We start from the raw sequence: 144,179 nt of genomic DNA, 5'->3' as shown, positions 1-144,179 counted from the left end.
AGAGGTCACGCGTGGAGAAGACAGGTGCATCAATCCATGCAGGGGGTCCAAATGGGCGGGTCAATGGCATCTTGGACACCACAAGAGGTCTAGGTAACTATGGAGACCCACAACTTAAGAAGGCAGTCATCCCTGATCCATACACAACCAGTATCAAGATTGATCAGCATGCTGAGTTTATTGTCATGGCATCCTGTGGCTTGTGGGATGTACTGACCGATGAGGAGGTTATCTCATTGGTCAAGCAGACCCTTGCCATTCGCCAGTCACGAACAGAGGCAGAGAATGTTCCGGACGGATTTGGTGGCTATGGGTTGTCAGACGATACAACATATGGAGAGGATTTCCTTGGTGAGTCATATGCGACAGGGTTGGGCACCAGTTACGACCAAGCAGGATTCGACAATACAGTATCATCAGTCATTGACATAGATGCTGCTGAGGGAGATGAGGCCAATGTCCAGAAGAAGCAGTTTAGAAATCCACTTCAGTCATTGAAGGAGGATGCCGATGATGAAGATGATGGTGATGATGATGCCAACAGCAAGTCACAGATAAACTGGAATGAACCTCTTACTGATAAGGACACTGATGATCATCAGAAAGCAACATCCAATGAAGGGAACAATCTGAAGAAAGGTATCAGGGTGAAAGGTGTTGTTGCGGATGCTAAGGCAGAGAGCGAGAAGGAGACGGTCTCTGACATGAAAAACTACAAGGAAGAATTCAACGACAATGCAAGCATGAAGACAGACTTTGAAAGCCTGATTTCTGCACTCTGTGAGGATGGGAATGAAGCAGATGTTGAAACTCTGACAGAGCTCCACACCTTCTATGCAAAGTCTCGGCTTTCCGATGGACGTAGTATTGTAGATAAGAAGGAAGAGTATAGATTAACTGCGGAAATGATCAGTGAAAGACTAGTTCAGAGTGCCTTATTGGCTGGCTCAAGGGATAATATCACTATTATGGTCATTCTTCTTCATGGTTGCCAATTGTGAATAGCTCAATTCAAAACTTCAAAGTATGAAGTATATCATACATTTTAATTTTTGCTTTTTAAAGAATCCTTACATGAGACAACTTTGTAAATGCAGAAATTAATTAGTTTATTAGCCTGTTTCACAGACAAAAATGACTTTAAATGTATAAAATGCCTGAAAATCAAACACAAATTCTTATGTTCAGCTTTGGATTGACTGATTTTCAAGTTTCAAATATCGCTCCCTGAGTTGCTTTTTAAATGCTAGTTTTGTGTCACATGCCACATATACATTTCGAAACTGTTTGGCTTAAATAGTTTATTTTATAGAGAATTTTGTTCAATCTTGCAGTCTTGCACTCTAACATTTCATAATCGTACTAGTATATTATGAGGAAAAACAGGAAATGGAATGAGAGAATAGTGACCAAAGCAATGCAGTGAATCTCAATGACTATGACATATCAAGGAATAAGGGCTACCTTGCCAAGGGAGCATGTAAATTTGGAGAATGCTTTGAGCTAAAAAGAAAACTTCAGCTGAAAAAGGGGCAATGATCATTATGCACCTCTGAAAATATTTTTTAGATTACAGCATCAGCTAAAAGCTTACTATCAATATCAAAATGCCCTGGTGGTAATTCGTCAAACTTTCAACCGCTTTAATGATGTAATAATCAAATTTGCAGCTAATTTGAATGACCTTTAAGATCAACATTTAAATGGCCAAATACTTCATTCAATTTAATTTCATTGGCATACGGTTTCATGGTTATCTCATTCAAACGTATAAAAAAGATCAAATTAAAATAGCTGAAGTGTTTTGAAATTCAATTCACAACGGTACCCTCCTTGCGAACATTTAGGAATTCAAAATCATAAATATGCAATCACTTTGGACAGTGTTTTTTGTTGATGTGTTTTTTCATCTTATTTTGAATAATTATGGAATTGGGTTTTACTTTGAAATTGGATGTTTACCATTTTACTGAAATTTATTATCCTTCTTACAAACCATTATCGGAACAAGTACTCGTTTTTGTTCCACTTTCATAACTATAGATTGTGGTCAATACCATGTCTCTTATCCCTTCCTCAAAACGATATAAATTACAATTATGTAAAAAAAAAGAGAGACAAGAAGAAGATGAAGAGAAAATTTCTGCCATAGGCATAGGCGATACACCCACTCACCAATCACTAAACGAATAACCATTTACAATCATATCCTATAAGTGTTACATGAATTACGTCTTTATCAAACATAATGGAATAAAATGAATCTAAAAGGATCAGATAAATAGAAAGATGGGATAAAGTTTGAACAAATATTGTATAACATGATAAAAAAAAGGAACACAGAACAGTCATGTTATCTGAATTTGGACGTTTAAAGTGCAAATATGTGTGCCGATAAATGAAATTGAAAATGGTATTTAAGGCGAAGTTAAACGATCAGTCCGTCATAGCAAAATTAAATGACAACTTTGGGCCATTAATATGAACAAATTTCTCTCTAAATGGAATTTCTACAAAATTCAATGGAATGGTACTGTATAGAACAGAATTGAATGCTAAATAAATGAAAATGAACCATATTTGCAGAGGGTGGACAAATATATTTCGAATTTGAATGTCCTTTCATTAATTAAAATGCAACTCTGATGAAATTGCACGGGAAAAACCTATAATAATTTGCCTAACCATGCAAACACATAAAAAGTGTTTGGATATGGTCTTTGCACACCAGACACTAAAGTCTCCAAATGACTTTTAAATAACTTTGCTTCTGAAAAGCACGTTCTCATTCTAGTTCTGGCAGAACTTGATCAGTATGAGTAGGAACACCCGCTAATTTGTATATCAGTATTTGTTTTGTTTGTTTATGCTTAAATAATTTCTGCAGCAAAGTACCAATTTATGATACTGGGGAGTATCTTCCTTTTTTGCATTCAGTTCAGAGAAATACAATTGTTCTGCTGTGGACAGATGCAGACATTGCTATTGTACATGTATTCATAGTATTCCGTCCATTTTCGTCCCATTTTCATGCCAGGGTGGGACTTACATGTGTGTGTTTAATGTGCAAACTTTTATTCTTTTCTTAACATTTGTGAATTTAAAAGACTTAGTTAGATAATATATAATATATATCAGTATATTGGTGAGAATTGAAATTGATTTACATATATTTTAAGCAACAAATTTACAAGTGGAAATGAAATATTTTGGCTTATTAAAATTTCATCCTGTGTATTGTTTTCTATTCTGTCAACTGGATTGTTATTTGTATTATCAGTTTGGGCATAAAACTTTCTACAAAGGATATATCCACAATTGTATAGTCTCGTTAAATTTAGTATTTGTTTTGAGCAATGATCCCGATTTCAGTTTTGAATAGAATAACAGAAAAATAAGCACAATTTGAACATATTAATGGTTGACTAACAGAATGAGGTCAATACAAAACAGTCATTTTATGTTATTTTTTCTACCAAGCAAATATTTTCATTACAAAATGAAGTTTGTCAATGAAGACCCCCCCAAAAAAAATTGCTCGTAGAAATATTCTCTAACAACACTCCCCTCAGTAGCACTGCCCCCTCTATGTTTAGTGAAGAGTCATTTTAAAGTATGAAGATCATCATTGTGTAGTAAGTATTAGAGTCAAGTGACCAAGTCATCTTAGTACGACTCATGGAGTTTGGGGTTCAAATCCTATCATCTCATTAACTTAGATATGCCACATTTAGTCAAGGCATTGCAAATAGGTGCCTAGGAGAAATTTGTTCCGTGAAATTCTAAAAGGCTGTATTGGAAGGAATGGTAGCAATGATTTAATCTGAGATGGGTCTTGCTCTGAAGGTATTCAATTCATTTTAACTGTCTGTAAATAGTTGGTGTTTGCAGCAACGTTGAACGGTGCAAAGTTCCACTGATTTGCTCTTCCAAAACATTCATTTCCTCCAAAAAATTTATGTTCAGGGTAAGTGAACTTTGCACTGTTTCAAGTCGGACAAACCATTATGTTTACAGAACGAGGCCAATTTTTTTTGTATATTGGTGTCTACACGTTATTACTCAGGTGTGCAAATAATGCAAGAGTAATGTCAGCATACATGTACATTTCATAGTTCACCAAGTTTGATGGATTTCCATAGTTATGATTGATTGGATCAATTGTAACTCTTTGTAAGATGGGGCCCTGGCCTTTTCAATTTCAAGTATGATATGTCTGTATAAAGTGACTGAGTGCTTGTGCATATACATTTCTATGATGCTATTTTGGCATTTAATTTCTAGTATTTTATGTTGTAAATTTTGTTATGAGGTCCTATTTCCGTCCTTTTCCAATTTAAAAAAAAAAATTTATGCAATATTAGATTCTTTAAATGATTTGTGTGCAGATCTTTCTAGATTAAATCTTGACATTTACCATAGCCGATATATTAATTTACATGCATTTGTATTAGTGTTTCGCACGAAAAGAAAAAAAGGGAAATCGTGATTCTCACGATAATTTTTTCAGCATGGGCAACTGATTTATGATATCTTATTCACCTTATCATGGCTTTCATTTTTTCTTCTTTATGTTGGCCATATGATCTCCCAAAATACCCTGGCCTAGATAGGGTTAAAAACTATTGAAGATAAGGCAGTACATTGTTATAACAAAAATATGAAATTGAGTCAACTCTGTGGGCCGTATAGTATTCTGAAATCAGGTTTGATTTAAATGCTGGTCTAAAGTTGTGGTTTAACTTTGGATAGCCAATTGTGGCACACATATCTAACAGTGCAGGTTCAATTTATCTGCTCATTTGACACTTTACTAATTCATAATTATCTGGAAATATCTCATACCGATTTTCTTCATCATTAAAGCATAACACGAGCATAGCAAATATTAGAAATATACAATGTATCCAAATTTCTTACATTTTCCACTTCCCATAATTTTAGCAGATTAAGAAAATGGTAAGTTAAACTAGACTTTAGATTATGAGTCTGTAGGTGGACATACAGAACAAAAAAAATTGAAATCATTCCATAGCAAAATTGTTTTATTTTATTTTTGCACTGTGAATAGAGTACACATATGCCATTGTACATGTACATGGTAAATAGTTTTCACATATTACGTATTCATCCATTTTCTTTAATTACATCTTCATCTTTTGGGATAAAACAGGCATGATCATCAACTTTACACAATAACAAAATAATAATGAAAATTACAAACCAGAATAACAACCTCTGTCTATACTTTATATATCATATAAACTGAAAGCATACCCAGTTATTCCAGATGTAGTGATAAGCTACACAGCTTTAGGAACAATACAAAAGGACTAAATAATAAATTGAATAAGTCTCAAAGTTGGAAATGTTTACCTTTGAAGCGATAAGAGTCTAAAAATTGCCCTTGCTTTTTATGAAGTCATAATATATTGTTTATAAGCATTCCTTTAATTTTTGCTTAGAAGAAAAAAAAAACCGAAATATTTAATCCACATTACAGAAAGGAAATTTACTGCATCATTTTGGCTAACATGACCCCAGGACACTAACTGGCTAGAGAGAGAGGTGATAAGTTGATATCGCATCCTGCAAAACACCAAAGTGTAGCCATGTCTCCTAACACAGTACATACACTGACTAATGGGCACACTCAAGAGACAGTGTACTTGTGTCTCATGACTTTATAGTTTGCTAAGAGAGTCCCAAAGTTTCCCTGCAACTACGGTATCCGCCAAGCAGCCGCTCAGCCTATTCTACTCAACAGTTTTGACATGCTGAAAATGTATACTGCATCGCACGATAGCAGTGCTCTTACAAATAAAGTATATTCATAAAATAAGTTTATACGACGGAATTATTGGGATGATTCAAACCCCCACCATCTCTTCAAAAAACAAAAACAAAAAAATATATTTGACTTTACACAATTTTATAAAACCTCAAGCTGACGACTTGAAATATCATGACTGCCACATAATCCAAAAATAATCTTTGTATTAGATATATCACGCTTTTTTCCCCCATGAATTATAACAGATGTACAGGTATCTGAGACCATCTTTCATATACTTACATCGCTTTATACTAACGAATGACTCCATCTTAACAACATCCAAAACAAGATGTTGGTATTTAACATACACTGCGGACGGCACAGTGACAATTCTTTCAAATAGGCCTTTCACATCAAGCAAACACTAGCCATTCATACAAACTACAGAAATGGAACTTTTATCTTCCAATATGTACTACTGATCGCATACTTCAGGGGCCCATTTCATAAAGAACTTGCAACTGTTGTACTTTGCCATTATGGCAATTACCATGGTAACCTTCATTTTGATTGGCTGATGAGCGCTGTTGCCATGGTAGTTGCCATTATGCCATAGTTACAACAGTTGTAAGTCCTTTATGAAATGGGCCCCCTGATAAAAAAAAATCCATTCTAGATGTAGATATTGCATTTCTAATCAACATTGATTCTAGTAGACACTGCCCATTTTTACTGGAAATTGGTTTATTGAAGAGAACCTTACACCAAGATCAAGAACTAAAGGGTGCTAATTCAATAGATTTGTACAGATAAAGCACCCTTTTGTACCTTATCTGATAATGCAAGTATGAAGTACACATTGCCCAGTTATCACATATTTCAGTAATGAAAATAGTTGCAGTTTACCGATATATGTCCGATAGTTTATAATAGAAAGTTAACACCTCTTGCAAGAATTATCAAATAAACAATAAGGAACTGGAGCATTTCATTGAAAAGTAAGCTTGAAATTTTCATACTAACTAGCATTATCATGTACTGGAGTACAACATGCAAAATGGGACATCTCGCATAAATGAAGAGAGAAGGAAAGAACTTATACAGACTAGAGTTACTATGTCAATCCAAGACAGATTTGTATATATGTAAAGTGTTATAAATATGTTGCTACAAGAAGTATCTTGTACCTGTACAATATTGTACAACTGTGCTAATACAAAGCTTATTCTTGAAGCAATAACATGAGAAAGAAAAATTCAACAAAGAAAAAATGGCAATTTTTTTTTTAAACTAGTGTTCCCAATGAACAAAGTCGCAATTCTAGGTTATGTTAAAATTAAAGGGCCATAAGAATGTTATATACAAAGACTTCATTCATATTTCAATTCTGATGATTAATGTCCTTTTCTTGTATCTTATCCTCTTTTTTTTTCTTTACCATTACCCTTTTTTTATTGATGTGGATAAATAAAGCTAATAAAACATGACTTCAAAATTCACATCAATAATAAAACCCACCAATTTGACTGTACCAAAGCACACACAGTCAAATGGATTTACAACTGTATAAACATTGATCATATGATTTAGCTTACTAACTATTGTCAAGTCAAATGAATACATGTTTACATAATTATAAGAACTCAATATTGCTTAAAGTTGTTTAGGTGTTCAGAGTAATGGCTGAAGTCAACATAGAGTGTGTTGCAAGCAGTCCTGTGAGGAAAATATATGTTTAGGAGCAAGCCTACATATAAGTGCAAGTTAACTTCGGTATCACGTGCAATCAACAACAGTGGAAAAAAAAGTCTTGAGTGAATTCCTTGGGGTGCCACAGCCCCTTCTACGATACCCTGGAAACATAATTTCCTGACATTCATTATCATACTGTGACCATATTTCGATTGCAATGGTAATTTACCTTGCTAATTATTAATCAGTTGTGAGTATACATGCTAAAAAATCACTCTGTGACAGGATACTCTGTAAATTACAAGAGTTAAAGACTACCCTTGTAAATATGAGAAATCAAATACTAGAATTATCTGACCTACTTATCATACTTCATGAAGTGATTGATTTATCATATACCAGGGCACATTTCCCGTAAATAACTAGATCAACTATAAGTGCTGTAAATAAACGAGTTGCCTTCCGACTACATACAACATGTGAAACAATATACTGGAGAAAATACTAGACACCTGGGTCGGGATAATAAAACTATGAAAGAGACAAGATTAACAAAAATGTTGGAACACATGATACAAATAATAAGCATATAATCCATATTTACAATAACATTTACTTAGTTTCTGTATTCACTTATTTATAATTCACAACCATTACAATAGTTAGTATTATTCTTATCATACAAGTTGTTTTCATGAACATAATATTTGTCTTTTTTTCATAATAAAAGGATAAAATTGATGCTTGGATGGATTTGTGTGAATTTACATCACAGTATCCTTATGTACATACATGAATATTGTTATATGAACTAGACTTACTGTCCTCCACATCGATTGGTTTCCATGCTCACTATTGGCATCTTCAGTTTTATTAAGTTACACTAGTAAAAGTAATTGTACACTGCCAGGTGAACTTCCTATATGTATATAGCCATACCATCAAATTTTGAACCCTTAACATGAATTTAATGAATTCTTCAATAACAGGCAATGAATTCATTTTCATCACTACAAATGAGAGTCATCTGCATACTCCTGAAAGATACAAGACCACCTTCATTTTAACCATGTTTTTCTTCATATTTATCAATTCTCATTGAAAGAGTAGATCATAAAATTTAAAATGATACATAGCTTTTCAAAATTGATTAACAATAACCTAACTAATTTCTGATACGATGCAGAAAGATTTTAAGGAGAGATAAAAGAATGAGAAATTGGAAGTTTGAAATTTGAAGAATCACTCTCAGCAGTCCAAAGCAAAAGAAATGGTATCAAAGAAATTTTAGTTTCTCGTACCTGAATTATCTTAATGGATTCAAACTGACAGAAAGTAAAAGAATCCCTCTTCCAGAATAGCTAGCCTTCTTTTCTAATTTGATTTATAAAGACTTAACTACTATTTTAACTTATTTCAGAAGACCTTGCCTAGTGATATATTGTGGGTTGTGAGGCAGTAAATCTTGTATGTAAATTCAAACTAGTATTGTGATGGCAAAATGACATCACAAGAGGATATATCATGCCAGCTGGAATGAAGCATAATGCATGGAACATTTTGACGAAAATCTGTAAATTCCTACAATACCAAAGTTACCAAAAAACAGGAATATGTTCTCATAAGAGATTTCTTTAACAGTGCCTTGTTATAAAACTGTGTTTTTTTTTAAATGAGTTTTTAAATTGATCAGAAAAAATTCCATGATCCAATATTGAAATAGCTTGACATAATGTATGGTTCCAAATATCTTCATATCAGAATTGTTCATTCATAAATGATAAGCCTATGTGACATTTGTTTTTATAATGTCGGCTTTGGGTTCATTCATCTTCTGGCTATTAATTCTTCACATCATGAAGAGTAACCCATGGTATAATTGTTTGTGACTGGTCATTGATACAGAAAACAGATTTACGAGATCATAAAGTGGTTTTTCACTAAATTATTGGTTAGGAACATTTGTGTGACCACCAACTCATTTTGCCTCGAATGAAATTTTACTTACGATAAGCGATGACCGATCGTCAGTATGATAACGAGTCATGATTTTTTAAATGAGAGCAATTTATCAAACAATGATAATCCATATCACTAGTTTATAGAACAAATAAAACATATCACTTTCTTCTGGCATTATGACCCACACATGGTACTTTCAATATTGTATACACACCCTCAACTATCAGGTGTGGGAAGGTGTGGGAACTATGTAAGACACCTTGTGTGGGTAATTCTTACTAATATATTAAGTGATGTGTATCATTTGCATATCACATATTTCACATTCAGTTCTGTAGAGTTCATGAAATAAACCTTACAGACAGAGCACTAGGTCGTACCCACACAATAGAAGGCTGTTCTCACTGACAGTCATTGCTGTGCTACACTACGTATGCGCATCATCGAAGAAGGTCTAGATAGCAGCAGAAAGGAACTCAAACAGTAAAGCAGTGGGAACAGCCTAAACCACCTCTGCCAACTATGTTCTGATTAAATGAATTTCTGGATTTTTTTTGTAGGTATGTCTCTAGCTTCAGAGCACAGGGCAAGACCTTTGGCTGCCCCAATCCTTCTGTCTTTCAAAATAATATGCAACATTTCATGATGAGACTGGCAGCCTTCGTTAGTTTTTGCAACACCCCCCTGATGATTGCTGGTTACTCTCTGTTAGGTCCACACCCCTGTTTGTGCCCCTTTGTCCACTACTGGGCCCTCCAACTTGGTCATTCTTTGGAAGCTTCTTGGCTGTTAAAAAGAAATAGAGAGAACAATGGACATGTAAAAACCAAATGCTATTGACCACTGATACATTACAAGAAAATCTTTGAAAATCATGCATTGAAATAAATGAATTAAAAATCACAACGAAAACTTTGAATGGTGTCCATCCAGACAATTAAAATTGAAATGGCCTGCTTTTATTCTTGTTTGAAATCCATGCCTCAATTTGTGTACAAAAAACAACGACAAAACTATTTACATGTAGAGAGGCTCCACTAAAATATTCAATTTCCAAAAAAAATAAAAATTTCCCCTTTTATTTCAATATTTCAAATTTGAAAAAAATTGTTTGTGGTGTGGAAGGTGTTTGTATTCTTTTTTTTTACTCACCTATTGCCAGGAATATATCATTGACATTCATGGCAGTCTTGGCAGATGTCTCCATAAACAATAAGCTGTTCTCTTCTGCATATGCTTGGGCCTCCTGTGAATTAGAACAATGCAATACCATCAGATTTCCTTTATCTAAATGACATAATCCTTGAACACCAACAATGAAATGTCATTGCTTATAAATAGCAAACCACAAAATGGGGGAGAATTCTGGATAAGTAATAGCTGAGTAATTCTTTTGTAATTGAGAGTAATCTATACAAGTACATGTCTTATCAGATCTTAAGGCAGATGTTTAATATATTCCCCCTCCCCCTTTAAAAATGAAACAAATTTAGAATTCATAACACTAGTTTGACTGATAAACAAAAGGAATGAATCATATAAACTCCAAATTGTTGAAATAACATGTGTTGATTTTTCTTGAAATAAATTCAAGGCAAAAATGAAATAAAGGTAACTAAAAAATTATTTAATATCTTTTTAACAAAAGCTTTGAATAATTGATTCTAAAATGCTTTATGGAAATTAGGATCACTGATAAAAAAAAAACACCCAAAGAAGAAAAAAAAAACATACCTCAAATTCAACCATTCTCTTGTTTGCAAGATCTGCCTTGTTTCCAGCTAGTGCTATGACAATGTTGGGACTGGCTTGTCTTTGCAATTCTTTTACCCACGTTTTGGCCCTTCCAAAGGTTTCCTAGACAATAGGGGAAAATGCAGTGAGCAAGAGGGAGAGATAAAGAGAGAGTTATGCACTTGAATTCAGTATACACGGTTCCCAGCTTTTTAAAGGAGAAATGTATTGATTATGAATGTGGTCTTATTATATATCAAAGGAAAGGTAATGATGTGGAGATTATCAGTGGGTCATTCAAAAATAAAGAAAATAATACATAAGGTGAAAATCGCCGATTAAATAACGCTAAAATGCCTCTCCGAAATATGCCTCGCATCGGTCTCTGAATTTACTCGAATTTGATGACGTCACTGTCTGTACAAGAGGCGTGATTGGCTCTCCCACGTGAAGCTCCACTTGCATGCAAAACCTGTTGCGAGGGTACGTTTTCTCCACATTGTCACTGAATACTTCGATCACGAAATGAAAGAAAACCCAGAATTTTATCTAGATTTGGACTGAATATAATCCGAAGCTCAAGGCAAATCAACTCAACGAATAGCAGCAGACATGTATTACATGTATATGTAAATAGTTTTTGTTGTTCTGCTCTGAAGTGCACTATATAAATCTTATGTATTATTATTATTATTAATCTAAAGCAGATAAACATGTTACAGTGTATGTATCATTTACAGAATAAGCTTGTACTGTACATGGCATGTGGAAAATGGCCCCCAAAAGAATGTCTTCCAATTACACTTACTTGATTTGTGATATCATAAACTACAATTGCTGCCTGTGCTCCTCTGTAGTACATGGGTGCCAAGCTGTGGTAACGCTCTTGTCCAGCTGTGTCCCAAATTTCAAACTTTACCGTTGTGTCATCAAGACAAACTGTCTGTGTCAGGAATGCAGCTATTGATTAAAAAAAGACAAACATAAAAAAAATATTAATCCATTGGAAAGCAACCAGTCCATGTACATAGCATAGGGATGTGAACAAAATGCATTGGTTAATATTAATATTAAAGATAAAAACACAGCTGAAAACTTCAAAATATACCAGTTATTTTAGTGTACAGTACTGTGGCACAAACTATTCAGATAATTTATTGCCACCATGACAGTTGATTTAAACCTCTATGCAGGTACATGTATAGATAAACAGAGAAAAAATTGAGTTTAGAGACAATAGAAAATATTTGCTCTATACAGTAGCATGTACTTTTATAAAGTGAAAGTACTACAATAGAGTATGGGAGAAAAAAGCACTTGAATATTGCTTGCATGTCCATGTAGTACTAACTTTACTTCAGAAAGCTTCATGTACATGTATGTAAACATACAAAGAACACAATAACAAAGGACACTTATTACTCCTCACAACCTAAGAAAATGATCGCCTGAAGTCCTCAACCGATAAATTTTATCATAAAAGGAGATAACTTGAAATCTCCTTTGTGTGTAATATTGATGTTGATTGTACACCAGTACACTAGTACATGTTTGTTTCTGACGGTCATTTTTAATGTCTTGTATCAGTATATATACATGTACATTACATGTTCTATACAGACCTTGACAATTTTTTTCTTTACCTCAGGTTTCACTTAAAAAATGCATTAACTTTTCTCCCGGGGGGGCGAGACAAAAAACGGGAGCTTTAGAGCGGGCTTATTGTAAAAAGGAGGGTCCTCGGAACGCGAAAACGGGGGGTCCTTGGAACGGGTCGTCTGCGTGCGAGTGCGTATTCATCCCTGTGGAACGGGCATACATGCATGCAGCTAGCCCGGCGGCATGGGCGCCAGGTGCGCTAGCGCAGAGGCGATGGTCTGACAGCGCTTTGCGGCCGCTTTTCACCAAAATTGCGGACCATTGTAGCACATCAATACGGCCGGAACGGCGTAACAGAAAATATGCGAAGCTTTGGGGTGGATTTCTTTCTTCTTTTTGCTCGATAAGAAAATGCTTTGGAGCGGTTTTCTTTGTTCTTTTTCTCAATAAGACAAATGTGCTATGCCTTGGAACAGAAATTTGAGTGTAAAAATGGGGGTCCCCTCTGCGGCACATACCCACTATGCATTATATACTGAGTGCCCCCCCTCCCCCCGGACTTTTTTATTACACTGTCCCTTCCAAACTACAAAAAAGTAAAAAGTAAATATTTATATGTTGATGATTGCGAAAATGAATTTGAATAATAGGGGATTCTTAAAATTCTTTTTTATCTTAACACATAAAAAGTCAATTCCTGAGTGTTTAAAATGTGCAAGTCAATGTAGAGGAAATTAAAAAACCTGTACTCGCTTTCTAAATGTAGTTTACTTTTCCATGTATTGATGAAAACTTACTCCTTGTACATGTATAGGAAGTCAAGCCACATTGTATTGCCAGTAAAAATAAACACACCTGATATTGATTTTTCCCCTTTTATTTTCTCTCTATCCTCATGCAAAAGCAGAGTGTAACCACTAGTATCACATAATCATTCAGACCACAGAGCTTGAGAGGCCCACAGTTACTCGAGCAAACCAACCCGTTCACATTACTGAACAATGACCATCATATTAGTCTGTGCTGGTATCAACATGTCCTTCGGTTAATGTGCATCCATACCCATACATATGGTGATTGTTATTACAGCTCTGTATTTGACCTAATGTTCTTTTTTTTCCTTCAATTCTATACAGTTATCATGACTGGATTATATGTGTCAGTGTAGACAGGCCCTATTTTATGCGTGGGAAGCATGTGCATATTGTCAAATCAGTGCACTGGGGAATGGGATTGATGCAGCATGCATGTAATGTACAGTGAGAGTGCATGTCTGTGGTATGCATGTCGATGACATGTACATTACCTGCATAAACAGTACAGACTACAAATACAAATCACAATTGGTATTTAGTACAAGGATAGAGTCAGCCAAATCACAGATTGTCACTTCTCATGTCTCAGAATAATCTCCCCGAAAAATCCGGGGGGGGGTAATCACGAAATAAGGCATACATGTATGGGGATGTGTCGCTGGAATGGGTCGCTTTTTTGGCCTAAACATTGGGTATTATTATTATGTATGGTTTTATGCTGGAAAATCCGTAAACATGGCAAAATTTTTAGATACTGAACACATGAATCCATATTCTCCTCCAATGCCCTAGGTGCAAATACAGAATGACCTTACATTTTGGGCGATAACCTTTTTTTTTGGTCAAATTTTTCAGGGGAAATGTGCCCCCCCCCCCTGGAAAATTCTGGATCTGCCCCTGTAATAAATCCCTAATAATGGGTACCTATTTATCCATAATGACCCGTAAATATGGGTATGGGTTTTAATCCTTTAGCCGCACACCCCTGTCCAAACCGAATCTAAGTACATGTCCCCCCCCCAGAAGAAAATACCCACTTAATAGTAGGTACTTAATTTATTTTGGGGCCTGCGCTAGTCTGCTGTGCAAACTCTTCATTCAAGTTAAGGGTCTGTAAGTGCAGCCTACATTGTATACTGAAAAAACAGCAAGTTAAATATTTGCTAGTCTTTGTGTGGAGACCCACTTGTTGATCAAAGTTTTAATCAGGGTCTGTGCCTGCAAACTAGGTCTGAGCAGCAGTGCTTGAAGCTGAACAATTATACCTCAGTCATATTTGCTCTACAGTGGACATACGGCGAGTTGAAAACGGCCGTTTATTCATTATCACCTATAGCCCTCTGGTAAAAAAAAATGTTGAAACAGCCGTTTTCGATTCGCTGTACATGTACAGCCATCATAGAACAAATGTGTCTGAGGTATTAATGTCTTTTGTAGCTTTTTTTCTGTTTCACCTTGATTCATATTGCATAATGGTGGTGCCCCACCTACATGTACAAGGTTTTCTTAAACTAGTTTTCATCTAAATCTGTATTAGATATAATATCTAATATTTATGTATTCTATGACTGATTCCAAATTTAAATTGAATAGTAATGATATTGTTAATAAAAGTTGCTATGATAATATATTAATCATAATGTACTCTGGAGGAATTGATAATTAAGAATTTCTCTAGTTAGTATCATGAAAATCGTTAAAAGAATTTCAAGAATGGAGATGATCAGCTCAGTCTCTAGACAATACACACTTAAAAATTAACTAAAAAGTCTGGTACTACCACACTCCATAGTATTTAGAAACCATTTTGCTTTTGTTCACAAGCATTGTTGCTGTTGCAGACATTATTAGTCTCTCATAATAAACATTACTAAAATTCATATTTTGAATGATTATTTATTTCTCCTTTTTTGAGGGGGTTCTTTTTTACACACAGATCTGCACACTTGCCCACTCTGGTCTCTACATGCTGAGTGATAGAGTAGATTATAATACTACTTGTACTTCATTTTGAGAGGTTCCATCATATGTACACTGTGATTTGGACATGGTCACTCTTTTTTTTTTTTGTTCTACACTCTTAGCTATCCTGGGGAACGTTGCAGAAAGAGTTACATTTAAACGCAAGTAAAAAAAACAATCGCAAGTCCCAATTGCGCGCTGTTGATTGGTTGAAAATCAAGTAGCGCATGATTTTTAGAGTTGCTATTGATTGCAACTCTTTCTGGAACAGGCTCCTGGAGTTACTGATTTTACTGCTGAGTATGACAATAATATCATCTTTATCAATATTGGAAACAACAATTTAGAGCACAGTTTTGGGGAAGACTAATAAAGAACATTGGCTTGGACAGGAATACAGTTTGTCAAATATAAGAATACACAAAATTTCACAATTTGAACACAAAGTTAATAGTAATAGGGCATAGCAAGAAATTTGCATTAAATTCCTACTCAATCAAGGGGAAGTCCCAAAATCAAGGGTAAGTCCTTTGATAAAACACAAACATGAAGTTGATTTGCAATTACAACTCAACCTTTGAATTTGAATATGAGACTTGCACTCAGTTTTCAATCGAATGTTAAGTCTCTTGCAATGCCCCATGAACATATTTTATTAGCAACTCTTATCAGATATTTAACATGCTGAAGGTTAAGTGTTCAAAAGGTATAATATATTTGTCCTTACATATGGTATTTGAATGTGGTTACGCCTTGTTTTTTTTCCACAATATTTATTGCATGTATGAACAAAAGTGAAATATTCATTGTGAAGCACTGTGAATGTTGTCTGATGGTATTATAGTTAATACATGTACATCATTTTTGTAATTACATGTAGACTGGAAGACTGGCGGATGTGAGGGAGTGGCCTGAATGAAAGTAAAGTGAACATGTGTCCAGTTTATACTGATTTACATATTTTTTTAGACAATTTTGTTCATGGATAACATTGCTATGCATTCCCTACATTCCATGAACATGTAAATAGTAAAGGGGAAAACTATCCCACCAACAATTTATTATGAACTGAAAGAAAAATAATGCAGAAAATTTCATCAAAAATTTAATGCGAATAAAAAATAAGACAATTGTGCCTAATTCCATTTATGATTATATGTACATCTTGGTCGATGTGCAAATTACAGAAACAATTATGTCACACACGCACTCTAATTTCTTTTGTATTCTGTCGTATCATAAATACATGTACATGTATTGTACATTTCAATTTTCTTATTATTTTGTTTAACAAATTTTGATATGGATTTTGATTCCTCCAGTAACATTTGGTCGCATGACATAAGGTGGTCCAATTTCGCGAACAGGGTAACAATGGTTAAAAATTTTATTTTTTGATATGTTATAGCTATTACCATTCTCTAAATAATGAAAAAGTTTAAAGTCTCGAATACCTTTATTTTTCCTTAAAATGACTAATTAACACCTAATTATTCCATAGACGTCAATGTAAATGTGAATTTTGAAATGTGTTTTTCTCAAATTGGACCTGCTGCACATAAAATGGTGTCAAAAGTTAATGCAACATTGGATTACCCTAGTATTTTGCAGTTATAATCTTGAAACATCAATTATTAAATCTGTACCAAACATCGAATAATTATTAATTATTTTATGCATATTAATTATACTAATTAATTAACAGTATTTAATTTCACATTTTTGCCCCCAAAATACCTGTCACTGTATTTATATGCTTGGCAAAATGACATCATGGGTAGAAATGTTTGTTGTAATGATCACAACATTTGTACTAAAATTAAGATTACAAATTAGATAATTAACCAAATCTCTCCGGTTTACTATTTGATAAGGTTGCAGATCAGAGCTAACATACACATGTATTCCATTGCTGCATATTTTCAAAATTGTCAATTTTTTATGACGTTTAGTTGTTCCCTGCTTTAAAAAGCCCAGAAATATGAGAATAACAGTCATATTACATATTATAGTAAGTTGTTAATTAGGTTTAATTAATATTTTTTCATTTGCCGCATCCACCGGCTCCGCCACCCCTGTTACTACAAACTTAATGTGCTATAGTTTTTGTTCCTGATATTGATCTAATTCATAGTAATATATTTAGCCAATAGTTCTAGCTTCAAAATGAGATATTACTCAATAAATTTGGTCAAGATGCTGTGATGTAGCAACAATCTATCCATGGCACCGTGTGGAAAATTGTTCATACACCACCCTTTTTGCATACCCAACTTATGAAATGCGACCATTTGGAATTACTGTAAATGTAACCTATTGTGATACGATGAAGAGTTCCCTTGTTATCAAATCTGCAAAAATTGATACATAAAATGCAATAAAAAAGTTAAAAAAAGAAATGGGATGTGAGTGACATAATCAACTCTAATATGCATCAATTGTTTGGTATATACAATGTATGACTGTTTTGTGTAAAACATAAGGGAAATTACTGTATTTATTCAAAGATTTTTTTGGTTACATCATGAACTTGACCAGTAGTACCCACCCCCACCCCCAAAATAAAGCATGTTCTTGAAAAGCAGTAATCAAGAAGTAAAATAAAATAGATATAGGCCTGAATAGAACTTCCCATGAAAAGAGAATGACGCTGTGGTCAGAATGGGGAAGAAAAATGATTTAAACGAAGAAAAAAAAGAAACTGTACATCTCCCCCCCCCCTCGACGGGGAAAAAAATTATATACATGTACCTGGTATTTGGATTCATACTCCCGTCCCCACGAAAAGTAATCAGCGTGCGTATCGCCGCACACCACACTTCCCAAAGCAGTTCCATTTGTGAACGTAAGAGGTATTAGTAGGTCGCATTTCATAAGTTGGGTATGCAAAAAGGGTGGCGTATGAACAATTTTCCACACAGTGCCATGGATAAATTGTTGCTACATCACAGCATCTTGACCAAATTTATTGAGTAATATCTCATTTTGAAGCTAGAACTATAGGCTAAATATATTACTATGAATTAGATCAATACAATATCAGGAACAAAAACTATAGCACATTAAGTTTGAAGTAACAGGGGTGGCGGAGCCGGTGGATGTGGTAAATGATAAAATATTAATTAATCCTAATTAACAACTTACTATAATATGTAATATGACTGTTATCCTCATATTTCTGGGTGTTTTACAGCAGGGAACAACTAAATGTCATAAAAATTTGACAATTTTGAAAATATGCAGCAATGGAATACATGTGTATGTCAGCTCTGATCTGCAACCTAATCAATTAGTAAACCGGAGAGATTTGGTTAATTATCTAATTTGTAATCTTAATTTTTAGTACAAATGTTGTGTATCATTGCAACAAACATTTCTACCCATGATGTCATTTTGCCAAGCATATAAATACAGTGACAGGTATTTTGGGGGCAAAAATGTGAAATTAAATACTGTTAATTAATTAGTATAATTAATATGCATAAAATAATAGATAATTATTCAATGTTTGGTACAGATTTAATAATTGATGTTTCAAGATTATAACTGCAAAATACTAGGGTGATCCAATGTTGCATTAACTTTTGACACCATTTTATGTGCAGCAGGTCCAATTTGAGAAAAACACATTTCAAAATTGACATTTACATTGACGTCTATGTAATAATTAGGTGTTAATTAGTCATTTTAAGGAAAAATAAAGGTATTCGAGACTTAAAACTTTTTCATTATTTAGAGATTGGTAATAGCTATAACATATCAAAAAATAAAATTTTTGACAATTTTTACCATGTTCGCAAAATTGGACCACCTTATGACATGCGACCAGTAGCAATTAACAGCAGTGCAAAACAAGTTGACCAATCAAAATGGTTGATTCCCACTTTGGCGATATCGTGCCTATTTCGAATTATTACTGATGGACATTCCCATGATTTTTGCTGGTTCCTGAATTTCCTGCATTATTTTCTTTTTAATCATGAAGAAGAATTATTATAATATCAATCTGACATAAGTATGATCTCTATTCGAAAGTAAATTCTATTCTTACAATTCACATATATATTTCTTGGAAAAAAAAAACCTTTTTTATTAAAAGCTAAATATATCAGTCACTGAAATATAATATACATGAATTTCATAAATATATATACAGAAAATTTAGAGTTTCATGTAGAATATGAGACCAATTTCATAACAATTTATCTTGTATATTAAGGACAAAAAATTCTGATCTGAAAGATTATCTTCACAGCTCATTACGTATGCATAAACGCGAGTGTCCATGCATACCGCTAAATAAAATAGAGGGGTTATGGGATTTGAATCCCTGCTGATGCAGTTACATGTATAATGTCCTTCGGCATGTCAAAGTGGCATATTGTACACTTGGTGGCTTAACAAAAAAATAATTATAATGACATGCTCATAATTAACAATTTTGTTGCACAGTCAAAAGATTTAAAGTGTCCGAACTGACTAAATTCAAGAAGAAATATTGGGGCTCCTGGTTTCACCAATGTGGCGCCTGGTCATCCAAAAAATCTAGGGGACTGGGAGTCACTTGCCTTCAATTGTGGCTCCTGGTCCAGTCTGGGGTAATAAAAAGCTTGGTTGTGGCTATGTTGAGGTTAGGAAAAATTATTTTAGAGTAATATTTTAGTGTTCACACTTTTTTTGTTTAAATTAATCCTGATAAGAAAAACCTGTAAGGCCTCATTACCTCTCTTGTACTGCAGAAGTATACAATACCTTTACAGATCTCTTGATGTACATGTACAGTAACTATTCATTCAAGTATGATGAATATCTTCCATACAGAACATACTATGACTCACTCCCAAAATAAATATCCTGCTTTGTAAGTTTGTATGCTGCATCTATGCCTGGGCATTACAAGGCTGACAATTTATACTTATGTCATAAAGTATATGGATTGCAGATATCAAGGCAGTGAATTCACTATGGATTAGATTTAAAGGAGAAGTCTACCCTGACAAAAAGTTTGATGTAACAAGTGGAATGCCTCTGGCGGTCTCACCTGCATCACGCGATTCAACATAGCAGCAGTGCTGACTTTAAAATCTACTATAACTCGCACAAGATGTTCAGTGATACTTGGTTACTCTTATTTCCACGTTTTATGAACTAGACCAATGCAATACAGAGATATGATGGTAATTCAACAAGGACAAGGATTCATTGACTTTACATGACCTTTGACCTTGGTCATGTGACCTAAAATGCGCACAGGATGTTCAGTGATACTTGATTACTCTTATGTCCAAGTTTTATGAACTAGACCAGCATACTTTCAAAGTTATGATGGTAATTCAACAAATACCCCCAATTTGGCCAAAGTTCATTGACCCTAAATGACCTTTGACCTTGATCATGTGACGTGAAACTCATGCAGGATGTTCGGTGATACTTGATTAACCTTATGTCCAAGTTTCATCAACTAGGTCCATATATTTTCTAAGTTATGATGACATTTCAAAAACTTAACCTCAGGTTAAGATTTTGATGTTGATTCCCCAACTTGGTCTAAGTTCATTGACCCTAAATGACCTTTGACCTTGGTCATGTGACATGAAACTCAGGTAGGATGTTCAGTAATACTTGATTAACCTTATGGCCAAGTTTCATGAACAAGGTCCATATACTTTCTAAGTTATGATGTCATTTCAAAAACTTAACCTCAGGTTAAGATTTGATGTTGACGCCGCCGCCACCGCCGCCATCGGAAAAGCGGCGCCTATAGTCTCACTCTGCTATGCAGGTGAGACAAAAAAGCAGAAAAAATAAACAAGTGGAACGCCTCTGGCAGTCTTGCATGATTTGACATAGCAGCAGTGCTGACTTTCAAAACAGCTATTGAATAACTATTCACAAAAGAAAACACTATATATTAATTACAATAAAAGATTATGTCCATTGATCCAAAATGACATTTGAAAATGATCAAGTGACCTAAGACATACTGTGCAAAACAATCATTCATACAATCATTCATACTTGATTACCCTTATGTAGATGTTTCATGAGCTTGATCCATAAACTTTCTAAGTTACATGTATAATGCCAATGCAACCTGGCCAGAGTTCATTGACCTTTGACCTTGGCCATGTTCCTGAAATGTGCACAGGGTATTCTAGGGACAGTTATTTTCCGTTTCAGAAAATCTTCAATTCCGTTTGAGCATGTCAGAAAACGGAAATTCCATTTCCCCATAGACTTTGTGTACATAAAAAATCAGCGATTCCGTTTACCCATTCAGTACCAATAACATTACGCTCGCGCTGGTCAAAATTTGTATCTGCCACTGTACCAACAACTATGGTTGCAAAATTCCCGGGAATTTTCGTGGTGTAAACTTTCCATGGGAATAAACGGGAATTTTCGGCAATTTTCAAGAAAGGTTGGAAATTTTCAAAAAGTAGCAATTTTCTGATATTTATATACAGGAATTGAAATGGTTACCCTGGCAGATGATGCTTGATTGTGCTTTGTCAGCAAGTTTCAAGCCAAATTTTAATCTAAGACAGTCAGACAAGGCAGAATTTCAATGAATTTCATGTAAAAGTTGAATTACTGCATTAGTGGCTGAATGGTACATGTACGTGCGATGTACATACACACTGCAAATGCTTTACACAATGGATGTACATTGTTCAAGGAATGATGCCTATTGGATATTCTTATTTTTTGCAGATGAGAATCATTACTAATAATAATTATAACATTATCCAGGGCTCGACACTAGCGGCGGTCCGACGGTCCCAGACCGGTAAAAATCGCTGTCGGGCCAGTAGATTTTCAGAAATTGGAAGATTTACTGGTCCGACATGACCAGTAAAAAATATCATTGTCGGGCCAGTAATTTTTCCAAAAATAGCAAGATTTAAGGGTCCGACATTACCAGTAATAAAAACCATTGTTGGGCCAATAACTTTTCCAGAAATGGTCAAATTCACAGCAAACCATTTCCCCCCGTGAAATTCTGGCATTCACACACAGAATACACACAGAATGAATCACACGTAAGTGTTACTAGAGTACTATACAGCATGCATACAGTGTACATGTAGTCTGCCACACAAACCACATGGTAAATTCTCCATTGGCCGCACGAACGAAGCCTGGCTAAACTCTGGCAGAAATCTCTCACATAACTGTCAAAATCCAAGGTTCATACTCATGAAAGGCTCTTATAATGTCCATATTTCCTAAAAATTGGAGCAACTCTGTCATTTGTAAGCAGTAAAAGGAGAAATTTTCACTTCTGTTTTGGTTCAAACAGATCGGGTTTCGGGTGATATCGTCTGAATACATAGTAGCCCCACATATGCATTTATGTGTGTGTTGATACACTAATGGTATCTGACTTTCTTTCGTAGCTATTTTAAATGAGAAAAGAAACTGATAAATTATTTATAATAGTTTTAGCTTTCTTCCTATCTTTCTTTCCTTCTTATAAATCTTTCTTTGTTTCTTCCCTCGATTTTTTTTGTTACTGTCTTTCTTTTTTAATTTCCCTTGTTTTCTTTAATTCATTTTTTCTTTCTATCCTTTTATAAAATATTTTCTCTATATTTCCTTTTTCTCTCTCTTTCTTTCTGATATTTTCTTTCTTTAGTTTTTGAGTCCATCCATCCTATATTCATCTCTTCTCTTCTTCCTTTCTTTCCTTCCTTCTTTTTACCCCTTTCTTCATTCTTTGTTACTTTCTTTGTTTCTTCCATCCATCATTTATTTACCCTTTCTTTTTTTATTTCTTTTCTCAGCCCTTTCTTTCTTACATTCGTTCCTTTCTTCTATCTGTCTTGTTCTTTCCTTTTCCCCTTTATTAATTATATCATTTTACCTTTCCTTTCTTTTTTTTGACTGCTTGCTTCCTTTCTCTCCTTTATTTTTTTCATTCCTTCCTTTCTTTGTCTCTCGGTCTTTCTTTTTTTCTTCCTTTCATCTATTCTTTTACCTTTTCTTTTTTTTATAATTGCTTGCTTCTTCCCTTCCTTCCTTTATTTATTTCATTCCTTCTATCTATCATTTTACCTTTCCTTCATTTCTTCCTTAATTCCTTCCTTCTTTCACTCCTTCCTTTCTTTCTTTTGTCCGTCTTTCCATCTCTCCTTTTACCCTTTCTTTTTTATTGCTTCTTCTTTCTTTCCTTTACTACTTTCTGGATTTGTTCTTTCTTTCTGTATTGCTTGCTTCATTTCCTTCCTTAATTTCTTTTTTCTTTCTTTCTTTCTTTCTTTCTTATATTTGTTCCTTCTTTATTCCTTCCTTTCCTTCTTTAGTTCTTACTTTTTTTCTTCCTTCACATCTATCCTTTCTTTACCTTTTTTTTCTTCCTTCACATCTATCCTTTCTTTACCTTTTTTTTCTTCCTTCCTTTCTTTTATTCTTTCTTTCTTTTCCTTCCTTCCTTCCTTTCTTTTATTCTTTCTTTCTTTTCCCTCCTTCCTTCCTTCCTTTCTTTCTTTCTTTCTTTCTTTCTTCATTTCTGTCTTTCTTCGTTTCTGTCTTGCTTTCTTTTTGTCCTTCATTTTTTTTTTGGGGGGGGGTAACGAAAGGCTAGAAAAATAAACTTGCGCCTTTTCTTAATGTTTTCTTTATTTTTTGGGACCAGTAGATTTTAGGTTCGGACCAGTAAAAATGTGAAAAACTGGGTATCTACTGGTCCGACATGAATAGGTTGGACCAGTAGAAAAAATGGGTTAGTGTTGTTATTAGCATTATTATTATTTTATTACTTTATTATCAATACTTTATTTCTCATTTATTTCTGCAAAGCAGAAATGAGAACTTGGTGCAGTTTGCAGAGTTAATTTGATGAGTATAAATACAGATTGCTGGTTCAAGCTTAAGTTTATTTCAGTTCAATTATCCCTTTCAGACAGAAACATTTTGTTCATTATTTTCAAAATACTAGATCAAATTAAATGAAACTGATATGATTTTGTCATTTAATATTACAAAAGGTAATGAAATTAATAGAAATTTCTCAATCTCAATCAAGTTCAAAGGTCCACAAACTTAGTGCATTTTTTTCTTTTCTTTTCTCCCTTTGTGAAAAATTATTCATCTTGCTTGTTTTTCAAAGTCAGCCATTATATTGTTAGTCCCCCCCCATTTTTTTTTTGGGGGGGGGTGAAGGGGGGCATCTAAAATAAAATAGTAATTTAAAACTTTTAATTTCTGGACCTGATTTTTCCCATTTAAACACTCAAGCCAGTACCATAGCTTTTATTTTTTTAATGTTGAATTGATAAGCTTAATTTGTACATAATGCTCAATCATGTTACTTGATACATATCCATGTACAGTCCGACCTCTCTTATCCGGCCTCCCCTTATCCGGATCTCTCTATTATCCAGACGCACACTTGCCGAGATTTTTATTCTTTTTAATTCCAAGTACTGTACGTGAGGAAATGAGATTTCAATCTAAGCTCAATCCTATACGTGAACTCACGTTGATTACATATATTTCCCAATATAGTCAACCTACAACAAAATTATTTTTCATGAAAATATATCGCCCAAATCACCAAAAGAACTTTTAGGCATGATAATTTCCAGTAAATCAGGGTGCAGCGCAAACATTTCATCACGTTTCTCTTTTTGCTTCACGGGAAAAACAACACATGTCTCGCTAGCTAACGTTAGGCATCAATACGGACAGTGCCATCTATCATGTTTGAGCCTACAGTCAGTGTAACAATGGCTGACATTGCGAAGCTGCGATACCTGCCGCGATGATCTAATTGTAAAACTTGGTTTCGAGTCATTCTCTTTCTTTCCAGGTATGCTCAATGTATAACTCAGTCATTTTAGCAGTTAAATTATCCAAGAGTTTTGGCCATTTAATATTCATATTTTCTTGAGACTTTGGAGTAATTTTTGTTGCTGTTCTGTGTATTCTGAGGAAAAATATGTTTTCCGTGATTTTCCATTTGAAATGCTACTTTCTGTTTCAAAAGGCCATTTCCGTGAATTCCGTCCATTTTCCTCGATCGCGGAAAATCACTGTCCTAGTATTAAAGGATACATTGCTGCTCTTATGTCCAAGTTTCATGAACAAGATCCATAAACTTTTAAAGTTATGACAATGCCACAAATACCCCCAACATTACCACAGTTTGTTGACCCTAAATGACCTTTGACCTTGGTAATGAGACCTGAAACTTGCACAGGATGTTCAAGGATACTTGATTGCTCGTATGTCCAAGTTTCATGAACTACATGTAGATCCATAACCTTTTAAAGTTATGATGACAATTCCTCAAATAACCCCAACAAGGCCAAAGTTTGTTGACCCTAAGTGACCTTTGAGCTTAATCATGTGACCTGAAACCAAGGCAGGATCTTCAGTGATAAACTATTACCCTTATGTCTAATGTGACCTGAAACTCAAGCAGGATATTCAGTGATACTTAATTACCTTTATGTCCAAGTTTCATGAACTAGGTCCTTATACTTTTTAAGTCATGATGACATTTCAAAAATTTAACCTTGGTTATTAAAGATTTCAATGTTGACGCCTATAGTCTCGCTCTGCTATGCACGCGAGACAAAAATGTGTTCCCTCCACAAAACAATGCAAAAGTGATTTTGTGTCTCGCCCACTTATGAATATAACCAGAAACATTGTGATTTGCGAGGGCACGTAACATGATTGTATCGAAACTTCATTGTGAAATGACTGGGATGGAATAACATTTGTCGTAAGAGCCTTACACGTAAACTTTAATGTTGACCTGAAAATGACCTTTGACCATACCATGTGACCTCCGACTGCAGCCTAACATGCAGGTCCCCTAAGTCCATCTACCATCCAAGTTTGGTTGAAAAGCGACTTACTATTGTGGAGTTATGTGTCATAAGGGGTCAGTCGGCAAGCCCCTGTGTTAATGAGCAAATGGGCAAGATTTATCCAAGTCCTCTCGTGGCTGAATACATGTCCCTGCAAAATCTCGTGAATTGTGAGACTTTTTTCTCAAAGAATTTAACCACTTTCTCCTGGAGTAAAATTGATTATTTTTGTACCATTGGGAAGAGTAAATGTTACTCTTTCATATTGGTTATTTCTTTTGAATAAAATATTTTGATAAATAAGTGAATTTTTTACCAGAAAAGATGCATCAAACAGAATTTTCTTCCTCTGTTTTCACTTGCAAATTGTGCAACATTTTGTGTTTTAGGTACCAACATTATTTATATCATCAGAAAGCTCAAACTATACTTTCTTACAATGTCACTCTTGATATGTGTCATCTTTTAGATGGGTCAGCAGCCAGCTTTTTCCATCAAGATGCAAGACGAGATTTCTAAAATTTCTGAGTAACATAAAATCCAGAGTTCTGATTGGCTGAATAATGTTTTCACAACAACAGGCGCGGGTTATTTGAAGAGATTACCACATGGTGAGTGTGACCTTGCAGAGGCCCAGTGTGGGGAACATTGGAATTTGCGTGGATGTGTGGTCTCTGTGACCAATCAGAGTGCAGTATTCTTGTTTTTGAGCTGCTAAATGTACTTGGCCTATAAAAAGCTGGCTGCTGACCCATCTAAGATACATCTTCTTATACAAATTATATCATATTAAAGCATAGATCTTCAGCTTTATTATGATCTAAAAATCATTTGTGCTCAAACAGAAATCAAGTGTGAAAACAACATTTGTTGCATGAAAAAAATCATTTTGTTTCATGTTTTATATCAAAAGTTTTTCCTATATTACAACATTTTTTTAAAATTCCAAACACATGACCTGAAAGAATGATTCTTCTTCTTTACAAAGATACCAAAAACATGAAATTTGGTTAATATTTAGAGCAGCAATGGCAGAATAAAAAGAGGTGTTTTGGTTCGCACCAAGCTCATTAATAATGCAAAAACCCTATAGTCATGAATATCACTTGGATAAAAGAAGCTACTTTTTCAGGGCTTGCCGACTGACTGTAAGTTTTGTGACAGACGGACAACATTTGGATCCCTATTAAAGCCTCGCCTTCACCTCTGGTGGGCAAGACAAAAAGTGTTCTTACAGCGTAACAGGAGAAAATACAGAATATTGGGGTCCCCTTTTTGCAGAAAACACAGAAGATGAAGGGTCCCCTCATCACAAAAATTGTTACAAGTAGTGAATACCTATTTCAGTTTTACTTTTCTCTTCTTTCCTTGTACATGTTTATGAATGGTTTCTATGGCCTTCCTCTTTTCTTGCAAAGATAGGACTTGTTTTTTCTCCTGTTGAGGTTGTTGCTCTTTGTTCTGTAGATATACTTGGTACATGTATAGTTACAACATTTATCTAATATTAACATTACATGATAACAGCTGCTCTGCTTTGTGCACTGGTGTTTTCTACTGATTTCTGTTGAAACCTCTGCTTCGGCCGAGCCACTTTATACACATTGCGCTTGCGACGTACCAAATACGGTGGCAAGTCACAGGCCAGCGCAAGTTAAAAGCGTGAAGCTGAGCAGTGAGTACAGTCTATAACGCTGCCCCCGACGGGGTTAGTGTTGTCAGGCGGTCCGGGATCGGGATGAATTCCTGGCGGTCTGAGGCTCCGAGACGGTCCCGAGACGGTTCCGGGATCAATCAACTTAGACCGTATCCCGGCAGGAAAATAAAATCAATAATGGCCAAATTCATGTTGTAATATTTCCCTAATTAGTCATTGTACTTACGAAATACGAGAGAACAATTTAGTTTCAACTGGCTGTGTGCACATGCACCTCGAAATATTACGCAATTACATAGCTACTCGTCGATCGCATGAGCATGCACGCAATCTAGCTTTGCACACGGCTCCGAGAGATCTACGCAGACAATCGTCTACTGTATAGTCTCATGTGCAGACCTCTATTGCCTCAGTTCGTTTTACTGAGTCATTCATTTACCCCATACTTTCGAGTTGAATCTGCTACGATATGTATGGACTAGTGAATTTATCATGAAATAATTTACTAACAATTGACGATGATGATCTATGAGTATTTGCAAATTTAGTCATTTAAAAAAAGTCGACATTAATTTTGTGATGATTGTATTTGTTGGGGTATTTTTTGCGAAAAGGTTTGCAAATAACAACTAGACGAATGCGCACCATGTTTCAGCTGGTTAGAGCCGGGAGAGAGAGAGAAGGGGGGGGATTACAGGAAGTGCTTGGTCGTTCACGACTGGGGACCATCTGTCATCGGCAGCCGTCAATGGTTGATAGTGTTGACTTGATGTTTACAATTGCAAACCAGTCGGTCAAATCATTTCTCCTAGATATATTTCGACTTAAATTATAAAATTGTACCAAAACGCTGTTAGAATTGGCGATGTTTAAAGTGGCGTTGTTTAAACTTTGAAACAACATTGTTTTGAAAGTCATATCATACCCTATATGTTGTAAAAATATGTTGTTAAATGCATCAAACAAATTTCCAATGATATTAACAGTTTTAAATGATATCGTTGGAAATTGCAAAAAATATTTAAAAACAAACTGTTTAAAGTTTTAAAAAATTTCTATTGGTTTAATAGTTTAAAAAATAGTTGTATATTGACTGGCTTAAACACTGTTTCTTAATATTTAAATAATTGTTCAAAATATTTTTTTACTGTGAATAGTCTGAGTATCTATTCAAATAATGTTTTCTTGATCGAAAGTTAATCCATATTCCGGGCTAGCTAGGGCCACAGGCGCACTGACAAGACATTACGCAATTTGCTTATAACTGTCAACCACGTGCGCACCGACCACAGATCAGTGGCACCGACACGTGTGTTATTGGACTGTCAGATCAGCAGCTGGATCGACTCAAACATAATTCGGGTCATGTCAGTGGTCATCAATGTTTACAGTTTGCGATTGTACTTATGAAATACGAGAGAACAATTTAGTTTCAACTGGCTGTGTGCACATGCACCTCGAAATATTACGCAATTACATAGCTACTCGTCGATCGCATGAGCATGCACGCAATCTAGCTTTGCACACGGCTCCGAGAGATCTACGCAGACAATCGTCTACTGTATAGTCTCATGTGCAGACCTCTATTGCCTCAGTTCGTTTTACTGAGTCATTCATTTACCCCATACTTTCGAGTTGAATCTGCTACGATATGTATGGACTAGTGAATTTATCATGAAATAATTTACTAACAATTGACGATGATGATCTATGAGTATTTGCAAATTTAGTCATTTAAAAAAAGTCGACATTAATTTTGTGATGATTGTATTTGTTGGGGTATTTTTTGCGAAAAGGTTTGCAAATAACAACTAGACGAATGCGCACCATGTTTCAGCTGGTTAGAGCCGGGAGAGAGAGAGAAGGGGGGGGGATTACAGGAAGTGCTTGGTCGTTCACGACTGGGGACCATCTGTCATCGGCAGCAGTCAATGGTTGATAGTGTTGACTTGATGTTTACAATTGCAAACCAGTCGGTCAAATCATTTCTCCTAGATATATTTCGACTTAAATTATAAAATTGTACCAAAACGCTGTTAGAATTGGCGATGTTTAAAGTGGCGTTGTTTAAACTTTGAAACAACATTGTTTTGAAAGTCATATCATACCCTATATGTTGTAAAAATATGTTGTTAAATGCATCAAACAAATTTCCAATGATATTAACAGTTTTAAATGATATCGTTGGAAATTGCAAAAAATATTTAAAAACAAACTGTTTAAAGTTTTAAAAAATTTCTATTGGTTTAATAGTTTAAAAAATAGTTGTATATTGACTGGCTTAAACAATGTTTCTTAATATTTAAATAGTTGTTCAAAATATTTTTTTTACTGTGAATAGTCTGAGTATCTATTCAAATAATGTTTTCTTGATCGAAAGTTAATCCATATTCCGGGCTAGCTAGGGCCACAGGCGCACTGACAAGACATTACGCAATTTGCTTATAACTGTCAACCACGTGCGCACCGACCACAGATCAGTGGCACCGACACGTGTGTTATTGGACTGTCAGATCAGCAGCTGGATCGACTCAAACATAATTCGGGTCATGTCAGTGGTCATCAATGTTTACAGTTTGCGGTGGTGGCACGCTTTGACTGTCTCATCATTATTTTCCCCACGTTTTGAGTGAATGTTTACAATTTGCGGTGGTGGCATGCACACTTTGACTGTCTGGTGCACCGCCAGTGCGTAGTGTTGTATTTAAGGCTGGAAATGTAGGTACACAGTTTTGGATTGCATTTGTGCGTGGAGATACGTTTCGGGATTCGGGACGAGCCGGGATCCCGATAAGGAAATTTTGAAGTTGCCAGGACGGTTTCGGACTGGGATTTTTTTTCTAGATAACAACACTATGGCAGACGGTGTCCGGTCGACCATGATGGTTTGGAGAGGTAATTTAATGTAAGTGCTGATGTCCGTTGATTGGTGCCCACATGTATACATCTCTCATTCGGTCAATCGACATACAGAGCGATCGATCGAGAGAGGGGGGATAGAAAGGAGGGATATTTTAACTTTTTTCTATACAGAAAACAGGAAAAGTCTAAAACCAGGAAATAGGACGGATAATGGGTGGGGAAAAAATCGGAATTCCAAGTAAAACCAGAAAAAAAGGCATCCCTGGTTTTCTCCAGCCTAAGAAATCTTGACCAGCCAGACCTTGAGGTAAAAAAATGAAAATGCCAGAACTGTGGCATTCCTGTTCATTGACATTCAACCTTTCATTGACATTAATTTAATTCACCATATCTGCGGAACAAGACACATCACATCAAACCATAATAATAAGTCCGGCGAACCTGTAACACTTGGTATCCCTGACAGAGGTGGCCGGATTCACAGAGAACACCCTCACCCCCTCCCTCCACTTTATCTATTTGGTGTATCTTCCTCCCTCAACCCAACCCTTCTATATGTGCTCTCTTCTACCCCTGTACGAAATTTTGTGCTTTTATTACCAAATAAAAAATAATAATATTCCAAATCCCAAAAACCAAAATGAATATTTACCTCCTATTGTGCTTTCTTGGAACTCATGGAATTGACCTTTGACAAACCGTAACACTAAACTTGACTTTCCAACTGCAGACTCTCCCAAAAGCACCAGTTTGAACTGACATATCTTGCCCTGTGTGCCGTTAGGTCTTTGCGCTCCTCCCCTATTAGCCATTGTTCAACATAAAAAGATGACAAAATCCAGTGAATTAGGTAGTGTCTGTGGGCTTGTTGTGCAGACTCCACCAAAAATGATGTAAGCGCTGAAGGTAACACCAGGAACATCTACTAGGCTCCTTCCTCCAGAAGATATGGTTCTTTGATAACGACTAACAGATTTCACCACCCTCTATGCTCTCCAACCTTCAAGATTTTCACAAAACCTGCAGAAACAATAGACAAAAGAGGTCAGCTAAAATACATGTACAAAGCTCACTTTATAGTTCACATCAAAGAACATACATGTATATGAATTTGAATTATGATTTTGGCATTCAATTTCGGAGACAGTCCCTTGTTTGGGAGACTAGTTTTCTGTATTTTAAAAGAGTACTCCGGGCTGACAATTATCAGGTCAAAATAAACAATGTAAAATTCATCAGGCAAAATGCTAAGAAATTCATAAAAATCTGATAACAAAGTTGATGAACTGTAAAGTTTAGCAATATTTTGTGAAAACAATTATATGCACTTTGTCATGAATATTCATTAGGTGTGGTGAGGATGTCACATCACTACTTTCATTTTTCTTATGTTATTGCACAAAACTATTTATTTCATTTTTCATGCATGTACAATGTATGACTGATCCGTCTGTCTCCCTCATAAGGGTGAGTTTCCAAATGATTGAACACGTGATTACAAAACGCAATATGAGAAACAAAAGGTCTGTTCAATGTCCTTCATTCTCAGCCATAAGAGTAAATGTCTTTTAAATCATTATTGGAAGGAAAATTTAAACATCGAAAATGATGCTTTTGTAAGCGCGATCAGCTCAAATTAAACAACCTTCAGCATCGCCAATGTGACATTGAACACGATTTAGTTTTGAAACGTCTTTAAATTTGCCCTTGCAGTGGAAGCCTACACAAGCAGGTACCAGAATATTTGCCGAAACTCCTTCTCGCTACTCACCGGGGCTCTTTCCAGTAAGAAGCAATACATTAAAAAATAAAAAATTTAATTTGGAAATAATAATCGTTCAAAAAGAGCAAATTTCGCCTACCTCGGCCTGGAAAGTGACTTCGCTTGTCTCTTTTATGGAAATACCAGGAAGCCCGTTGGTGGCGCTAATAAATTTCACAACCTTGATTCAGCTCCTCGGTAATTTTATAACTGTGTCTAAATTCTTATGATTAATTTCCTAATTATGGGCACCAATAAATGAAATACATTCAAAAACATAATTCAAGATTATTATTGGCGATGATAACACTTTTTTGTAATTAATTTAAAACGATAACTAATAAATAAGCCTGAGTCATATCGATTATTTTGAAAACCGGTGTTCGACAGCTTTAATTCGATCGAACATCGATGCATCGAATATTGAAGGCGGGGAAAAGTTGGCTTTTTTTTTGCTCCGGCCGCGTCGCGTCGATGCACTATGCATGCACTGACGGTGTGTGCGCTGGCGTTGGCCGGGTGAGCGTTGCACAAGCAGATGACAGAGCAAAGTTCGTTTGTATTTTCCATGATCACAAAACACAAAAAAGGCCGGGGACCAATGCAGAATTCTTCCTAAAATATCTTCAACAATGATATTTGCAGATGACAACATATAAGTTTAAAATGAAACAATAATAAAGACATGAATCACGCAGAGTCGATCCGAATGATTTTCGGTCAACTAGCATTCGCAGTCCAGACTCGCATTCATCAGCCCCGTCCGCAGCCCCGCACACTCACTCTCCAACAAAAAGGGGTGCTTGGGGCTTGTCAGCGCCAGCAAACAAGTGCAACCAACGGAGAGCACTGTAACTTGCTTGAGATTGTGTAGTTGGATCCAAAATGAGCTCCAAATAAATTTATGGGAATAAATACGTAATTTTCTCTGGATGGTCATTTGAATTGTTATTCAATGCTGATATAACGATTGTGAGGATAGATTGTGGAATATGAGTTGTGACGATGTTCGGGAATTAATCCTGATAATGACAATCCAGTTTTTTTAGACACAAGAGCATGCAATGGAAATAAAAACGAATGTTTCGAATCGAGCCCTAAATTCATATAAATTATTATGATTTAACAAGATTTTATGGTCATACTAAGAATATTGACGATGTCTGCAAAGTATGTTAAGTTCATATGGAAGAATTAATACTGGAATTATTTTTATTGTTATTCCATCTCTGGACGTCTCCTCCGAGCTCCGAGAAAGGAAGCACACAATGCGCATGCGTATTCGATGACGTATGACATATTTTCCATCCCTGAAATCAGAGCCCAAAGTTGGGCACAAACTAGCTTCAAATTGATGGGAAAAAAATATCAAACGCAATTTTCTCTGTTTTGTCATGTAAAATGTTATTATATGGTGATATTACGATCTTGAAAAGAGTTTTTGCATGTAGATCATGTTTGAGAATCAATCCTGACATGATAATTATTTGTTTTAGACAAGTGCACTCAAGTCGATCGTCATGAGATGTCCGCCATTGAAAATCGAAACTAAATACGTTTCACATCAAGCTCTAAATTCATATTACCGTAACGGTGTATTAACCGCACCTTTTTCTCGGCGGGATAGAAGCAAAAGTCGGGTGTGCGGTTTATACACGGTGACGGGTCTGAGCCAGCCCGCCGTAACCCCTCCCGTACATGTACGATGTCTGCCAGTTCACAACACATCGAGTGGCCGGGCGTAGCCGCCCAGGCAATGTCGTTTACAGGGGTATGAGCCGCGGGTAATAGGAAGCGATTATTGCAATATTAATTAAATGTTGTCCATAACAAACGCACCCACCTTCATGACACTAATTTTGACTTTATTCTCGATTCAAAGTAGTGAAGTTCCCTGGCTAATTTAAAAGAGACGCCAAGCATACTCGGTAATATTTTGTCACCGCTGAGCGAGAGTTGAGTGAGCTCTTAGAGATTGCGTTGTAATGTGGTTATAGTGCGACTTAAGCTGGCGCTATTCAAAATCCCGTTTCGCGCCAGCTTCTTTTTTTTCCTTCCTGTTTGCTTTTGCTTTTCTTTTCTTTTTGTTTGCTTTGCATAAGATACCACGTAAACCACGCACGAGAGAGATGGCACGAATCCGTAAAAAACAACTGGAAAAAATGTCAATTTCTTTGTTTCTTGAACCTTCCTATAATCCCGTATCCAAAATTCATGCTAAGACATCAAATTTCTGAAAGTGATTGTGAGATTGTGATGCAAGAAATGTGAATGTTTCTTCCTCCTATGCTAGGAAAGACACAGATCATAATTTGATAAGATGTACTTGCATGACTTGTACTGTATCATAGTTTGCAATGTAATGGCAGTGCTGTGTGTGTACACTGTGACTGTGAGGTGAGCGAGTGTGTAATTTGCCAATATTGTCGGGACTGTTCTTTCTTTCTAACATTTGTAGATGAATTATTGATCAAGAACAGCATATTTCTGCATACCGGTAATCTCTTTGGATACTTTGAAATCTTAAAAACTTAGATTTTGTTTCTTTGTACCTCAAATATGCATGTAAATGTGAGTTTTTTTTTTGTCCAAAGTTGGGGGTGCGGTTAATACACGGGTGCGGTTAATACACCGTTACTTACGGTAATGATTATCATATGCAAATTATTGTTAAATATTACGATTAAATAATGTCCTGTGGTCATGATATGAATATTGTTCATGAAGCAAGATTATTTTACGTTGATCGCGTCAATTTCCGGCCATTTTCTGGTTTGATTAAAGAACTGTACTGCGCATGCACGATCGATGGCCATGACTTCCATTCATGAATTCATCGTGCATAAATTATCTCGGCATGAGCAGACGAGTAAGACTCAAACTATGATCGAAATAAACTTCAAATTAATGGTGAATAGGCATCATAATTACACGATCGGTTTCATTTTGGGGGCAATAGAAATCAAGTAAGTAGTAGTCAAGTTGGACATTACTGATATTTTGCTGATTGATTGTGTGAACCAAACGAATCGGCCGGCAGACGTATTTTTTAAATTATTTTTTTCATGCACCGATTTTGCAAAATCTGCACCGATGTTCAATCGATGTCATCGATCGAACACCGATTTTAAAATCGATTCGACTCAGGCTTTAAAAAAAATTGAAAAAAATATACGTGCCTGGAACGAAACTAGCAGTACAAGCTTTAACGAATGTCAATAATATGGTATACCTAGCCAGGAGGCTTCTAGAAAGTAAAAATCATTTACTAACGTAAGCTTACTCTCAACGAAGCCAGGTCTTCCTTCCTATTCACCTGCACAGAGGGCCCTAAAACCTGAAACTTTCACCCCCGAGATTTCTACTTTCCTTCTGAAAGATCTAGCCCTAAATCATGTACATGGATTACAACTTCATTTCCGACATTTCTACACTATCGATTTTATTTTAAAAAAAAGAATTTATCACAAAAAAAAGAAAAATATTATGAAAAGAGGGAAGAGACTTGCACCGATGCTTACGCCGCCATCTTGTTTCCTATTGTTCTTCCCCCAAGTTAAGCAACACATGCGTTCGTAACGTGGGAGAAGAATAGGAAATGCACCGACGTTTACGCCGCCATCTTGTTTCCTATTGTTCTTCCCCCAAGTTACGCAACACATGCGTTCGTAACGTGGGAGCAGAACAATAGGAAACAAGATGGCGGCGTAAACATCGGGCAAGTCTCTTCCATCTTTTCATAATATTTTTCTCATTTTTTTGATGAATTCTTTAAAAAACAATAAAATCAATAGTGTAGAAATGTCGAAAATGAAGTTGTAATCCATGTACATGATTTAGGGCTATATCTTTCAGAAGTAGAAAGTTTCAGGTTTTGGGGCCCTCTGTGCAAGTACATGTATATAGGAAGGAAGACCTGGCTTCGTGGAGAGTAAGCTTACGTTAGTAAATGATTTTTACTCTCTAAAAGCCTCCTGGCTAGGTATAACAAAGTCTATACTATAGATCTACAATGAAAAGATTGGACACTTCACGGACTTCGCGTAATGCCTTGCGTCTATTTGCATGTAAAATTGTGTAGGTGCCTAGTCATTCCCATGAATGTAAGTCGCGCACCCTCTTTTGGCCAATAATTGCTTTCGTCGCTCATCAATTTTTATCTCCGTGAAATCTTCACTGAAGATCAAGAAAATATACCTATTTTTTTAAAAGAAACATCGAGTCATCATGATCAATTCAAGGACTGACATGACTGAAGAAGTCACGGAAGGGATAATTGATTCAGGAAGTGTCATAGCAGAATGTGAAATCCCGAATAATGTGTGATGTTTCATGTGCATATGATAATTTTCCTTTGCATGCGATTATGATATGACATCACGGATTGACAGGTGGCCTCATCTCACACATTTTCACAAAACATGAATTATGTCAAAATCACACACACTCACAGGGTAGTAGATAACACTTAACAGTACCTAGTTACGTTACAGCTCTGCCAACCATTAATTTTGAGCATATCTTAACAATCGCGCAGCACTGCATTGCATAGCTACAATTAGCCGTGCAACGAACACGTCTGGTCCAGTACCAGACCTGTTCGTGACCCCCGGCCCGGCCCCGCCGGCGCGCACCCGGTCCTGCCGGGTCGATGAACGTCAACAGTTATTTCTCGGCGTACGAATTCCCATGTACAAAAGCCTATGGCAAAAGTTAGACGAATCGGCGACACCCCCTAAGTCATAGTACTTTATTTGCGTTTATATTAGTTACACACTGATCATATTAACATTTTCAAAAATTTTCATTATTTCACAATGCATTACCTCGTATGAATTATCAAATTTTCTTACCAAACGTCGAATATTTGGGTTGTTTTGGGGTCTTGCTATGATATTTTTATCTCAACAGGAAGATGTAAGCCCTTGTGCGCAATCGTGAAACCCCACCTGCATTACGTCATATCACGAGGTTTCACGGGATTTACGAGAAAATAATGTGTCATATAAACGAGATGTTATGTATTTTTAATATTCCTTAGTGTATTATATGTGTCAATATTTATGCTAATGATAAATATAAATGCCTAAAATATACATTTTTAAATAATTTATTATCATGATGATATTATTTAAATAGTTTTTTATATTAATTTTTGATCATAATTTATATATTTTTTTTTATTAAAGACAAATATTTATGAAAGAGCCTTGGCAACATTATACCAAAATAAATATGGTGCAGATTGCTTCGATAGCGACCCCTGTAGTACCAGCTAACGTTAGAACTGCGACTTTTGATGTTGTTACTTGTATACATGGTTTAGAAACTTCGTTTTGAATTAGTTTAAGCGAAAAATATAAATTTGTTCAAAATATAGGTCTCATTGTTTATTATTTTCTTTTTTGTGCATTGAAAATTTAAAATTACAACCCCAAAATATAAATTTGGAAATTTGTTAATGATTAGGAGTGCTTTCGATCGCACCGCAGTTTGAAGATTATCCACGCCTGGACTTCGGGGGTGCGCTCTTTCGGTCAGTGTGCCGTTGGCCGCTTGTGTTGTGTTAGAGCAGCTAGCAGATCAATCATCGAATCAAGCCTGCTGGCCTGACTAAGTTTTGGCTCTACGACCTCACCAGTCTTACAAGTAGAGATCACACCTTAAAGTGTGATTAAAGGGTATTTTCAATAAAATGGCCACTGTTGCTACTCCACATTCAAATGGCGGCATTCTTCGACAAACGCCTCCAAGTTCGCAAGAAAGTGAGGCAGTAACTGCTAGCAATACTGGAAAATTCAAAGACAGAAACCCTGACATGACTGCGGTGAGTATTCTCTCCTCCTAGCTCCTCTATATTGCAGTGCTGCTGGGCTGGCATTGCCCACTGAGGATTTTTTAGTGTGACCTGGGGTGGTATTCTGAGGTCATTTTATCTTTAAAATATTTTATTTTATCTCTTAAAATGAAATTGGTATTCTGAGATGAGATTTTATCGCTCAGATAAAATTTTAGGTTTTATCTTGCGTATCTACAGATGATACGCAACAGAACAATGCCTGCGTACACATACCTATCGCGTATCTGGCCATTGCAACACAGATGATGTGCTTGTGCCCATGTTAGTTGTTACTTTGAAGAAAAAATTTAAAAAAGGGTAGAGGCTATTTTATCTCTGCGACGTTGATTTCACCAATATTTATAGGTGAATTAACCCCAAATGGTGACATAAAAATGAAGAAAAATTATATATTTATTGAGAATAACACCTTAACGTTGTTCCTGTACAATCAGAGAGTATTTCATAAGACTTTTCTTGACTAATATTGTCTTTGAAATGATGCTTGAAAAGATGCGATAAAGACTTCGAAAAAAGATGAGAGTATTGTCCTTTTTGTTAAAAAGAAATCTCCGTAAAGACGCGTAAGCGTATAGTGCAAGCGTATTTGAAGTCAATAAATTGACGCAATCTCACCCCTTTGCCACACCTCCTGGCGGAATGGATTTTAATTGGTTGAGTGATATGAGAGAGCTATAATAGCGCGTTTCTAATTGGATATGGATTAAAAAATAGGTGTGTCTTACAGAGATAAAATGAAGATAAAATGGTTCTCAGAATACCAATTCGGAGAGATTTTAAGGGTATTTTATCTCACTGATTTTAACAGAGATAAAATATTTTATCTGAGATAATATGGATCTCAGAATACCACCCCTGGCTTTTTAATAGGGTGACTGCACGCAGTAAAAAAATTCGCCCTTTTCACTGCATTTACACAGCCAAAAATGGTCATGGTTTTGAGGCAAAAATCAAAGTTTAACGCATTTCTGACATATGATCCTGTATTGTTATAAAAAATCCAAATTTAATGATTTTGGTATCAAATTAAAGAGAAGAAAATGCTCCAAATTATCTACTCAGTTTACATTTGGCTACTACACTAATTTCGATGTGGCATTAGAAAAGGAAGTTCAAAGTCTCGTATTTCGTAAATAAATGTACCATACCATATTTTTGTAAACTAGCGGGTTTTCGTAGTATTGATATTGGCAAATCCAATGGAAATACTCATTTTTCACCTTTTCTTTAGAATCAAGTGTCAGAATTAATTTCAAAATACCCTTCCCCCCCCCCTACTCCAGAAAGCCCAATGGCAATGCAAAACTGCACACAAAATATCTGCACTCTGTGTGTGGTCGTGTGTTTCAGCTGTGTGTGTGTTATGACAAATTATACTACAGAGCCTATTGGGAGCATTTGGTGGAATTTCATTCCAAATTCATTTGGTTATTTCTCAAAAACCAATTCATGGATTATGGTCCCCCCCCCCCCATGTCTGCGCGGTCTCCCAAGTCTGCGCACCCGCGTATCTGCGCGATTCTAGTAAAAGAAGATACGCAATGAGCATGAACTTTAGTATGCAATACATAGGTATTCATAAAAAAATCTGACTCAAAATGGTGGAAAATAATGAATTAAGGGCATTTCATGTGACGGCCTCAAAATGCAGCCTTTCTCATCATAATCCCTGAATCGTGTGCAAAGTGAATGAGTTTTTTTTTTTACAAAGTATAGAGACCTAGCCTTCAAGAAAATTACTATTCTGGGTACTTTTAAGTCGCTCTTTCTGTTGGTGATATAAGTTTTTCAAGACACTTAAATATTTTTGAAGCCTTCTTTTTTGTCTTTGGATTACCATATTACACATGTACGAGTTGGGTAGATTTTCAAAGTAGTTTCTATATCATATTGCTAAAGTATTATTCTATTTCATGTCAATAAAACTAAGTAAATAGAGGCTAGACCTAAGTTTAGTAAAGTTTTTTTATGCATATGTTTTAAGTATTTATGTGATATTATCTGAGCAATACAGTAAGTATGATGTGTTTTTTTTTTCAGGCAGGAAAACTCATAACAATGGAAGGAGAGACAACGAGAGATTGTATGAATATTCCAAGGGTAAGTATCTAGGATGGGAGTCCAATGTACAGACTGATAAATATATATAATCATCATTTTGGATTGTGGTTTTCTAGATATAGACCCTAAATGTATCAAATAGTAGCAATTGTGAAAGTCTATGTATTGGGATATATTGTCTCACATTACTTTCAATCAGTTCATGAAATATTGCTCACAAAGTTCCTGAAACTGCCATCTTGTCTTGACAAACAAGCTGTCCAGATAAAAACAGCAACTGTATATTATTGATTCCATGTCAGTTGCTCCACTATAAATTCCAAACACTAATTGAAATGACTGATTTCAATCCTGGGTTTATAACCTACCATAAGCATATTTCTAATTGGCAGAGGTTAATAACATGATAACAGGAGCTTTTATTCCATTAAAATTAGACCTCACAGTAGTGAATTTCAACAATAGAAACAAGAAAATTGACCAAATAATTACTTGGTCTGGTGGATTTAATGGCGGTTTGGCATAATAACACATTTGTCCTGTAAAGCAAAAACAAAAATCTCTGTTAATATGGATACATCAGGTTCAAGCAACAATGCTCTGAAAAGAATCTATTTAGGTTGAAGACCCTAAGTTCTGGTAAAATTTTCAAAATTAAGTGGTCTATTTATGACCTTGGTATTTACAGGGCTATAACAGGAAATTGTCCCTTGTGTAATTCGCGGGGAGACCCTTTTAGACCTCATAGTCCAGTAGAATAGTTCTTTCTTTTTAATGTTTGAGGATGAGTTTTGGCCCTCTGGTTTTCCTGTATTAGAGAGTGGGCCCTTGCTTCGCTAGATATGATGAATCTGAATAAAGGTAAATATTGAGCCCTATGTCTCAGACACATGTAACTCAGGCAAGTGTTTATGGAATGTGAATATATTACCATCAATCATTCTATCACAACGGTCTAAGATTTTTTATTTTAGGTATTTCTGTGTCCGGGTAACCTTGCCAATTTTGAATCAGGCACCCGAGAACCCCAAATTTGATATGGGTCTAGTTATTCTAATCCAGTCAAGAACTAGTCCATAAGCTTTGACTGTGCCACCATCTCTGGCTCTGGAGTCCAAGCAAAAGACACAAAGTTTGTCTTTTTACAGTTTTGGCGCTCCTTATGTTCCCTATGGAATGCAGTGGACAATGCTTTTGCTCACTGCAGCAAAAAACCACAAATCATGGCTTATAACAGTCACATGTTGACTGCCATTTATATTCTTTCTTACTTCTGTAGGTTCTTACTCCACCACTTGTTAAGAAATTCCGCAACACAACACGACCTGAGCCCCAAGTCAGGAGAGTTTTCTATGGGAAAGCAGATGACCCTGACGTTGCCTCTCCTGTATCTCATGGTGTTATTACTACAGGTTCATTAAAGGTATGTGAAAGGAATATTTGATTAACCCATAGTTGCTTGTTGCCATACTTGATAGTTATGTGTGTAAACCACCTTCTTGTACACCTCACATTGGGGGTGCTTTATAGCATTTCATTTCACCTGTTATTTCAGCTTTTTCTTAAACAACTTAATTTGTTAAATAGTGAGATTTTTTATGTATTGTTCTCTTCTAGATAGCCTTTGATATATATTACTGAGTATTATAGTGGTTTTAAATCTATAATTGTGTTTATTTTTTTTTCAGGCTGGAGAAGTTGTCAACCCCAAACCAAAGACGCTTTTTGAGCAACGGCTTGCTGACAAGAAAGAATCTCAGTATGCCAGTAAGCAGAAAGCACCTCTTGGCTCATCACATGATCAGAGGCCTGGCCTTCCCAAGGACATGAACCCTCTTGAGAAAACATTTGGCACTCCAAATATCTTTGGTAAATGAATGCACAATTATCAAACTTGTTTTATCAGATGAAATTAGTATATTTACTTAGTCACAAAGGAATAGACATACATACCTTGGCTTGTATGTGCTATGTAGTGCTTTCATTTGTCATGTTTAAATTCATCAAGCAAATTAAACATTGAGTTAGGTTTCTGCACTTTGACTGGTTAATTTTTTTTTAAAGTTTCACCATTTCTTTTTTTTTTATGAAATCACTAAGATTTACTTTTCTTAAATGATGAGATTTAGATAATTATTTGCAAATAGTTGTTTAAATACTCTTGTTTTAATATCAGCGAGCAAAAGTATACCTAGAAATTAGTTGTTTCCATCAGTGGAATGGCGTTTGATTTTGATAATTAAGTCTTGTTCTTTTGTTTAAAGCATTAATCAGTTCAGCTGAAATGAAATAGGGGGGGTGTTCTAATGAAGGTGTTCATTTTGTTGGTGTAACATGCAACCTCAGTTGAAATAGGATCTTACAGGATGTTGTTATTTCTCTCTTTTATGGATATTTTATGAAGTAATCTTGTTTTTACCATTAGATTGTTCGGCTGGAGAGCTTGTGAGTCCATCGAAGACATACCAGCAAGTTTATGTCGAGAGTGAAGAAGGTCGTGACCTCTACAGGAAAACACATCATAACTTTCATGTTGGAGAGCCAGTTGACAGGGATTATGACTGGTCACAGTACCCCAAAGATGGATTATTTGGCATCCCCACTCCACACGACAATGATGGCAAGAACGTCTCTCAAACTTTGAAATGGCTGCGAAATGATCAGTTGTAAGTTCTAGATCAATGATGTCCATAACTAAAGAATAGTGATTATGAGTCCATGACATTTGCCTTGCAACAGTTGATCATATATATATATATATATATATACATACATAAGAGCTACATACAAAGCAAAATATAAACTTCACCTCAAATCTGATGCTACAATGTAAACTAATACTAATCTTTATACCATTCAGAACCCAAACCCTATCACAACATTAAACATTTGTCTTCAGAGAAATTAAAGCCGGAACAACTGACTATGAAAATAGCATATGTCTTGTCACCCCTATGATTGTTTTGATAACATTCATTGTAATATTTATTTCAGGAAAATGAAAGAAGATGCCATCTTGTTTCTAAAAATTAAAATTTTGAGAAAAAAATCTAAATTAAAAAAAAAAATCGGAAGTTGGCAGCCGTGACGGGAAAGTGTAAATCAAATTAGTTTTGCAGCCGCTCCTATTAATGAAACTTAACTGGATCTGCCCCTGGGTATGTTATCGAGAGTGACTAATTGGTTGACTGTAGGATGCATAAAATTTTCAATGTAAATCAGTGAACTTGAATTTTTAAACAAAATTTTGTGCATAGTAACCTTAAAATGACAGGGCTATTTGAGATGTATTGAGGGGGGGGCATGATGGCCTCCCCTTCTAATCTCGGCCACCATTTGCGCGATTGCGTAAAAATTTGGCACACACATTCTTTACCACAGAAACTACAAGTCAGTTTAAAAAAAACTATAAAATATTTTTTGGGATAATTTATTCGGAATAGAAAATGCAAATTTATTTGTGAAAAGCATTACTTGCCTAGTTAAACATCCAATTTCACTTCCAAGTTTTATTTTTTTTCTCAGATGTCATTTGTAGTCTTTTTTAAAAGTTTCCCCCAAATAAATTGGGAAATGCCAAATGCCAAATTTTTCCTTGTGTATTTCTTTTTTTTTTAGAATTTCTTATGTATTTCTTTGTTTTTCTTTTTTTTTTCAATAGAAATTATTGCAGACCATTTTGCAATTGAATTCAAACCATAAATTAATTAAGCAGAACAATTAGAATGAAAAATAATCACATATTTATGATCTCCCGTAGACTTTGTACACAAAGTATAAATAAAGCCATTTTTTGGCATGACATTGTCTCAGAAAAAGTCATGTGGCATTGCGACACTTACCCGTACGTTGCAAATTTGGTCTCAAAAGTTGCGCAATACTTGTGCAAAAACAGTCATAAAATTTTGCAGCTCTATCTTTGTGGGTTTTGAAAATTGCAAAGTGTTGAGGGGGGGGGGGGCCTTTTAGGGTCAATGATCAATTTAGATTGGCTTATTTTGTTACATTCAAAGTTTGTAACCATTTACAACTTTGATCATCATACAGGGATAAAGGCACCAAGATCGTATCCAAACGCGTTGATGACTTCAGGGAGCGTACCCAGCCTCAGCTTGGACAGGTCCATGACCCCATCAAAGATACCCTGACAGTTCCTCCTGACCACTCCTTTGGTATCCTGATCAAACCTGATGAATATGGAGCAGGGGATCTTATGCATGGAAGGTACCCTGGTAGCTATCTCAGGGGGAAAGACAGAGAAAGGGGGACTTGTAGCCGCCATCAGACAACAGCTTAAGAAAGCCAACTATCACAATTTTAACAACCTGCAGGCTGCATTTAATCATTATGACAAGGTACGCTTGGTTTAAGAAAATGTTATTGCTTTCCTACCTCCCTTCCTCCTCCTCATTCTCTTTTACTTTCCATCAAAGAATGTGTAAGATCAGATACAAATTTATTCTTATCTCAGTTGCTAAATTATCAGAGTTTGGCAGCATTTAATTGTATCTCACAGTCTGTATATGACTTGCAGAATACCAGAGAGGTGACCTGATAAATATAGGGTAAAACAAAAACTATCCCCTTGTAATCAAGGACTCAGAATATTGAATATGAGAATTTGGAACATTGAATTAATTAAGTTATACTCAATTTGTGGATCCACCAACAAGTAGCCTATTGCACTTGTAAGAAATGTTATGTAATGCAAACAAGATCTATTATCTTGTTTGATAGAAGTTTGTTTTTTTGTAATTTATCCTTGACCAGAATGGTGACGGCAAGGTAGACATCAATGAGTTACGGCTCTGCTGTGATCAGTTCAGTCTTCCCATAGAACCAGAGCTCTTAGAGCAGCTCATTCTCTACTGCGATGCCAACTCAGACGGCTGCATCGATTACAACGAATTCGCGAACTTCCTCAACTGGAAGGACAAGATGAACGAAGGAGAGAGACTAACCAACCCTGCATCTGCTACTGTGAAAGATGAAGCAGAGGGAACAAAGGAAGGAACACCTGAAAGAATGAAGAAGCAGATAGACCAAGCCATTGGTGGTCATAGAACCTCTGCTCAGATGATCAATGCTGTGGTCGGTGGAGTCTCCACGAAAGGTAATCTCACTGATAACCTTTTTATCGTTTGTATTTTTATCATTCTCAAAGAGGCACTCTGTCTTGAGTTTTCCTTGTTGATCATGATGTGAGTTGCTAATATTGCAAAGTAGTGCATGACGTTGTGGCTTCCTGTGCATGAGGAGTTGGCTATTTTGGATGGGAAAATGAGAAAGTTTAACGTGCTAATCCTGTTTCCGATTGTTATTTATCTCAATGTAGATGAGATATTTAAGCTGTATGAAATATGAAAATCCATGTTTTTTTTATTTTTTCAAGTTCCCAAAATCTATCTATTAATGGAAGACTGTATTCTGGCTGGTAAGGCATGATCAAACCTGGAGAAAATTATTTCTGACATGACTCCTCACTGCATTGAATAAGAAATAGGTTAATAATACTGTAGAAATTTGCAATGAAAATGACCTTTTTATCTTTTTTCCTTTCTATAAAAAAGGTTACAGAACTTATGGTGTACCAACCGTCCGAAGCGATATCGCAGCTCCAAGAACAAAACGAATCAGTGACACAAAGAATTATGGTGATGAATCTGATGCATATGGTCTTATCAATCCATCTATGTACAGTAATAAGGGTATCTATGAGAAGGACTTTTTCCAGCCAAGAGAACCAGAACAAGTAAGTAACTCATAAAAAAAGGGAAGTCATCTCATTACTTCTGGAATCTTAAGAATTTTACCTGGGTGTCCCAAACCCTTCCTGAAATATCAAGAAGTGGTTGCTAATTATGGTCTTGTGTAGGTTCTTACAACTAGTTATTTTCACTGGTACTTTAATGTAGAGAGTCAAATGGAAATTAAAGTTTATTTCGTAGATCCTAACATTATTTCAAAGTCCAAATGTATTTTTCTTTTACCTCTGGCAAAAGCTAGCAAAAGCGTGTACTTCATACTTCATATATATCACTTTCACAACTTTCATAGCAGATCATGTTTGAAAGTGTCGATACATATATGCATGTTGCTTAATTTCAAAGGTTATGTATCATGAATTCTGCAGTCAAGGCTATGTTTACTGGTTTGGTACAAACACAAGAAACTTTACTGAGTTACTTGTAAGTTGTAACACTCGCCTGATTGTGTTATGTATTCAGAATTAGCCTGATTTCAATCTGATTGTTTCTGCAGGCTTTGTGATGTTATACTACCATCAAACTACATTGATTTTTAGTAGAGAAATAAGAGTATTCTGTTTTTAAACTTTTTAAACTGTCCAAACAGATCAAAGGAATTTTTTCCGACATTGGTGTTGAGATGGATCCAGAGACATTCCAGAAGCTATGGATGGTAGCATCTTCAAGGAGTGATGGAGGTCAGGTCAGTGTGGAAAGCTTTAGGAATGTCTTAGATGAGGTCCAAGCCTTGCAACTAACTGATGAAGCTCAGACGCTAGGAAGACCAGAACTGGTTTAAGCCACATTCCCATCTAGCCACCTCAGAACTCATTTAATGGTCATGAGGAAAAATATAAGTGATGGATGTCACAAATTTGAACTACCACAAATATTGCAAAGATGAGAAAGTTTACTGCAGAATCTTTCATATTGATATGAACTGTGTCCATTCTTCAAGTGCTGAACCAGTGACCTATTTATTTGGCTTGTGCATTACTCCATTTCAAGTCATGTGCCAAGATTCAAATTTCACAAGGAAATCAACATTTTGCATATATTTTGGGGGGAAAGGAGATTATTTTACCACAGATTTGTCATGTGGGGAAGATAAAATTTTACAATAATTCTGATGTCATTTGAGCTCTCCAGACTCAAATATAAAGAAATTGATGGAATAAAATAAAAGTCATTTTTAGCTAGGAATTATTCACCTGAATTAGATGTGTACATTTGATTATTATGTACACATTACAATGCTCTATTTGATATACAAATGTACAAACCAGTCTTCTTCATGATTAATTGTACTTAATCTATGCAAGTGCACATCACTCCACCCATCTTTTTTATCATCAATATTTCATTTTGTCAATTTGTTTCATACAATCTTGATTATTAGGTGGGGTTCATATAGTAAGAAAGGAAACTTTGAAGAAATGAGTTATTAGTGATATGTATCATATATTAGGACTTGCAGAGAACACCAACCTGCTGAATGCTGATCATTATTTCCACTATTTCTTCCAGTATACTTCATTATTTCTAAAAGTGAACTACTATATGTATGTGCCTTGATTAAGCAGATGTGCTTGTAGAATTAGATTTTGAAAAGTAATTTTCTAATTCCACCATTCTATGCACTATTACAAGTGTTCTGCAGTATTTTCACCCTACTACTGTTTACAAATCTATGTGTCTGTATATACATGTGTTTATCCATTGGTGCAGATCTAGCCATGTTTGAATACATAAATTGACTTGGTGCCTATACAAGTAAATCATTTTGCTTCAATAAGATATTTCAGTTTCATCATTGATGTTGGGACACAATGTATGGGGATTTTCAAATTCATTATTTAAATATTGAAAGGTCATGTCCACCCCAGAAAAATGTAGATTTGAATAAAGAAAAATCAAACTAGCATAACACTGAAAATTTTATCAAAATCTGATGTAAAATAAGAGAGTTATGACATTTTAAAGTTTGGTTTATTTTTCACAAAACATTGATATGCACAACTCGGTGACATGCAAATGAGACTGTCGATGATGTCCCTCACTCACTATTTCTTTTGTTCTTTATAGTTTTAATAATATAATATTTCACTTTGTAACAGATTTGACAATAAGGAACGACTTGACTGAACCATATAGTATTGAACAATGCTTATTTGACATGTTCAGGGGGGAATAAATCATTGTTTCACTTGACGATCAAGAGAAAATTAAAATATTTCATATTTTATATAATAAAATACAAAAGAAATAGTGAGTGGATGATGTCATCAGTCTCCTCATTTGCATACCGATCAGGATGTGCATATAACTGTTTTATGAAATTAAGCAAAACTTTTAAATGCCATAACTTTCTTGTTTTACATCCGATTTTGATTAAATTGTGTTATGTTTGTTGGATTTTTCTCTTTTTATTCAAATCAATTTTTTGTTGGGGGGGACTTGTCCTTTAAGTCTGAATCATTCCAGTATGTACTAGAACAAGCTGCCTTTGTCAAGCTGTTTATGAAGTATAATCCGTCCACACTCATTTGTATGATTAATCTATTTACTAGTGTGTGCCTTGATAGTATTCAAACTAATCCACCGAATATCATCTATATTTCAATCTATGCAATTTTGAAATCATGATAATGCAGTCATGTAAATTTCTGTACTTATGTCAATCTTCTATCTTCCATTACATACATTACCTACTCATGATAATCTGCAAGAAGGTAGTGGGCTTTTGATTTTTACAATCCTACAGGACTTATAACTGACCTTTCAGTTTCAATGCAGTCTTTTTCAGTTGTTTGCACTGATATTAATTTATTATGATTCACATGTAGCAGCATAATTTTGCTTGTACGCGCAGTATTAAATTGATCAATTTATTCTGATTTCATGCGAATACTATATCTTGTGACTAGTATGGACTCGCTGTGTTTAAGAATTTATATAACATTTCACTAGGGTTAACAAGTAAGTTTCCATTATTTTTACACTGAGTTCTTTCACTCATGTGTAATATAAATTCATGCAGTGTCTTGATTATCTCTTGCAAGTACATGAAACTCACAACATTGATTTTATGCAACATTATTCCATCCAGGATCATTATACAGTGCCTCTTGTTTTCCAGATGTGTATTCTTTCAGTGTTTGCTATTCTACAAAATCGGTCATCATGTTTATTCACTCTCAAGTAGAGCTGTGTTACAATAGTCAAATCTGAATATGTATATTTTGTATATATAGTGTATTATAAAATATGAATCTATCAGTGTATGATATGCAATAAAATAAAACAAGGAAAATAGCTAGACTTTTGAGTGTTTATTTTGAACTGCAGTGTAAAGGTTTGTTCATTCAAGACATGATAAAACACTGTTTTCAGTAGGCCTACATAAATATTGAACAGCAACTGCCCCACTTTGTTCATGACAGCCTATTGGCCCATATTCTCAAAAGGGTTTCAATTGTACCATGGTACATAACCATGGACTATGCAGATCTATTTCATTAACGTGCTTCATTTTAAGCGCACTTTGCTGAAAGTGCGCATTTAATTGGATTTAACGTGTACACAATGAAATAAGCGTAATTATGTTTAAAAATATACATAGTCCATGGTTTTGTACCATTGAAACCTCTCTTGAGAATACGGGCCATTGGGTTTAGTCCAACCCAACAAAAAGTTGTGTTAAAAAAAAATTGAGAAGTTTTACTTCATTTTCACCAAGCATTGATATAATTAGTGATATGGGAATGGAGGAGCTAATGATGTCCATTACTAACTTATTATTTGAAATATTTTTAATTTCTAAAATCATGTATTGTAAATAAGTTGAGAGCTCATTTATCAACAAAGCAATGAAAAATGATAGGATATTTAATAAAATAAAATAGTGTATGACATCACCAGCTCTCTCATTTGCATATATCATATTTTATGAAAATAGCATTAAAGAAATGTAATTCCTAACTAATACTACATCAGATTATAGAAAATTTGATTAAAAGTCATGTGGGAGCAACTCCCAAATATGTGATTTCATAAAATGCCATTTTTGAATGATTCCCGATAACACTGTTTCTCGTTTGTGCTCCCAGAAGCATGTACTGCATAAAGTACTGATTGAATGCTGATGAAAAATAATTTTCCTGAAAAAAGCTTTTATACAAGACAGCATATGACAGAGCTGCTCATATAAGACATAAACAACCTCTAGAAATCCATAACTCTGCAATTCTTTGATAGATTTCTGAGTGTCATGTTTCCATTACTTGTGTTTCTCTCCTTTTTCCATTTTTATCAAAATAATCTAGTCTTCATGATAGACTTTCCTTGTTAACAAGCAGTGAATGGTAATACACTGTAAGTCTTTTGATAGTGAAAGACTGAAAGTAAAAAAGCACAGTAAAAAACAGAAATGTAATTTCCTTTTGTGTCAGGATGACATTTAATATTGAAAACAACCAATAGGCGCACAATGGATACAACATAGGAAGAAAAAGAAATAGTTTATGTAAGAAACATAGAGAGTAGCTTTGCTACATTAACATAAATTATAGTTACATATAATATCGTATCTTCTAATCTTGAAAATTTCATTACATTTACAGATAATCAAAACAAAATCTGTCAGTTTGTTACATAGGCTAAAAAATACTGGTTTACAGACATTCAGTCATAGCATAATTAAAATATGCAGAATGCACACAGATGTTAAGGACGGGATAAAAAACATGTTTTTCTTGCAACATCTCACTTTTTATTTCCTTCTGGTTATCAATACTATTGTGTCCATAATAGGTTAAAGCTTAGGGTTTTATTAGTACAACAATCATTAAAACTTTTACATATACCAGTAATATGATTTCCTTATTCTTTAATAATACAAAAAATAACAAATATTGAGTATTTTGGATATAATCCTTCTGCAAAGCCATCCACTCATTCAATTTGTGTTATTTTTACATTAGGATTGATTTATTCCCCCTTGGATTTTTACAGGTAAAATATAATGTAAAATCATACACAATATTGAGGGCATAAGTAAGACTTAAATGCACAAGATACCATTGGAACCATTCTCACATGTTTCGTCCATTTTAAACAAGCGTGGGTTATTATTCTAATGCACAGCACGAGCAATATGATGTGTATTACATGAAAACATCCTCATCTCAACACCTTGGAAAATTGCCAGATTGTGTACTGCCAACTCGAACACTCACCACATGGTCTACTCTCATTTAGTCTAACAACCATTTGGTCCATTAACCACTTCGTCTAATCACCATTTCCTCTCATAACCAGTTGATCTAATAATCATTTCATTTTCAATCATTTTGCACAATGAACACTTAGTCCAATTAGACCAAATGGTATATGGACTAAATGGCTATTGGACCAATTAGTTATTAGATGAAATGGTGAGTGGACAAATTGGCAATTAGACCATTTGGATAGTGGATAAACTGATGGTAGACGAAATAATAGTATATAATTGGCGACTGGACGAATTTGCATTAGACGAATTAAAAATAAACCAACACCTGACCAGTCAATAGAACTAGTCCATTAGCAGATTTTCCTGTCCGCTAAGATAAATTACTGGCTTTGTGATTGACTTTATAAGTCAAATCATTTGATTAGGATGCATATCACTATTTTGCAATAGAAATTTAGCATGTAATTAACAACTTCATATTATAGACCCTGTTACATCTATTTTTTATTCCTAGAACCAAGCCCAAGACAAGGGAAGCAAAATGGACAGTGGTCTGAATGATAACCCAAGAGGTGAATGAAAATCATTCATTTAGCTACTCCAACACTTTTCCAAACATTAATATAGCTAGTCCACAGTAGTCTTCTTTTTAAACTTTTAAATCCCAAGAAGTTTGATTGAACTGTCAATTAGGGTATGTGCATGAAGACTACATTCTAGTGTACAAATCGTCAGGAATTTGAAAACCACCTTAAGAACAATCTTGGGAATGACAGAAAATAGATGCAATAGGGTCTGAATGGTATATGCTGCCTCAAGGTAGAAAGTCCTGGTTTGGGTCTGCAACCAATTTTGGATTAAAAAAAAACATGTAACAGGGGGCAGAGTTACAATCAAACTTGGGGAAATTATGTCATATCTTTTAAATCAACAGCCAAGTATTGGCATATTCATTACGGTAATATCAGATGGGAAAACAAATATAACATTAAAAAAACCTTGTGCAGCCAGTACAAATTAAATTACCGTAAACCTCAATGTTGTAATGCTGTTGAATTATTATTCAAGAAAAGATAGTTTACAAAAGTAATTGGTGACATCATGACATGCAATAAACATGTTCATTTAAGAGTTTAATGTGCTCATCACACAGATCTTTGGAAAATATCTGAAAACTCAAAGCAAGCTACTGTAAGCATAAATGTACATTTTACAGTAGCAAGAGCAGAGAACACAAACAGAGTAGGCATGAAGTTTATACAATGAATACACTATTACAGAAGAGGAAAATTGGGAGAGATTTATAATCCCTTTCCCTTTAAGGCTATGAAAATGAACAATGTCCATTGACCACCTAAATCTACCACATAATAATGCATATAACACCTTCTAAATAAAGCACATAATTTTGTTTTTCTTATGGTTAGAATTCAGTCATGCACATATCATTTCATTAACTACACGTGTGTTACACAAAGATACATTCAGCAGATTCATTCTAATTTGAAAGTTATGGTTAGTCAAGATGAGATTAAATTCATTTTCATTGATGCAATTGAAAAACTATGAATGTACATATTTCACATGATTTGAACAAGTTATAATGGCGATTTCCTTTTCTACATATTTCTTTTAAAATGTTTCCCTTTGCAAATGAAATCATATTTGCATGCTAAAAATTAGACGCATATAGATTTATTTAACAATCAAGTATATGTATGAATTATACATGTACTTAACTGATCATACAAGTACTTGCAAATCACAATTTATAAGGAATAAAATAATCACCACACACATAAAAAAGTCATCTTTCCGTGTTTGCTTAATAATTTCAATGTCACTGGACTGCTTCGCAAGACAGAGCTTTAGCTCATTGACAAAACATTGCAACAGAAGAAATATTCATTGAACTTTTCAGATCATCTGTTTGCTAGACCTATAAAATACAGAATGTGGTGACCAATGATACAGGTCTGCTTTGATTGAACTTTGACGACAAGTTTTTCTATAATGCAATTTACTTGATTATCCTTCTTTTCTGATGCACAGGATTATATGCTATTATATGCTTTCCATTAGAAATATGAATTGCTCAGACTTAATGTCAAAATGTAGATGAACAGCAGACATATTATTATCCTTCATCCCCCAAAATAAGATCATGCAGAAATAGTCAGATTGGCAACTATCTACAATTTGCTTTTTAGCATAGAGAAGTACATAACACAGTCAGTGACTTGTCAGACCATTCACCTTTTTGTTCCACATTTACATTTCATAACAGATCTATTTGGTATCCAGTGGCACCAGTAGTACATTCTATTGAATTCCATTAGTTTTCTTTTAATCCAAACAACAAAACACTTTAAAACCCACAATCAAATCTGCAGCACACTTTTTATAAGGAAAATGGCATACACATTTCATATTCATAGATATTTCATTAAGTCCACACAATGAACTCACAGATTTCTAATATTCAATTTATCATACAGCATGATTTAACCACTCGACTTCCTTAATATTCAAATGCATTTTTTTTACAACTCTAACATTAATTTTCTTGAATTCAGATTGGTTATCATTATACGAAAGACTGATAGCTACTGCTATATGAAAAAAATCTTTCCACACCCTAGAAGTCGCACCAGTACCAGGGTGGTTTGATTGGTAAAGTGAGAGACAAGATGACCAAAAATTCTTTTTTTTTCTGACTGAAAAATATCATCTTTCTTCTGTATTTCTTCTCCCGCCATTCCCCCCCCCCCCCCCCCATACACACACATAAAAAGATTCCCATTTTTGTTTGGGGGCACTTTAAGCATCACCTGTTGAACTGCTTCTGGAATAGCTTGCTAGTTTTACATTTCCTACAATAAGGAGCCTTTGAATACATAAAGACTGGTGGCATTGATTCTACTTTGATGGATTTTAAAATGATACGAGGAGAAGGGGATCATCTGTTAATAGAATAATCATTTTGTTGATTTCACATCTTTCTAAAAAACATTACCAATTGAGTTGACACTTTCCATACAGCATGTAAGATATTTCATTGCTTTATCTTTGTATTACACAAAATTCGAAGTGAAATATAACCAGTTTAATTAATTGCAAATTCATCAGAGCCGTACCTAATTTGAAAAAACTAATCAATACCATAATTATTGCATATTTAAAATAATGTGTTGAAATTTAGTTATTAGCTTAAATTTCTTTATAGAAAAATAGCACCAGTAATGAAAAATAATATTATATCTAGCATAATGTAAATATAACACTCTAATAACTTAGTCTTAATACTAATTTTTACTACAGACAAATTCAAACAGTTTCTAAACATGTGCTCTCAAATTTATGCTTAATCCATTATTTTGGGCATACAACTTTTGCATCATGTCAGTTCCTTTACATGTATACTGTTCAAACACTTATTAGACCTTACATGTATCAGAAAAAGAATATATTCCTGTCATTGTTTTGATTGAGTAATTAAATTAATTAACAATATACTGAGAAACATCATAACTTGTATTACAAGTAAAAGATAACAGCCAAATAAAATGTTTGAGTTGACACCTAAATGCTACAACCAATGAAAGCACTCAATCAAACAAAGGCGCACAAAATCTGTGAAACTTCAAGGTGTTCACACAAGTATAATGATTTATGCTCATTTTATTTCAAGTGTGACCTTCTTGATGAAAGATGAAATTGAAAACCTATCACATTGTGCTGCCTTATTTCTCCAAAATGAGGTGACATTTCTTGTGAATTTACATGTATGGGTCAGTAGTAACAGAACTGTACTTCCTTTTATCGAGATAAAAACATGCTGCAACATCAAAGTCTTGACAATTCTGTACAAAGTAAAAATATCACCTTTTCTGTTTTATCTCTGAAGCAGAAATTTTTTAGACTTATGATTTTTTTTTGCTATAAGTTACTCATATAGGGCATGAAGTATGCAAATGACACGCAGACAAAAAAATATGAAATGTCACACAAGTTATAACAAAATGGTTTTCAATTTGCTTAAACAGACTCTTACAGTGGAGAAGGCATTATGAATATCAACCCAGGGGGTGGGGCTATCTTAGATTATTCAGCTTAGGGGAGGTTGACTAAAGCAGACTCCTATGTAGTTCTCAAACAGGCAAATTTTTCATATGAAAAAAAATATACCATGTCTACCAGATCAAGGCTTTGAGTTCATAAGTGCTGCATTAAATCTTGATTCATTTTGCAGTATTATCTTGCTGAATCGTTTTCTCCTTCTTTGGTGCATAAATGTACACTCTTAATATATACTTCTTTAGATTCGATGACTGAAAATTTTAATTATTCTGTCCATCGGTGAACTGGATTCAAGGTATGAACCATTGACCTATGATAACAGGGCCCAATAACGCATTGCAATTTATGTACAGTACAATTGATTGCCACTTGTTTACACATTGTTTACCAAAGATACACTTTACAATTACCACTTGTTGTGCATATATTTGTGGGACACAACTTTTAAAAGAAAACCTGGCAAATATGTGCACAATTTACCATTTTTGGCTGCTTGAATAAATCTGTAAAAAAACATCATAGACTATGTGTTAATACATTGGCTCAGTACTATATACAATAGAAAATGCTTATTTTTCAACACAACATGCAGTTAATATTATACTTTGTTAATGAAAATGACATTAAAAATTGTTCAATAACAAAAATGATCAAAAACTGATGTGGCATGAAACTAAACTGGAGAAAAAATTCTAGTTCCATGGCAAGACAGATTACAAATATTTGGTAAAATTTAGAATGTGTCACTTCACATGTAAACATTAAGAAAAAAAATCTCTTGATATTTTCTAGGAAGTGACAAATTTTAGCCTTTCATGAAACCAAGCTTAAAATGCTACAGAAGAAACAGATAAAGCTTTTTTTTTCATTCTTTCTTTTTTTGGACATGGCTCTCATATACAATAAATTTCTTGTTCTCTTCAAGTTAGTCCATAGATCTCTTATATTTATATGGCCACAGCATTCAGAATATACAACAGAATATTATTTCTGACATGGCAAATCTTTAACACATCCTAAATTAACCATTTGACATGTCTAAAAATTCTAGCTGATCCATTTAAGAACCTTGATCACCAACAGTGCTCCAGAACAGTGTAAATTGATATATCAGGCCAACAGCTAAACTAAAAGACTATTTATTCATCTCAATAAATCTACATGTAAATGCACACAAATAGAGTTTGCAATAACAAATAAAACCAAAGTATATCAGTTATGTACCATAGGTGATGGTTCTACAGAGTGAGATAATGGGATTTCAGAAACCATTTGAAAAAATATGAATGACTCTACAAACAACTGGAATATGGCAAGCTAAGTGTGCTTCTTGATTAGTCGAAATTGATTTTGATACTTGGTATAGGGTAAACATGCTGACTGCTAACGCACATTTTAGTGAAAAGAATATTTACAACAATAGACTGAATCTTTCACAAATTCAGTGAAACTTTGTGACATTGTCAGGGGAAACTGTGGCCTTAGATTTGGCAGTTCATATTCCAGTCATTTGAAGAGTTATGCATAACTTTAAGAATAGGTTTATGAAGTACATGTAAGTCCCTTGTTTACTAGAAGCTTTTCTGTCTATTGTGGGAATACAGGGAACCTCATGCCCATTCCTTCACCCACATTGCCCCATGCTCCCCCAAGGATATGGTGGATGGGAGGGGTTGTTCTGATGGGGAGGCATCTCTAATTCCTTCCCTTTCTTTTGCCTCATAAGATGTTGGTTCAGGTCTGGTCTGGCTATAAGGGGGATCCCACCCTGATGGTGGTGATGATCCATGTGGTGACTATGAGCATTGCCTGGTCTGGTATCAATGGGAGGGGAAAGTCCCTGCCTTTCTATCAGGTGACTTGGAAGAGATCTCTCAATCAACGGCATGGCCATGGCACGATCAAAATGAGTGTGGGAGTTATGGCTTCCTCCACTATTTGCACTGTTGTTCCCTTCTCCATTTCCAGTATGCCTCTCCATGTTGATCACAGATCTCTCTATAAGGGGGTTCCCTAGATGCTCCATGTTGCTATGACTTTCGCTGTGGTTGGGTCTGGAGTGGGTGTCCATGTTGTGCATTGTTGTGCTTTGTCTGTCCATGGAGGCTTGCCTCTCTCGATGGGATCGGTCAGCAGTCCTACTCTGCATGGGGGCTCCTCTGTTACTGTCCATCCCTGGAGGGCTGTCTGAAGAATCCATGCTAAGATCCATACCTTGTCTTTCAGGGTTGATTACGAGACCGAGCGGGAGATGGTTCATACCAGGATTGACCATCCTGCATTCTGAATACTGTGATGTTGGAGGGTTGTTGATGACTGTCTGGTTCCTTGCTTGGGATGCCTTTCTAGATGATGCTGCTCTGGTGCCTTTGGTCTTGGGTGCACCCTCCCCGCTCATCTTTGGACGTCCTAGATGAGGGTTGGCACACTTCCCCACCTGGACACCATGGTCTCGCTTCTTGTGTGTCTTAAGAGAGACATTATGGGTGAACGCTCTTTCACACAGGTCACACTTATAAGGTTTCTCTCCAGTATGTTGACGCATGTGAGCATTGAGTTGTGAACGCTGTACAAATCCACGTCCACATTCCTGGCACAGGATAGGTTTCACATCCCGATGAATTATATCATGCCGTTTCAATTGTCTCTGGAAAAGGAACCGTCGGTCACATATCTTGCAGACAAATGGAAGGTTACCTTGGTGACGGAGCTGATGATTCTTTAAGTATTTCGCCTTTCTAAAAACATCGCCACAAAGCTCACACATAAAAGTCTTTTCTTCAAGGGGTTTGGGGGGTTTCTCTTGATGACGTTTTTGGTGATTGCGCAGCAGGTTGAGGCGCCTATATACTTTGTGGCAGACGTCACACTCGTGTTCCTGCTTCGGTTTGTTATGTAGGAACTGGTGTTTGGGCAAGCTGTATATACTGACATATTCTTGACAGTCTGGACATTCTATCATGATAACTACCCAGCCTTGGAGTTCATACAACACATCGACATCCTCCTCGAGATTCGTAACCTGAGGATCATCCTGGCGATCTTTGAAGAGATCATCTGTCTGGCCATCTTCTCGAACAGCAACAGCTCTTCGATCACCACTTTCATTGACATCACCCTCTTTGTCTCCTTCATCTGCCTTCTTGCTGTTGGTGTCAGGTTCTCTATCACCCTCTTGGGCTTCACCTACACGAGCTGAAGTATTTGCCTCATCACCAACCAACAAAGACATATAACCACCCTTTAGAATACCCCCACCCATGGGAAATCCCTCCCCACCTGCTCTCTCATCCTCCCCTCCATTCTTATCATTAGAAAGCTTTAGTGCTGTCGTACTCTCATCATCAGGTGCATCTGTCACATTCTTGAGGACAGAACCATCACTTCTACCTGTTCCGGGAGTAGTCCTTGAAGAAGAAGTATCCAGCTCCGGGAGACTCCAGACCACTGTTAGACCGCATCTTTCAAAGTGGGGACCTAGGGACGTACGGAATCCAGCAATCTGGTCAGGATGCTCGTTCTGGATGTGGTCGATGACTTGGGTAATAAAACGGACTTCCAGAAGGCAGATCTTGCACTGGAATCGCTTGGCATATTTCATCATCTTCTTGATGCGACAACGATACCAAGTCTCTCCCCTGAAATGACAAATACAAAATATGTATCATCTAACATTGTCAAATAATCACTATGGCCTTAAATTTAACACCAGAAACTGTAAACTCCATGATTTCTTTAAAATCAAATTATACAGATCAACAACTTACTTTAATCTGGTTTTATCCAAATATTTTCTCTTCTTGGGAGGGAGCTTTTCTCCTCTTCTTATCAAACGTTTTCTTCCTCGCTGGGTTGGTTTGCGCTTGGTTTGTGGAGTTAAAAGGTCACTCAGTTCACCATCACTCAATTCTGTATCAGCTGCTAGTTTTGCTAGGCCCTAAACATTAAAAGAAGTATAAGATGTCAATATGATAGATTTTCAAGATTATAGCGAAAGTCTAAAATATCATAGAACATTCAATTTAATATAAAGTCTATGTATATTTTTATATCCCTAAAATAATGAAATGCTAATGTACTAACAAAAATTTTCCACTGTTAAATGAAATCCAGGTCATCTTAACCAAACTTAGCATAGTTACTAAAATATACTACATACAAGGTTCAAAGCTTCTTAGAGGGGACTATATATTTTTTAATGAAGGTAGAACGATTCAATCAAGAGATATATGCCTTTTTATTAAGATAAATTCATACTTTAAGTGATGTATATTAAAAAATGTATCCTAACTTTAAGGCATACAATCTCTTCATAATGGTTGTTGAGTTTGCTTTTTTTTTATTTTTACAAAGAATTAAAACTAATAAGAATCAATCAGAAAGCTTGAAAATCACCAAGAATTAGTATTTTCGATGGCCAGAAAATTATCTGCTGCGTCCTTTATTCTGACTAAGCATAACACATAGCATACTTATCTCCATTTAATCAAGGTTCTGCATTTGTACAACTACAATAAGAAGTACAAACAAGTGGAATGCCTCTGGCCGTCTCACCTGCATCACGCGGTTCAATATAGCAGCAGTGCTGACTTTGAATACTACTCTAACTCGCACAAGATGTACAGTGATACATGGTTACTCTTATGTCCACTTTTTATGAACTAGACCAATAAACTTACAGAGATATGATGGTTATTCAACAAAAAAACCCCAACATGGCCAAAGTTCATTGACCTTACATGACCTTTGACCTTGATCATGTGACCTGAAACTGGCACAGGATGTTCAGTGATACTTGGTTACTCTTATGTCCACTTTTTATGAACTAGACCAATAAACTTACAGAGATATGATGGTTATTCAACAAAAAACCCAAAATGGCCAAAGTTCATTGACCCTAAATGACCTTTGACCTTAATCATGAGACCTGAAACTTGCACAAAATGTTCAGTGATGCTTGATTACTATTATGTCCAAGTTTCATGAATCAGATCCATAAACTTTCAAAGTTATGATGGGAATTCAACAGATATCCCCAATTCGACCAAAGTTCATTGACCCTAAATGACCTTTGACCTTGGTCATGTGACGTGAAACTCGTGCAGGATGTTCAGTGATACTTGATTAACCTTATGTCCAAGTTTCATGAACTAGGTCCATATATTTTCTAAGTTCTGATGACATTTCAAAAACTTAACCTCAGGTTAAGATTTCGATGTTGATCCCTCCAACATGGTCTAAGTTCATTGACCCTAAATGACCTTTGACCTTGGTCATGTGACATGAAACTTTAATAGGATGTTCAGTAATACTTGATTAACCTTATGGCCAAGTTTTATTAACTAGGTCCATATACTTTCTAAGTTATGACGTCATTTCAAAAACTTAACTTCAGGTTAAGATTTGATGTTGACGCCGCCGCCGTCGGAAAAGCGGCGCCTGTAGTCTCACTCTGCTTCGCAGGTGAGACAAAAACTCTGGCTTTTGATGAGTATAGTGCATGCACACACAAACATATGACATTTATCTTCCAACGACTGAAAGCAGCACTTACCCTAGGAGAAGATGCCGAAGAGGAAGAGGATGATGAAGACTTTCTGTGTCCAGCGGGCATGTAATCACCATCTGCATCTTCATCATCAAAGAATTCATTGCCATCATCGTCATCATCTTCAGATCGCCAAATAACCTTCATTTCCTGTGGATCAGACATTGAGGTAAAATAAATATGAACATCACTATTTTTAAGCTCCCAATTCTCTAAAATGTCGCTGGCTATATGATGGAAACCAGTAAACTATTTAATACTTAATGCTGCTAATTCTTAATACTGCTACAATCAGCAAATGTCTCAAACTAAAATAATAGACAATGATTTGTAGCTCTTTATAAAAACAAAGAAATTATTCATCATGATCCTAAAACTAATAGAAGCCTCATGAAAAGATTTTTCGAGAGTCAAAGATTCAAAGACTTGAATGCTAACAACTTAACTGTTCTTGGAGAATACAGTAACTTTTGATCAACAGCCATTTGTAATACCATCATTGTTTGTCTTCATTTCTTGTGCAATTTCAACAGCTATATTCATATTTCATGTGGCTTGAAAAGGCCACCAGAAACACACTAAATTCTTACAACAGTTTGAACAGGTATAAAAGGATTAAAGTATATATTCCCATTTTCTGATAATGATCAAATAGCCATCATATCAAACTTCACAATCAGGCACTGAGTGGGGAAGAAAAAAAAAGAGGAAAATATTTTGTTGCAACAATCGAAGGAGCGGAGCAACCAAGCGGCAGGTGGGTGAGGAAGGGGGGTGTTCCCCCTCCCACGGCCGGGCGGGATGCTTTTTGATGAATGGTGAAATTTAAGTATACTTTTAATGACATTGTTACATGTAGATACTTTTTGAGTTGGCAAACTGTACAAAAAAAATACAGTGCTACTTCTGTAGTTATTGACATAGATCTAGTTCTATTACAAAGTCTGAATGTCAAGATCAAAGTTGAAAATTGACATAAGTAATTCGGTAACCAACTCCTGATTAGTCCTCTTCCAAAATCGGCTCTAACTTTGTTTGACATTATGAACAGTTTGAATAATTTAAAAAGCAATCCGCATCCATTTATCGGGCCTCAGCTCAGCAAACAACTCTGCGGCTAGTGTCCCGTACAATTCCAGCGCTAGCCATGTTTGCTTCATTCCGTGACAAAGTCATTGATTAGCGAATCACTGCAATTTCAAAAATAAGTTCAAATTTGGTGTGTCACCATGAACAAATCAGTACTCCATGACTGTAAAAATGATTTGTTTCCTAAGTTGAGGAAGTAAAATTTTAATCCGATAAAATTCTGAAACGATGAGATCATACGCGAGCACTCGACAAGAGAAATTGAAGCAGCAAGACTTTGGCAAAATGAGCTGGCCATCAGCAAACACTAGCGGGCTAATGTGCTGGTACTGCTACAGTGCTGTCCCGTTGCACATCACCGACACATGCGATGAAAACCAGCTCACACCTTTTGCTGGAATATTTCAACAGTCGTATTTACAAGTAGTATCGCCTCAATTACATACATTTCTACATAAAATTACGCATGTATATTTTAATGTCGGTTTTGCAAGGCTGACAATAAAATGGAAGAAATAGGAGGAAAAAATAGAAAATGCGGAAAAGAGCAAAGAAGCGTTGAAATGAATTCTTTAAAAACACGGAAATTCGCAGAAACACAAAGTCTCACATACCTGACAATATATTTTCAATGTTTATGACACAGGTATGAATATCAAGACTATAGTAAACTACAGAGCACTCATGTGTGGCTAACCACCTGGAAGCAGTCCTAAATTAATAGGTAGAATTGATGATGTCCTGTAAAGCAGTTTTATTTGAATTATACTAACCCTCGGCTGCTTATAAGGTACATTGTCACTAGGAACTTTCCGCTTCCCTTTGGGTCGTCCCCTCTTTCTCTTTGTGACTGCTGGTTCGGAGCCCTCCTGTGTTTTGATCGTAATTTTCTTGATGGCATCCTGCTGTTTCTGTAGTGCTGCCCTTCTCTTGGATTTCTTGGTGCGTGTGTCACTGGTCAACTTGATCTGAAGAATGTTGGGTTTGTATACAGGACGCCCTCTACTTGTCGTTCGAACAGGGATCTTGATCTTAGTGGCAGCTGCCTCAAGTCTGTTAATAATGGAGAGGGGAGATGATAATGATGATGTATCTCGTCCAATATACCTGCCCTATTCAACTGTAATGTGAGACCAAAGTTTAACCAGAGCTATCCCCTTGTATAGCAAAACATGTAACACAATGCTAAATAACGTTCATGACTTGTGTAGATATCTAACTTACATCCAGTGGCGTACCTAGTATTTTCCACAGGGGGGGGGCAAAAACGTCCGCCCAAAAATTTGACAAGCAGTCCTTCAAGGTCTTAATCACAAATAAATGATTTCATACCAGAAAGAAAAATTGAAAAGGTCTTCAAGCTCGTCAGGGGGGGGGGCAAAAAAGGTCTTTCAAGTACTTCAGGGGGGCAGGGATACTTCCTTTGCATGGGCTGTGGCTTGTCAGGGGGGGCAGACTGCTCCCCCGTAGGTACGCTAGTGCTTACATCCTTATTTTCATTTCATGTATATGTAGCTTTGCTGGAAATACTAAGAATGACTGCTAAGTACTTAACAAAGGATGGTGGGTTGACCCCCCCCCTCCCGCAATAATGAAACAGTACAATAAAAAAAATCTGGTCTGGTTAGATTTATAATTACTCTTTTAATTAACTTGCTCCTTCTAGGATTCAGATTAGCTAGGAAATATGCTAATGAAAATCTTACATACAACTTAGCAATGAATGATATACAAACCTCTGTTTGGATTTCTTCTTCTTCTTTTCTTTCTTCTCTAGTTGTTTGCAGTCTTTGTGGTCCGACCTAAAGTGAAATATATATATATATATCTATAGAATTTCAGTCAGATCAAACACACATTTTATTTTGTGCATTTTAAAATACATGTGCCACCAATGTTGACTTATCAGAGGCTTATGGGTGAATAAGGTTTTCCTAAGACATACAATCTGAGACTTCATGCTACCCACGAGTGAGAATTGACAAATCTAATTGAGCAATCAATCCCAATAAAAACATTTTCTGTTAGTACTTTCAACTGTGTAATGAATATTGATCACAAAATATCCTGAAATTACCATCTTGTCAGGACAACGCACCCATCCGGACATACAACAAATGGTAAACAAGGCTCGACATTAGCTGTGGCCCAGTGCCACCAGAAATTTACCTCGGGCAACCATTATTGAAAAATGCTCAGTTTCGATGGCCCGAGTCGGGCAATAATTTTCAAAGTGGCGCAATTTTTTCCCTGATTTTTTAGGCATTTATCAACTATCTACAGTTCAAATTGCAAGCCAGTTTGTCAAGTGACTTTTTATTTGATATACACACACACAAAGTTTGCATAGTCATGACAGTACACACCGCTAAAACACTGCTATCAGTCGGTCGGCATGAGCTTAAAGCTCGCAGCCTACAGACTCAGGAAGCTGCGATACAAAATGTTGTTGCAAAGAAATCTTCAACAGAATTTTGAAAATCTAAGGTAAAGCCACATTTTACACCAATGAAACGCCCTTCTACAATCCATATTGCTAAAATCTGGTGTACCCTGATTTTTTGCAAGCATTAAAAGGAGAAATTTAGACCCCTCGTTTGACTTAAAAGGATAGAGATCCAAATTAATTAATACACACAAAAACACACAGGTGAGTACATTACAGTCCCACATGTGCATTTGTATGTGTGTTTGTGCCTGGTTTCTTTTGAAGCTGTGTGTTTTCTAGCCAAAAGTAAACACATGGCCTTTTTTTATCATTTATAAATGACTTCTTAAACCACTCTTGAGAAAGTAAATACTAGGACTTTGGGAAGGCATTTCATTGATATAAACAAGTGGAATGCCTCTGGCCGTCTCACCTGCATCACGCGGTTCAATATAGCAGCAGTGCTGACTTTGAATACTACTCTAACTCGCACAAGATGTTCAGTGATACATGGTTACTCTTATGTCCACTTTTTATGAACTAAACCAATAAACTTACAGAGATATGATGGTTATTCAACAAAAAACCCCAACATGGCCAAAGTTCATTGACCTTACATGACCTTTGACCTTGGCTTGATAATGTGACCTGAAACTCGAACAGGATGTTCAGTGATACTTGATTACTCTTATGTACAAGTTTCATGAATCAGATCCATAAACTTTCAAAGTTATGATGGTAATTCAACAGATACACCCAATTCGGCCAAAGTTCATTGACCTTTGACCTTGGTCATGTGACCTGAAACGCGCACAGGATGTTTAGTGATACTTGATTACTCTAATGTCCAAGTTTAATGAACTAGACCAATAAACTTTCAAAGTTATGATGGTAATTCAACAGATACCCCCGATTCGGCCAAAGTTCATTGACCCTAAATGACCTTTGACCTTAATCATGAGACCTGACACTTGCACAAAATTTTCAGTGATGCTTGATTACTATTATGTCCAAGTTTCATGAATCAGATCCATAAACTTTCAAAGTTATGATGGGAATTCAACAGATATCCCCAATTCGGCCAAAGTTCATTGACCCTAAATGACCTTTGACCTTGGTCATGTGACGTGAAACTCATGCAGGATGTTCAGTGATAATTGATTAACCTTATGTCCAAGTTTCATGAACTAGGTCCATATATTTTCTAAGTTATGATGACATTTCAAAAACTTAACCTCAGGTTAAGATTTCGATGTTGATTCCTCCAACATGGTCTAAGTTCATTGACCCTAAATGACCTTTGACCTTGGTCATGTGACATGAAACTCTAATAGGATGTTCAGTAATACTTGATTAACCTTATGGCCAAGTCTTATTAACTAGGTCCATATACTTTCTAAGTTATGACGTCATTTCAAAAACTTAACCTCAGGTTAAGATTTGATGTTGACGCCGCCGCCGCCGTCGGAAAAGCGGCGCCTATAGTCTCACTTTGCTTCGCAGGTGAGACAAAAATGTGGATTTTTTCAATATTTCAGCACATATAGGAAATGACTTTTCTCACACTTTTTCTCTCCAGATTTAACTTTTGTCCTGCTTCCTAGTTTGTTATTTTTTTTGACAGTGTTTAAACTATTTATTCCCCTTCCCATTGACTTTGCCTGATTAAAAAATATTTTGCTACTGCTACTGACCAAAAAATAATTTATAATACAAAATAAAGGATGTAGAAATAGAAATGCCCCATTCCCGAAAGGCAAGTGAAAAATATTATCTTGGAATTTAATTATATTCCAATTTCCATTCAGAAAAGACTTACCACAGCTTTTAAACAGTATTTGTAATGACTTCTTTAGATCCCCTCCCCCATTTTTCTTTTCATTTCATTTCATTCATATTTCTTTTTTTTTCCTGTTCTTTGTTTTTTTTTTTTTCTTTCATTTCTTTTTTCTCTTGTTTTATTTCTCTTCTTTTTGAAATCATTTTGTATTGTATTTTTTTGAAAATATTTTTGCTTCTTTCCCCATTTTATGCATTGCTCTAATTTTGCAGCATATTTTTCTGTACTTTAATATGTTGAAATGGAGACAACAAAAATAAATTGGATTTGAGGCCTGCACACTTTAGGTTTTGGGATTCAAAGAGGAAGAAAGAAAAAATTATTTTGTATCCGAGTTTTTTATGCATAATTTATTTATGAGTTTATGTCTATATGTAGATCAAAGAAAAAACCTGGGAATAATACAATTCATTTATTCTTTCAATCATTTCATACAGAACAATATATATTTAACTACAAATCAATTTGCATAATATAATAACAGCAGCAAGGTTTACAAACAAGATGTAAATAGTGAAATAAAATTTGGTGGTCATGCTGGCTGCAGAATTAATATTTTAGAAGTTTGTGTGAAATTCATTTTTAGTGTTGTTCTTTGTTTTTACTTTTTTCTGGCCACCAAACTTTAATAACAGGTCTCAAAAAACATGATATAAGTTTTTGGTGGCCCAAATGGGGCATCACCAACCAAAAAAGTTAATGTGGAGCCTTGTGGTATATTATATGTAAGTTACTAGTAACACAATCGCTTGTTGTCTTCAGTGGTGCAGCATGTGGTGGAGCTCTGTGACTGAGTAACCATAGTACGATGGGGGGGGGTCCAGACACTTTAAATTTTGAAGCTCTCTTTTTTGTCTTTGGATTACACAAAAAATATGAATGCAATAACTCCTAGTTGTTATCTTCTTTAATGTTGTTCTTTATAATATTGCCTAATATTTTGTACTATCAAACTGATGAAACTTTGCTTGTTAGCTTTTCCAGATGGCTGTTCAAAATTGATTGTCCACACACACAAAAACTGGGTATAGTCTAGACTCTAGAACACTCTCGTTTCGAATTATCAATCTAACAATCATTGTTGTTTGTTGGATATAAAGGCCACCAGTCATGTTTGACTAATACCGCTAACTCATTTCCTCATTATTTCTTTTCATTTCATGGACTTTTGATATGCACAATTAACTGAACATGGAGGAAAGGAACATGACAAAGTGATAGATAAGGGGAGAATAATTGGAGAAAAGAGAAAGAGAAGAAAAAGAGTGGTGTTGAGAAAGCATTTTAGTTAGTAAGAAGAAAATATAACACCACTTAAAAAATAGATAAAAGTAAAAAAACCTAAAATCACATCCATGCAAATTTACAACACACAAGTCTACAGTTGTTATGCAGTGTTTTAAGACACATTTTTTTATGGGTGTTTTAAAACTGCAAATGAGGGAACTGATGACATCACTCACTCACTATTTCTTTTGTATTTTATTATATGAAATATTCTAATTTTCTTTTCATTTTTCTGTAAAACAAAGGTTTATTTCTGCATGAACATGTGGGGCTACTATTACTTAAGTTTCAGTCAAGTTGTTTATTGCCAAATCTGTAAAAATTGAAATATTGCATAATTCATACAATAAAACACAAAAGAATTAGTGAGTGAGGGACACCATCAATTCTCTCATTTGTATGTGAGTAAATTGTGCATAAAGAGTAAAGTTGCCAAACATTGGACAATTCCGAATATCGGACGAAAATGACTTCAACTCCCTCCCCATAACTACATGTACAGGGATCCGCATTGGCAGGGAACTTGCATGCATAAGATACATAAACATAGATCTGCTATTGAACTGCACACACAGTAGATCCAAGTTGCTGCACAAAAAAATATTCCAGGGGATAAATCCGAGGGTAAAATCCAGGCATGATTTTGACTTCCAGAAATTCTTATGACCCTCGCTAATTATAGACTCCAAGAGATCGATGACCAAAAAATCTTGTAAGGGGGAAGTGATTTCCGCCGGAAATATCGCTGCCGAGATCGCACATGATCCATCTATTGCAAAATATCTGCAATGGCCTCTGCGGGGGTTCCTTACGGCGGGAAATTATACACCCTTCCAAATATGGCACGATCCAAAACATTGGACATATTGGCCAACTGAATTTGAAATGCCTGCTGTTGACGCGCACGCACTCATTTTCAAAATGAAGTCGCGCGCAACTGAGCGAAGACATCCGATGTTCGGAGACGAAAGAGGTGTGTTTGGTAAGTAAATTCTCATTATTGGGGCAAAGAAGTTTTGCAGGTAAAACTTTACACCCACAACAAGGTATGTTATTAACCAATTTCTACATCAAAATTTTTGATATTAATTATTAAAATCGACATTTTCGTAGCTAAAATAAATTATTTTGACAATTAAGCAATTATTTTGGGGTCTAGAGCGCAATTTATATTGCCGAAATTGATCGCAGCTCACAACTCCAAAGTCCAATATTTGGAAACTGCAGCTGCATCCGATTTTGAGCAAAATTCAAACTTCTGGTAGTAAGTAAATAATTTCCGTTACCATAATTTTCTCGATTCTATTCAACATTTTTACTACGGAAATAGACATGATTTTTATTTGATTCGATGATTGTATTTTTGTTTAGGTCCAATTATGCTTAAGTGACTGATATTTGGACACTCTACTCTATTTTGTAAAAAAGAACCAAAACTTAAAGCTTAAATGTCTTAACTTTCTTATTTTACTACGTAATATCGTATGAGATTACGTGTATGAGAGAGCCCGTTACTGCGCATGCGTCAATTCGTTACTGCATGCAAATGGCGGCTTGCTGAGCCCCATTTTTTCTCGGAATATTTCCTCCTATATCGGCGGAATCTTCATCGTTTTCAACGATTTCTTCTTTGTTTATTCAACTAATTTCGAAGTAGCCTCTGTCAAACACACTTTTGTGGACAGAAGGCCTTTTCATCATGGAAAAATCTTCGCTTAAATCTGCTAATGACAAAACCACCACGAGTGGTACCTCGACCGCTTCCCAGGCCGCCACGGGCGGCGGACAGACAGCGTCGCAGCCTGCTACCCCTGCGGGGAGCGGAGCGGGAAGTCTACCAAGCCGAAGCAGGCCCGCTCGAATGGGTCCGTCAACAAAGCAAAGCATAAATCAGCAAATACCACAGACTCTCCCGAGGTCCTTACGAGGATGAATAAACTTGAGGACATGATGTCTAAAGTCCTACAAGCTCTACCACCACCGGTGGACGATTCCCATGTTGGAGTCAGGCCTAACATCAGGGCTAATCGCCACGGGCGAGAATCAGCTTCAAAGTTAAGCTCATCCCAACCACGTGTTGACGTTGCACCTATGGGTCCCACTTGGATCGGTGCTCAACCCAATTTTATATGACTCACCGGACTTAAGTCCAGACGAATTAGAGTCTGGTCAGATTGATGTCGATCATGATAGAGGAGCAGGCCTGGCGGATGAAACTTTTGTCCCGCCTATAGCGGCAAAATTTGCCCTTTCTGACATTGGGGAACCAGTCGATGATGGTATAGCGGAGTCAACTACATACCTGCTTAGTTACCAGCTAGAGCAAAAAGTGCTTATTGACACAGCTACCAGGTACCCTACTCCCAACAACTGCAGATTACTGGATGCACCCAAAGTAAACCCAGCTATCTGGGATAACCTTCCAACTTACTCTAAGTCTAATGACTTGAGACTTCAAAAAATTCAGAAATCACTGACACGAGGGCTAAATGCCTTTGTACACACGCTTTCATCTACTGACATTACTGAAAGCCAGCAAGATGCATTAGCACTTTTGTGCAATGCCAACTTTGAGATAAACTGCATGAGGAAGGAGTTGATAAAACCTGCCATGAACCCTCGCTTTAGGCACCTTTGTAAGCCTACCACACTAGTCACTGACTTGCTGTTTGGAAACTTGAGCAAACAAGTTAGAGAGCTCAACGAGGAACAGAAGGTTACTGCAGGGGTGATTAAGGGCCCCAATTGCAAACCCCAATCATCCATTCAGCATAACTATCACCCCTATAGTCGGGGTTCAGGACGGGGTGCACACTCACAGTATGCTAAGGCTGGATGGAAAAGAAGTGCAGCACCAGCCACTGCAACTCGTCCACCACCAGATAGTGAAGATCTGCATTTTTTAGACCAACGACCCAGGTGGAAGGACCGACAGTCCCCACCTCACGACAACCCTCAGAGGAAGCAGAAACAGCCTGCCCAAGTGCCACGTGCACACCACAAACAAGGTCACAGAACCAAGTAATTCCTGACGAGGTGAGAAATTACACATTTGCTTACCTTAGATCTACCTTTAGGCCCACTGTTGGAGGCCGACTGAAAAATTTTATGAAAATTGGCGTGAAATCACCTCAGATCCTTCCATTCTAAATGCTGCACAAGGATATAAAATTGAATTTGCGAAACCACCACCTTCACGAAGTTATCCCCCTTTCACTTTCAAGTGTAGTGGAGAGGAAGAAAAAGCTTTGTCAAATGAGATACAAAAGCTTCAGGAGAAAGATGTTATTGAACCCTGTCAAAGTGAGAAAGGGGAATATGTATCAAATATCTTCTCTAGGCCAAAAAAGAATGGTGGTCTTTGTCTTATTCTAGATCTATCAGATCTTAACAAGTATCTACCTTACCAGCATTTTAAGATGGAAAATATTTATACTGCGGTGCAACTTATCACGCAAAATTCTTTTCTTTCTTCAGTCGACCTCCAAGACGCCTATTATTCAGTCCCTATTCATAAAGATCATAGGAAGTACCTAAAATTCCTCTGGCAAGGCCAATTTTGGCGATTCAAAGCTTTGCCAAACGGGCTATGTTCAGCCCCTAGATTGTTCACAAAATTACTCAAACCATTGTTGGCTGATTTGAGGAAACAAGGACATGTGGTTGTGAGCTACCTAGATGATCTTCTCATTATTGCTGACTCAAAGCAGGATAATGAGAAAGCCCTAGAGGCTGTTGTTGAAAGTTTCTCAAAACTTGGTTTCTTAATCAATCCAGAAAAGTCTGTATTCACTCCGGTGACAGAAATCACTTTCTTAGGCTTCGTTCTCAACACAGAGAAAATGATAATGATAATGATAATGACCTTGCCAGAGGAAAAGGCCCAAGACATTATTAGCTTGTGCTTTGAATTGCTACATACTCCCAATCCTTCCCTAAGACACATAGCCAAAATTATTGTTGCTGCTCTACCTGCCACGAGATATGGTCCACTATTTTACAGGGCACTAGAGAATGACAAGATTGTCTCATTAAAAATGAATAGGGGTCATTTTGATAGGAAGATGACTTTGTCACCAGAAGCCAAGAAAGAATGGTGGTGGTGGATAGACAATGTGCAATTAACCTTCTCAATTTTGAGACGGTCCACACCACAACATGAAATTCGTACCGATGCCAGTGGTATCGGTTGGGGGGGCCACAGATCTGAAATCTAATACTGGTGGCAGATGGAACAGCATCAAACTTTTATATGCCCAGAATAATAGAATAAACTATCTTGAGACTAGGGCAGCTCTGCTGGGACTCAAATCTCTGTGCTCAGAGTTATGCGATACACATATATTGGTGCGTGTAGACAATGTCACAGCAGTGTCCTATATCAATTCCATGGGTGGCACTAAATCAAATGAGTGTAATAAGGCCGCAAGAGAATTGTGGATGTGGTGCAGAGAAAGGGATATCTGGGTCACAGCCATAGGCGGCGGAAGCGGGGGGGACGGGGGGGACGTGTCCCCCCCTAAATTTGAGGAGGGGGGGACGGTCCCCCCCTAAATTTGTTGTTGATGACCTTTTTTTTTTTTTTTTTGCTTGTCAATTTATTTTCCTACGTCCCCCCTAAAATTTTGGGGTTGAGAACCTTTTTTTTTTTTTGCTCGTCAAAATTTTTTTGGTTATCCCCTCCTAAAATTTTTGGCTTCCGCCGCCAATGGTCACAGCAGCCTACCTCCCTGGAAAACTCAATACCCAAGCTGATAAAATGTCAAGATCCTTTAATGACAGAACAGAATGGATGCTAAATAGAGATAAATTCCTTCAAATTGTGCATCATTTTGGTTTGCCCAAAATTGATCTGTTTGCTTCTAGACTCAACAAACAGTTAGAGAATTATGTTTCATGGTTGCCTGACCCAGAAGCAGTAGCAGTAGATGCTTTCACCCTCAAGTGGAAGGGGCTGGATTTCTATGCTTTTCCACCCTTTTGTCTTGTTGCTAAATGCCTCCAAAAAATAAATGAGGATAATGCATCGGGCATTTTAGTAGTCCCAAATTGGCCCACTCAGGCATGGTTCCCCCTCTTCAATAAAATGATAATTGGGAAACCCATGTTCCTCTCAAGAAGTGAATCACTACTTACACAACCTATTACTAATGAACCTCACCCTTTACATTCTCGCATTGATCTTGTCTGTTGCAGGTTATCACCAAACCCTTTGAAAATAAAGGTCTAAAACCTGGAACTGTAAAGATTATTATTTCTTCATGGTGCAAGTCAACAAAGAAACAGTATGCAATATACATGAAGAAGTGGAAAAGTTTCTGTGAAACATTAAGCTCGGATCATTTGAATGCAGACGTGACTGTTGTGTTAGATTTCTTGAGCAAACTTTATTACAAGGACAATGCTGGATATGTTTTGAACTGTGCACGGAGTGCTCTATCTTCCTTTCTTAATTTACTGGACACCCCTTATTCAGTTGGAACTCACCCGCTCATCAAGCATTTCATGAGAGGTGTGTTTCATCTTCGTCCTCCCACAGCAAGATATAAAGAGATTTGGGATGTCAGCCATGTCCTTAATTACCTACGTTCTCTTTCACCAGCAAGTTCATTGACTCTTAAAATGTTAACGCTGAAACTATGTATGATTATTGCGCTGACCTCTGCGCAACGTGTTCAAACACTCCACCTCATGAAACTGGACAAAATGAGTTTGTCTAACAGCGCAGTCTCTTTCCACTTTGAGGAACTGTTCAAACAGTCGAAACCAGGTAATTTAGATACATCTGTAACCCTGGAAGCTTATCCCCAAGATAAGAGACTTTGTGTTGTAAGATACTTAAAGTACTACTTGAAGCTGACTAGACCAATCAGAAAAAATGAACAGAGATTGTTCATCAGTTTTAAGAAGCCACACAAAAGGGTTTCAGCTCAGACAATTTCCAGATGGTTAAAATATGTACTGAGTTCAGCAGGCATTGATACAGTCAAGTACAAGGCCCATTCTACTAGAGCGGCTTCAACGTCGGCAGCAAAGAACAATGACTTGCCAGTATCAGCTATACTAAGCCAAGCAGGCTGGTCAAATGAAAGGACTTTCAAGACTTTCTATGATAAACCAGTGGATAGTGGAAGGACCTTCTCTCAGACCATCCTAAGCCATTAGTCTACAAGATAGTCCTGCTTTATTCCTTAAGTGGTATGTGTCATGAATATGACTCCTGTTTTACTAGAAGGCGACAGTGTTGCTTTAAAATCTCATATACGTAATCTCATACGATATTACGTAGTAAAATATGAAAATTAAACGAGAACTTACCATTTGAAGTTTAATTGATATTTTATTAGTAATAAGAGGAGGAGATTACGTCCCTCCTCACCCTCCCATGTACTTCAAACGCTAAATCAGTTCTCGAAAAATTTATACACAATCGCCTTCTACTCTACGAAAATTGACGCATGCGCATTTACGGGCTCTCTCATACACGTAATCTCCTCCTCTTATTACTAATAAAATATCAATTAAACTTCAAACGGTAAGTTCTCGTTTAATTTTCATATTTTACTTTATACTTTTTCATGTTTACATCTGAATTTGATGAAATTTTCAGCATTATTCTTGTCTGATTTTTCTCTATTGATTTAAGGTAGACTTGACATTTAACAAAGTAACAGTTACAGCTAGACTCGCTCCTCATACTCATAGTTGGTCATACATCTTATCACCCCCTGCCCCCCGCCCCCCCCCCCCCCCATACCCAGTCCCAGACGCACATATTCCACTGCAATACACATTTATTCATAGATGGGACCACGATAACTACGTTATTTACCAAAAATTCATGAGGAACCCTGCCAGCCGGGCGTCGCTTTTGATGCCAGAAATGCCCAGGAAACTCTTCAAATTTGCCCATTTCCCGAACTCTTCTTCAAGTGAAATATTTGTACATTCAATTTCTTCATCTTCTAGCTGGCAAGAACTCTCTTGAACTGCATCGTCAGGATTTTCTTCCTCTTTAATTTCCACATCCAATGGATTTTTCTGAACCTCTTCGTCCATAGCACCTTCCAACGCCTCCATATTGCATGTCGGTCTGGCCAGTCTTACAATCAGACGCGACGCGGAATATTTTTATGCAACTTTTTTTTTTTGGGGGGGGGAAATGTGTAATATACTAGTAAGACATATTTCTATCATCATCATTACCAAAAGGATAGCACTGTGACAGGGTATACCATTTTTTGTTTTATCTATCCCCTCCTATTAGATAATATGAATGAAATGTTGAAAAGGGGAGAGAAGAAAATAGTTTATTATACTAGCTAGTTTCTCCCTTTTTTCAACAGGAAAAAGCTACCGGGCCAGGCAGAAGGCTTGAATTGCATGGTTACAAAGGTTTTTAAATCCGCGACCAGTTTAAAGGTCAAGTCCACCTCAGAAAAATGTTGATTTGAATCAATAAAGAAAAATCAGACAAGCAAAATGCTGAAGATTTCATCAAAATCGGATGTAAAATAAGAAAGTTGTGACATTTCAAAGTTTTGCTTATTTTGAACAAAATAGTTATATGAACGAGCCAGTTACATCCAAATGAGAGAGTTGATGATGTCACTCACTCACTATTTCTTTTGTTTTTTATTGTTTGAATTATACAATATTTCAATTTTTACGCGGAATTTGACGATTAGGACCTCCTTGCCTGAAGCACAAAATGTTAAAATAATGGATTTCCACGTGTTCAGGGAGGAATGAAACTTCATTTCACATGACAATGACGAGAAAATAAAAATATTTCATATTTTAAACAATAAAAAACAAAAGAAATAGTGAGTGAATGACATCATCGACTCTCTCATCTGGATGTAACTGGCTCGTTCATACAACTGTTTTTGTGAAATGAAGCGAAATTTTAAAATGCCATAACCTTCTCATCTTACATCCGATTTTGATGAAATTTTCAGTGTTATGCTTGTTGAATTTTTCACTTTTTATTCAAATTAAGTTTTTGTTGGGGTGGACTTGTCCTTTAAGCACATTTTTAACAGAACAAAGTATATGCCTAAACGAGTGCGAGCTAGTTTTTATTGAGATTGAGACCCTGATTTTTTTTTAAATGGCCCATTCTGAGCACTTTTTATAGTGGATAATAAATTTTTAAAAACTATTGAATTGCGAAGAGCGAGCTAAAAACTTTCTCTTTTCGAAATTACAAGTATCACATCTTGAAATGAACTTGAAATGAAAATTCCGACCTGAAAACCTGGACATTCTGTGCACTTTTTGTAATCATGAAAAACATGGCTTTCTATACCTAAATGATGCGAGAGCGGGCTGAAAATTGGTGATATTTCAATCTGATATGAAAATTGGATATTTCAAGCACGTTTTCAATAATAAGAACGACTAGATAAAACAAAGATTGCGAGCACGTTTTACGAACTTTTTAAGCACTGGAATTTAGTAAATAATTATGCGAATTAGACCTTGAAACAAACACTTTTTGTAATCATGAACAATATGCCTACCCATCGTACGCAAGATTACAGTGATGAGGATAAACTAAGAAAATTTCATACAGACAAAATAATAGTGAGTGGATGATGTCATCAGTTGCTTCGTTTGTTTTGTGAAATTAAGCGAAATTATAAAATGTCATAAATTTCTTATTCTACATCCGATTTTGATGAAATTTTCAGTGTTATATGCTTGATGTTTTTTTTTCTTTTTATCCAAATTAACTTTCGGTGAGATTGACTTGTCTTTAAAGCAGAGTGCCTTTTGAATAGTAGGCCTAATAATGCCAATACTTTCCAATTTTATTTTATAATAAGTCTTAATTAAAACATTTTTTTTTCAGATTTCTTTTAAGTTTAGCTTCAAATAAAGGTGCATCATCTAGGTAGGCATGCATTTCAGAAAACATAGTGAAATAAATATCTTTTTTATTGATTCTATGATAAAGTAGATTTTGAAACTATAAACTTGCCTGGTATTAAATATGATGTTGAAATACAATTATATATAATAATATATTATTCATTCATTCAGGTTACCCTATATATTTATTTAATGGCGGGGGATGCATGGCTGGATGCTAAACATCGCCACTACACAAGTGTAAAAACCCTTGTAATTTAATCAAGCCAACATCTACGTACCCACCCGTCCCCTCTCCCCTCTCCTATGAGGGTCCTTCCCCCGAGGTCCTTCCCACATCACGAAAGAAAGGTCTTTTATTTATTTTTTTAAATATTTTTTTTAAAGAAAATACGTCAGCGTCTGAATACTGCACTAACTGCACTGACGAAAAGAAGCCTTGCTAGGTGGGACAATTCAAGTTCTTCAAATTGACTTTAAGATGCTCCTTAAAACAGGTACGGATATGTGTAATCGAAACAAAAAGTCAAAACCGAATATTATGTTCGTTAGAATTAAATGATCTATCATTAATTTTTGGACACGCAAGCAAAATGATGCAGAGTGTAGAAATATTGAGGATTTGTAAAATTTAACTTAGTTTTTCACTTAGTCCCATATACGGTTATTTATGTGAGATTGTCCGCGCGCGTTTGTTTCGGTGCCGCCGCCTATCTGTTTGTATGTGCGCGTGCGGGGGGGGCTAGCAAATTAACTTGAGTTTCAACTTAAATTAATTGTTATCACACACCAAAATTCTCTTGATAATGTTCCTGATATATTATTGTATGAGTAAGTGAGCCAAAATTAAAAAAACCTCGGCCAAATCGTGTTTTGGAAACCACTCATAGATTTGTGTACGCGCATTATATTTGTGTACAAAGTGAATGGAGGTGGAAATAGGGAACCGTGCGTGCGACTGAATAAAGCGCTGCTGTACGAAGTGAATGGTGGTACCTATATCACGATAATGCCAAAACCTCTAGACTAGAGTCTAGGCCTATAAATATATTTTTGAAAATAGGTAGACTAAAAAAACGGTTTGTCTCTGTAAGACCCCCGGAGGGGCCACTTACATTGAAGAGTGGATACCATGCGCGACCCAAAAAACACGTAAAAAGGATGTCTTTTTCACGATAGGGCACGTTACGTACGTAACGTGATAAGGGTGTCAAAAACACAAAAATAATGAAAAAAGGTATCTATTTCGCTAGGAAAATTACGTGTTTAGGGTCGAATTTGCGGGGATGATAAAACAAAATTAAAATGTTTTATAAAGGATGTCCTTTTTGCCCCAACACTACGTGTTTAGAGTCCGATTTGCGCGAGGTGTAGAAGTGGGGTCGTACTACACCAAATAAGGTAAAGCCGACGACCGAAGGAACCGTAACAATAAAAAATTCCTGTACTTGTTTAGGTTCATTTCAGGGAATATTTGCCAAGAGTATTGTTTTGTTTCCAATACTTGTTAAGGGTAGGGTATCATATCCCTATACTTGTTAAGGGGGCATTTTCAGAATATGGAAATTACGCGTTTAGGGTGCTTTTCGAGACCCCTTTGTCGCGCATGGTATCCACTCGTGAATGGAAGTGGCCCCCCCGGGGTAAGACCACTTGTTCACTGCAACCATCCTGCCTGTGGGGAATCTACAGGTAGGACTATGTTATGCCAATGCTGTTAATAGCACACAATAAAAACATATTTAAAAAAATCATTAAAATATCACTTTTGTGACCAAAATTACTCATTTCCATACAGTTGCAATTTATTTTTCATTAGTAACTTGGGAAAATTTTTGTATTCACCAGAGCGCTCAAAAACTTGAATTTTGGGAATATTTTTGTATACGCCCTCTATTGGTGGAAAGTAATGTGGTAAGAAAATTTTCATTTTTCAATCTCTACTTTCAATAAAGGGGAATCCAGCCTTCGCCATAGAATGTTGTGGTTGGGAAGGAGAAAAATGAATTAAACAGAATGGTGAAAGTTTGAAAGAAATCGAACAAGCAATAAGAAAGTTATAGCTGCTTTAAAATTGAGATCACTAATATCATGTAGATTTCAAATTGGCAACTGGGTAAGTAAATTATGACGAGGGCAAGGACAACTTTCTCATAGGCCATGTACTTTATTATCAGGGATTGTGGTTTTCTCCTATAAGTACCCATTCCCCTGGGGCAGTAATCTAAATATAACCCAGGTAGTAGTTGTTTAATGTCCTCATGAAAGAAAAAAATAATTTGAAATGAAACTTTTGGGGAAAATGACATTTTAGCCAGAATATGTATTGGAGTACATGGAAGAAAAAAATTATTATATACGTAACTTGATTTAAAGCGTTATGCGAAGTTGGCAAAGTGTCCAATCATTTTACTGTAAAGAGTTTGGTGGAACATTAATTGACAAATGAACGGTAGCACTTACGGGACTCCGTTCAAGGTACGTAGAATTTTCTATATTTTTTGCTTAATTTGTCATCGCTTTGAATATTTTCCAAAAAGTATTATCGTCACCAAAAAACAAAAATATTATAAAAAGTATGTTTTTAAGTTATTGCTTTTATTGGTGTCTCTATTTTATCAAACAATCATTGGAATGGCTCATACAATGAATAACAGATCTAGTTTATAAAATACCGACAAGCTGAAGTAAGGTTGTGAATTGTATGAGCGCCACCATCGACCTTCCTTTTATTTCCGTTGAAGAGACGTGGGAAGCCTGGGAACTTTCCAGGCCGAGGTAAGCGATTTTGCTTTTTTTACATGCTTTTTCCATTAATATAATATGTAAAATTGAAAATGGAACACTTTTTACCAGCAAAAGCCCTGGTGAGTAGCGGAATAAGTTTCGGCTAACATTATTCGTGTTATGAAGCGATGTTAACCAACAATTCTAAAATCCATACTGTAAACATGTACTTGGTGTGAAGTTTGTATAGCATACTAACCTCGCAATATGTGTGAGTAGGCCAGTGCCACTTAATCAATGAACAAGGTTATGATATAACCTGTACCTGATTACCTGTCATGCCTATGTGTAGGGGCCTATTTTAATTTTTTTGTTTACAATCTAACTTGCATTCATTAAAATTTTTTTCTTGCAGTCAGGCAGTGACCACTTATTAGTGTCTTTAGTGTAACCCCTATCATTTGGTCACTGCAAATTGTGAACTCCAGAAGTTTTCAATGGTTTCACCAACTCAATGATGGCAATGTTTTGGGCTGCATGAGCCATCCTGTGTGTTAGCTCAGTTAAAAGAGTGTCCATCTCACAACCAGGAGGTTGGGAGTTCAAACCCGGCTGCGTCAGACCGTAAAAGATGGGAGTTGCTTCTACCATGTTTGGCATTACCGGTAAATGATAATGATATAGAGGATAAACTCTATTGAAAGCATTTTTGATCTGGCGCTGCACAGTGAAAATGAAAATGAATTTTCAAACTATTTTCATTTCAAATTTCTATTTAACTGTAACAATGAAATAAATATTTTCATTTAAAAAAATATCCTTCTCAATCTTATATTCACTTCTTTATAATTCTCTTCCTGACAGGTATGTCTATTTGTCTCTCAGCGAGACAGTTTCCATCAACAAGCATGATGATGAGGATGATGGCTACAGCTGCTGCTACAAACAGCAAGGCAAATCTGGCGAAGCTGAGAAGGAAAACTGGGTTCAGTTTTGTAAACTGCCGGAAGGCCCTTGAGAAATTCAATAACGATGTTGATCAGGTAATGTTTGACCCTTTTGTTACATTGAAATGTTAAAGTGATTGTTCAAAATTTTACCATTGCTTTTCACAGGCTTTTATGTTACTCACAAAACCTTTGTTATGTTATGAAATTGAGCAATTAGTGCATGCAACAAAATGCAAACATATGAAGAAAACCACATCAAACCAGTTATTTTTATAAATGATATTGGAAAGCATCTTGTATTCTGGATGTAGAGCAGATTTGAAGCACAAACATCACTAGTTTACTCTATGCCCCACACATGTTTTTGTATTTTAGGCAGAGGTTTGGTTGAGAGAGCAGGCCCAAAAGGAAGGTTGGAGCAAGGCTACCAAGCTACAGGGAAGAGTTACAGCTCAGGGTCTTATAGGGGTCATGTGTCAGTCTAACTCTGCTATTATGGTTGAGGTAATACTTTAACCCAATTTTGTACATTCTTTCTGAATGCTTCCAAAGGCACACATCATATCATGTAATGTAATCAACGTTGGGATTTCATAAGAAAATAAAACTAATGCAATACACAACAAATTTCTCAAATCAAACCTTTTTTTAAAAAAATACATTTGATCAGAATCTTACAGAGAGTGATATGGTAAATGTAAATTGTTTTTAAATGTTATTTAAAGAATTCTAATTTAAGATTTTAAATGCGTGTAAATCATCCTTAAAAAATGAAAAATAAACATTTTCATGTATTTGTACTAATTTGATAGATATGGGCCTTGAAATCAGCCTTTCCATTTCATTTCTTCTTTTTCCTTGTTCACAGGTGAATTGCGAGACTGATTTTGTAGCACGTAATGCCAAGTTCCAGAACCTTGTTAGCCATGTAGCATCTGCTGCCCTCCTAAGTCAGAAAGGCAAACATGCAAATCAAGATATTTTGAAAGTGAGTTGAGTTACAATATGTGTACAATGGGAGGTTGAATATTAACTTTATAACATACGGAACAGAAAAACATAGACAATGTCACATCTGGTTCCCTATAGTTGAAGCAAACTCAAGTAGTAACAATGCTCAATGATCTAAAAAGAAAAAAATTGATATCAAGATAAGTTGCCGTTAGTTCATCTTCCACTGTTCTACTAAACATCTTGGGAGCGTTTTATGAACAATCCTGTCAGACGTTTTATCCGACCATTACTATGGTAACAGTGCCTCTAAGCAAACCATAATCAAGGAAAGTTTTCAGACCTGACAACGTTGTCGGTCAAAAATGTCGAGTCTAGAATTGAATGTTTGCTTACACAATATTTTCTTACTTAATCAACACCAGATGGGTGTTTCATAAAGTTGTTTGTAAAGTTATGAAAGACTTTATGCACGACTGGAACATGTTCTTATGTCATAAACTAAATTACATGGGACATCACATAGCACAAGAAAGGATCACCTGTCATGCGTAAAGTCATTCATATCTTACAAACCTGCTAATTGTCTATTTATCTGTTTGTTCTCATTCCACACGGTCTAATCCTAGTTAGTGTACAACCAGTTCACCTCTTAATAATTTGGTCTAATTTTATTTAGCCCATTTACTGCTTTGTATGTATCCACTTTACCTAACACCAATTAGTATGTATGATTAGGTGAACTTTTTATGAAAGAAATGTTCATTTGAAAAGTGCTGAATAATATGTAGACAAAATGGAAAATAGACCTTACATGCGTAAGAATGAATGACTAAGTGGGTTTAACCATGGTGGTATTACATGATCTGAGAATTAGACCATCTGCTAGTAGACCTGGGGGGTATTCTGAAAAGTCTCGTAAGTTTACACTTAAATTTCCTTTTAAGTTACCCATTTAATGGAGCGCTAATGTACCTCGAAATTCGTATTCTGAAACTCTATTAGCGCTCAATTAAGTCCCTTTAGGCCACTCCCCTACTGAGCCGAATTAGCCAATCAAATGCGCTCTTACAACGTAAAAATTTCTCCTAGCGCGCAGTGTCTCTTCACTTTGCTGCCTTGCAGCGCAGCGCCTGGCTGCTGCAGGTGCACTGCACCACGATCTTGAAAAAAAGAATTTTTGCTGAAATCTAAAGCAATTGCATCGGAGATTAGAGGTTCGTTATATTGTTGAAATTAACTGTTGTCTTTTCCCTTTCGATTCATCCACCCAGTACCTAGACTATGCAACTAGATTGTTTACTTGGATGATGTGCTAACAAGTTAATTCATCAATCCTTACCTATGTATGAGAAAATGTGGTGTGTTCTGAAAAACAAGTATGCTGAAATTGTCCTTGCAAAAATGCACACAGCACTTCTATGTATTATTGCTTGTAAAACTCCTATCTACTAACTGAATGCATAGTCAATTTGTTAATTATTCAGCAAATCAAACAGAATCATTTGGTACTTAAAGGGTGGTTGGGGCTGAAAGTATTTATAACTAAAAAATAGAGTAGAATTCACTGAGCAAACTGCCGAAAATTTCTTCAAAAAATCGGATAACAAATAACAAAGTTATTGAAGTTTAAAGATAAACAATATTTTTTTATGAAAACAGTCGTCATGAATATTCATTTAATGATGTCACATTCCCACTTGTTCTTTTGTATTTTGTTAAAAGAAATTAGGTTATATTCAAAATTTTTTTCCAAGAACTAGAAAAATAGATTGACAACTGATTTAGTGCATTGGATATTCATTGCTGCAACTTATTTCATACAAGGGAGACATATCATTCACACATGTGAATGAAATAATGAAAAAAATATGATGTCACATTTCCCACTTGTTCTTTTGTATTTTGTGTATAAGAAATTAGGTTTATTCAAATTTTTTTTCCAAGAACTAGAAAAAATAGATTGACAACAGATTTAATGCATTGGATATATCATTGCTGCAACTTATTTCATTACAAGGGAGACATATTATTCACACATGTATGAAATAATGAAAAAAATATGATTTCATGTAATAACATAAGAAAACAGAAAGTGGAGATGTGACATCATCAGCCCACCTAATGAATATTCATGACGACTGTTTTCACAAAATATTGCTAAACTTTAAACTTCAATAACTTTATTATTTGTTATCCCGATTTTGATGAAATTTTCAGCATTTTGCTCAATGAATTGTACTTTATGTATGAAGATATAAATATTTCAACCGGGCCATCCCTTTAACGTTTATTTATACACCCAACCTCATAAGTGTGCATTTTGTTGAATTCCGTTTGCATTCATTTTATGATTATTACTGGACTGTATGTTCAATCCAAATGTTATCTACACATCTTTGTGATGATGCGTTTGTTGTTTCATTCATTATTTTGAACAGCTCCCTCTATCTGCTGAAGATATGAAGTCATCAGTGGGTGAGGATGGTAAATCAATGGAAGATCTGACTGCCTTGACGATAGGTCAGGTCGGTGAGAACATGTCAATCAGGAGAGGGCTGTATCTAGAAGCACCTCAAGAATTGTTCATTGGTAAGATGTGGGATCATTCACTAAGAGCTCAAATCAAATTTGGATAGATGAGATTAATTTTATGATATTTGTATAGCTTCCTATAGTTTATTTTGGACACGAGTGAATTTCTCCTGATCTTGGCATAAGCCACTAACCTCATGATAAAATGATGAAAAGATATGAAAAGCACTTTATATATGTATGTATGAGATGAATGTTCAGAGAGTACAATATCCAGAGCTACCAAGTCCACGCATTAGGCGTGAGACTCAAGCATTTTGGGACTCTCGTTACATCCCCTCAAATCTCTGTCTCACGCAACTATTACAGCCTATCCCCATATACATTGTACACAATGTCTGTGATCTCACTCAGATTCACAGAAAATCTCACGCATAGCTGGTCTTTGAACTTGGCTTCTCTGAATATCCCATTATAAAATGTAATAGCTTGTTAAATTTGTATACCTCTACCCATATTTGATGGTGCTGGAGGAATTATGCTTTTGGGTACCGGTAGTCTGTTTATCACATTTTTAGCTCATCCGGCCGGGATGAGCTTGTGCTGTGGCGTTGCGTCCATCGTCTGTCGTCCATCCAAAAATTCAAAATGCTTCTTTGTCATTTCAAGTTCGATTTCAATTCTGTTTGCTTTATATGATAGCACTAGGTAGGGTATTCAAAACTTCTACCCAGAATTTTGAAACTCATTAAATATGCTAATTTGCGCACATTTTTTAAAATTCACCAAAAGTGCTTCTTCTTTGTTGTTGACCGATTTTGATTTTTTGCTTCCAGCTGGTAGAGCTTCATGAGGTTCACCAAATTTCTACATAGAATTTAGAAATTTTGACTAGATAATTCATGTGAAATTAAATGCTTCCTCCCCTTTGTTGACCAATTTTGATTTTATATTTCTTCCATCTGGTAGAGCTTCATGAGGTTCACTTGTAAACAGAATTTAGAAATTTTGACTAAAAAATTATTTATGCCAATTTATGCAAAATTTATTCATAATCACAAAAAATATTTCTTTTTTATTTGTTCACCAATTTTGATTTTTTTCATCCATCTAGTAGAGCTACATGAGGGTCACCAAACTTCCACTCAGAATTTTGACATTTTAACTAGAAAATATGCGAAATTTATTCATAAATCACAAAAAATGTTTTTTCTCCTTCATTCGTTAATCAATTTTTTTTTGCTGTATATGTTTGCTGTAGGTGGGGATGCAAAAAATCTACACAGAATTTTGAAACTCATTAAATATGCTAATTTATGCATATTTTTTGAATCTCATAAAAATGCTTCTTATTTGTTGACCGAATTACTTATGCCAATTTATATGAAATTAATTCATAATCACAATTATTGCTTCTTCTCTGTCATTTCTTCATCAATTTCAATTCGTTTTCCTCAATTTATATCACCAATATAATTCACTACAGCGTCAACTGGGCTGAAATTAAAAATTGTTTTAATTTTTTTTGCAAGATGCTGTATGAGCACCACATCATTGATGTGCTAGTTTTTATTATTTCATTAATTTATTTATGTATGAGAAATTATTATCACTTTTGTTTCGTTACATAGGTTCTTATGTTCATTCAGCACTTCAAAAGCCCCAGGACAACCAGGGCAAATGCACCATGGGTAAATATGCCGCCATCGTTGTCTTCAAGAACTTGGGAGAAACAACACCCAATTTCCGCCCAGAGGTGCTTGGCAGGAGGCTATCACAACATGTTGTTGGGATGAATCCACTTAGAATAGGGGTGTATTCACCACCAGACCCTGAGGGTAAGTGTTTTTTTTTTCAAATACATTTGATCTAAATATATTATCAAGAAAAAAATGAATTTCTTGTATAGTTTATCAGGTGTGTAGTTTGTCCTTTAATGGGTTAGCAGGAGGATCAAATTCAGTGAGTACAATAAATTTCATATAATGTACATCAGGTATAGCCTATAGACATAGTCTTAAATGGTTTTGGAAGATCTACAGGTGACCCCATACATTTTTCATTCTGTTTCGTTTATGTTTACGGTAACTATCGTAGGAACTTGGCAGGAAAGCGTTTTGCTAGTAAACACCAAGCTGGTATATAACCAATTACCTAGGAAATATTCATGTAAAATGTATGACTCCAACCTCTCATATAATACTCTTCTTCCTTCTTTCCCTTCTGCTCTTTTCTTTTTTCTCTTCTTTTCAACTACTTGGATATCAAAGGACTATCATCTTAACCCCCCCCCATTGCAACACCTGTTTTTATTTCATGCTCTTCATCGACGATGAAATCTCTTTATTTAAAACCCCTAAAAAGTAAGTGAAGATTATTTCTTGTCTGGAGAGTATTACTAAAAGTTCCATATTATTTCTAATAGACCCCCACTTAGACTAGAGATTTTATTGAAATTTCTACTTTCTAATGAGTAAAAATCCTTGTTTTTCATGCTCTGTATATCAAGTTGAGTTATTTTCATTTCTAATTCATCCTTAAAATAACTTTCTAGAGCTGGAATCAAAGGAGTCAGCTCAACCACCAGATTCTGACCCAACTGATGATGATGCCCCTGTGCCATCATCATCTCCAGAAACAGAGACGGACGAGATGGTGAATCAGGAATATTTATTGGATCCAAGCCTTACAGTTGGAGAACTATTGCTTCAAGAAAATGTTGAGGTTGTGGACTTTGCTCGTTTTGAATGTGGGGAATCTACAGGAGAGAGTTGAAAAGAGATCACCGAATGAACATTCGATAGCTACAGATAAAAACATTTGAAAGTGTACCAAAATATTGCACTCGTATGTTCGTCTAGAGCAAGTCAAATGTTTGAAAGCTATGATTGGAACTTTTTTATTTACATGTTGACCAGTGGACTGCTATGCAAGTATTTCATAGTAGTCTGTTTGTGTTCACATTATACAAAGTCAGTGGAGTATAGCTATGCAAGAGCGTGCCCAAACTGAACTAATGTTGCCTGGCATATCAACTTTTCATGACACTGACATTGACTTTCTCCAAAGAACATCTTTTTTGTGAGAATAAAGGACAGAGTCTTTGTGCATGCTTTGTGTGTCACAGTGCTACAGCTCACCCACCTGGTATACTGTTAACACAAACCAGACTACTTGAGTAGTATCATGACATAATAGTAGTCCATGGAAAACTGAAAAGTCATTATTGATGAAATTTATAGGGAAAAAGTAAATAAAATTTTTTGACATTTGGAGGATTTAAGTTGACGTTGCTACATCAAGTTGAATTGAATTATATTCATGACCTGTTTATTTTAATACAATGAAAATAATTAATTACGAATATTTTTATCAAGTTTTAAAAAAATCTTATGGAACTTGCTGGAAATCTGAAAAGCGTTACACTTGTAAAGCAAATGCTATTCGATTGTATAACAATCCTCCATTTTCTATCTCCCCTCTCTCTGTCATTTGCTACAAGTCTCCATCACCCTGTTGTAATATTGCACTGTACGATGTTTGATGGTAAATTAGGGAAGCCATTTTTCAACAGTGCTATTTTTGGTTTTAGTATCGATAATATGAACTTATATTGTTTCATAGTGAAGCCATAATTTCTGCAAGTCCTGCAGTTACACATGTTTAGAAAACCCAAAGATAGTTATTGCATTTCCCTGAACAAATTTATGAATCTTTGCCTTCTGAAGATTAAATCACAGATTGAGATCTGTTTTCCAATGAAGCCCTCCCTGCATGATTACAGAAATGCACGAAAGTATGCCAGAGATTACTCACACTAGGATGTATGTGCGTTATACAGATATCATATGTTAAACATGTTTTCATGTTCTTTTGAAATGTTCCAGTAATGCTGGATAAGTCAAAACTGCACGAGTTTAAAATATGGATAATATTCTAAATATATGTTCATATTAAACTGAAATACGTGTTAGTAAAGATGTTGGGTTTTGTCCATTATGAAGACAGGTAATTTCTGGTTTCTATTTATATCAATAAATGAAAGCCTCGCCCATTGAAAATACTTATCATGGCACTAAATTGGCCCATTCTGGTACACGGGGCATGAAGAAAAATTGATGAAATACATTTATACTGTCGCATACATTCATAATTCCGAAGGTTCGGATATTTCAAAGGTTCGTTATTCCGAAGGTTCGTTAATCGAAAAAGAAATGAGGTTCGTAATTCTGAAGGTTCGTTAGTCCGAAAACTAAATATTTAACCTTATTTCGTTTTAGGACTAACGAACCTTCGGAACAACAAACCCTTTTTCGTTTCGGATTAACGAACCTTCGGAACATCAAACCTTATTTTGTTTTCAGATTATCGAACCTTCAGAATAACAAACTTTCGGAATAACGCCACAAATGTTCGGATTAACAAACCCTTAACGTTTTCGGATTAACGAACATCGAGGTATAGGCAATTTGCGTGTTTCGGAATTACGAAGTGTAACCTTATACTGTTAGAGTAACTTACACAAATCCAGCCCTTTGTCATTGTAACTAAAACAGTAATCAAAATTGTTTTTGATATTTTTTTGGGGGGACATGATTTGGTTGAAGACATGGTTGCTCAAACCTGATTTGGTATGACCAGTCTTTCCTTAAACTTTTCATTCCTGGATGATATTCAAATGTTACATTACAAAATTGCTGTTAAATATGGTTAACCTTGGGATTTAATCATGCTTTTACTACAATATTTGACCAGGACATGGGTAATAACAATCAATAACTCTTTTACAATTTGTTTACCCCTATAAAAGTTTGAGAACATCAGATTTACATGATGAAGGGTTAACCATCATGGATTATTTTTAATTTGACAAAATACTGCAATTCATGGTCAAATCACGATTTTGCCCTACCACAGGACCATTATTTAATTATTTTAAGTCTTTAAAAAGTCAATTCATCAAGCCACCCACCCATCCATCCTTTCATCCATCCATCCCTCCAAGAGTCCATTATTCATTCAATGACCCTCAAGGAGCTTGAGTGAATAATTGAAGACATTCACTGAAGTGTAGCAACCAATTTGGCACATGTATACTTGTTAATGTAAAACAAATAAAATCAAATATAAAGTATAAACTCTTGCTTTGTCAAAACTATTTTATTTCACTCTGTATGCTATGCATTGTCTTCTACATCAAGAATGCTTTTAATCATGATACAAAAGTTTGGCTGTCTCACGGCACAAACAGTTTTCAAAATTCCTGAATACCTTAATGAGTTGAAATGGTACACAATGAATCAATTCTTCACATTTTCATGCAAAAATATAATCCTAAAAGAATCAAATATATAAGTTCCTAATAATATTTCTGGGTCAGGAGTTAAAATTGATTCAACCTTTGAGTCTGCTCAGGGCTGTGTACTGAAGAGATGGAAGCTGAGATCAATATTAAAAGTTGCAATCAATACGAATACATCTATATCATCAAATCTCTAAGACAAAATGGGAGCCAGGTTGGGAAATCACTATTTATCTCCAGCTGATCCAAACTTACGTTTGATACAGGTTTCCATTTCCATGGAAACTTGTATTATGTAATGGACTGTTGAGCCTTGTCAGGAAAAAAAAACTTTCTCAGTAAAGGACACTGGCCAGAATAGCACAAATATCCTTAAAAAAATACTGCATGATCACCCCAATTTTTTTTTCTTCTGTTGTGGCAAAGAAACAATCTTAATATTTTAGGCCTTACCACTGGCATAACCCAGTTACCATAATCATAACAGATCCCAAGGGCCCATTGCAAAAAAGAAAAACATTTTTTTTGCCATTTTTTATGGCATAAGTTAATATATGGAACAGGCCTAAGATGTCTGCACTAGAAATGTGTGAATGATCTTAAGGACTTATTTCAATGCATGCTTCTTGCAACAATCCTGTGAGGTTTTTACAATTACAAATAACCAACACAATTAGCATTTTCTAATTTTGCAACATGATTTTGATAATTGTATGTTCACTGACAAATAATTACAAAATTAACCTATTGTGAAAATTGTAAGTGATCAGGTGAAATTATCAGAGATTAACTCATTAAATTTTTTTTTTACAATAGTACCATCACACTGTTTACCTGAATGGATGTCTTCCATGAAGTGAGTTATACTTTGACGCAAGTTTTTACAGACAATATTTTTTTCAGAAAATGGTCCTTCTGCAAAATTAATGACTCTAATGACAATCAGCACAATCGGTCATAAAATTTCACTGAAAAACTGCCCTTATCCATTTAAACATCCAACGATTTCAGTAAAATATTGACTACATGGATGGAAATGAGTACTTGGTGGGTTAAATTAGAAATGTTGAGAATGAAAATAGATGTTGATTGCCATTGTAATCAAGGTGATGAATTAATCATGCCGTGCTTTTAAACAAAAGAGTAGACTCATTGAATAGTGAATATTTGCTCTTCCATTCTTGACAAGAACATTAATCCTAATGAACCCATGTTCAATTTTGTGTTCAGAAATTACCATTACCAAAAATTCTACATATTTTGATATATTTCATCTACTTGTAGTGAAAAACATATTCCTTAAAAAAAACATATATCACCAATACTTCTCACAACGCTATTATTTAGACACATTACAAATCAAGATTCAATATATACACACTTTTCATAATTTTGCAAAATGATAGAAATTAAAAATGAACTCTTCTGATACAATTCACAAATGACAAACTTGATACAGGGTTTCAATTTCATGGAATATTCTAGGCCAAATTAACCTATTATAATTTGGTCCTACAAGAAATGCTAAAGAACATTAATATAAAAAACAGGAATTGCATGGTAAACACCTCGTAGTTTACAAAGCAACCATAGCCCACTTGCTGATAGTGCAATAATGATTCAAATTTGATGTCTGATAAATTTAATAGACCTACTCCTATCAAACAGTTTGAAATTAATCCACATGATTTAGAAATTCACAGACCAATGTTTCATCTCAATTTTTGCAACATTATACATTGACAATGTAAATAGGTCATACTTTGCATAATATGGCCTTAAAACTTGCTTCAATTAAAGAGAATCATTGAGCTATATATAGTAAGTAAACTTGTAAAGATTAACTGCAATTGACAATTCTTTATCTCATTATCTAAAACAATAAGTCAAAAGAAATAAAAGTGCTGTAAAATGAAAATAATTTTCCATCATGAAACAGTTACGGGGTATTTCACGCGTGGCCGTCAGATGGTAGAACAGTCTATCTCAAAAATCGCTGTTCTGAGAAAATAACTTTAAAGTTTAGAGGTTTGAGTTTTATTTATGAGACGGAAATAATGCATTTTTAGCAATGGGAAAAGAAGAAGCACAATAAATACTGATAACTGAAGAATTTTGAGCTTATTTGGGGATTCAATTGTGAAATAAATGAGATTTTTGATAGACTGTTTAACCACAGCACATGTATACACTTATACTACACATCTTACCCAAATAAGCACAACATTCTTCAGCAATTTTTGAGATAAGACTGTTTTACCATTTGACAGCCGTGTGACGTGGCGGTAAACTGGTCTAACTCGAAGATAGACCATTTTACCATCTGACAGCGATGATTCAAGAATCTCAATTAAGGAGGTTAAAGGTTTACGTAAAAGATCATTTTACCTCCAAACAATATTACCGACAATGGGCTAACTCAAAGCTAACACAAAGACTATTTTACCATCAATCTGAAGGAAAAATACAAAAAAGTACCAAGAAAGTGGAAATTATCTGTAAACCAAGACATTGGAAAGAGTGCCCTCACATTACCAGGAAAGTGAATTTACCTCAAAAAGTCAAATTTCGAGTAGACCGTTTTACCATCTGATAGCCGTGCAGAACAATGATCCATAAAGAATAAAACTTGAGGACACAAAATTTTGGACACAATCAAATGCTAACTACTTCAAAAATTTGGAATTCCACACACTTGAATAGTTAAATGCCTATTCAGTGCTTCTGGCAGAACAGAACTTACATTATTTCATGTAAATTCTTACCATGTATATTTTACTCCCTCAAAAATTAGTACGGGTATGCATTTCAATTCATTTTTTTTAATATAAACTCAATCCCCAATGAAAGGTCAGCTCTACAATAATTCACATAAAACTATATTGATAATCAGATATAAAAGTTTGATGAATTTGCAAAGGTGATCTCGATTACAACAGGTGCTTGATAATCCAACATTTGAACAGAAATGTGACAATACATGTACAAATAATAACAATACATTTGAATTCAGCTATCGTTTGATGTTTAAACATTTAAACATCAATTCATCTTCCCAGGATTATTTCACAATCAAATGAGTTTTTTAATCAAACAAACATGTTTTGATAGCCACTAAAACTCAAACAAGAACAATATAAATATAAAAACAAATACATGTACAGCCAAAACAAATATTTCATTAAAACAAAATATACAGCTGCTCCTTACAATCGAACAGAAACTGATTCCATCTTATTTCTCCAAGAGTTTACAATACAACCTTTTCCCCTATCTTTATGTGCTCAACATTTAATTCAACTGACATGAAATAATCAATATCAATAAACCTTTTACATTACACACAGTCTACATCTTATTTACATGAGTAAAATCTTGTTTATAGAGTACTACATCATACATTTTTTTACCAAGCCATGAATATTCTTGAATCACACATTCACAATACAGAGACACACGATAATTGCAATCTTTCTGCTTAAATACACTTGGAACACGCATTAAGTGGTTCAAAAAATCTTTTTTTCTAAATACAAATGAGTTATAAAATAACGATTTCTATACATAGCAAATAAATGCAGATCTTACAATTGTACAATTTAATGCAGATAAACTAAGCATGAGCAATTTCAAAAATAAAAAGTAATATAATTCATATCATTTCAATTCTTCATTTGTTCCTTCACTTGATTCTGGAGGCTTATGAATAATTTGTTGCACTGCTGATTAACAATTTAAATGTGATGCAAGGTTATAAATAAGGCCATAGTCAATTATGCTTGTACTCAAAATCTCATCAATCCAATCAGATTCCATAACTTCCCGGTTTCAGATGAATCAATTGTTAGCAGATAAATTAATCTATCCAAGATTAAAGGTCAAGTCCACCTCAGAAAAATGTTGATTTGAATCAATAGAGAAAAATTAGACAAGCATAATGCTGAAAATTTCATCAAAATTGGTTGTAAAATAAGAAAGTAATGACATTTTAAAGTTTCACTTATTTTTCACAATTTAGTCACATGCAAATGAGAAAATAGAATACAAAAGGAATAGTGAGTTAGTGATGTCATCAGTTTCCTTATTTACATACCGACCGGGATTATGTGCAATTAAGTGGAATTGAAAAATGTCATAACGTTCTTTTTTTTATATCTGATTTTGATGAAATTTTCAGTGTTATGCTCTTAAGATTTTTCTCTTTTTACTCGTATTCAAATCAACATTTTGTTGGGATGGTTGTATTCAAGATTCTGACAATATTGAAATCCAAGGTCAAACTGTTATAAATAAAATGATCTTTGGAAGCAGGATTGATATAAGCATGTCATAATTCTTGAATTTTTTTGTCCACATCTATTGGTGTCTCTTGTTCACTGAGTTGCCATTCAATGCACACCTTTCATTGCTGAGAGTGCAAGTAATCACCATTCAAGCCAATCATACCCACTTTCTAGCAACTATTCATTCATTTTCTTTCATATTTACAAAGTATTATTTTTCATCATAAATTATACAGAATCATTCATCATAAATGAATAAGTAAATATGTAATAATTTTTTTCACTGAAGAGGCATAATTCCCTAACAGCTAAAGCTTTTAAAGCTATCACAAGCACTTTTCAGGGAGAAGCATACATGTGGCAGTCTCAATTAACAAGAGATATCATAGACACAATTGAGTTGGGACAAGAAAATATATTAAAGCATTTGAATTAGTATGGGATATCATTAATAAATATTCATGAAATATCAATTTCAAGACAAGTGGATATATTGTAATGCATTAAAAGTCATAATCATATGCAGATTTTATCTTTTTAAAGACGATAAAACATACATGTACCTTACACTAAGATAACATAAATAATTCAATCTATAGTTTAAGAAATTTTGCAAGATATTTCATCTGGAGGTATGACACAATGAAGGGGTCACTTTGCCTTGAATCTGATATCCCTAAGTTTGACGATATCGGTACTTAGGATTCCCTTGATCTTTTCATAGGCTACCTCTCTGTCATCATTGACTACAACGAAGGTTGCGTTTGCGGATGTCTCTTCATCGACTATAAATAAAAACAAAGACAAAAACAAGGATTAAATGTGTTAAGAGCATCTATCTGGGCCACTTTAATAAAAAAAAAAGTCAGTTATTTTCATTTTTGTTATAAGCTACTAAAATCCATATATCTGTTTGGATAAGAGCAAATTTGTAAGTGAAAATCAGTTTCATGAAACAGTCCCCAGACTTCAAGATTTCTTTGACTATTTTACTTATCATTATTTATTTTTTTTATTATAACATATTTAATCAGGTACAAAAGATCAGTATAAAACTGTTTTTCATCAATGACCTGATGAAAACATAAAGAATAACATAAATCATCACATCATACATGAAAATATAGTCAAAATCTAAATCAAAGATAACAATACTTAGTAACATAAATAAACAAATACTGTTACTTAAATGGTAATATTAAACTAAAATATTTTTAATTATTAAAAAGAACAGTAACTAATTTTAATACTACTAATTGTATTATTTATTCGCTAATAAAAACAATGAACAATGAAATAAATCTGGCACAATAGAAAATCGAGTGAAAAAAAAAAAAAAAAAAAAAAAAATGGCAATCAGTTATAAATGTATGTCTAACTATAAGATATCAAAGGGTTAGGATCATTACAAATAAAAGCAATGTAACATCAATATTAAATAGGAATAGGGGAATTGTATGTTACAACAAATGAAATATAAGTAAGGGTTATTATGGACAAAATCATTGGATATTGAGAGATAAATCAATAAATCAATATCATGACATATCTTAGAAGGATATATATAATGACCATCCAGTTTTCTATGAGGCAGATCTGTGGTTTTATATAATCCTATGTTTAATACTAACAAATCAATTCGGTGATTTTCCTCTTAGGATGTATCTTATCATCCTATATTATTTTTAGCCGCTATACAATTTTTTTGCAAATGTTGACCTCTTTCTAGAAAGAAATGATCGATCTTCAATAAATCAAATACCCCCCCCCCCCCCCCCTCCACGGCAATTGTACATTTTGTTAAACAAGAATATTACCATTATTAATATAGAAAAGATATGTCACCAAACTTCCCACACCAGACAATCAAGCACCCACACTTTTACACATCACAACAATTAATCCATTCGCTCAATTTCAGTAGATCTATACTTTTTCTGACACAAGTTGTAATGTTAGTTTCCATAACCCCATAATACAAAAAAAATCACTAACACAAACACAAACACAAGGTATTTTTGTGTAAAAAATGAATATTGTCATTCTTTTCCTCTTCTCATTTATACCTAGTACACAGGAAAACAGTTTTAAGCAAGGGGGCGGTAGAACATGGTTTGCAACTACCCATGCCATTATACACTTTGAGGATGAAGCGCACCCCCCCCCCCATGTATTTTTTTTCTCAATATAAGCAGAGGAAAGTTAGTTATCAACTCAAATGAAAGCTGTTTAGTGAACACAAAAACACAAGCCATGATGAAGAAAGAGGTGGGTTTGTATCAATTTACCTACAGGTCCCCGAAACAGTGACACAATCAATACATGTATTTCAAATTGACTCAATCTTTTCCGGTCATTGTATTCCATAGACTGAATGTTGTGTGTAATAATCAATTGTATCTTTCATGTTAAAGGGACCTGGTAGGAAACCCAATCTTTGCTCTACCTTTTCTCTGTAGTAAAGGGACCAAAAGTAAGAGTTGTGGTTGGGTTTTGATAATGTGAGGATTAGAATAAGGGTTAAGTGTAGGGTTTAATGTTAGGCTAAATATAAGGTGTCCTTTTATGTGCAGATGACCAGATGATCCATGATGCAATTTTTGTCAAAGCAATAGTCTTGAAAAAGAGGTTTGTGCGCTACTGATGTTATCTCAAACATGAAGATTAAACACAACAATCAGCAACTTTTTAGTAGTTACCTGTAACTCCACCAATTCACCAGTTATTTTAGATATTTCAAATAATATACTAATACAAATCTAGATGTAAAATGTATTTGTTAATAACATTGACTGTTTATCTCTGATAACCATGAAAAATTAAAACAAGAATGCACAGTTTGAATTAGTTACCTTAACCCAGTCAAATAAACCATTCATGATATGCCATTGACAATTAAGTTAACAAAGGTTAATGCTATTGAATATTTGAAAGACGTTTCAAAATTCAAAATAAACATATCAAATTTTTTATCCTGCCTTGAGTCTGTTTATCTCATCTTGTAAGATTAGACTAAGTTGAGAGTATGCTTTTTCAAATAAATCATTCACGATGAAATATATACTCCCTTCAGTAGGCTCTTGCTTGTCAACTGTAAGCATGTAAGACAAACCAAATAACATAATCATGTCAAAATAAACCAGATCTGTGTATTAAAGCAAAAGCCTAAAAATATCAATAATGGCATTTTAAATTGTCTTTTTTATATAAAAATAGACAACTGAATGACTGAAAAGGTCGATCAAGACTGCAGTAATCCACTAGAACCTGTTTCTTTTATTTTTCAGATATACCCAATACAGTCAATTTCCATTTGGTTCAATTCAAAAGGAAATTTGGAATGAATATGTGAGAAATAGCTCCTTACAATAGAATTTTGTTCTGACAGACCCACTGCATTTCTAATTGAAAATAATCAAATAACACCCCTTGTGGCTTTATGTTATGATTGGAACACCCCCCCCCCACCACACAAAAAATATTTTAATGCAACAGAAATAATAACTCATCTAAAAAGTAAGCTTGTATTTTTTTCATTTGGACACACTAATTTCAACTAAGTCTAATACTCTCTACTGCGTTCTTGCATTTATTTTAAAGTTTAGATACAAAATGCACCTACATGTAATGTATCCATTATTACTTCTTAATTACCCCTGCAGATTTTAATCACTGAAAAAAAACCTTTCTTGATATAGGAATATGGTGAAGATTGAAATGCTTAAAAATGCATCATAAATATGTACGGCTTCACACAGTACAGTGAATAAAAAGAGCAAAAGAATGTCCATGCATAAAATAGATGAATGCACCATGGTATACACACACTGAGGAATGAAAGCAAAGTGCATATTAAATTTAAAAAACCTTCAGATGATGAAAGTGTAAATGTGATATAAGTATTACAGCTGCAATGTGACACATGCATATATATAAATGCATCAAGGTAAATCCCTTTCATTGTTAATACAGCAATATCAAATTCTGACATTTGTAAGGAACACCCATACCTTATCTCTTTGAGTGAATTATCAGTACACATTAAAACATAGCAAGTTGTATATAATTGTGTTAATGTGCACCTTTAGCAGGTTTAACCAGCTGAACTACAAAGAGACCACATTCTGTGGTTTGGTAAAAAAATATCTTGAAATTTAAAATATCACAAAAATACATTTACAAAATAGTTTTTAAAATGCACATACTGTGCCAATTTTACTGTATTCATACATCTTGATCAGAGTTAGAGAATGCTTGAAGGAGAATTATTTCTAGAATCATTAAATTGGCAATGCAACATCTTTATTTATTTATTAAATACAATTTTCTTTATAGAAAATGAATGATCAAAGTCTTTTAAAAATTCACCATTTCCTTTTACTGCCAGAAAATGCATTTTAGTTCCTAAACTTCTGCCATAGAAGACCCAATGCATAAATATATAAATAGAAATAATAGAACTTCCGTTTCTATTAAAAGAAAAACTTACTGTACTCCAATTCCTTTATTGCAGTAGCTAATCTCTTTTGAATGGCTTCTTCAGAATCTGTTTTTCTGCCTCTAAGTCTCTCCTCCTAAAATTAAGAAAGAAAGAAATAATACTTAAAATTAAATGATATATTTACAAGAGAGTTTACACCCTGAGCAAGAGGACGGGCAAGTGAAATTTTGAAAACTTGCATTCTTTATCCTAACAAAGTGTTAGTTACATGCATCTCACAAATGCCCCAGAATGGGTAAAATGTGCTTGTGATCCTCAGGGGATCCTATCTCAAAAACAAAATACTTTAGACACACAAATGCACGCGCATAATATACTGTAATTAAACGCTCAACCATCTTCATTCACTTTGCTATTATAAAGAGAGACTATGATTTCTGAACAATCAAGCCCTAAACACAACATTTTACATGTATTTAATAGTGAAAAGTTAACATCAATTCATAAGTTATGAATGATATCGATTGCAACTTATCATTTAACTCAAACAAGCATGATTTTTAATCTGGTATTTCACTGATTCATACATCATTCAATTTATTCTTTCACTAATTTAATTCATCCATTCATTTATTCTTTCATTCCATTTATTAATCCATTCATTAACTCCATCAATCCTCTATCAATCCATCCATTATTCTATTGATCAATAAAACGTCCACCCATCCATCCATTCATCAAATCATCCATCCAAGTGTCCATCCATTCCTTCATCAATTCACTCATGTTTGTTAATCAATATGAAGGATCTCAGCCCCATTGCATAAAAGTTACTATTATGGTAACTTTGCCATCTAATGGAATCTACTATGGTAATGATGCGCAGCAGCCAATAAAAACCAAGGATTTCAGGGAAGTTACCATAGTAACTGTTATGCAATAGGGCCCTGCTTACCAAGACCTCAATGCTTGGTGGCTTGACAAAGATGTAGATTGGTTTTAGGTCCGTTTTCTTGATACTTTTCACCCCTTGGACATCAATATCTAGAATGCAGATCCTTTTGGTTGCCAGCACATCCTGAACTGCCCTTTTACTATGAAAGAAACAAAACAGCAGATAAGCTTGAATGTGTTGTAATAACAAGTGGAATGCCTCAATCTTGCATTACGTGAATCAACATAGCAACAATGCTAACTTTGAAAACAACAACTATTCACACACACAAAACACCATTCATATGATAATAAAATACAAAATGTATGTTCATTGAGCCTAAATGACCTTTGACCTTGATCATCAAGACTTGTGCAAGACGATCAGTGAATTGATTACCTTTCTGTCCATTTTTTCATGAAATAGATCCATAAACTTTCAAAAGTTGTGGTGGCAATTCAACAAATACTCCGAGCATGATGAAAATAATATTTTAAAAGGAATATATGAATAATCATCAAATCACAAATGTCTATGTCAGTGAATTTGAAAACCACCTTCAAGGTTTATCTAAAATGACCTTACTGCTCAAAGTGCTCATGCACAGTTTAAAACTGTGAACAGGCTTATTGAGCTCAACTTCAAAACAAGATGTATATATTATTGGTATAAACAGAAAAAGAATAGTCTGTAAAATAGTTTGTTATAAATATTATGTTGGACTGTAATAGCTCAGTCACATTTCCCCAACGGCGGCCGTTCGGTGAGTCAAAAACAGCCGTTTTCAAAGTAGCTGGTACAAAAACTGTTAAATGGAGGTTTTCGACTCGTCTATAAAAGATATGTGAATGAGATATAAAGTATGAATGTTTAATCTCCACATCTAATCAACCATTTTTTTTTTCAATTTCGTATAAAACACATTTGGTACATCCTGCATAAATGCTTTTTGCACTATTTAAGTCCATGAATGACAATGGTCATAGTCAGACTGAATACAAATATGTAAATACTTTGAGTCCGCAAACAGCAGATTAGGGACACAAAGAAAATTCCACTGTAACTCACTAATGCTTGGACTATTCTTTGTTTTGTACTTAAAAAAAAAAAACCTTGGCCCATCTATAAGGTCTGATGTCAAGTAAAGATCTGAGAAAAAACTACTAGAATGAAGTGTTCCGCATTTAAAATTTGACTTGAGGTGGTTTAAACACATATTTAGAAATGTTCAAGGTGATTGATATCAGCATGTATCACTATCAACCATTTAATTGCAAGAGCATTCTATACTTAGTACCCAATCGCTATGGAAGAGAAAGTAATCTCATTTAGAGGCACTATTGCAAGTTGCTATGGAAACAGATATTGCATTGCCCATGAGACACCTTCAGATGGAGAAATCAAATTACATTTTCAGAGTCAAACTTTGTGCGATACATTAGATACTGGTTCAGGGACGTGTATTAATGGAATGTGGTGTTATTTGATACAAAGTTAACAATGGACTGTGTGAATTGCACTGGAAAGTAAGAAAAAAACATTTCCATTTTTCCCCAATGCTGTTTACTGTATGTGATATATCCAGAGAATAAGTTCACTTCCAGACATTCATATGAAACCATTCCTAAATCAAAATGGAAATATCAAAAAAATATTCTTCATGATAAAAATTGCAAACGTAATTCAGATCAACTTTATCAATAGAAAAATCTTTACTGATCATTAAAATACTTTCAGTATTGAAACAATTAGGTCTATAGGCTACAGCAAATCCATTTTTAATCACTTTGAAGTAAAATTTTATTCATGCCATGCCATATTAAACTCAAAATGAAGTTCTTTGGAAATTTCATAAACTACAATGTGAAAGTACATGCTCACCTTGTACCATACATATTGCCTGAAAACTGTGCATGCTCTAGAAATTCTCCATTTGAAATGGCCAATTCCATCTTCTCTCGAGTTGTATAATGATAATCTGAAATATTTATAAAATGAATATAAACAAATTATGCAAAGCGATTCTGTGGTTTCATTTCAATAAAGGAGGACTTCTGATACAAAATAAGAATGATTTTAAGTCCAGCATTGAACAAAATAAGCTTGCAAGTAAACTGTACATACATGTACAAGAAACCTACTGCGAAAAAATAAGATCGATGAACTTCAAGGATACATGATAATCAATCCACATAGAGTTTTGAAAAGGGGCATTCTAAGACTAAATTATTTTTAAGAAAAATGGACTTAATTGTGTCACACCTGAATATGAAAAGCTCACATTTCTTCACTTCAGAATACTTCATAATTCAATTTCTTCAGAATGATTCAATAGATTCACCCTGGTTCATGCTTTAAGCTTCATTCTTGTGATTTTCACATAATAATATCAAAATTAGATTATTCAAGGTGGCTTCAACTGAATAAACAAAGTATAATACGCCTCCACTCCCAGCTACACAACATTGTAGCAGAATCGATTACAATAGAAAACTGACCTTGAGCTTAATCACAGGCATGCATTGAACTATGACTATGAATAATAAGGTATGCCTTAATACACACATTGGGGTGACTTTATCTTTAATACTTCCTTATTCCTGGTATGATTTTTAAAGTGTTTTTTTTTAATAAGCCTGTGGTGAACTACATACAAAATGTTGTAATAGATCAATCTTTAATGTGTGTCTCTTTATACACCTTCTCTTCAATAAGTGTATTTTTATAAAGCTTTTCATCGACAACAAAATCAAACAAAAAGAAGGTCTTGTGGGATGATTCTCAATCCTGTTCCCATCAGCTACAGATACTAAACAATTCTTGTTGCCAACAAGCATGTTGTTATAAAGTACATTTATTTTGTATAAATAGGGTGTGTAAGGGTTGTGATTCAGTCCCAGTGTTAAAATACCTTAGAAAATTTAAGGTATCTCATTTAGCCCAGGATCATGTTCACATAGTCATTCAGTCATGTGCAACTTCATGAAACAGACTCTATTCATGTACATGTAGTTCTGATATCGGATCTGTATACAGACATATACTTCCTCATTTTCTGATTTTTCTCCCTCACCACCATCAAGGTATTTAAGATAAAGGTCAAAACTCATGACCATCATATCAAAATGAAAAAAATAAAATTCTGCCACATACATTCTGTTCAGCATGCCTTCATCTACTGCACTGTACTGTATGTAAAGTTCTACTACTACATGTACACTACATTAAAAAAAACAATTCTAGAAAAATGTTTGACTCACGAACTCCATCCTGTTCCCCAGGTCTTGGATTCCTCGTCGTATCTAAACCAAAACATACAACAAAATGTACACATCAAAGTAACATTATTGCCAATGACAAATTCATCTGTGACAACAATTTTTATTTGATTCAAACTTTCTTTGCTTGTCTGAATTAGTATATAGGGTGTTTTGTATGGTTATGTTTTATATTAATTAGTTCTTTTGGTACTTGTGTGTGTGGATTTTTTCTTATTTTACATTTACTGTACTATGTCGGACAATTTATCCAATAACTGCATATATCAGAGAGGAATTCTCAAGTCTAAAGTAAGGAATGGCAGCTTGCAATGGACATACAACTGCACAAGGTACATATTATTTTCACAAACTGAATCAATTGCATATATTTGTAATCTGGGGTAGTGAGGTACATTTAGGTGGCATACTATGAAGGAATTTGAGACAAAGTAATTCACATTAAATTGAAATTCTCAATAACAGGCATTTAAATTGACCTTCAATTGTTTACTCTCATTCATTCTCTTATTTGCCAACTCCTTGCACAGACCAGGTCACAGACCTGATTTGAAAAGATTGCCAAAACAACCTTCTTACCCTTCCGTCGCATTGTCAATGAGAGGATCTACATGTATGTACATTGCATTATCAATCTCAATATTCAAATGCTTATAATTCATTCACTCTTCCTTGAACTTTCATTTGATAAGTGTTGCATGAATTCAAATGATTTTAAGGATTTCATTCTCCTATAATGAATCATCAAAATGGTGCTGGAAATTTGACTCAATTTCACCAATATGCATTGAACATGTAAATTATATAGGTTGCAAAAAAGGTAAGACTTGAATGTTTTGGTTGTTTCGGACTACATAATGCGAGGGCATTTGAAGTGCAATCTCTTGCAATGAACCATTTTTCTGTGAAAAATTCCCCAAATTATTGAGGAAATAACTTAAAAGCTCACAATAGAAGACTTTAAAAGTAATATTTCATTTTTCCAACTAGTGGAACATCACTTTCAATAACAAATCCTTCATTACTTACGACTGACAGAGAACCCAAATGTATCTTTGTGTTCATCCATCAGCTGTTTAATCAATGTGCTTTTACCAGACCCTGAAGGTCCACAGAAAACACACGGTCTTGGAATGTATTCAGCCATTATAGTCAGACCTGAAAAAAAATAAAAGGAGAGTGAGAAAGTTAATGAAAAACATGATTTAGTATTAAGTATCCCAAACTTTCAAGTTTCCAACTTTTCATAGGTTTGCTATGCCAGGAGTCCATTACCATTACCAACACAAGTGATTGTTATGCATGCACATCGAATAGACTTCTCACATTTTTCCTGATACACTTTTTATTTGTGAAAATTGCTGGGAATTGGTCATTTATTGTTTGAGGTCACAGGAACATGATAAATACTTTTTTTATTCATTAGTGTGAGAACATAATATAGGGTATTGGTCTAGATGTAGCTGAAATTGAGGCAGAACAACAGGCTCAACTTTTTTTTCTGAGGCAGAGCTTCCATGGATGTTAATCAAGTAGAACCACAACATGACCATCAAGTTGGGTATGTACATGTATGCGTTTTTTCAGATGAAAGTTGTAGTATACGGTGTTTACTTCAAGAATCCGATGGGTGCTACCTGGGCACCCTTGGGTATTTTTCACATTTTAATTATGACTTATCTCTTATCTAGTGTACAGAATAGTGAGAATTCACATGTTTGGTATCAAATTAAAGCTTATGAAAAACGGAATGTCCATTAATAAAGGTTATAAAATATTAAACACATGAATGCAAAGGTCACCTTTAGGTCATTTACACTAATGAAAGGTCAAATGACATGTAATCAGTACTTTGAAAAAGTGTAACATTTTTTTATCAAATCAATCCATGTGATTCCAAATAATCTACACAAATTAACATTTTACACCATGTCCTGTTATATCCTCTCTCAACTGTCCTCTGTCCCATTCCTCTTTGACCAGATGCTCATTGGATTACCCTTTTCTCGACCGCATGTCTCTGCCTTAGCTGTCCACTTTGTTTCACGATTGAAGTATGAATTATGAAATATATGATTTGACTCAATACATTTTCTATTTTTCATTTACAGAAAAAAATTACATTCACAAATCTCCAATTTGATGGAAAAAAATATATTACAAACATGCGTAATACTCAGGTAGCATAAGTAATCTTCTTCAACAAATTGGCTAAGTCTGATTTTTCACTTTTATGTGATTGGTGACATCATAAGTAACAACTTCCAACTTGGTGACAAATTTCTAATGGTCATCTTGACTATGTGAGGGGTCAAAATGGGGTCAATTTTCGAAATTGCCCCAATTGTGTCGAGTCATACATCAAATTGTTTGTCCTGTTATACTGAACAAAAAAGTGTGCACAACCTTATACTCTTGACCTCCTGTTAAAAAGTTACGACCGGAAATATCAAAAGGTCAACAAACTTTTGTTAAATTACACTGAAAGTGTTAAGAAAGCTACTTTTTTCTCTTTTTTTATATGTGTGTAGTTTTTTTAATTTCGATTTTGATAAGTTCATCTTCAGAAGTCCTTATTCAGAAGATATAAATGGTCAAGCCAAGGTCAGGGAAAGGTCAAAAGGTCAACAATCTATCATTGGTAGCCAAAATACATAACAAGTGGAATGCCTCTGGCCGTCTCACCTGCATCACGCGGTTCAATATAGCAGCAGTGCTGACTATGAATACTACTCTAACTCGCACAAGATGTTCAGTGATACATGGTTACTCTTATGTCCAAGTTTAATGAACTAGACCACTTTTTATGAACTAGACCAATAAACTTACAGAGATATGATGGTTATTCAACAAAAAACCCCAACATGGCCAAAGTTCATTGACCTTACATGACCTTTGACCTTGATCATGCGACCTGAAACTCGCACAGGATGTTCAGTGATACTTGATTACTCTTATGTACAAGTTTCATGAATCAGATCCATAAGCATTCAAAGTTATGATGGTAATTCAACAGATACACCCAATTCGGCCAAAGTTCATTGACCTTTGACCTTGGTCATGTGACCTGAAATGAGCACAGGATGTTCAGTGATACTTGATTACTCTAATGTCCAAGTTCAATGAACTAGACCAATAAACTTTCAAAGTTATGATGGTAATTCAACAGATACCCCCGATTCGGCCAAAGTTCATTGACCCTAAATGACCTTTGACCTTAATCATGAGACCTGAAACTTGCACAAAATGTTCAGTGATGCTTGATTACTATTATGTCCAAGTTTCATGAATCAGATCCATAAACTTTCAAAGTTATGATGGGAATTCAACAGATATCCCCAATTCGGCCAAAGTTCATTGACCCTAAATGACCTTTGACCTTGGTCATGTGACGTGAAACTCATGCAGGATGTTCAGTGATACTTGATTAACCTTATGTCCAAGTTTCATGAACAAGGTCCATATATTTTCTAAGTTATGATGACATTTCAAAAACTTAACCTCAGGTTAAGATTTCGATGTTGATTCCTCCAACATGGTCTAAGTTCATTGACCCTAAATGACCTTTGACCTTGGTCATGTGACATGAAACTCTAATAGGATGTTCAGTAATACTTGATTAACCTTATGGCCAAGTTTTATGAACTAGGTCCATATACTTTCTAAGTTATGACATCATTTCAAAAACTTAACCTCAGGTTAAGATTTGATGTTGACGCCGCCGCCGCCGCCGTTGTCAGAAAAGCGGCGCCTATAGTCTCACTTTGCTTCGCAGGTGAGACAAAAACGGTTAGAATCTTAGAAGTTGGTTCTTTATTTTGAAAAGTCTCTAAAAAAAGGGGTGAAATGTACTCACTTATACAATAGATAAACAGAGAGAGACGTCGAATACATTCAGTGTGGTATCATAGTATTGCAGGAATACCTTGAAACGACTTGACAAACCCTAATGCCCATAAATCATCTTCATGATGTTATAAATGCAACCAGCTTTTTCCGAGTTTCTTGATTTAGGAATTTAATTCAAGTCCAATTCATTTTCAATATACCAGTCTTTGGTATGTAAAGAAACATGTCATCTATTTGATTTGTACAGAATATTTTAATCAACAGAGATTATTGTAATGTATTGGGGTATATGACTTTGTGTAATACTATGTTAACAGAGTAAATGCATCGATAGATCAGTGCTCCCAGCTCCTAAGAAAGATGCCTAACATCTTATTTGGATTAACTTATGAATACGATAATGAGGTCAGGATTGAGGATGATAAGTTGGGCTCCAATTGCTCCTTAATGAATTCTAATGTGTGACAGTTATATTATTTCTGACAAAGAGGCAACATCGTGCAAGCATGCTCATTGTAGTCAGTCATGGGTGTCCATCATGCTGATGTGATAATTATATTCTGACCATTACTTGATCTCTGGAGCCAAGAAGGAATTCACAATTCTGATGTGCTGCCATTAACACGGCTTGTACTATTTTATCAAGTGTTATTTTTTCCAGAGTATACAACGAGAAACTAAACTTAATACCAGTTCTCACGATAGTGATGTGCAAAGATGCAGATTTTGTTTTTGTTCTTTTGTCGTTCTTGTTTTGTTCCTACTTGCTGAACTTAAAGTAAACCACGGCCATACCGCAGCGGGGGGGGGGGGGGGCAGCTGCCCCAGAAATTGTGAAGACTTGCATTTTTACTGAAAAATAAATATGATTGACCAAAAGTATGCATGAAATCCTTAAATTTCACTTTACAAAATGAAAAAGGGCACCAATGATAACCTCAAAACAGCACATGCACCAGAAATGTGTAGTCCTTCTTGGCTCCAAAGATCGAGTAATGGTCAGAATATATCACATCGGCATAATGGACACCCATGACTACAATGAGCATGCCTGCACGATGTTGCCTCTTTGACAGAAATAATATAATCGTCACACATTAGAACTAATTGAGGAGCAATTGGAACCCAAATATCATCCTCAATCCTAACCTCATTATCTTATTTGCAAATTAATCCAAATGAAATGTTAGGCATCTTTCTTAGGAGCTGGGACCACTGTTCAATTGATGTATATTACACATACACCCCAATACATTTCAATAATCTCTGTTGATTAAAATATTCTGTACAAAGCAAATGGATGAAATGTTTCTTTACATATCAAAGACTGGTAAATTGAAAATGAAGTGGACTTAAATTGAATTCCTAAATCAAGAAACTCGGAAAAAGCTGGTTGCACTTATAACATCATGAAGATGATTTAAGGGCATTAGGGTTCGTCAATTCGTTTCAAGGTATTCCTGCAATACTATGACACCACACTGAATGTTTTCGACGTCTATCTCTGTTTATCTATTTTATAAGTGAGCACATTTTACACCTTTTTATCTAATGGAGAATGTTTTCTTAGAGGCTTTTCAAAATAAAGAACCAACTTCTAAGATTCTAACCGTTTTTATGTATTTTGGCTACCAATGAAAGTTTGTTGACCTTTCCCTGACCATTTATATCTTCTGGATAAGGACTTCTGAAGATGAACTTATCAAAATCGAAATTTAAAAAGTACACACATATAAAAAAAAGGAACTTTCTTAACACCTTCACTGCTTCAGTGTAATTTGCCATTTAACGAAAGTTTGTTGACCTTTTGATATTTCCGGTCATAACTTTTTAATGGGAGGTCAAAAGTATTTTGTTGTGTACATTTTCTTGTTCAGTATAACAAGACAAACAATTTGATGTATGACTCGACAGAATTGGGGCAATTTCAAAAATTAACCCCTATGGACCCCATTTTGATCCCTAGCATGGTCAAAGTGACCATTACAAATTTGTCACCATGTTTAAAGTTGTTCCTTATGATGTCACCAATCAAATAAAAGTGAAAAATCAGACTTAGCCAATTTTTCAAAGTAGCCGGTAAATCATGACATACATGTATGCTGCCTGACTATAACATGAAAAGTATTCTGGATGTCTGGTATCTTCAACCAAATAGTTTGATATCATGTTCATGTATATGCTTGGATAATCAGGGGGTATTCATTGCTTGTCAAAGTAAATTTTACTTTGAGTAAAAGTAAGTCATGACTACCATTAATGAATACAGATGATCTGTATTCATTAATGGTAGTCATCATGACTTACTTTTACTCAAAATATCTTTAATGAAATCATAATCCTACAAGAACTGCACAGTAGAATCCACTGCAAAACACATTTTCAATAATCAACATGAGAACACTCATATATGTACATGTATCAAATTCAAAGGTCGAGGGTTTGCAATGAAATTTCATTATTAGATTAAATGTGTGTGCCCTAATATGATTCATTTGATAAACTTACTGATTGTAAATCCTTCTTTTCTTAAGCATGGAAACTTTCAGGATATAATGTTTGTCTGTGGCTTTCTCATATCCAATCAGTCACTGATTAGTGCTCAAAGGGCTATTTTAATATAATTGAAAAGGTTACTGATACAGCTGGGTGTAAGATGCTTAATTTGACTACACTTCTGGAAATGCTCATGCCTGGGAGGCGAAAAGTAAATGGAAGTACTACGACCCATATCTCTCTTCCCGATATAACTGATCGGGGGAGTGCAGGTGGACCACTACACTGGGGTTTCCCCCTACTTTGGAACGAACAGTGCAGTGGGTTCTTAATGGGCAAAGTTTATGACCTAAACTGCAACATTGGATAAGTTGTAACATTGCGATGAATGGGGATTTCCAGTGCTCCCTTTTCTACTTTCCAGCCTGGCTCTTTTGTGCATTTCAGGGACTAAATCACCCCCAGCCCCTGCGTAATTTTTTTTCCTTGTGACTCCTCTCCAAGGGGCCTCCATTTAAGGTCCTAACCAGGGGATGGACTTGTTTTTCTGCTGTAACATCGCCTACATCTATCAAACAGGGGAGGAGCACATTTACACACAACGCAGACATCAGTCACCCACCCAGGGTGGACTCAAACTCAGAATCATTTTACATTCCAGTATTAAGGAATCACATTACTCACCCTTTAATTAATTCACCCTTTAATCCCATGACAAAAGCCAAAATGGCTGATGGCAGGTAACTATGAGGGTAGACCGATAAATAGGTCTATTCCTGTCAGGGATATGCTCCACTGAGACTTTGTCTGGCTCCGCAGCATCCCCTCCATCAACAGACTGATGACGGCCATTGGTCTCGTAATGGTGGAGCTATCAACTGCCTATTAACTACAGCATCAATGGAAAAGAGGTTGCTTTTGCACCCTCCTTGATCACTCCTAAATTTTGCTTTTTGACTGGGTAAAAGGGAAGAAATAATAAAGATAAATTTATATTAAATACATTCAGGTTACCACCTTTCTGAAAAATAGACCGGAAAATAGCGAATTTTGATGACAAACAGATCAGGATCAGCCAGGTTCTTCTTTGATCGCCTTCAGTGCACCTACAACTGAGCGTACAAATATGCCAGCCAATCCGTTAGCGCGTCAGTATGCTCAGCTGTAACATTAGCTGACCGCAATCGAAGAAATACCTGGCTGATCCTGATCTGTTTGCATTCGAAATTCGCTATTTTCCAACATATTTTCAGAAAGGTGGTAAGCTGATTGTATGCGATATAAATTTATCTTTATTAATTATCTCTTCCTTTTTTCCCCCGTCAAAAGCAAAATTTAGGTGTAATCGAGGAGGGTGCAAAAGCACACCCTTTCTCCATAGACGCTGTAGTTAAGCGGCGGTCGTTTGCTCCACCATTAAGAGCCCAATGGCCGCCATCCGTCTGTGTAGGAGGACAAACGAAATATCAGAAAATGTTTTTGCTTTGCCTGGTTGAAATGGTTACATTACTCTGTTGAAACCAAACTCGAGTCAAGACTCAAGACAGTCAAAGTCAAACTTAGACAGGAATAACCATGGTTTCTGGGGATTTATTTAACAAATTCTGACATTTTACTATCATCCCCATTCACCGACGGTAGTGTGTTAGTGCGAGCCTGCATGTATAATCAGGACCAACAATTCAGGGGACTAGGCTTTGTCTAGATTTTTTTTTTTTTTAATTCTAAATGACATTATGTTATCTTGAACGAAGGACGACTATTTTTGTTAGACTCTAATCTTTCTTTTGATTCTATACATATTGCAAGAAAATATTGGAAATATACGTTTACCGATTCCTTATTTGTTGAATTTTTCTGCTGGAGAGGAAAAAAGGCAGCCGTGTGTTGCTGCCCTCTACATTCAACGGGTTGTGCTTTCATCAAGGCTTTTTTATTAGAATTTTTGATATCCTGGCCAATCAATGTGATAACGTCATCCAAGATGGCAACTCACGTTGACAAATGAAAGGATCAAAGATGACTACATTTTGATCATCATTTGATAGGAATTAGCAGTAACTGCGGTCTAAGGTACGATATTTTTTTATTTTATATATTTTTTTCATAAATTTGATGTAATTTCTTTTTTATGTGACATTTTATGCACAAAAAAACGATCCAAAAATCTGGTTTTCGCCGAATGTTACATCTAACGCACCCAAGGGTTCATTACCATCCTGCCTTTGGGGAAACTACAGGTAGGACTATTGTACACAGCACACAATTTTAAAAAATCATTAAAATATCACTTTTGTGACCAAAAATACTAATTTCCGTACAGTTTTAATTTATTTTTCATTAGTAACTTGGGGGTGATTTTTGTATTCACCAGAGCACTCGAAAACTTAAAGTTTGGGCATATTTTTGTGCATGCCCTCTATTGGTGGAAAGTAATATGGCAAGACAATTGTAGATTTTCAATCTCTATTTTTAATTAAGAAAAAATAATTTAAAGAATCAAATTTACTTAAGAGCCAATTTATATGATGAATAGCTGTAATGGAACCTGACAGTGTCAAAAAATCAAGCATTTGTCCCAAAGAAAAAGAGAAAATAAGCCAAATATTGCCAACCTTATTTCACTACACAAGAAGGAGTAACAGAGAACAAGGTTATATCATAACCTTGTTCATAGAATGAGTGGATCTAACGTTACTGCTAATGCGTTGTCTGTACGTACAGGCCAACAACTCTTCAGTCTACATATTGGTGAGTGGAGCCAACGCAGTTCAGCGGAACAAACAAAATACACAGACTGAATCTTTGTCTAACGTTAGGCCTAAGACTATAGTGAGACCACTGCATATCGACCACATCTTTTGAAACCGACCACCTTGCGCACATTAAAATTATTGCGTATTACAAACAATACGCGCGGGAGAGTAGGCGCAGTGTCCATAGGAACGGTAAGAATCAATTTTACGAGAGAAAAAGAAGGGAGAGAAAAAGAAGGGGGAAAAGGTAAAAATTTAGTAGAATTGATCAAAATTGTTTTGACTAGACCTGAACCCACCCCGTTTCCGATAGGAAACAGCTTTAGAACAAATATCCGTCGTCAATCATCGAATCATGTGCCGGAGCTCGCAGTGGAAGTAGTGAGACGATCATTTAGCATGTTGACATTATATAAATGATTTGGAAGAGTCAAAATATTTCGCCACCGCGACAAGAATCGGCCATAAACTTAGTGTATCGCGGGTGGTGGGTTACAAAAGGGTGCAAATGAGCTCAATTTTCTGCAGAAATGAGACGAAAACTAGGTCAATCTGATAAATATTTTCGCAGATATGATGCTTAGAAAATTAGGTGGTCGATAAGGGGTTGTTCCAACCATACAACTTACATTTACAACTTAATACAAGTCAAACTAAGACTAAGTTAAAGTAGAAATATATTGAAAATCGTAAAAATGGAGAATCATATATCACAATAAAGGAGAAAATAAGGAGAACACGATGGTGTACATCATTTATCATGGAGACCGATGAAACTCAGTTGATAGTTTAAAGTTCTCTCTCTGGATTTTTTATGACGTCACTGTCTGTACGAGAGGCGTGATTGGCTCTCCCACGTGAAGCTCCACTTGCATGCAAAACCTGTAGCAAGGGTACATTTTCTCGTCATACTTCGATCCCGAAATGAAAGAAAACCCAGAATTTTATCTAGATTTGGATTTTCAAATTGATGATTTTGAGATGAAGAGAATGATGATGAAGTGAACAACACAGTGACGTAGTTGGAGGTAAATTGGGGGAATTACGCCGATGATGATGATGAAAATACAACTTGCAACACGATCACAAGTGAAGTCATGTACATGCCGATTCGCTACCAATTCATGCTGCTGGAAGTGCTAGCTACACCGTGCGGGCCAAATTGAATTCATGCTGAACATGAATAAACACATCCAGACAGAGTCTATCATAAGAAGGAAAATAATGATATAACTGTACTTACAAACAAGTGAATAATCCGAACCTGAAGGCTAATCAACTCAACGAATAGTAGCAGACGATATGGCATATATGCACTGACGATAAACTTCATGTGGCTGGGATAGATTGTCACTCGTTCTGTTAGATGTAACTTTTATCTCATTAATTTGACAAAATTACGAAACTCTGGGAATTATTTATCTATATAAAAATATAGTAACATCTCTTATCATTTTTTGAATTACGATAAAACCTGTTTTGAAGGAAAACGTTGAGGTAAATTAAAATTAGATGTAAAAGATCATCCCCATCATTATGTGATCGTAAACAAACCATCACAACAACACATGCCGTATTGTTTGCTCGCCTTGGCTGAGACTGAGAGAATAGATCTATGCACGTGTTGCACAGCTCTCAATCAGCAAGGCGAGCAAGGAAGGAATACGTGCATGTTTGAGATGGTTTGTTTGCAATGACATACAAGCTACGCATGTTGGGGGATGATCTTTCACATGTAATTTTAGTGTACCTCAACGTTTTCCTTCAAAACAAGTTTTATCGTAATACAAAAAATAATAAGAGATGTTACTATATCTTTATATATATAAATAATTCCCCGAGTTTCGTAATTTTGTCAAAATAATGAGTTACAAATTACATCTAACAGAACGAGTGACAATCTATCCCAGTCACATGAAGTTTATCGTCGGTGCATATCGTCTGCTGCTATTCGTTGAGTTGATTTGCCTTCAGGTTCGGATTATTCACTTGTTTGTAAGTACAGTTATATCATTATTTTCCTTCTTATGATAGACTCTGTCTGGATGTGGTTATTCATTTTCATGGATTTAATTTGGCCCGCGCGGTGTAGCTAGCACTTGTAGCAGCAGCTGCATGAGTTGGTAGCGAATCGGCATGTACATGACTTGTGATCGTCAGGCAAGTTGAATTTTCATCATCATCATCATCGGCATAGTTCCCCCAATTTACCTTCAACTACGTCGCTGTGTTGTTCACCTCATCATCATTCTCTTCATCTTTAAAATCATCAATTTGAAAATCCAAATCTAGATAAAATTCTGGGTTTTCTTTCAATCCTTAATAGAAGTATTCAGTGGCAGTGTGGAAAAAACGTACCCACGCAACAGGTTTTGCATGCAAGTGGAGCTTCACGTGGGAGAGCCAATCACGCCTCTCGTACAGACAGTGACGTCATCAAATTCCAGTCAATTCAGAGACCGATGCGAGGCATATTTCGGAGGGGCATGTTAGCGTTCTTTTAATCAGCGATTTTCACCTTTTTGTATTACTTTCGGTATTTTTGAATGACCCACTGATGATCCCCACATCATTATCTTTCCATTGATATATAATAAGACCACATAACTTTTATTTCATTAATTCAAAGTTTGACAATATATAATATCAAACAGATTTTCATTAAACAATTGAAAGTGTGCTATTCGATATACATATTTTGTCAAATCAATCATAAAAATGGGCTGAGCAGGTCTCGGTTTTCATACGTGTCACAGACATCCAAGCCCATCGACCGGAACGGAAATTGATTAGCCACGTTGCCAGGACTTCTCCGATAGAGAGAGATCAACATTCGGTCACTATCATGCGGATAGCATTGAATCATGTCATCATTGAAAAATCAACTTATTATGCACATCATTCGTCATTCAAATTAACTCACCTCTCCGTAGCATTTATCCAGAAAGACCTCCCAATTTCTCAGTGACAAAATGCCGTCTTTTCTGGTTGATGGTGATATAAACAATTGTGTAACCTCGCCAGCCTAGCTCGAAACAGAAAATACACTTGACTCACCACTCTCCAGTTGTAGTCAGTCATGTCACGCAACGAGTCACGTCGAGTCACGATAAAGAATTGGAAAAAAAGAAGCGCGTTTAGCTAGCTAGCTGGCCGTGCGTACAGCTCTTACACTTCCTCACATAAACTCTGCCCAACTCAGTGATTTTAATACTAGTTTTTTTAATCACCATCATCATCATCATCCCCATGCGCACGAACACTATCATTTCCGTTGGCCACCACATCATTTTATTCATCAAAACATCGGCATTATCACTCTCATCATCATAATCACCTTAGTCTAACCCAATTCTTCACTATCAATTTCACCAACACCATCATCACTTTCTTCACCACAACCAAGATACAAGTTTCTTTTATTGGTCAGTGTACGAATACAAAGAAATTTGGTTTCCAATGGCTTCAACCATTACCATATCCTTCACTGTCCTTCGCTACATAACCATCCGCCGGATAACCATCACCTCGAGCATATTCTGCATATACCGTACGATTAGGGGATGATATGGCAGCATACATAATCATCCACATGCATTGTGGATTTTAGGGGTATTAAAGTAATTGCAGACAGTATTTAATAATTTACATGTATCTTGATTGTTCATGTGAATCATTTCAGTATTGTTACAATGTATAGTACTCATCCATGTACTCATTGTTAAAGCCATTGGAAAGCAAATTTCTTAGTATGCGTACATTGACCAATAAAAAATTGTGAATCTTAATCACCATCATGATTGTTACCATCACTATCAATCAATCACTGTATTCAACATGACATCACTATTATTCTCATATTATCATTACCATCAAAGCATCAATGTGCTGTGGTTCAGCCCTAAATTCAATATCCAGCGCAGTACGATTTCAGATTCCTCATTGCAGTACATCATGAACAGTAGAGCCAAGACAGAGTTCCCTTTCAGCCTCACAGCCTTAGATCACAATAAGGCATTTTATACAAATGTACTTTCAGCAACATTTAACCAAAGAGTTGCATGTTCCCAAATTTTAAACCCAAGGTTAGTTCTCAAGCCCCTTCTCTGCAACTCTATTGCAGCCCGTACACATCAAGTGCCCCCTCCCCCTTGTGGCACGATGTAGGACTTGCTGTAGCAAACCTAGGCCTATGCAGAGTCATTTGGATGCCCATAGATAAAAAGCTTTGATTTCAGACACAGAGGAAAACACAATAAACAAAGATATTCAATATACATCTTTATTTGAATATACTCCACCTTCAATTAATTTCACATAATAATTCATACTTCAAGATGATATTTCACATCGTTATTTCTTTCTCTCTCTCTCTTTTATCACGCACACCCTCTTCATGCATTCATTCTACAGCAATCGCATCTTCCTAAAATAATTAATTTAAAATAAAACATGTCAAATACATGATGAATCACACTTGATTCACAAGCTGCATTATTATTATTCCTTGTCCACAAATAAAACTCTGAAAAAAACCCATCCATACACAGGCATTTAAGTATTACTTCACTTCATCATCATTAGTGATACAAACACTTTTCAATCTTTTTCCATAAGAATTCAAGCAAGTTTTCCCTTTTAGATTATGTTTTCCTGCCAGGATAGTGTAGAATCTTGTTTAGTTATATTTTTTTCTGTATCATAATCTTACTACCTCTAATTAAACTACACTGGCAAATAATCTCACAGTGAATCACAAAGCCAAATTTCTACTATACAAAGGAATAACATACAATAGATCTAACAATGGAATATTAGATAAACCTACTTATTGTTGTTTGGATATATACACGTACTGCAAGTTTTTAGTTTCACAATCTTTTCAAGATTTCAGTGACTATACAAGAACCTTCCTGTAAACCTATCTGAAACAAAAGAAAAGATTTCCTTACCCAGTATAATCCATCTGTGCATGTGGGAACAATAAAACACATCTCATTGTTTTTCATGACATTACTAAGACTAAATTACATAGCATTGGCAGGCAATGCAACGAAAGTGCATTCAGTGAGCATGAAATATTTATGTGCCATTGCTAGTAATGGATGGGGCATGCATGTTAGTTTGGGAGCGTCCCCTAGCTGGTACAGACAGTCTCTAGTATATTTGCTTACTACAGGACAATACTAAAACATAAAAAAAATAATAAAAAAATCTTTTAACCTTTCAAATAGAAACTTGAATATAGTTAATTATTGAATTATTTCATTGCAAGCGATTTGGGCCTCATGGGAAAAGTACAGTATAAGTAGTAAGTAATAATAATGATATTACAGGGGAAAAATATCTAATAATGAATATCTAATTCAAATGACGTACATGCAGTCAAATTGCATTGGATGGATAAACATAATTCGTGTACAAGAGGGTATCTGCCTTAATAACAGTGTATTAAGTTAATAAGTACATATTTATAAAGCTTTTAATGTGGAAAAGAAGACAATGTTACACATACACTTGATATTCCTTCAAAACTTTTTTTTGTCAATATCTAAATGAAAATGACTCAAAAGCCTAATAATTTACTTTTTACATGACAGAGCTTATCTTAACAGAAGAGTCAAACGATCTTCATCATAAATCAATCTTTTTATCTACAATTTATAATACAGTACATTTCTTATATAATTTCAGCTCTACTCCATATGAGAATAATATCTTAAATATTTACAATTATTACATAATACACGATAGAGAAAAAAAATGAGAGATAGCTGTGTATCTCTTAAAAAGATAAGTCATCAAAAATAAATCTAAAAAGACAAATTAACAAATATATGTTGTTTTACAATAGATAAAGTTATTTTCTTTTCATAGCCCTATAAATAATAGTAAATGTTAAGTGCAAGTGTTACAGACTTATCCCATCACAAGTTGTGGTCTCTAAGGATATTGTATACAAGTTTGTGCATATTTCTATTTTGGTATGCTGTAACAGATTTGAATGAGAAAAGATGAGGAAAATTGAAATGGAAGAAAATAAATGATTTTGTTTAATGAACCACATACAAGTATCATAAATCAATAAATTCTGAATGCAGAAACTGACACAATACTGAGCAACTACATCTATGAATGCTCTAAAACGAAATTGCAAATTTCACACATTCATTATCAAACAGGAAAATTACATGAACATCAATTTTATATCACCTGGATCCTTGGTTGCCTTATTACTGAATAGACGTCATGATCTTAAAAAGATTCCTCAATTGACAAGGCAATATGCCCAAAATCCAGTCATTACAAAAGGACAAAATCCAATATCAACCACTTCATACAGAAAAAATATACATGTATGATCTATGAATGATGTTTGCATCACACTACATAATCATGATTCATAACTTATTAGGAAGAAATAAGGAACGCAGCCAGTCTTAACAGTATATGAAAGTTGAAACTCAACCTTGAATGGAAAAGGGAGAAATAAAATTGGCATATTCGCACAAATTTTCACAAATTAATTTTTTTTTTTTTCACACATGATGAACGAATTTTACTATCTGCACTTCAACACATATACCCTTATCCCCATACAAAAGCCATACAAATTTAGACATTTAAACCCTCTTTGCAGCACATCTACAGGCAGGCCTATATGAGTAAATAAAGTTAACATGGAAAAGACAAGGTATTTCTACAATGCACAGTAGTAACTTTTCATTTATATCAGAATAAATTCCAGTAAATTTAATTCAATCAATAAGAAATGTAGGTTTTACTCTAGGACCTTGATACCAATATTTGACCACTCATGGACTTGGAGGAGAAAGGTCTAGGTCCTAGTGTCTGGTATCAGACCAATTATTGTCCTCTGCTTGAAGGAGATCCTGGACACACCTTGACACATCATCATTATGCTTCTCTAGTAGTTCCTGGTTCTTGGTCCTGTTGCCGAAGCCCATCTCAATCAGCTGGTCCATAGGTGAGAGGCTTGGTGGTTCGTATGGGGCAGGCATCGGGATGGGCTGTCAAATGAAAGGCAAAATGATGCTTTAAGGTGAGAAATTATAGTTTTCATTGAAACAATTATACTTTGATGACTCAGCATTTTGAGAACAGCATTGAAGTACCTGTAATAGAGGTTCTGGGAGGGGTAGGGGCAGCTAAATCAGTTGCCCCAGCATAGAGAATCTTCAAATTACTTCAGGCATCATTAACTAGAATAAGTTAGATAATGACTATACCATATGATACCATAGGTGGAATTAACAGAGCATCAACAGGCCTGTACATGTAGGTCATAAAAGCAAATTCCATTCTATGGGTTGAACAAGACCTGTAAGCAAAACCAAGTAAACAACCAAAGACTATGTCCCCATTAATATTGGTGAGTCTTGGCCTACAAAACACCCACCTACAAAAAACTGATTAATTTATGCATGGAATCCTTCCCCAAACAGTCTAACCCTCTTACTAATCTCCTTTTTATCACTATTCCCCTCTTTCATTCTTGATTTCTTTTATTTTTCCAATCCCTCATCATTTCATCTCTGAGAATTGAGAAGAATCAGTTCGAGTCCTTTCATAGTTCACAACTTTCTCCTTACATTACCTAATTCAATTAATCTTCAAATGTTTGCTGGAAAACAGTGTTTGAATTGATCTTATTACATTATGATGTGAAAAGTTATGTTTTTATTTTGAAAAAGAATACAAATTGAACTATTTTTTCAAATATGAGGTGAAAGTATGGAAAAAGGATGTTTGTGAATCTTTCTTTTAAAAAGAATCTTACCTGTGGTCTTAGAAGAGCATTCACAGAGCTAGCAGCTGTATCAAAGGCTTGTCTAACAACACTACCTGCTACTTCTACTGCTCGTGCTGCAGTGTACCTGCCATTGACAAGATAATCAGAATTGTTTTCATGAATGTCTTATTCAAACAACAACATGCAAAAATAGCACATATAAGTATATCATGATACACATAATCAATAGCATAACTTGCCAAGAACCAAGAAAACAGCTTTTTGAAAGACATTTGAAATTGTCTTTTAATACATTGCTTTCAGGGTTCTGGAAATTTGAAATCATCCAGTTTATATATGGGAATAGGCCGAGATGTAGATGTGATAAAAAAAAATTTGGGGGGTGGTAAGTTTTTTTCCAAAATTACTCTAAAAATGCAGGGTTTAGCCATTTTTTACAAGTACTATTCTATTAATTTTCCCTATTCTGCAATAATATAAGGATACACTTAAAGAGATAAAATCGTTACACCTTGCTTGTTCTTACAAAATACGAAGATATCTACGTTCTGGTTCCATATTCCATGAGGCCATAGGCTGAATGGAATATGGAACCAGAATATAGACTGAATGGAATATGGAACCAGAATGTTTATATTTCCCATATTATGTGAACAAGCAGAGTGTAAACAATAATGCCTGGGGTATGTCTGGAGTCATGAGCCCTTGAAAGAGACTTACCCTAGGAGATCAACTGGGTCAGTTTCAAGTTGGACATCATTGTAGGTGTTGTTATATTGGGTATTCATCTGCTGGGTTGGTACATCTTGAGCATCGTGGAACTCATCATCATGATCCTCATGCCTCTCAGGTTCTTGGACCTATGAACATTGAAGGTGCATTCAAGTAATGATTACAAAATAAACTCTCAAAATAATCCAACAAAAGTATGAATATGGAGTGTTTGGATATATGAACAAATAATAAATGCCCAATTATTCTGATAGAAAATGAGTAATCAATGGATCTTTTTCTCCATTATATAATATTACACATACCCACATGTGCTTATTCATATTGCAGATTTTCCACAAATCTTACTGTTGCCCAGTTTCCAGGAAGTATTCATTATTTTACAAATCTGACTTGCTTTAGCCATGTAACACCTGACCATGATAGGATAACCATTGAACTTTATATCAAAGACTCCATCTTGATATTATTGCTAACTGTGAATAATTTACATTCCACTTTCCTACACTGTGGGCTTCATTACATTGACCATTATTCTCCATTATCTCATATATCAGGGCCTACTAATATATAAAAAAAATAGAGTTGTCCTCAGAATATGATTCAAGGACAGATTCAAACACTTTTCATCAGTCATATATCTTATTCCTTTCTTACAGTGGCCAATGGGATTGAATTTCTTTGCCAGCTTCAAAGTCAATCTCTTGAGGCAATTGACAAAATTCTGAATAACTTTTCAGTACTTTCAGTAGGAATCCCACTCAGAATTTTTCTTGCTTTTAATCCTCCATTTTCTGTGTCCTAGACTAAAACATGAGGGATCAGAAAAGCCAGTGTGAAATCCCCATGTGACAAAGCTGGTTAAGGTAAAGATACCTAATTTAAGGCTCTGTCACATCGTTCTGTGCAAGCCATGAGGGTGAGATGCAGGCAATCACTCAAAACTCTGCAACATCTTCGACAAAGTTTTAAGCGTGTTCAAAATTTTTTTGGATGCAAATTAGACTTGTGTGCGCTTGAGAAGGCAACTGCATGTGAGATATTGTACAACGCCTACTCAGCTTGTTATACGCGAGCAAATGGGAGGATGAACGTCACACATTCGTACCGTTGCACACAAGACGTACCATCCAAAATGTACCGTTGCACGGCTTTAGGTAACGTCACAATGCGATTTCATTGATTAATTTGACAATGCGCGTATAGCTCGCTGGCTAAATGCGCAATTCTGTGTGTGCTTGTGGGTCCGGCTTGTGGGAATTGCTTTTCGCTTTCAATATTTTTGCTCCCTTTTCATAGATTACTGCAGGGAAAAAGTCTTGTTTATTCATATTTTCACTAGATTTCGAGGCGTTGTACAACATAAATAGCGAATATTCTTATTTGTGCAATGGTGCGAGATTTCGCATTCAATGCCTCGTTGAATAGAGCATCTTTCTTTCACCTCATGCCAAATCTCGCACCATCGCACTCCTGCCTATTCGCTATTTGTATACTGTCAATGTGGGTGACCAGCGGGTAGAAAAAATAGTCAAACGCAAGGCTTGAACAGAACAATGTGACAAAGCCCTTTACCTTTGTGAATATAGTGGGGCATTTCATGAAAAGTTTTGTCAGTGATATTCACCAGCAGATAATATAAGCTCACTGCAAGCCATTGAATCTCATTGGCTAAGACCAAATTAATCAGTGAATGTCACTGACAGAGCTTTTCATGAAATTCTCACCAGGTCATTGTGTTCCAATACTGACCTTTGTTTCTTGAGGTTGGACAGTTGTTTCAATCAAGTCAAGGTTGGTCCCTTCAGCACCACCAACAGCAGGGGTTGTACGAGACTCTCTCACAACCTGTGACAAAAAGATATGTGATAATTTATCACCGAGATTTGTACAAACATGTACCACTTCTTACGTCTTTTTCCTACTAAAGTTAAAGATTCTGACATTTCTTAATAGAATACTACATTCAGAGAGCTTCACGCCCAAAGCTGGCGGTGTTTAAGATTTACAATGTGTGTAAGAAACGACAGGGAGCACTGTCAATGAATTAATTGGGTGGTTGATTTCACCCAGGTGGCAAGTTTCTGTGTAAGGTTTATTTAAATGTGTAATATATTCATTCTTACCTCACGCTGTCTTGTGGCGTAAATGACACTCCCTTCTGGGTTGATCAGCACAGCCTCCTCAGACTGGGTCGGTACTGGACTGGCCAGGAGAGTGATCTCCGGCATGGGTGCAACTGTGACTGTCTCCTGGCTGGGTGTGGTCGGCTTGGGGGACGGGATGGTAGCATCACTGACCTGCTGCTTCTGAACAGGGGTAGCAGCCACTAACGGGATGAGCGGGGTGATCTCCAGAGCAGGGTTTGAAGTGCTTAGCATGGCATCTACGGAAGGTTCAGCATTGATAGAGTCTTCTGCTTGGACCTTTTCCATCTGGATGATCTCTTCTGTCTTTCCACAGTCTTGCTCAGCAGATGGAGTTGCAGTGTCTTCAGGGGCAGCAGCAGCTGCTGCAAACTGAGGAACTTCTTCCTCTATGATGATGGGAGTGGATGCTTTTGGAGACATGGATGAACTTTCCGATGTGGAGGGAACTTCAGAAGTGGAGGTGCTTTCAATCTCTGCTTGGCTCTCTTCATAACTAGGTAACCTGACCAGGGGTGCGCTCTCAGCACTTGGTGCTAGAATGCTAGAGGTCTGGGGTTAAATTAATCGGAAAGACATTTAAGAATTCCAAATATTATCACAATAACCTAATGTAACCTAAACTAAATGCTGATTTTGCACATCCAATGCAATGAATGCAAAACATTCCACTTCAATCATCAAGAACGTCCATTATTAACCTGTATAAAAAATAAACAATGATTGCAACCAACTATGTTGAAGACTTCAACAAGTGTAAACATGCAAATCATAAGCAACATTCCATATTCATTACAAAAGATTCATGAAACAGGTGAAAGATATTCTATCAAGGTTCTATCATTAAGGGGTAAAGTGCTACCTCCCATCTTCATAGTCCTCCCTTATCTAGTCCTTACATAATATGAAGAGAGGCTGCATGGGGAAAACATTGATGATTCCATGACAACTGCTTTCGCTAAAATTGCTCCAATGGAAAATCTGAACATTATATGGATAAAACAAAACCCAACTTCAAACATTCCACGTATGAACCTACAGTGGTACTCAAAATTTACTGAACCCCACCAGAAAAGTGTTCAAGTTCTACCATGTTTTTTATATTTAATTGTGAAGTCAGGTGATACACTATTACATTCAATAAAGTTTGTTTCTCTGGGCTTGCTGAATATTGTAGTGTTGTTATCTCCATTCAACACTCAGAATGAAGGAGTGCATTTTTGGTGGGGTTCACTTTTGAGCACAACTTTTAAGCACAACTGTATGTATTTCAAAAATAAAAAGAGGAGCAAGTATCGTGTCATCTCAGTGAAGATTTATATTCACTTGGTTGACCTTTTAGATAGGACTAAACCCAATTGATCTACTACCAATGTGTTCTAATCACCATTTGGTCTACACTATACTTGGTCCAATATCCACTTGGTTAAATTCTCATTTAGATTCCTGGATGGTCTAAATTCCCCTTCATTTTTACTTTTTCACATGAAATTTGTTTCACATACAGTTCATCTAAACATATATCCTAAGAGGTGTAGACAAGTGGATATTGGACAAAATGCGTAAAGCCAATAAATTCGACCGAATGACAAATGGTCTAAATTGCAATTTGACCTAATGGCTAGTTAAAGAACTGGTTGTAGACAAGCTAGGATTAACCATGTGTGATGAGACCAAATGGAAAGTTGACAAAGCGGGTGTAAACCAATCAGCAATAGACCAAGCTGACTAGCATTCTTTATGTAGAGTTACCTACCAATGATGAAGACATGGATGTCCTAGAGAGAATCATGGACTTATCCAAAGGTTTAGAAGGATCAAAGCAATCTGGTAGAGGTACCACGCAGTAGTCATCAAGCATGTCACTATCAGACGAACTACAGATACTCTCAACCTCATCTGAAAAAAAGGACAAACATTGAATACAATAAAGGCAACGAACAATCATGGAAAATTAATGCCTATTTAAACTTTTTCATGCAGTAGATACACACAAACTTAATAATGTATCAAGCTCGTTGTAACTGAGGACAGTTGTGATATTTCATTGGATTGAATTCTTTGTTGCAATCAAAGTCATTACATAAACATTCTCAAAAGAAAAACAAAAAGATAAATTTCTTTTATAAAGTGATGATGAGAATCCTTTTTGTTTTTAAAGATAAATCACAATATCCAGCATGAACAGGCATAGTACTTAACTTATGACCAGTAATCAACAGTCATAAGTAAAAGTGCATTCAAGGCAGAAAAGTGCATTCAAGGCCTGGTCACGTAGATGCTATCAACCAATCATTTGATTAGAATCCACATCATACATGATATAACTGTTACTATTGACTGGATACATGTGTTTGTATACCTTCATTATCAGAGAAAGAGGATGCTACTGGAACACCATCCTGAGCTATCTCCATGGTTGGTCCATCTTTGACTGTATCCTGGGTTTCAATGATCTCTGGGATGTCTTCACGATGGATAATCTCAAGGTCGCTGTGTTCAGATACCCTACGGCATAGGAGCTTCTCATCCAGCTGAGGGATTGGTGAGATACAGGGGGTCAGTCCAACTGTAAAGAGGAAAATACAATGGGTAAGTTTTGAGGAGTTGGGACAACTCTGATGGTAAACCTTTAGCTGAGCCAGTGTACTATGGTAAGGCATTGATCTGTATGTCCTCTCACTACTCCAGTTTACCGATTTACAAATAAATGGTCACTTCATATCTCAATTCTCAAGGCACCACAATTTCCTTGCTTTTGATTTGTTTAATTCCACATAAACTCTTGAGGAAAACAGTTTTAAAAAATCATTCTTCTCCAAAACATTGCATTTGAACAACTCCAGGTAAGATTAAATCTTAGAATTGATCCAAAAACCAATTAAATCAATAAAAAAATAATAGAAAGAAAATTCTATTAACTGGGAAAGGGTCCTGTAACTCCAAGGGTGAAAAGAAAAGGGGTTGATTTCTTTTAATTTTCTGAAAAACAATGGGGGAAAGCTCACTCTAAAAGAAGGGTAGGTAATTCTAATACACAAGTGAGGCACGATTCCTGTTTCCTAGTTCCTGCTTCTCGTATGAGCATTAATTACAACAGAGGATCTGAAATGATTCTCTCCTTACCTATTGGAGTATTGTTAGGCGTAGTAGTGGCAGCAGGACTGTTCACGCCAGCAACTTCCTTGTCTGCATCCTGGTCATCATGGATACTGAGCAGTTCAAACGAGAGGACATCATGGGCAGTAAGAACATCAGAGGATGATACCATCCTGGTCGGAGAGCCGTTATCTGATTGGTCACTCTGGAGGTGGGCCACAGCACTAGATGCTGTATTCTCACTGGACTCAGTCTGGACTCCATCATTCTCCTAAGGGAAAGCATTAGAAGTAGATAACATGGAATGATAACAACTTTGTCCCAAATTGCAAAGTTAATCATATTTGACAAAATGGCAATTTGTCATGAGAAACATCAATTGGACAAAATGATACCAAGCACATGCAAGTACACAAACAAGTAAAATTGGACAAAAACAAAAATTAGACCTAACTGCTAGTTGGCCAATTGGATTTAGCTATAGTTGTGTTTAAGAATCTTGAATAGGACCACATGTTTATAACCACTGACATGACTAACCTTGACTTTTGGTATAATCAGCTCCTCCTGCACAGTTTTCTTGCTCTCACACTTAGGCTCCAAGATTTCAGCCTTATCCACAATAATATTGCACCAGACACGATGGCCAAACTGTTCCCCCTTCTGTGTAAGTCTCCAGTGACTCTGATAGTGGCCTGGTTTGGCAGGTGCTTCAAAGTCCACACAGATGGGTCCTTCCTCTCCCGGTAACAGGAGTGGGATGATCATTGGGTCAGGGGAAAGGACTTTGATGTTACCCCACAGGTACTTCAACTGAAATCAAACATTTGATTCAAAATGGTCAATTACAATTTTAGAAGATTCTACACAAATTTCATTAGATTAGTAGATTAGTCCTTCCTCTCCTGGCGTAATAGGAGTGAGATATTTGTTGTTTTAGTGCAATTGACATTTCAATTCAATTAATAAATGGCTGACAAGCAATAAACTCTTCTTTTATTTACCATACATGGATGTCTCTAATCACTCCATACCAATCTATTCTACAACTAGCAAAGCTTCACACAGTCTAACCATTAAACCTTTTTATGTATGACTGCACATGATCATCAATGCAAGCCAGAGTTAAAATCGATCCTATGATCAATGGTGAAGCTTTGTGGTACAGGCCTTAGTAATCAGATCCCATATTTATCAAATCACTCCCAGAGTGATTGCTTAAAAACTGTTCAAGTTACTCTTCTGGTGACTACATGTTTGGCAAGAACTACTTCACCAAATAGAACACGACTCATTCATTTCAATCAGATTTTTTTAAAGGCCTGGACAGTGTTTTGCGTGAAAGAGCCTGTGGTCTGTTGTATATCATTTCTTACCTTTGTATCTGAGTTCCACTGCACACTACCATTGTTGACCATGATCCAGCTCTTGACAAACTTAGTCATGGGTTGAAGATGGGTCTCATCCGGCAAGTTACCATCACTAACAAAGGCAGCATCAAACTTGGTCCTGTGTAAATCATAAAGATGTAGAACTAATTGTTAATCCTAACAAAACAAATTCTCCTGACATAATCTTAATATCAATGATCTATTTCAAAAGACATAAATTGTTTTACATTGTGTGCATAGGACAAGTATAATCTTTTTCTTGAGAGTAATTACCCATCAAGACTTGTATCACTCAACCTCTTGATACTGAAACTCCCTCCTACAAGGTATTTGATTACTAGTGATCAATAAATCTCCATATAATTAAAGGATGACAACACAAGGAGTTTTAAGAATAACTTACAGTGCAAGCAGAGGAGTTGTTTCAGAGGTGGAATCTGCTGCTGAAGTGGTAGAGGTTGTAGGGGAGGCAGCCACACTTGCAGCAACCACGATCTGCTCGGCCTGTTTCTCAGCCATCTTCTCTATCCTCTCTCTCTTAGTTGGTGATACCTGGCTGTGACACTCGACCCTGACACGGCGCTTCTCCTCTCGGTATTTTCGCTTGAGCTCTGCCCGAGCAGCTTTCCTGGCCATCTTCTCCTCAAATTTCTTGATCCTAAGTAGAAACAACAAAAAAATCAAAAGGAAAATCAGTCATATTTCAAATTCTAAAGCCAGTTCCAAGTTTTATCTCAAGTTAAAGCAGAAATTTATTTGAACACACAGGTACAAATAATTATGACTTCTAATGGTGAATATCACTATCATTCAATAACTTTCCTAAAGACTAGTAACAAAAATCATGCTAATTAGTACAACAAAATGCATGTACAGTATGACTATGAAAGTCTGATTTTTAATTCATGGTCATTGAATAAAATTATCGGTATATTGGATGAAAAACATGTCCCACAATCTAAAACAGATTGAATTCAGAATTAAACTAATTACAGTTTGGAGGGCATTCTTTTGGGGAATTTTTTTTTTTTGGGGGGGGGGGTCTGTTGGATTTAACTAAAATGCTACAGTATTAATTTGTAAGCATTGGAATCCAACTGACTTGTATTCCCAGACAGGTGTGTCATCATCAGCATAGATAGGATGTTTGAAGATAGGAGCAACCCTTCCATCAGACTTCATTCCAATACGATATGCTGGTCGTTTGAGCTTCAGGAACACATGGTTAACATCATGCACGCCAGGCAGAGCTTCACACTCTTCACATAGGTCAAAGTTCAGGCAATGGCTGAAACGGAAGGATATAAAATCCACAATATGAAATTGGTATAAATGTATTAAGGGTGTAAACTCAGAGGCCCGTATTCTGAAGTCGGGTTTAACTTAAACCCAGGTTTAAAGTTGTGGTTTAAAGGTAAATGCTAGTTTTGGTAACGCTATCAAAATGAGTTCGTACAGAATCCAATGAAATGACCACCAAAGTGTCTGTTTGTATAAATAAAACGCATGTGCCAAAGGATTCTGGAAGAAATTGTGTAATTGCTGAGAAATCAGCAAATAAGCACAGGAATCGGATAGGGCGTCGGGCCCGACGCCCAAAGCAATAATTATACATTGTCCCACGTGCGCTTATCTGTGTTGGGGATCTTCGGCGTGAACATTTCTCAGCGTAGATTTCAAGATTTCACAAAGTTCAGTTAATGTAACTGTACCAGATCTAGATCCTCGATGATATACTGACAATTAAGCCTAGTTTTACAGACTTTCTCATAAAATCAGTGTTTACTGCAACTACTGGAATTTCTCTTTAAGTATGGACAGCCAATTGTTACATAAATCATAACAGTAGAGATATAATATTTCAGCTCATTTGGCTCTCAAATCATTCGTAACTGTCTAGGAAGTATAAGTAGATGATTGCCTTCACCATCGATGAATCAGGAAAGATCACATTAAACAGAAGAAACATGAAAAAATTGACACTTTTGAATTGCCATAATTTTAGCACAGAGTTAGACCATGGTCTAAGTTAAACCTGACTTCAGAATACGGGCCATAGTCTTTCATGGTATTTGATCCTCACAAGTTCCATATATGTTTGTACGCTTGATTAAATTTTGTCATAAATCATTGTTTATAGAAGATCATCAAATATTTAACTTGACCAGATAAATCTAAAAGAAGGTCCAAATCTTTTGTCACATTTCTCAGTGAACATTGTTATGATTCATTTGCAGGTACAAACCCTAGTTGAAACTTTAATGAATTATGCTGGTCTTCAAAGAATTCTACCATAACACCTTCATGTTTGGCATTGTGGTGTGCGCCTGTGAGGAAGTAATAAATTGATGTAGAGGTTCCAGCTTTGGTCAAGCCTTTCGGATGGTGATGTTAAAGGTCGGTCCCAGACATAAATAATCATATCTGATTGACACATGTCTGACACTCAATTACACACACACACATAATTGCTGTATTCTCAGCAACTTCAGTATTCTATGTTCACCTATTTTGGTTTACCATTTAGTCTTCTATTTGAACACAATTAAAATGTTTCAGCTTGCAAACTCTTATTTGTTTTATGTTGAAAACCTATAACATATGAGAAATAAATATTTCAATTTCTTAGGAGGCTTGCTTATACTCACCCACATTTGTATCTGATGCCAGAGATAACACAATCACACTTGTCACATTTTACACCTGCATGTACTAGCTTAGCTACAAGAGAGATTAAAAAGAAAGACAGATTTGATAAAGTTAAAGAATAAAATTGACAAAAATGAGCGTAATTAAACCAAATTCACCTACATTATTGGAAACAAGAGTGTCGCTAAGGCGAGCATATAATACGCCCGTCTCTAACAAGGAAATTGGAGCTATTGGTCAAGCAAGAAAAGTGGAAGATGGCGACTTCACCTTTGACCTTCTGACCTCAAAATCGATAGAATTGCTAGGATCTATGCTAGTATCATTCACACCAAATTTCATGAGCCTAGGTTAAGTTGAACTAAAGTTATCGCATTAACAAGGACTTCAAAAGGATAAGATGAAAACATGTCACTGTGATCTTGACCTTTGACCTTTTGACCTCAAAATCAATAGGTTTCCTGGGATCAATGCTAGTATTATACACATCAAATTATATGAGCCTAGAGGTTAAGTTCAACCAGAGTTATCACGTTTACAAGGACTGCAGAAGGATACAATAAAAATAAGTCACTGTGAACTTGACCTTTGACCTTTTGACCTCAAAATCAATAGGCTTTCTGGGATCCATGCTAGTATCATACACACCAAATTATATGAGCCTAGGTTAAGTTAACTGAAGTTATCGCGTTTACAAGGACTGCAGAAGGGTACAATGAAAATAGGTCACTGTGACCTTGACCTTTGACCTTTTGACCTCAAAATCAATAGGCTCCCTTTGATTCATGCTAGTATTATACATACCAAATTTTATGAGACTAGGTTAAGTTAAACTGAAGTTATCGCGTTTACAAGGACTGCAGAAGGTTACAATAAAAATAGGTCACTGTGACCTTGACCTTTGAACCTCAAAATCAATAGGTTTCCTTAGATCCATGCTAGTATTATACATACCAAATTATATGAGCCTAGGTTAAGTTAAACTGAGGTTATCGCGTTTACAAGGACTGCAGAAGGGTACAATGAAAATAGGTCACTGTGACCTTGACCTTTGACCTTTAGACCTCAAAATCAATAGGCTTCCTTGGATCCATGCTAGTATTTTACATACCAAATTATATGAGCCTAGGTTAAGTCAAACTGAAGTTATTGCATTTACAAGGAAAAGTTAACGGACAGACAGACAGACGGACGGACATCGAGCATGATACCATATGTCCCGTCAAGACGGGCGTATAAAAAAGGATAGCATTTAATGGAAAAATGTGTACATGTATGTTTCTAATTAACAATGTTCCATTTACATTATGGAATATGATTTTTTCATGGTCGACTACAATACAATTATCTAAATTCATATTTATCAATTTAATAAAAGTAGGCTACATATATGTTCTTAATCCATTTTTGTGTATCAAATCATTTTTTTTCTAAATAGATGATAGATCACAATAGTTTTATACAAACAATGAAATAAAATCTGAATCTCAATTTCCAATTATTATAATCAAAATGACATACATGTTATGAGTCCAGAAGAATCAAATGAACAAATTTAACAAATGGACCATAACTTGTATGCCATTATCACTTTTGTAGCACCAAACATCTCACCCTCTTCTCAATTACAAAAAATACACTTATCACAATGTGTTCAGAATGTTTATAATACCAGCAAATCCTACAGTATATTCAATGTGATATTATAAACGTTTGATGATGAATATGAACTCACCTGGTGTTCTGTTCTTGGGCTTGGTCCCTTGCTCATTGGTTGGAGGGGTGGAGCACACCGGGGACCCGGTCCCAACCATTCTCTGGGATGGCTCCCAAGGGTAAGGTTGGGTCTTGTCCAAGTAAGGTTTTCCAAGACCATCGATCACTCCTTTGACTATCTGGTCTATCAACTGCAGAGTCAAATCATCAGATAAGTGTATTCCATAGTAATAAGAATATACATTTATTAAAAAAAATAATTTGAATTCTTATTTTCAAATTGTCTAGTTGGACCCATCAAAATTTCGACTCCTGTGGGTTAATAATTGATCAGACAGTTGATATGAATGCTTGATTGTATAAAATAATCAATAAAAATCAAGTGTAAAATACATCCTTATGATTAAGTGAGAGTATCGAGCGGGGCCCTGGAGTCCAAGGCAGAAAGAGATGCAAGCAAACGTAGCTCCATAATTAAAACACAGCTTCATTTTCATCTACTACTCACAAACTTAGGATTTGCATTATATTTCCTGAATTGCATTTAAACAACTTGTTTATATAATTATCAAACAACCATGCAACGATAATTGATATGGAAGAATTAATGTACTACAAGTATTTCTGCATATGCAGTGGTGTATTTACTGGTAATTTAACACTAAAAGCAGAGAGGCAGTCAGCAAAAGGAACATCACAGTGGATTGATTTGCAAGTTTCATATATTCTTTATACTTGTGTTTGCCTTATTACGGTAGCTGTGAGAAACCAGTGCTCAAATCTAGGCCCAATATAACTCTTTTTAAAATTGTCAAATATGCAATCCAATCAAAACTTCAAGCTTGAATCCTACCTCTCTTTCTTTATCAGGACCGTCACTTTGCTCTGGGGTGGATACATTTAGCTGTTTGAGTTCCTCCACTGCCTCCATCACATAAGACCTCACAGCATGAGGCTGCTTGTGGGAGGGTAACGAGTTTGTCCGGGTCAGGCGAGGTGGAACTTTAGGGCGTGGTGGGGGCACAGGGATGGGAGGGGTACTGGGGATGGTAGGGCCTGGTTTGGTGTTTGGCGTTTCTTTCTCTGGCCGAGGTGGTGTATGCGCTCTCTTCCTCTTCACTGATTCTGTTGTCTGTAAAGAAGTGTATTTAGAGCATAGAATATGTTAACAGGTGATGGAAAATCCTTTTTCTTTTGACTGAAGTTGAAATTCAATATTCCTAAAACAAACTCCTTTTTAACAACCTTTTGAATGCAAAGTTTGTTAATCAAGATTTAATCAGAATTCTAGAAAGTACACTTCTATTGTGTCATTTAAACAAGGTCAATTTTACTTAGCATGAGAAAGAATCACCTGGCATGTGTTACTTACAAATAGCTTTATAAGCACTCCCCAGTACTGATACAATTGGTGAAGTTTGGGCAGAACAATCATGCTTAATTGGTATGTAGTTCCACACATGTTTGTCAGTCTAATGCAAGGGGAAGTTGGTAAATTCTAATTTACATTGAGAACTCTGGCATATCACAATATTTATGTATGTACAGTACACCTAAACCTTACCTCAGGAGGACTTGCGTTTTCCTTTCGAATAGAGTCCAAGCTGGGTCTCTTGTCCTTGGGGTAGACTCTAAGACGAAGCACGTTCTGACACTTGGAAGCCAATGCTTTGGCCTGGTCATATTCTTCTGTTGGGATACAGGAAGAAGGATGGTTATATCATCAAAGATGTACATGTACCTACATTACATTACATTATGTGCAGCCATGTCAAAATATACATATCTATATATACATATATATCTTTGACTTTATACTAATAAACCTTACCCAGGAACCTTTTTTTGGCACTTATTTGATCAGGACTACTTACTTCATTGTAGTTACGCTACAATCAAGGAGATTCCACTTCCATCAATCATATTGCCAATCTTATGGGAAAGTTTCACACATTCATACATCAGAATATTAGTTACTGAATAGTATAATAATCTGGACAGGGAGATTATCAACATGACTCAGTCCTAATACAGTCTTACATCATATCAGGTACTATTGGAAAACAGATATTATGTGTCATCTTAACATGATTCCCACAAAACAGGAAGCAAAGTGAGTTGGAACTTTTTTTATACACAAACATACATTAAATAAGTAAGGTTCAGATGACAACATGGCAAAGCAATTTTTAAAAAAAGCAAAGCCTATAACTTAACTTCTTCAAAATTTACAAAGAACTAAAATAGAATAATCACAATGGATAGCAAAACAAAATGTTTTTTAATCAGAAGAAACAATTCATCGTATCATTAACTGATAATTCACTTACCTTCAGTGTCTACGGCAATCTGTACATAATAAACAAAAAAAGATAACAAGACCAAAGGTTAGAAATTAAGATTAAAATACAAGTTGGTGATGAACAAATAATGACAATATTGAATATATTAGTCATGTGCAAATGAGGGCATGACTTCACATTCTTCAATTTCTTCTACACTTGTACACTACACATAATACATTTACCTCAACTATAACAAATCCCTCTTGACAAATAATGTTAGAATATATATATGTAATTCAGTCATTGATTTAATACATTCTATCCCAAGCCTAATGACAAATTCAAATGGAAAGATCCAGCCACAAATGTACAGTGCATGTAGGAATTTAAAAGGGGTTACTGTAATTTTATTGGTCCATTCTGTTCATTGAGCATGGTCTCTCTATAGATTTATAAATTGTATGCTACTAAACCAGTTGAACAATGATGGATTTGTTCATCTTTTACTGATTTTTCATTCAAACTGAATAATACTGAAAAGTGGTGAAAGCAAGCATGGATTCACTCTGTAGATTGCACTTCTAATTGGAGATCATTCATTTATTTTACTTCATCAATTTTAACATTTTAAAGAAAGAAAATGGCCCACAAAGTTAGAAACAAGTACAACTACTGTCAAGAATATAATGTACCTCATCTTCCTCATCATCAATGTAGGTTGCAAAGACATCTTCCAAATCGAAAGAACACTTGAGCTGCATGAAATATAAACAATACAGCATGAGTACATGTATGTGATTTAACTGTTAACTATAGATCACTTCAAACAACCACGAAGTTTAAAGGAAAGGACTTCAAGAAACTGTTAATGGGTGTTAGTTATCATGAACATCCAATGAATCTTCAGTACAAAAAAGTATGACCTGTGAAAGGAAAGAAGGCCCTTGGTCACTTTGGTCAGTTAGAGAGGAACACCAATAGTGAATGGCATATAATGAGGGTGCTATGATTATTCACTAAAAAAATGTGTGCATTGGCCAATAAATATCATCTCACCTCAATGTTAAATCCCGCTTCAACTGGCCTAGCATGTGGGATATTTTATCATCGAGGTGAGATTCACATGTGATATTTATTTGCCAATGCGCACATTTTTTATCTAGCACCGCTCATGATGTTGCCGCCTACTATACGCATGTCGTAGATAGGCTACAATAACAAAGACGACAAGATGGCGACAATAACATCTGTAACTGCTAATCTTCTTATGATCTTTTTTCATAATTTAACAATTAATTTTCATTAAAACAAAAAAAAAACATTAGTGCCTCAGGGGAAGATGAAGTTGTAGCCCATTTACATAATTGAGGGCTAGAACTCTTTAATTGTAAGAATAACTACGGTGTGCATAGCCAGGAGGCTCCTAGAAAGTAATAATCATTCACTAACGTGTGCTTACTCTTCATAGAGCCAGCAGCGGATATCTGCCGCCTCTATATTCGTCTCGTAGCTACATGCAAGCTACTAACAAAGAGAACAAGATGGCCACGTAAACATCTGCAAGTTTTTTCCTGTCTTCTCATAATATTTTTCTGTTTTTTTAAATGAATATTTGTTTAAAAATATAAGCAATATTGTATAAATGTTGGAAATAAAGTTCTAACCATTTACCGTAAGTAACGGTGTATTAACCGCACCTTTTTCTCGGCGGGATAGAAGCAAAAGTCGGGGGTGCGGTTTATACACGGTGACGGGTTTGAGCCGGCCCGCCGTAACCCCTCCCGTACATGTACGATGTCTGCCAGTTCACAACACATCAAGTGGCCGGGCGTAGCCGCCCAGGTAATGTCGTTTACAGGGGTATGAGCCGGGGTAATGGGAAGTAATTATTACGATCTTAATTAGATATTGTCAAAAACAAACGCACCCACCTTCATGACACTAATTTTGACTTTATTCTCAATTCAAAGTAGTGAAGTTCCCTGGCTAAATAAAAGGGACGCCAAGCATACTCGGTAAAATTTTGTCACCGCTGAGCGGGAGTTGAGTGAGCTTAGAGATTGCGTTATAATTTGGTTAGTGCGACTTAAGCTGGCGCTATTAAAAGTTCCGTTTCGCGCCAGCTCGTTTTTTTCCTTCCTGTTTGCTCTTCATAAGATCTAAGATACCATGTAAACCACGCACGAGAGAGACGGCACGAAGCCGTAAAAAACAACTGCAAAAAAATGTCAATTTCTTTGTTTCTTGAACTTTCCTGTAATCCCGTATCCAAAATTCATGCTAAAACATCAAATTTCTGAAAGTGATTGTGAGGTTGTGATGCAAGAAATGTGAATGTTTCTTCCTCCTACGCTGGGAAAGACACAGATCATAATTTGATAAGATGTATTGGCATGACTGCTACTGTATGTAGTTTGCAATGAAATGGCAGTTCTGTGTGTGTGTACACTGTGACTGTGAGTGAGTGTGTAAGTGGCCAATATTGGCGGGACCGTTCTTTCTTTCTAACATTTGTAGATGAATTGATCAAGAACAGCAGATTTCCGCATACCGGTAATCTCTTTGGATACTTAACTTTGAAATCTTAAACTTAGTTTTTGTTTCTTCGTACCTCAAATATGCATGTAAATGTGAGAAGTATTTTTTTTTTTTTTTAGTCCAAAGTTGGGGGTGCGGTTAATACACGGGTGCGGTTAATACACCGTTACTTACGGTACATGATTTCTGTAGGGCTACAAAACGTAGATCTTTTACAGGGAAATTAGAAATCTCGGGGAGCTGAAAATTTCAAGTTTGACTGCGGTATAGGCACAGGATAGTGGCACAATCCCTGGCTCCATGGAGATTAAGGACATGTCAGTGAATGATTTTTACTCTTTAGGGGCCTACTGGCGAGGTGTGTGTAGACATCCTGCCTGCTATGCAATGCAAAGATGGTGATGAAGACACCCTTTGCTTCATCTCCTCTTGTAGCCATCTACATTCTCAGCGAGTCACTTTAACATTGAATGCCAACAAGGTCTCCTCTTTCTTTCAGAAAGTAATGCGTAATCCTACTGGGTATGATTTAATGTCAACAACCTCAAAGTATGTTTATACGCTGACAATCCATTTTTATCTTGCTATTTATTTCATTATCATTTTTTTTGTAACTACCATGTATAAATGTTTTTGTGAAAGGAAGAAATAAATGAACTATGAACTATAAGACACTGCCTGATTTGGGAATGAGTGTCAGTCTCCCTGCTAAATTCTCCTCCCAAACCAAGACCTCCCTGCAGACATTGTGAAATCTTTTACCACACTTGCCCTCAATTTTTTCCTGAAAATCCATGTTAAGGTCATCTTCACTCGAGCCCTAGTCATCTCTGCTGAATTACCTTAAGACTCTGACTGACCAATCTTACAATACATTATACTACATGTACTTTATGTGCAGGATCTCTCTGCTGATCTCTGAGTCCAAAGCTAATGGAGGAAGAAGATATTGGGGCAATCCCTGGCTCCATGGTTCCGAGTAAGTACGTTAGTGAATGACTTAATCTCTAGGAACCCTCCTGGCTATTACACTGCAAATCGCCTGCATATCATAACCTTGTGCATTGATCGTGTGCTGTCGTGTATCATCTTTCTCAACGTTAGAACCTTAATAGTTAGGACTTTCAAATGCCAGATAAAATTTATCGCAGATAAAATTTCAAATCTTATCTAGGGTAGGCAATGCCATCGCACTAGATTTGTGTTGTAGACATATGTCCAAAAAGTCAATTGGTGAAATGGCCTCTAATTTTCTCTCTATATATTTCAGTGAACAATGTAGGTCTATCTAGTAAATCTAGTTAAACTTAATCTTAGTTAAACTAGCAGCATCTTCACATTTTCTGGCAGCCAAGTTGATCTATCAATGTGACATGTTTCCATGGCTTCTAAAAAGGGGCTCAAACTGTCTAAGTCAGCATAAAGACCTTATAACGCCTACCGGTATTTTTAGGCACTAGCCCACACAGTAAAGCCTACATAGGCAGATAGGGATGAACCAATTGCAACATGCATTTCCAAAAATTCCAGGCACATTTTATGGAAATTATAAGCCTCATTTTTCACTATTTAGGAAATGTTGAGGTAAGTTTAGAGCAATGTCTGTGATATGCCTCTTTTTTATTTTAGTAGAAGTAGAAATACTGTTGTCTGAGTGTTGAGTGTTGTTTTTTTTCCTGCCTAACCTTATACGGAAATATACAGATTAGGCCTACACTGACTTACAGTTTTATTTTAACAAGTATGAAGTACCGCCGGGCAGTACCATATAGTAACACTAGTCTTGAGGACGCAATGATGATGATTTTTTTAGATATGTTATCTATTTCTTCATCATTGACGTCTTGACACTCTCTCCATAGTGCCTTCAGCGAACGACCAAAACAAGGATGGATTCCCCCCCAAAATCCATCCTTTTAAACCGAAGTGAATAGCATTCATTTAATTTTATTAATTCTTACACCTTCCTACGCCTAATGCGTAGGAAGGTTTTAAATATTACTATTTAAAAATGTAAAAAAATGAAGATTTCTTACCTAACTGATGCCGCGTAGACCCCTCGTTCCACATGTAAACAACGGAAATACAATAGCGTCGACCCTTGAACCGCTTATGTATGACGTACTTCCGGAAAGCAATGCCGTCTCAACGAACAATTTAGAGATAAAAAATCTTATTTAACAAATATTAGAATTTATTTCGTGATCATAAATAATATCAATATATATAAATTATTTATGATCACGAAATAAATTCTAATATTTGTTAAATAAGATTTTTTATCTCTAAATTGTTCGTTGAGACGGCATTGCTTTCCGGAAGTACGTCATACATAAGCGGTTCAAGGGTCGACGCTATTGTATTTCCGTTGTTTACATCACTCCTAGTACCAATGAGGTCCAAACATTACATGTATGGACCTCATAGGCGACATCAGTGCTAAAATTGGGTTAGAGATTTATGTGGATCTAAATTTATTGTAATTTCAACAAAAGTACTAGCTAAATTTGAGGCTTTTGTTGAAATTTTGCTTTAATGATACATTTATGCTTCAATAAGTAACAAAAAATTGAAAGAAATGAAGGGGAACTTACATTTTGACGACTTTTTCCTGATTTTCTTGGCAGTTGTCCTTCACTTCTGACTCTCGATCGGACCTGATATGCAGATCACGTATACGCGTTCTCGTCAGGTGATCGGTCGGTTATTCTTTTTGCCAGATGTTGATAATTATATATTTCATAACGCAGCGTTCATCGCAAATTTAGCTGAAAGAGATTGAAGTTGAACAGCGCAAGCTTTAATTTATTCAGAAATAACGTTTGATTGCACAAGTTTCGCCTCGGACATTTAGGATCATTTGGTCCCATATTGGCGTAACTACGGGGGGGGGGTGTCCCTACCACCGTCCACACCGGGCGTCCACAAGCCAGCAATTATCTTTTTTCTCTCTTTTTTTAACCAAAATGCTTCCCCCCAGAAAAAAAAGAACCAGGGTTAAAGAGAAAGACAATTATGATAGAGGAACACAAAATACTTTATTTTTTCAGCTTTTAATGCATCGACTTATAATCAAATATTAAATGGGGCTCAGAACATTTTTTGAAAAAGTCATTTAATAAAAATATTCCGCTCTTCGGGATTTGAGCTTTCATGAAATATCAATCTTTTTCATGATTACCGAAAATACTTCAAATGTCCAAAAAAAAATTATCGGTGTATTAGCTGATACCTTGCGCCCGCCTTAATTATTTTAATGTTGAGATACTTTGCTTTAATTTAATGAATTCCTAAAAGCATTAATTCTCAGATCATTTGTCGCAATCGAATGATTCGATTGGTAAGCTAGTTGTATAATTATTATGATTCATGAATTGTTTAAAATGTGTCTCTCTATCAGTTTGAATATTTAAAAAAATGTCAGCTCGTGCTTTTTGCTCGCAATATTTTGATTAGTAAGAAATTCTTGTGTATGCGAGTTTGATACATAAATAACTAGAGAGAGAGAGGGGGGGGGGTGTCCCTCAGCTACTTGTCCTTGCTTATTCCATATTTTTTTATTATGCTCGTGTTGTGAGTATTTCAAAGTCTTTTCTTTTTCTCACCCTTTTTATTGTCTCGGAGCTTCCCTCTATTTCTTTGCTACGATGTATAGCCCATCTTACTTGTTTCATTTTTTTATGTTCTCATTTCATTGAAAACATAATTATTAAACTGACGTAGAAGACTTTGCAACAAAATTTTGATATTGTTTTTTGTGTTTTTGTTTGGCTTTCTTTTTTCTTCTCCTCAGTCCTTTTTCTAATTAGTTTCCCTTTCCTTATTTTATATTATTTCATTTCATGAGGCATCCGCCAACTTATATACAACAACAAACGTTAGAGGCGGATATCCAGTAAGGGGCGTGGTGGTGTGCCCTCTAAAAAGAGGAAAATAGGAAGGAAAAAAAGCAGGAAGGAGAAAAAATAAGAAAAAAAGACGATGATGGCAATGATGATAATGATGATGAAAATTATCTTGGTGAAGATGATAGTGGTGGTGATGGTGGCGGTGATGATGATGATGATGATGATAATAATGATGGTGGTAGTGGTGATAAAGATGAGAATGAAGTTGGTGACGATGATATGATGATGATGTAATTTTGTCTTTAAAAAATAATAGTGCAAAGGCGAAATCATTTAAAGTTTATTATGAAAATAGCAGAAAAAAATAATTTGAAAAAATTGTACGTATGCATATGGAAAATCCATCCCCCACCAAAAAAGAAAAAAAGTGAGATTTTGTTTTGTTATTTGTGACGGCGTAGGCCTATGCGAGCAGCTGTGTGATATAATTATGGTAAAAAAGTAAATGAAATGCCAAGAAATACATGATAATGACTTTTATTGTACATTCAGTATATCAGTAGATAAATTCATACTCGTTCCAAAAAAGAAGAAAGTGGGTGTATTATGGACCATTAAAAATGGGCAGTTGCTCTATATATTATATTACATAGAATATATAGTGCAACTGCTCGTGTGTAGCGGTAAGTTATTCACCTGATCTACATAATTCATGCGGCGCACGGCGCGTGCGCAATGTTTAATAATTATTGCTGTGAATACAATGAATGTCATCAAAAACATAATAACACAGATCAAATAGTGCCAGCTCGACGCGCAAAATGAGAAAAAAATATATATTTTCTGCCCTGATAATTTGATAACCCTAACCTAACCCAATTTCTAAGTATTTTTATCATAAACAGGATAACTATATACAATGATTGAAATTAACTTTATATTCTTTTGCGAACAAAATGAATATGAAAGACAGCTTTTTGATAAAGAACACAGTTTTAGAGCGTTAGAGCGCGATTTATACCTACAACCGCTAACATAGGCGGATCCAGGGGGGCCGAGGGGCCCGGGCCCCCCTATTGGCGGAGCAAAAAAAGAAAAAAAAAGAAAGGAAAAAAGAAAAGGAAGGGAAAAGAGAGGAAAAAAGAAGAAAGGCAAACATAAGAGGAGGAACATGATTAAATGAAATAACATTAGGGGAAGACTCTGAAAATAATTTTTTTTTAAATCTATTTGTTAGGATAAAAAATTTTCGCTCGCGCTTCGCGCCTTATTGTCTTTTAGGGTATTTGCATATCTTGCTCAATATGGAGCTTGAAAAATCAAACTTTAAAGTCATTATACAAAACATATTTCAGCTGGGAAATTGAACTTTTATTATTTTGTTTCATTTACAAATTGATTTTTAAAAAGTGCTCTGTAAAAATGTCTGTGTTATCATCTGAACATTATCATTTTCTGCTTGCGCTGCGCGCTCGCAAAATTTGAATTTTCAGGTACGTATTATTTTCCTGTATTCCATAAAGTTCTCAAAAAGTTCCCTATTCAGGTCAGATTGTTAAAACGTATCAGCTAGCGCCGCACGCTATAGCATTTGGATTAGTCGGTTATGTATATCCCAATATTAATTCTAAATCAAACTAATTTGATGACAGTTTATCAAAAAAATCGACTCGCGATTTCTGCTCGCATTGATAGATATATAATGCCTCTTATGCATAATTACAAAGTGCTTTAAATGTCCAGTTTTCAGGCCATAAAATTAACACATTTCGCGCTCCCATGCGAGAGAAATAGGAAGATGGTCATCATTTTCATATGATGACATAATGCCCTCATAGCATGTTCCGGTCCTATGTAAGAACTCAAAGTAATAAAAATAAAATACATCAGCTCTTTTTTAACTGTGATCCATCACAATTCACAATTTTCCCACAAAGTGTTTGCATTACAGAGCTTAAATTCACCCTTTGTAATATCATATATATTTTTAGCTCGCGCTTTGCGCTCTCTTTATTGATTTTCATGATAAGAAAGTTACTTAGAATACCCAAATTCTAGGTCGAAATCTAAAACACACGTTAATTCAGATACGCAGATTGTTCTCTATTTAAATCATTATCCAGTTTCAGATCACAATATCAAAAAGTGTCTGCTCGCGGATAAATAACTTATCCTTTTCATGATAAAACATGAATAGTGCGTCCAGAATCTTTCCCCCATAATTTTGTTTACCCATCACATTTCTCCTATTTTCTCCTCCCTTTTATTTTCCATTAATTTTTCTTTCGTTCACTTTTTTTCTGTCCTCTTTTCCCATAATTTATTTTACCCATCACATTTCTCCCTATTTACTCTTCCCTTTTATTTTCCATTAATTTTTCTTTCGTTCACTTTTTTTCTGTCGCCTTTTCCCATCTAAGTTCTATTTTTTTTCTCGTCTCACCGCTTTTCCTCATCCCCAGCCCTCGATCGACGCCCGTGCAGATTCGCAAACAATATCAAGAGTATGTCTACTTGCAAGGGCGGAAATCTCTCCCCAAAGGTAGGGGGACCAGGGGCTGGAAAATTTGACAAGAAAAAACAAACAAAAAAAGAAGGTTTATCACCCTCTAAAGAAGGTCATCTTGACCAAAAGAAATTTGACAAGCAAACAAGCAAAAAAAAGGGGGCATGCCAAAAGTAAGATCGTCTCTTCCAAAATACATTTCGAATTTGAACGAAATGACCAAAAATAGTAGGGGGACATTTCATAATGTGCCCCCTACTATTTTGGGTGAGGGGACATGTCCCCCGGCCCTGGGGTTTGCGCCCATGTGGGTGGGGGTGTTGCGCCTCCCTATCGGGATCATATCACAGCGAGTATACACTCTTCCATATTGGAAGAGTGTTTACTCGCTGAGATTTCGATCTCACACATAATTTTATAAAAAAATAGAACAGCTACGCCTTGAACACAGGCCAAAATGCCTAACGATTTCTCCGCGGCATTAACAACTCTCGTAAAGGGCGCTCCATTTATAAATAAAGTTGCATGAACAGCTCTCTATGGCGACAAAATTTAACGCGGAATTGTAGCCAACATCGTGGGAAATTGGCAGAATATTCAAGAAGAGAACCGGTGAGTACCGATTTAACAGTATTCATGTATCAATTAATATTTATTTAATCATAAGAATAATTTTTTTTTACGGAAAGAAAGCTTAGTTCTAAGCTAGGGCGGCCCAAATGCGAGTGAGTGGAGTCCCAGTTTCTTAACACGGGTAAGTATTGCGGTGTCGCCTAGAGTGGTTTACATGTGGAACGAGGGGTCTACGCGGCATCAGTTAGGTAAGAAATCTTCATTTTTTTACATTTTAAATAGTAATATTTAAAACCTTCCTACGCATTAGGCGTAGGAAGGTGTAAGAATTAATAAAATTAAATGAATGCTATTCACTTCGGTTTAAAAGGATGGATTTTGGGGGGAATCCATCTTTGTTTTGGTCGTTCGCTGAAGGCACTATGGAGAGAGTGTCAAGACGTCAATGATGAAGAAATAGATGACATATCTAAAAAAATCATCATCATTGCGTCCTCAAGACTATAGTAACACTAACATGCTTATCCGAAAGGAGATATAAAAACATCTCATCAGATCATCAATTTCATTTTAAAACATTAAATAAAATATTTTAAAGATAAATGAAATCAGAATACCACCCCTTAACTTATATAATATTTCTAGGTAGGCTGACCACTTAACTGCGACTGTGAGTGTGCAGTGTATGCAGACATTTTAACAGTTACATGTAAAAAGTCAATTGAGTTGCTCACCATTGCGAGAAGATCCTGCCATGATGTTTTGTAAGCAGGGCTGTAAATTTGTGTTTCTCCTCCAAATCTCACTTCTAGGGCTATATTTTCATTCATTTTCAATAATTGAGCTTGAACTTCCACTTTATGCACTCGTTCAACTATTACTGTCCCACTCGGCGCAGAAATAGGTGGATATTGTGATCAAATTTAGCAATCCATTATTGTTTTTCGCAAGATTCCTTTTCCATTGCCTGTTGTTTATGTTGACATTTCGAGGAGTAACTTAGAATATTCGAGCGCGCAATCATTAAGTGCAGAGGTACAGTTACATATTTTCACCATGACAAATTATGAACATTGATTCAACTTCAAGTTTGCAATATATAATGTTTTTTAATATTTTTTATCGTAAAATTATTTCAGAATCCCCTTCTGTAATAATATCATAAAAACCGTATCACCGTGCCCATGGATATGACTTTGGTATGAAAATAGAAATTACGTAATTCGTAGCCCTGCATTCACAGTAGCATGACTGGTACGTGTGGGTCTACGTATTGTATGACATCATCCTTTATTTCACATACAATAATGTTCTCGATATTACTAGACAAGAAATTACGCAATCGCCATGAGAACTGCATTTTTGTCTTCTATCCTCAGGGGAGTCGATCCGTCCCCAAAAATCAAACTTTAATCGATACACTACAGAGACAAAAATATCCTGCCCAGCTAGTTAGAAGCGAATTAATGTATATGCTACAATCTCTACCCCGGGATCATAAACATCGCGAATAAAATTGAATACAAAAGTTATGACGTTCAGGGACGTTTTCAAGTTTCGCTTAATTTCATGAAAAACTTATATTCACTTTTTATGGCATGCAATTAAGAAGCGAAGACGCCATCCATGCACAAACTATAGCTCACATAATCATGTTCACTGTTAAATTTCTTTCATGATGATAATTCTCATACTCGGTGATTATGGTTTTATTGATGTATAAAG

At 35.5% G+C, this 144,179-nt stretch overlaps 6 protein-coding genes and 1 pseudogene across 10 annotated transcripts in view; 3 read left to right on the top strand and 4 right to left on the bottom strand.

The window, feature by feature from the left end:
- LOC121424039 (protein phosphatase 2C-like domain-containing protein 1) overlaps nt 1-5,881 on the top strand; it is a 14,294-nt gene extending 8,413 nt beyond the window's left edge. For all 3 annotated transcript variants that reach the window (XM_041619625.1, XM_041619635.1, XM_041619618.1), the window contains exon 3: nt 1-5,881. This exon is cut by the window's left edge and continues 78 nt beyond it. In XM_041619625.1, coding sequence (XP_041475559.1) covers nt 1-1,001 — 1,001 coding nt within the window. In that variant the 3' untranslated portion in view covers nt 1,002-5,881.
- On the bottom strand, nt 5,028-37,610 carry LOC121424059 (ras-related protein Rab-5B-like). Of its 2 annotated transcripts, none has more exons than XM_041619646.1 (6): nt 37,498-37,610; nt 31,535-31,902; nt 11,973-12,124; nt 11,165-11,287; nt 10,583-10,676; nt 5,028-10,216 (listed from the first exon to the last, which is right to left on the bottom strand). In XM_041619646.1, the coding sequence occupies exons 2-6, from the start codon at nt 31,692-31,694 to the stop codon at nt 10,095-10,097; spliced, it is 651 nt and encodes a 216-aa protein (XP_041475580.1). In that variant the 5' UTR covers nt 31,695-31,902; nt 37,498-37,610; the 3' UTR covers nt 5,028-10,094. The 2 variants fall into 2 exon arrangements, with proteins under 2 accessions (XP_041475580.1, XP_041475584.1); XM_041619650.1 differs by having other exon boundaries at nt 37,471-37,596.
- A 278-nt stretch (nt 37,611-37,888) lies between these two features.
- On the top strand, nt 37,889-48,228 carry LOC121424029 (EF-hand domain-containing family member B-like). Its single transcript, XM_041619606.1, is given in 10 exon segments — nt 37,889-38,471; nt 40,545-40,604; nt 41,845-41,988; nt 42,254-42,434; nt 42,991-43,231; nt 44,613-44,829; nt 44,831-44,920; nt 45,336-45,678; nt 46,136-46,317; nt 46,920-48,228. Coding segments are annotated over 10 exon segments (1,782 nt in total). The 5' UTR covers nt 37,889-38,339; the 3' UTR covers nt 47,112-48,228.
- A 5,587-nt stretch (nt 48,229-53,815) lies between these two features.
- On the bottom strand, nt 53,816-74,922 carry LOC121424019 (annotated as a pseudogene).
- Nucleotides 74,923-77,094: 2,172 nt separating this feature from the next.
- LOC121424009 (elongation factor Ts, mitochondrial-like) lies at nt 77,095-87,689 on the top strand. Its single transcript, XM_041619585.1, has 7 exons — nt 77,095-77,191; nt 80,286-80,464; nt 80,747-80,875; nt 81,240-81,359; nt 83,764-83,914; nt 85,489-85,695; nt 86,412-87,689. The coding sequence occupies exons 1-7, from the start codon at nt 77,176-77,178 to the stop codon at nt 86,630-86,632; spliced, it is 1,023 nt and encodes a 340-aa protein (XP_041475519.1). The 5' UTR covers nt 77,095-77,175; the 3' UTR covers nt 86,633-87,689.
- Nucleotides 87,690-93,531: 5,842 nt separating this feature from the next.
- Nucleotides 93,532-114,283, bottom strand: LOC121424000 (guanylate kinase-like). 2 transcript variants are annotated; one of them, XM_041619564.1, is made up of 8 exons: nt 114,120-114,283; nt 103,125-103,253; nt 102,078-102,119; nt 100,699-100,795; nt 98,839-98,977; nt 97,932-98,016; nt 96,421-96,533; nt 93,532-94,227 (listed from the first exon to the last, which is right to left on the bottom strand). In XM_041619564.1, the coding sequence occupies exons 1-8, from the start codon at nt 114,130-114,132 to the stop codon at nt 94,189-94,191; spliced, it is 657 nt and encodes a 218-aa protein (XP_041475498.1). In that variant the 5' UTR covers nt 114,133-114,283; the 3' UTR covers nt 93,532-94,188. The 2 variants fall into 2 exon arrangements, with proteins under 2 accessions (XP_041475498.1, XP_041475507.1); XM_041619573.1 differs by lacking the exon at nt 96,421-96,533.
- A 1,181-nt stretch (nt 114,284-115,464) lies between these two features.
- LOC121423991 (next to BRCA1 gene 1 protein-like) lies at nt 115,465-143,456 on the bottom strand. Its single transcript, XM_041619553.1, has 19 exons — nt 143,189-143,456; nt 133,682-133,744; nt 133,035-133,053; nt 132,269-132,393; nt 131,558-131,836; nt 130,724-130,895; nt 128,988-129,060; nt 127,442-127,627; nt 126,743-126,997; nt 126,325-126,457; nt 125,489-125,761; nt 124,976-125,219; nt 124,212-124,418; nt 123,606-123,748; nt 121,829-122,401; nt 121,455-121,550; nt 119,691-119,830; nt 118,998-119,094; nt 115,465-118,227 (listed from the first exon to the last, which is right to left on the bottom strand). The coding sequence occupies exons 1-19, from the start codon at nt 143,282-143,284 to the stop codon at nt 118,042-118,044; spliced, it is 3,360 nt and encodes a 1,119-aa protein (XP_041475487.1). The 5' UTR covers nt 143,285-143,456; the 3' UTR covers nt 115,465-118,041.
- Between the last annotated feature and the right edge of the window lie 723 nt (nt 143,457-144,179).

The sequence above is a fragment of the Lytechinus variegatus genome, chromosome 1, assembly GCF_018143015.1.
Source record: "Lytechinus variegatus isolate NC3 chromosome 1, Lvar_3.0, whole genome shotgun sequence".
Taxonomy (NCBI): domain Eukaryota; kingdom Metazoa; phylum Echinodermata; class Echinoidea; order Temnopleuroida; family Toxopneustidae; genus Lytechinus; species Lytechinus variegatus.
The sequence above is the reverse complement of the archived record's forward strand: the minus strand, read 5'-3'. Positions and strand labels throughout refer to the sequence as shown.

What these genes read in the sequence shown, in the direction of transcription:
- LOC121424009 (XM_041619585.1), top strand. An exon ending in CAAATCAAGATATTTTGAAA is followed by an intron (nt 81,360 to 83,763) that starts GTGAGTTGAGTT and finishes TATTTTGAACAG; the next exon opens with CTCCCTCTATCTGCTGAAGA. An exon ending in TTCACCACCAGACCCTGAGG is followed by an intron (nt 85,696 to 86,411) that starts GTAAGTGTTTTT and finishes ATAACTTTCTAG; the next exon opens with AGCTGGAATCAAAGGAGTCA.
- LOC121424000 (XM_041619564.1), bottom strand. An exon ending in GGCAATATGTATGGTACAAG is followed by an intron (nt 98,978 to 100,698) that starts GTGAGCATGTAC and finishes TTTCTTTCATAG; the next exon opens with TAAAAGGGCAGTTCAGGATG. An exon ending in CACCAAGCATTGAGGTCTTG is followed by an intron (nt 98,017 to 98,838) that starts GTAAGCAGGGCC and finishes TCTTAATTTTAG; the next exon opens with GAGGAGAGACTTAGAGGCAG.
- LOC121424059 (XM_041619646.1), bottom strand. Translation starts at nt 31,694, where the DNA reads ATGGCTAATAGGGGAGGAGCGCAAAGACCTAACGGCACACAGGGCAAG. An exon ending in CCAAGAAAGCACAATAGGAG is followed by an intron (nt 12,125 to 31,534) that starts GTAAATATTCAT and finishes TTTAATCAATAG; the next exon opens with CTGCATTCCTGACACAGACA. An exon ending in TTTATGATATCACAAATCAA is followed by an intron (nt 11,288 to 11,972) that starts GTAAGTGTAATT and finishes CCTATTGTCTAG; the next exon opens with GAAACCTTTGGAAGGGCCAA.
- LOC121423991 (XM_041619553.1), bottom strand. Translation starts at nt 143,284, where the DNA reads ATGAATGAAAATATAGCCCTAGAAGTGAGATTTGGAGGAGAAACACAA. An exon ending in GCCCAAGAACAGAACACCAG is followed by an intron (nt 129,061 to 130,723) that starts GTGAGTTCATAT and finishes TCTCTCTTGTAG; the next exon opens with CTAAGCTAGTACATGCAGGT. An exon ending in CTCTTTCTCTGATAATGAAG is followed by an intron (nt 123,749 to 124,211) that starts GTATACAAACAC and finishes CCTTTTTTTCAG; the next exon opens with ATGAGGTTGAGAGTATCTGT.